Below are 128,157 nucleotides of genomic sequence, written 5' to 3' on the forward strand. Positions count from 1 at the left end.
GCAAGAATGAAGCCCTCGCTGATTGCGAATCGTGTCTCACGGGTAAGCAGGTACGATTTCCGTTTCCTTCCAGTGACTCAAGATCAGAGGAATTGCTGGAACTGGTGCACTCCGATCTGTGCGGCCCGGTAGAGGTGCCATCGTTTGGAGCCAGTCGCTACTTCATCACCTTCGTGGACGATGCCAGTAAGAAGGTAGGTGTGTACTTTCTCGAATGGAAGGACCAGGCCTTAGGTGCGTTCCGGGAATTCAAAGCTAAAATTGAGAGACAAAGTGGAAAAAAGTTGAAGATTCTGCGTATAGATAATGGGACGGAGTACATCAACCGAGGTTTCCGTGATCTCCTGGAAAGTGAAGGTATCCGGCATCAAACCACATGTCCATATACGCCCGAACAGAATTGGGTTGCGGAACGTATGAACCGGACATTGGTGGAGAAAGCACGATGTATGCTTAACGATGCCAAGCTTAGTAAGCAGTTTTGGGCGGAAGCAATCTCAACAGCTGCCTATCTGGTCGTTGCCCGACACGATCGTTGGGTAACAAAACGCCGGAGGAAGCGTGGACCGGAAGCAAGCCAAATTTACAGCACCTGAAGGTATTTGGTTCTCAGGTAATGAAGCACGTGCCGAAAATAAAGCGGAGGAAGTTCGACCCCAAAGCAAGAAAGGTTATCTTCGTCGGCTATTGTGAGGACACCAAAGGCTACCGTCTCTATAATCCGGAGAATGGTGAGTTCGAAATCAGTCGAGATATTGTGGTCCTTGCAGAAGGTGCGATGAATGCGAGAGCAGCGTGTGACCAAGATCTACAGCCGGTGGAGTTCATGGAGCTTCAGTTTGAAGACCTGCTGGTACCACGAAGCACTGTGGGTGTAGCCGATGAAGGTCAGCAAGAAGTACAAGACCAGCAAGAAGCACCAGTTGGTGGAATTTCGGACGATGAATACCAGGACGCCAACGATACTATCCACAACGAAGAGGTTGCAGATGCAGCTGAAAATGCGCTTGCGCCGCAACTCGAAAGGCCAGCTGATTTGCAGCAAGGGCCAAGGCGCAGCGGTCGGAAGCGCTGTTATCCAGGCAAGTACAATGATTTTATTAGCTATGGAGCATATTCTGGTGATAGCCTTTCCCCCCAGATGCCTCCTGATCCAACCGACGGGGAACTTGAGATGGACGACCCGAAATCCTACGACGAAGTTCTGCAAAGACCTGACAGGGACCATTGGATTCAAGCGATGAACGATGAGTTGGCGTCACTGAGCGATAACAACACGTGGGTATTGACGGATCTACCGGAAGGGCGAAAAGCTATTCGGAACAAATGGGTGTTCAAGACGAAGCGTGGTCCTGATAGGACCATTCAACGGTACAAAGCTCGTCTCGTCGTGAAAGGATGCTCGCAGAGGTCAGGTATGGATTACGACGAGGTGTACTCTCCCGTGGTGCGATATGCGACGATTCGTTACCTCATGGCGCTGGCGGTCAGATACGATCTGGACATCGATCAGATGGACGCCGTTACGGCATTTTTGCAAGGAGAATTGAATGATGAGGAGATCTACATGATGCAGCCGCAGGGGATCGACCAACGAAATGGAAAGGTGTGCCGTTTGAAGAAAGCGCTCTATGGCTTGAAGCAGTCCGCCGAGTATGGAATGCGCAGCTGGATAGCGTGCTCCAGAAGTTCGGGCTGAATCGTTCTTCAGTTGACCGTTGCTTGTACTGGATGATTCGTAGAAACAAACTGATGTTCGTCACCATTTACGTTGACGATTTTCTGATCATCACCAACGATCAGAATCTGAAACGGAAGCTGAAGAAGTATTTGTGCCAGCAGTTCAAAATGAAGGATCTCGGTGAAGCCAAGTTCTGTTTGGGTATCCGAATTACGAGAGATCAAGCAGAAGGAAAGCTAGGGCTCGATCAGCAAGCGTACGTTGAGGAAATCATCGAACGGTTTGGCATGAGCGAAGCGCACCCTGTTTCAACGCCTGCAGATCCAAGCGTACGACTGGACAAATCGATGGGACCAAAGAATCCGCTGGAAGTCGAGGAGATGAAGAAAATTCCATTCAAGGAGGCCGTTGGATGTCTGACTTTCGTGGCTCAGGTGACTCGTCCGGACATTGCTTTTGCGGTGAATGCTGTTAGTCAGTTCAGTGCCTGTCCAGGTTGTCAACATTGGGAAGACGTGAAGAAGATAATTCGCTACTTGAAGGGAACGTTGACGAAGAAGTTGGAGTATTTCAAGCAAGGATCTACCGAGCTAGTTGGCTACAGCGATGCCGATTGGGGAGGAGATACAGATACCCGGAAATCGACGACGGGCTACGTTTTCACGCTACAAGGAGGAGCCATATCGTGGAATGTTAAAAAGCAGCCAACCGTCGCTTTGTCATCCTGTGAAGCAGAATATATGGCCCTGTCGCGTACAATTCAGGAGGCCATGTGGTGGAACAACTTGCAGTCGCAGATATTCGAGGAACAGCATCCGATACCTCTTAATTGCGACAACCAATCTGCAATCAGCATCGCGACAAATGGATCATACAACCCTCGCACGAAGCACGTGAGCATTCGCTATCACTTCGTGCACGATAGCCTACAGGAAGGAATGGCGCAGCTGTCCTACGTACCGACGACCGAGCAGCCAGCTGATGGTTTTACGAAGCCCTTGGCCGTCCAGAAGCAGCATCGTTTTTGCGAACTTGTGGGTGTCTCGGATTAGGGAGGAGTGTTTAAGATCACAGCAACCGCTAATAATCCGAGCATTTGACGTTCTGACTTTTTCAATAATGATTCATTCCACTGTTAACTGTTACACGTCTTTACAGACACGTCTTTTCAGACGTCAGACGTCTTTACAGACGTGTTTGATCTTCACTCTACAAGTGTTATTCGGCATAGAAATCTCAACTAGATAGTACTAATAAAAATGACGCAAGTAATACTTATGTTGAGAAGGCAAAAGTTCCACTGGGAACGTTAATGCCATCCAAGAAGAAGATATGCCGAATGGTGAAGTATTTGTTAATGTAGGGGAGTTTTTGAACCCCTAAATGGTGCACTCAGGGGCGGTCCACACCCCACGAACCCCCCAGTCGACGCCATTGATCATATCTCTGAATCATTTCCAGTATCTTCTGACGTTTTTCACTGAAATTAAAACAAACCGAAAAGTAGAACATTTTTATCGATGCGTGTATAATGGACATGTAGTGGGGGGAATATGGACAGGTCAATAATATACTAAGCGTAGAAGTTTATCGCTAACGAGAAGAATAATGTCACTCTCTCCCAATGTTTGTGCGTCCAGTGACTGAAATAGAACAAAAAGAGAAAGCAATATAAAAAAGGGTTCAATATTCTTTCCTTCACTTTTCACCATGAATTGGATGTGATTATGGATGTGACTGTCCATTTCAACCCCACCAGTGCAATTATTTCAATAATTCAAATTTACCACTTACGGATGAATTTACTTTTCCGTACATATCTAATATCGCTTCTCTGTCAACTTACAAACCGAAATATAACGAAATATAGCGAATTCAATTTTGCAATTAAACCACTCAAAATGCTTAATAACGAAACCGCAAAAATTACATCCACACGCGGAATCATGTTTGATTTTCGGTTTTTGTTTCCCTATTTCACTTTTGATCAGTATTCATTGTCATAGGATGGCTTAAATATCCTTGAATAGCACGTAGAAAGGGTTCCCATCAACAGAAATTCGAGAAACAACCACCTGTCTATCATACCCCCACTGTCCGTCTTACCCGCGGTTCCCCTATAAGTATTGTTGTATTTTTTAAGCTATTTCAAGAAAAGCACATTAGAATAAATAGATCTTATTCAAATCTATTCCGGAATGGTCTGAGATTCAAAGTAGCATTAGTAAAAAACTTTCTCATATGTGGTCGGGGTTCTGCCAAAACGAACCAAGCGCCAAAAACATTATTTTGAGATATTTCAATTTGAAGTTTGGGCTCAAATCTATCATTTTATCGTTCACGTGTTACAAACAAGATGTCAAACATAACACTCCCTTTCATGCTGAAAGCACACATCCTCGTCAATTTCTGATTCAGAACCTTGAAAATATGAAAAAAAGACGGGTGGGTAATGTCGGGGACATAACCGGAGTGACGTAGGACTATACAAAGGGGATAGCTTTTGTTAAATATATATTTTAAATATATTGTTTTATTTTCTTCTCCCACGTGAATACCTACCTAACTACCTTAAAAATGGATTAGTTTACTGTTTACTCTTCATGAATATGTTGATGGTTCTGAAAAGAACCTTTGGTGTTGTGTTTTTGTTATCACTCGATATTCCCATCTTGTTCCGTTAAACCTCCCTGTTTAGCTATTGCGTTTGCCACTCGCCACAGCTTTCACAGTTGGAAAATTTCTACCCATCCAGCTTGTGACATGTTGTTCAGTAAATTACATTTGATGCGACGTGCCGGAGAAACACTTTGCCACTCACTGAAACTAATTGTTGCCTTGATGAGCGCCGAACCGAAGCTGCTCTGTTCTTGATGCGGGTTTTCTGATTGTCGTGAGCAGCTTTGCAAGCCAACTCGAGCACTCCGACGGCCGAAACTCTATAATCGCTGTTAGGTATACTGGTGCTCCGGCACCAATCCGTTCGGCCTAGTTACCCTTGCCGAGCAATCAGTGAATGCGACCAACAGGGAACTGGAGACTTGCACGGTTCGAGTGAGACTTTGCCTTTCCCTTAACTTGTCCTCCTTTGTTACGTCTACGATGCCGATGCCGTACAACCACACGGGTTTACGGTTTGAAAGAAAATAAGATATTTTTTTGGGGTCCGCGTGTTTTATACTCTAGCGGTACACACTCACAGGATAGAGACAAATCGGCAGACTCAGCCAGAGGGGCGAGTCCAACGAGACGAACGAATGAGCGTTAAAAGGGAGCGATGGCAACAAAATACATTCATTACGATTTGTTCGCTCGTTGGATTCAAATGCAGGCTAAAAAGGGTCCTTTTCAGGATCACAAAATTATATTCAATCTAAAGAGTTTATTGTTTTGTTATCACTCGATATCCCCATCTTGTTCGGCTAAACCTTGCTTGTGACATATTTTACAGTAAATTACATTCAATGGCACGTCGCATTACCACCACTCAGTATCGGATTGGAGGTAATTTTAACCTGTAATTGAACATTTGCGATGACAGTGGTACAGTGTCGACCTTCAATGTGGGGTCATAATTTGGACCCCGAACTCTATGTTTACAAAAATGTCTAACTAAATATGTCGCATTACTGGTCCGACTAATTAGCAAAATGTCGAGATAAGTGTAAATTACTGTACTTTCAATCTAGAAGCAATTTAAGAATTGGTGAAAATCAATAAGCTCAGAACAACTGCCAAATTCACATACTCGTCAGATCCTGGCAAACAAATTAAGAAAAAATCAATTTGTGTTTTATTATTATTTTGGATAATGTTTTAGAAAGCATTGAACTGTATTCCCTAAACTCTTTTTTGGAAGGTTTAATGGCCCTGAAAAGCGCCTTGTTTTATGGAATGGTTCCAATTTAGAAAACTTTGTACTCGTGGTTTTGAAAAAAAACCATTTCGAACGCCCTCGATGCCGCCTTGTTCTGGATTTGCCACCAAAGCAGTTTGTATAAAGAACAAACTTTTTTCTTCTGCTACCTGATGCCGTTTTGCGATTGCGTTTGCCACTCGCCACTCGCTGCAACTGCCTGTTGTCTTGATGTCCACCGAACCGAATGTGTTCTGTTCCGAATGCGGGTTTTCTTATCGTCGCGAGCAGCTTTGCCAGCCAACTCGATCACTTCGGCGGCCGAAACTATATAACGCCGACTAGGTGGACTGGTGCACTGGTACTAACGCGCTCGGCCTAGCTACCCTTGCGGGGAACTCCAGATCAACACGGTTCGAGCGGGATTTTGCCTTTCCCTTCACTTTTCCTCCTTTACCATGTCCAGACATGGCTGCTTGGGTTGGTTTGTTGATGTGTTGTGATGCGAACCGATGTGGTGTACGGTTTGAATGAGAATGATCGTTGCGGCAGCGGAGCGGGGATTTTTAAGCTGACTGGCTGGCTCGAGAATTACGCATGTGTGAGACTGCGACCAATGTTTCGTTCATTTTTTTCTTTTTCCTTTCCAATCGTGCTTCATTCTATTTCGCTGCTGCTCTGGTTGCCCGTTTTGGTCGGTACGATTTGAGGAGCACAAAATGGGCCAATCAAAAATGGGCACATAGTGCATTTTGACAATGCTTGATATTTCACAATTATTTAATTATTTATCTCAAGAAAAATGAAATGTTATTCGTTATGATAGATGCGTAGATATATTTCCTATCAATTGATGCAAAAACCTTTGCGATCTATTGAGAAATGCTCGAGTAATAAGCGTTCCAAATCTTGCATTTTTTCCTACTTGTTCAGTGCCTAGATTTCCATTTCACCCCCTATATCTTCCGGTTAGACGTAGTCCTACGTCAAAACAAAATTATGTTTCTGCTAGACACGCAAAACTTCGATTTCTTTGCAGCCAGAGCGAACCAAATCCATGCTAGTTATTAACACAATATCATTACATAACACATTAGTATTTTGTAACGGCTCTTGACTAATTTAATGAATGGTATATATATGGACTCACTTTTGCTGTTTATGACAAAATAATATCTCAATAAATGATAATAAATTGGTTTAAGAATGCATTGCACTTGGTTCGCTATGGTTGAACGGAATTTTGAAAAATGCAGATGAGCGCTTCTACACTTCATTGCAGCCCGTAGGCTGTCTTATATACCAGATCTCGACGACATTTGATTCCAGGAGCTATTGAAGGTTCGGATCTGCCATCTTGGAGAAAACGATCTTTATCGTCCGATGCTATATTGTGGGTTTATGGTTCGCTTTGGTTGAAGGCAATTTTGTTTTTTTACAGTCTGCTACACAGAATTTTTGTTTTGGAGCTGTTGTCAATTATTCGAATGACATGGGCATTTTACAGTCGATAGATTATTATTATCTGCATCCAATGGTGTAAGTAACTCAATTTTGAAAAAATGGCGCTTGGTTCGTTTTGGCAGAACCTCGACCATATATGAAAACATTTCGTTTGGTGAGTGAAAAATGATTGAAAGAATTCAAATTGATTAGATAAACAGGTAAAGTAAAAGTTCTCTGTCGATTATGAGTCATCAGGCCAAATATTTTCAGAAATGGAAAACAATTTCTAGAGAGTGAGAAACTCGTGAAGCTGACTGATTATATTTTGTGCCTGCGTGGTAATACCGCCCCAGTCGAAAAGATGTTTTCTATGATGAACAATACGAATAGGTAATGATTCAGGATTGATCTTCGTTATAGATAACCAAACTAGTACATCTAAGAATGTTTAATTGTTTGGTTCTACTCGATACTCCCTCAAACCGTTGAAAGATTGTACCTTAAGTTGTCACGAAATCGAGCATCTTGCGAGGTACATCGCCAGATTGAATTTAAAGAATTCCCTACAAATCGGAGAAAAGCAGCCCAAAGTACCAGTAATATATTTCCCACAGACCTAAAATCTCCCGCAAATAATAGGTACCACTCAGCCGGTACGAATAAACGATTTAAAAAAAAAAAGATATAAATTAAGACATTACTCATCGCTTTATATATTTTACATACATAAACATACACATTACAAATCGTCAGTCCTTTGATTGGGGCCTTTTTGATCCTCGTCTACTGGGACCCAGCGTTTTACTTGTCGTAGGTGCCAAGCTCTGAACCTCATTGGCCAATTCTAACGCCCTTTTATTTATTCTCGGAGAATCATCTTTCTTTTTTACCATCTTTCGTTTCTTGATTTGTTGACCAGCGCCCACTGTCGCATTTCCGGTTACCTCATCTGTAAGTGCTCTTTTTTTAGCTGACTTTCGCTTGTTCCTCTCATTCAGCAGGGCGAGATTTATCAGTGCTTGATTCTCATCCCCAATATCCGACAGTTCAGTATTGTTTTCCGGGTCGTCAAGCTGACTTTCTTCGATACCCACCGATGGCGTTCCCCCAACCAGGGAAGACACCGTAGGTCTGGTCAACCTGTCATCGTCATCTTCTGGTACTTCCAAATCAGCTAAATCACCGAATTCCGAATTTGTTTCATTCGACCTTCCGTCGTATGCTTTTTTGATTGCTTCCACTAGCGCGGGTTCCTTAATACGAAAATCACGCACTGTGCCCATGTGAAGCAGATGGGTGAGATCTTTCTTGGTCTTCTTGCTGAGCAGAAGTACAAATTTATTGAACATTTCAATACGAAACACTAGCTTTGGGATGAATTTTGTCTGCCGAAGAACTTTTTCGCGATTCCGTTTGGAATTGTTAGCGGGTTTCGTTTTCTGGTTCTCTCCCGTTTCATCGTCTTCATTCTGCTCTTCTGTTTGTCCCAGAACGTTTTCTTCGATGAAGGGGAACAGATCGTAGATTTTCGCGGCTAGTGGTTTCGATGATTTCACCACCAAATTAAATCTGAAATAAAATATTTTGAAAGTACTGAGCTACTTAAATCATCTATAAATTACTTTGTTGAATCATGGGAAACGGCGGAAACAGAATCCCTCGTTAGAAAGTGTTTGGTGAAGTTGGTCAAACAGCTGTAAATGTTAATCAATAATTTCAGAAGCGAATCCATGCAAGGTCCAAGCGGGAGCTGTGTATTGGCCAAATGGGTAGCCACGGACATGATGTAAACCAATTGAGAGCACATGGATCGTTCAATAGATTTTAGTTGATGTAGATCTGATAATAAAGAAAAGGTTAGCTGAAAAATCGAATAAACATTTACCATACTTACACTCATCGTTTTCTCCGTGACCATAAATCTTCAGTCTTCCCAAAATACTGTTTGTTCGCAGAATAAAATGTTCAACGTCGTCCAGTTCCTGGTTTGTAACATTGCACAATGCAAATAATGCAGACTCCACCGTTACTGAATTGATGGATTTCAATGTGAAACTGGGTGCGACCTCTTCTTCTGCGATTTGGCCAAACTTTTTTTCAATCAGCATCGACACCGTATCGAAATAAGCACCCGTTTGGGTTCGCAATCTCAAATCGAACAGAATTCTATGAACAACTCCCAAAGATTTCTGCTTGATTTTGACCTGCGAGCAAAAACCTTGCATCCAAGTGTAAGCTAAATCCAAATTTTCAACTTCAATTGCGCTTGATTGGTACAAAATTTCCAGGCATAGAAATAAATTGACAATGGTTTTCTCGCCGATCGATTCTAACTCCGCGCCATCTTCGAAATATTTATCGACTATCTCATGCAACGATTTCAGCAAATCTGTCTTGAAAGTGGTTCCAAAAGTGCAACTGATAAGTCTCAGGAAATCGGAAAATTTTCTCTCGTACACTGCCAGAGCGGAAAGTAGAGATTGTTTGAAGCATTCGACTGCACTTTGTGCCACAAGCATATTTCCTTCACCGAACAATTCGTTTGTTTTCTTAACACAACGGTCATATACGATTTTGCCGCACTCGCTGAGATGACCGAAAATACGTTTACTGTGCTTTATTTGCCAATATTCCGGAGTACTTCGGAGAAGCTCAAGTTGTTGGGACGCAACCTTGAGCACGAATTGGATGAAATCTTTCTCCGTTCGCAGATGATTTAATTCTTCTTCTGTGGCATATGAGTTGGATTCCCTGCGAAGAAATGTGGCAAAAACCTAGATATACCCAATTTCATCACGATGATTATCTTTCATACATACTCGAAGACGATTCTCAGCAACCGCTGCACCGTTGCGAGATCCAAAACAGTTTGTGGCCTTAACACAACACTCTTCGGACTGGTTCCTCCAGCTGTTGAGGCTATTGTGTCATCGTTTACCTTCTTTCCACTCTTCTTCGGCTCCATTTTCTTGAAAAAAATGTAAGAGTCCCAAAACACTTACATGTTATATAATAGAATAATTACCTTAATTTTCTCGAAACAGCTTTGATGATACTTGAACAATTTTATCAAGTCTCGCAAGTAGCTGTTACTGGAATTGGTATTCCAGATGCAGTAGGACATTCCAGCTTCGATTGTGTTCAGATAATGACAACCAATTGTACAGGTTTTAGGGTCCAAGGTTCCAATCTAAAAATAACGATAATTTATGAACAAAATTACCATATATTTATGTAAGGAGGAATGGAGGAATTGCCAAGGAAATAAATAAAAAATACTTTATATGTAAATTGATTCAATAAATCACGAAGACGCGATATGCACTACATGACACGAAATCCGAAATCCGGAGCCTTTCCTGACATCATTCGTGATCCGAAAATGTCCACGATTTGAATGTGCTCTCCAGCAGTCGATGTTGTTTTTGGTCCGTCCACGTCATCGTTTTCTTACCTCGTAACGATCGTTTCCCCTAACCTTCACAACTTCATACGGTCTAAATTTTGTCCAAAATTATGTTTTCGACATGGCTACGATATCGCCAGTTCTCCAACTCCCGGTCGCACTGATTCGTGCCAAGTCCTAATCCACCTGATCCAACCAGCTCGTTAGGCTTCTTTTCTTCTTGCACCCATAGGATTCGATGCAGCCGCCATCTTTTCAAGGCTGCTGTCCGACAATCTTGCAAGATGCCCAATAAATACGTTTGGCAGAATTTGATGAAAAGTATTCCAACACGCATTTTCAGGTTATTAGTTATGTAAATCAACTGATCGTTTGGAATTTGTCATTGATAATACTAATGAATTTTGAAATGGTCTTATAGAAACTGGACAGCTGAAATCATCATATTTAAGCACAATTAATAAACATACAACTCTTTTGAACGAAGTTGACGATAATATACTTTATTCTAATCATTCAACAATGTATGAGTGTATCTTGTTGAAATTCTGACTGTTTGTGCTGCAACGAAATAAAATCAGAGTGGTCTTATAGAAGTTGGACAGAGTGTATATATTATGGCAAACAATAATTTGATTACGCGGAATTTAAGTCGCGCGTATATTGAACTGGCCGGTCCGAGCCACATAGAAACTCGACCCTGTTTTTTTATATTCGCGGTACTGGAATTCGCGTCAGTAGAAAAATTAAAACTGGTCAACGACACTGGCTGACGAATAAAATTGTAATGTGAGATGTTTCGATGAGGTGAATGTACTCGCGGGCTTGAAATTAAGTCGCGCCTGAAAAAAATGTAAGAAATGTATCTTCCAAGCATCTTTACAAAATGTTCAAGAATAGGGGAGCTTCATCTCCCCTTACTTACAGAGCTTGTAATAATCTTGAAGAGATTGTTGCATGCAGATTATAAAATAATGTAATAATTAGATAAATGTATTTGATTTTTGTTTAATCACTCATGAAATCGAATTTTTTTTTCGTATATTCGTTTCTCTCTTGGTCTCCCATGATTCTTAATCGCTTTTATAGCGCTACTTCGTTTTGCTTTTATTTTATTATTCTTTAATATCATTATATCCAACATTTTAGTTATTCATGAACTTTTAAGTAAGTATTGGGACATGCATGTCCATACAGGAAACAATTCACGGCTGGTGTTGTTGTCAGTTGTTATTAACAAGCTGAGGTAGACAAACTCCTCGTCACAACATTGCTACCAAGAAGGATTATGTCCCTCCTGCCAGTATGTATTTAGTCTTAAACGCATTGTGTACGTCGTCATTTTTCACTGCGCCTGTGTAGTCCGCATCCACGCCGTCTTGGTCTCCCGTCTGCGCGCTGTTCAGGTAATCATCATAGTGCTGCCTCCACCTTTCGATCACCTCGCGTTCGTTGTCAAGATACCTCCTTCGTGGTCAACCTGTGTTTCCGTTTGCTGAGGTGATCTCTAGGTAACGGTATTGAAGAATGTGCTGGAAGAAGGTGCTAAGTATGACCATGCTCTTGGAGGCAGCGAAGACGATAAGTCTTGGGCTGTATTCGTTGGTTCTCGGATGGAAGCTGAACCTACCAATTACTAGTCTGAACTCCTCCTCTTGGTCGACCTGAGCGTTCAAATCACCGATGACGTTTTGATGCCGTATTTTGGAAGGCAATCGTATTCACGCTCTAGCTACGCGTATAATTCTGGATAGGGAATGTGGACATTGATCCCATCATGATGAAAGCTATACCCAGCTCGTGCGTGTTGCCGCAACTCTGGTAGATGGTATAACCACCTTTAACGATCGCACCTTCGAATCTCTCCAGCACACTTCCTGCAGCGCTACGATGTTGACATTGCGAGCACTCAACTTTTTTGTAAGAATTCGGGTACTCGCAAGAAAGTTGAGAGACTTGCAGTTCAAAGAGTTTCCAATCTCTAGTCCGTGTTCTTTGCGTGGGTCTAGTCCAATTGCCATGTATCGAATTTCTTTGTTAATTTTCCTGTGCGTTTCATTTTTACAGATGGCTTGCAGGGCCTGCACCATCCCCCTGTCCCGCCGGAGAACCATCGTTCACAGTTCTATTTAGAGTCCTCCTGGCACGAATACAGTGATCAGCCGCTCATAGCCGCCATCATAGGGAACAGACGCTGTTTTGAGCCACACTTCCATGGTGAACAAACGCTCAAATAAGCCCCCTTTCCTGTCAACATACAACCAAGATCCCATCGGGGTTGGTTACCTGATCTCCACTATGGCTACTCTTACCTCAGTCGGCACCGCGGAGAGGTAGGGATAGGAATTACTAGATAAAGGAGCTAAGGATCACGATTGGGGTCTATTTTGTGCCTACAGATTCCACTGCAGTGTCGTCGTTGGGAGAACAATTGGTTGTTGTCGAGCGCCTCATCGTTGGCACACAGACTCACATCGTTTACTGTCACATTCGTGTCGTGACGAGATAATTCTCTTCACCATCACTTTTTTTCTCCATTCGTCGAGATTCCGCGTTTCTCGCACTCTCTCACCAAACCGACTCTGGTAAAATTTTCACACAACTCGATAATGCGATCCGTCATCTTGATTCGAATTGATTTCCCAGCAGCTCGATTATCCTGGTTGAGCTCCCATTTAAAACGAAATGAGGAAACTGCCAAGGAAACATATAAAAATCACTTTATTTAAACAGAACATAATGATGATGATGATGATGATGATGGTCCCGCATCCTTCGCCTATAGAGGTTTGAGCAAGACGAATTATCTAAAAAATAATTTATTTTTCTCATCATTGAAACCAATTTATCAAAACTGATTTAAATTACAGATATGAATTTGTATATAGTATTGCAATGTCCAAAACAACCCAAGCCGATACCCAGTCGTGCCCGCCACAGAGCCGACACGATCCCGACAAGACTCTTGCAGCCAATTGGTCCACCAAAGCACAAGTCCAACCGCCAGCCTTGTTTTGGATTGACAATGAATATCCTCGTTCAGAGAAGTCGAGAAATTTTCATTTGCGAAAAGTTCCTGGTCCGGCCCTTGAAAAACTTCAACTTTATATCCTTTATATCTGTGACACGCGCCCGACGCTCCAACTTATGTAGACTTCTTTTTTAACTAATACAAAACAAAACTAACAAAAATAAAAATAGTCCATCATTACCAAGATCATGATAGACATAATAGAGACGAATACAAATTGAAAACAAAAAATATAACATCATATACATTCTTAGCTTGAGCTTAGCTTAGCTTGATGTACATAATAAATAAAATGGGCCCTAATACACTTCCCTGAGGTACTCCAAGATTATTCCCTACGGGACTGGAAAACAAATCGTTAAAAACAGTCCGTTGAGTTCTATCACACAAATTGCTTTCAAACCAGTACCAAACCGTTCAGTACAGTACTCGTAATTACAAAGCGCTTAATCGTGTTCAACATCAAGGGCCTCGAAATTGCCTCAAAAGCGCGCTTTAGATCCAATGTCTTCATTCTTTTAGATCAGCGGTACTCAACCTTTTTTCAGATGGGCCACAAACACGTGGTAGTCATGGTGTCGCGGGCCGCTTGTGTCTAAGACACGACCGCATTGTTAACATAGGAATTATGAACGCCGAAAAACAAACTTTATAGTAATTCAAGAATGAAACTTTTTAGCACAAATATTTCGTAGCACTGAGGGCCGTTGAATGAATGCTCTCAGTGAGGGAGAGGTTTCATTGTTTGCGAATGTTTCGCAAACTTCCAGTTTCCACAGAAGAACACAGCACTCACTGCTGAAAATAGCTTTTTCACACCCGGCTTCAAATGCGTTGCACTTTGATGACATTTTAAACCCTGAAACAATGCTCGAATTCACGAAAAATTAATTGATCGATCTGAATGTCACCATTGAATCATTGACGATGTATTAGTCATCTTGCTAGTGACCATTTGGCAGCGACTGCGGCAGCATTCCAAATGGTCTTTGTCAAGGCCGAATGTTTTATTTAGTTTTCCAAATTGGCCTTTTTTAAGGCTAGAGGCGTATTAATTGAGGAAGTCTGAGAATCTGAGAGAGCCTCTATAATTCAAAACATCATCATCATTACACCAATAAATCCGAACACGCTTCCAAATTTACAGAATCTCTCTTCCACCATAAATTCAACAATTTGTACGTGTGATTCAATTATACGCAACAATCTCCACATATCTGTATGAAAACTCGCACTATGTTGGTTTTCATACCGTTATGTGAAGATTGGTTATATTTTTAATATTTTTTATGCTTAACTTGTGCAAGCTCTGCACGTTCGTTCAACATGGTAGCAATGCAGAAACTGAAACCAGCCAGGGTAAGCACGATATTTATACTACTTTCACGGCCATCCGACGACATGCATCATCTACTGAGTTCTTATGATTTCACCAAAACTTATAGATTTTTGTGATTTCATTTGTTGGCTTTTAAAGCTGTGAAAAATTAGGTCAATAATTAACAAACATCACTTATACACTTTTTATTTTTTGAAAGTAATTGTAAAACCACTTCTCTCAACCGGCAAAGAGATGTTAACGTTCGAATCCTTGCTCTCCAAATGTTACCATATCGTTTTCGAAATTTTCAACTTGCACTCCAGTACAGATGCAAGAATGATGTGGTGCAAAAATAAAGAAACACTCTCCACCAGACGGCGTAAAAATCAACACAGTGTCTCCAACGAACATACATCACTATGTGGATACCAGTCTTTCATTTGTCCTTTCTATCGAACAAATCAGCTTTGTCTGAAATCAGTATTGAGAAAGACTGCGGTCTGCAAGTTCGAATTGTAGAGGCTTTAAAACTTCAATTTATTCGGCTTTAACTTTGAAAAAAAAGCCTATTTGGAAAACTAAACTAAACTCTGAATCATGAATGTTGTGAAATCGCGAATAGCTTGTTTATACTCGATAAATTAAAACACGTTGCATTTTCTATTTCTATTTCATAAAACCGTGTTCTGTTTTCTGATTTTGCACCATTACAGAAAGATATAGCCCTACGTAAAAAATAGGTGATGATTTCATACGTTTTCGTTATTGTTACACATTAAAAATAGTTCAAAATAAAGTAACACCAGATGGGCCAACCGGAAAAGCCTGCCGGGCCGCAGATTGAGTATAGCTGTTCTAGATGCTCGTACCATTTTGCTAACACCAAGTTCAATGCGGTTTAACAGGAATGACCTTCCCGATATCCGAATTGTTCTGGTATTAGCAAAGAATTACGATTCAAATATTCAACCGCTGGCCTTTAACAACAAGTTCCAAGATTTTCTCTAACGTGTGCAACATGTTGATGGGACGAAACTCTTCGGCTTTAATCGTCCCAGCAACCTTTGAATGGGAACAACTAAAGACTCTTTCCATACTTGAGGCACATGCCCAGTTATCAATTATTTATTGATAAAGTCCAGCAGGATGTGACAAATCAACTCTAGCATTCACGTTATCTATTCCAGCGGTTTTTTTTTCTAATGAGAAGCAAATGATTTTAAATTCATTCAATGTAATCGGCTGCTTCATTTCATCAAGTTCGTCGACCAGTTCAATGGATTGATTGATCAATGAAACACTGTTGACAATATAATTGTTGAATATGGATGCTATTACTTGCTCAGATTGTTCTAATGTGCCATTAAAGATTATGAACCTCGGTTTGCAATAACTATGCCTTAATAAAGATTTCAAAATTCTCCATAGCTCTCCACTGTTGTTTTGATCAATCTTCCTCTGAAAATATTTACAACGAGTTTTTTGATCGATTGTGAATATTTATTTCGCGCGTACACGATGTTCCAATGAATATCACTATTTGTTCTACAAAATCTTCTGTACCATTTGTCCCTCTTAATAATGTATATCGTAAAACCGATGCTTCCCATCATGTGTATCTGAAATCGTATAAAATACAAAAACGCTATTTTCTGTATCATTGATGTATTGAGCAGGTCCCGAAATCTTCGAAGGTGAAAAATGAAGACCGACTCTACTCTCAGTAGCTTCACTTCGACTAGAACTGCTTCGGCAGTCGCCCACAACAAAAAGTTAATTGACTAGCATTGACTAGAGAGGATGACTGGTGAACTAGTCCAGTCAGTGGTTATTTTAACTGACTCGACTAATGAATATAAATCTGCCCCTTCATTCAACTAACTCCAATCACCACTTCTACACCCCTAGGAACTCAAACATCGATGCATGCACACGTACATGGGAGAGAGAAAGATAAGAACGAATTCGTTTTGTGGGAAGTCACTTCAAAATGCAATGAGGACAATTTGACTGAGAATAATGAAATGAGATAGTCCGACTGATTGTTTAGTCGTTTTGGCGGAAAAACTGTGTGAAAAAGCCAAAAATTCATTACCAACTGAAAACGAATATAGTCAGTCGGATGGTCAGCTGACTATCCTCAGTTGACTATGATTATGCAGAGCCCTGGTATTGAGTCGTACATCGATATAACAATAATCCTGATATCGTGATGTGCGATGTTATATACGTACATACTATTCATTGTATATGACATTGTCAGATCAAATGGCATATCAGCATCGTATATCGTTATATTCGGTTTTGTATACTCATATAATATGACATATTCGTATATCACCTCCACTTTTGCATGTATATGCCAGTTATACGCATCATATACCACCCAAATGTGGCTTGGATGTATATATCTCGCCTCCAATCGTGGCATTTTATATGAATTAATGTTTGCTAGGCTGTTACACCGAATTGAGACTTCCCAGCAAATATTAAATCGAATGACTTTTGCATATGCGACCTAGATATAAATTTGTATCAATTTATAATCGTATAAAATATCAATGGAAGGATGGATCATTTGTATCCGAAATCGTATAAAATGCAAAAACACGATTTTCTATATCATTGGTGGATTAGGTCGAATGTCGGTATAACGATATTGGTCGTAATATGTAATATTATACACGCACATTTTAATCATTTTATATAGCATTGTTGGGTCAAATCTCATATTAGTGTAAAAAGCATCGTATATTAATATATACGGCTTTAAATGCGTATAAAACATGGCATATACGTATACCGTCTCCACTTTTCCGTGTATATGCCAGTTATATGCATCATATATCATCTAATTGTGCCTTGGATGTATGTGTATCGCTTCCAATTGTGGTTATTCATACGATTTAATTCCCCTTATTCCGCGCGGCGAATGAGGTGAGATTGCAAAGTTTCATTCTTTATTTTGGAAGCCACCTTACTTTCTTGCTCCTATTTGATACCAGAGTCGATAACATATGAGGACACGACTTCAAATCTCACCTAGTGACAAACTATAGTCACCCCAATTGCCTTCGGGAACACAGTGACTTGAGCCATTGCACGTCATTCGCCGCGTAGAATAGGGGGGAATGTTGGGTTAATCTGTAGTAATATGTAAAATCGAGTTTTCGAATTATACACGATTTAAAATGTACACAATGTATCCTTTGATCGACATTATATATAATTTTGATTCGATCTCATTTTATATGCAACTTAGAATATGCCAAGTTATGCGATTTAGTGTTTGCTGGGGAGTAATCCGAAACTGAGTTTTTTCACCACACTATCCCACATTTATTTACTATCTCTAACATTATAATATTATGGTACTTACAATTCCAAGGCTATCCAACGAAATGTTCTCAATATTTTGAACCACATCTTTGAGTATCCTTTTCACGTTATCATTGTCGTGCTGAACATCAAATTGGTCACAGAGTGTTACGCAGTGCACCATAAAAACCATCAGCTTGCCCACATTGTCAAATATATCCACTTGCTGCTGGCGGTCATCTTCGTTCATATCCTCCGAATCGTCCTGTTTGTAACGCACACACTTCTCGAAGTCAATTTGTAACTCTCCCTCTAGCGACTCGCTAAAATAGTTGCAGAAATGCCAATCGATAAACTGCAAAACGTGAGGGAGTAGTTTATTGTTGAACTCGACGGCTCGTCCAAGACTTTCGTAGAGCAGGTCCCGAACCTCCACAGTTTGAGTGAAACAGCTGAAATTAGTGAGTCGCTAAAGGATGAGAAGTTAAATCGTACACCGATCTTCTACCGTCGAAGAATCCCTAGAATCTCCAAAGTAAGCATATCAAAGTGAACATCAGGATTATCCGCACGACCGAGCGTGGATTGAGAGAGGAGGGACATCCCTGATATCGATAGCTGTGTAAGATTTCCAGCGAATCCGCCCAGAACCGATCGGCGTGAGTTATTATTTTTCAGTTGTTTCAGTAGAGAACAGAACCCGAATACGCCCATCATTCTGGTGTTGATTTCGCTATGATACATTGCCTTGCGGAGTACCTCTATGAAAGAATCCCGGATTGTGTGTGAAATTCTTATCAACGGGAAAAGGAAAGTCATGATTCGCATCGCATGGTATCCGTCAATCTTGAAGTAAAATTATCGTTACGTTAATAATTATCATAAATTTGCAATCTTCTCACCAATAACAAGTATTCCAGGATATAATTTATTGAAGTACCACACTCGGATAGTGTCAGTGCGTTCGTAAGGCTGAGCGTTATTAAACATTCTGTAAATTGGGTGGCCTCGAGCTCAGCTAACAAATATTGTTTCAATTTCCCAACAACGCCGCTCCCGAAAATGAATCTCTTCTTAATAAAATTTTGCAAAAACGATATAGCGATAATGTGTAATTTTGGTTGCTTTTTTGCGATCAGCAATGCAAAACCAAAATGAATTACTCCTGGGGTGACCACTTCCATGCCTTCCTGGCTATGTTCTGTCAATATCGCTAGGATTCTGTCCAAATTGGGTACTCCACCAGGTTCGATTCTTCCGCGGAACCATGCCGAACGTGTGCAACTCTGTTTTTCATTCTCGTTTCCCGCCACCGTTTTGGCCAGGAAGGTCATCACCTGGGATGACACCACCTTCATAGTGTCCGGTGTGCGATTTATTCTGCTCATGGCAATCATAGCACTGATCACGAATGGCGTTAGAAGAAATTCTGCCATATTTTGGAATGGTTTGAACATTGCCACCACTTGCGCTTCGTCCAGACGAAATTCCGTTATGTTGGACAGGTGGTAAAGTATAGTTTCCTCTGCTTCACGAATCTCCTTATCAGAAACAGGTTCTTGAAAAGTATGAGAAGCTTCATTACAACAAATAGCGACTAAATGTCTCATATACATTACCAATGCTATCGAAATCTGTACTATCGCATCCATCGTTCGACAAAAGTTTTTTGAAGTAATGCTTATGAAAGTACTGTTGTAATGCGTGAATTGGAAGCACCAATAGACTGGAATACTTCAAGCAAACATGAAACAGCTGGAACGAAAGTGCAGGTATTTCCAAAGGCTGGAAGCTGCGTATCGCGTCACAAACTTTTCTCACAAGCTTCGTTACTTCGTCTTTGCTCAACTGCACATCCCGAAACATCCCCGTGAAAGACGTCAGAATCCCATTATGGATCCTCATCTTGAACAAATCATCCAACACCTTTTTTCGGTACTCCACACCGTTCATAACAAACCCATTGGCGCTAAAGTGTCCAACCTGTTCACTCAACAACCTGAGCACATCGGGAAGGAGATCCTTCCAACCCATACATTTGGGATCTCCTGCTCGGATAGACTCCACACAATACTCCATGATTTCAACAAGTTGCTCTGGGCTGTATTTGGGTAAATCCAGAACTAATCGGGATATAATGTCGAAAACAGCTTTCGTGCTCATCTCGTTCTGATTCAGATACTGTAACACTGCCATCGTAACCTGGAATCGTTTCTCACTCGACTTACTGGAGTAAGTCAAACCGATGAGAACAAAGTGCCACAGTGTAAACCCGTCAGATGTGTTAATGTTAGCAGTGATTAAGTTTGTAAGCTTGAAATTGAAGAACAATATGAACAATATGATTATTATGAATATCTTAAATTTCAAATTTATACTTCTTTGGTGGGAATCTTTTCCAGGATCTCCTTAAGCTCATCGTTCTTTTTCTGTTGACCAAGTCGGATTATCGCAGTCGCTACATTTAGATTAGGTGGCATTTTGAAGAAAAGTCGCGGTGATAATAGGTGAAAATTAAAAAAAAATGTGTTAACCCGGACAAACAAATCAAATATCTCGAAGTCGGCTTCGGGACAAATTAACTGATACAACATTTATCATGAAACAACATGAAGCAAAATTTGCCCGCGCATTGCATGCTATCTTCTGTTTTGTCTTGTTTTACATGTTGTGTTTTCACACTTCTGTTTTGATTCTCTTTCTTTTGTGACTGATATGATGATACATAGCATAAAACTGTGATACAAAACACTAACAAATGTAGCACAAGTTGTTGCACGAAATATGTTTCATGTCGAGTTTTATGACAAACTAAAACAAACTCAGAGAAATAATTAGTAAATATAACCAATAAAATATCAAAGTTTACCAATTCGTTAGTGTTTTTTATATTTTTCGTTTTTGAAGCTTTTTAGCATTAATTTGTTCGTTTAACTTGTCACATGTCATTCTTTGAAATTAATTTATTGAATCAATAACCTCTTCAGATCGTTTCGAATATACCGGGCTAGATTTGTTCAAACTACGAGAAGATAAGGACATACCACGTGGACACAAAAATATCGATTTTAGACTCCCCCCTCCCCCTCCGTGGACAAGCGTGGCCATTGACCATACACCTCTCTATGTTGTCCACGTGGAAATTCATGGTTTTTTTTAAATTAAAAATTACCAAGTAATTACCTCGATTGCACCCTTATTCCACTCAATTACAGTAATTTACATTTAATGCGACATTTTGTTAATTAGACAGACCTGTAATGCGGCAGTTTAATTGGACATTTTACCTCTAATTTGACGTTTTTGTAAACATGGCCCACATTAAAAGTCGCCACCAGACGTCGACACTGTACCACTCTCATCGACAATGTCCAACTACAGATCAAAATGCGACACTGAATGGTACCTTGACATGAAGCGTTAAATGTAAATTACTGTACTTATAATCTAACGTTTACAGAGTCAAATTTCACCTTAAAACATAACTTATGTTCTATAAAATTTAGTCCTTTCTCTGAAAGGACTGTTTCAAATGACTTTTCCAATCATACGAATAAGAATTTAGGATATCAAGGAAGTATTCTTGAATCATTTGCTGTCATTTTTGCATCCAACCCACCATTGGTTATTCCAACAGAATAAGGCATCATTTCATAAAAGTCGGAAGTCCATTACATGGTTTATTACTGGGACTTCAGATTCTGGACTATCATGCTTATTTACCAGTTCAAACTCCAATCGATAACTTATATAGAGTGACCGTACGAGGAATAGATGTAGGCGGTGTGGTAGTTTTATGGAGCATTGTTCACATATTTCTTCTGTGTGGAGCGAGATTAAAATTTCCACATGCCGTTGCTTGGCCGAATATTTTGTTTGAATTGATTGAGAACTAAGGATGGCATACGAATAATAAACTTGTTGTAATTCGTGCGAAATTTGCTGTTAATTTTGTAAATGAGTGTTAGTTTCCTATCTACTTCTATAGTTATGAAACACTGGTGTTTTCGTTTCCCGAATGTTACGCTCGTGAACAAAACAATAAAGTCAAAATTGCCAATCTTATAAGTGAAAATAGTTATTATACCTTACTCCATATACATCATTTCACCCGAACTCCCACACATCTCAGGAAACATAAAAAAAATCGGGTGATTCTAACGTTATAACACGTAATGAATAAAAATTAAAATAAAAATCTCAAATTTCAATACCTCACGAAAGTGTACATTTTTAGTAAAAGTAGTGTAAATGAAAAATTAACTCTTCGCGGTCGTATGTCTGCTCGCCGCCACCAAACCTTTTTTACTGTGCGTTTGGTTCGTATGGCGGATCTCAACATTTTAGAGAAGAACTATAGGCAAAAATCAGGACTGCACTGCAAGGACTTGTTTCAAGCGATAGCACACGAAGGAGAGTTATAGAATATGATTTTATTATATAAAAAACGGAATTAAAAAACAAATTATTCAGTAGATACATATATAAAGTTTACAAAGAATTGAATAAAACTTGTTCATTTCCATAATCCTACAAATTATGTATCATTGCTCTTTCGAGTAAAAATAACTCCGACCAGTACGACACCCTTGTCCAAACCGACGCAAATGTCGGTTGCCTACACCAAAAAGTTGCTAGTTTTTTTTTGCTGATGTCCTGGGGCGTTTGTGATTCCGATACAGCACAATCTTGATCCGGTAAACTTTGTCCCACCCACAATGGATATATGATTTGAATCATTTCGAACACAAAAGTTCCCACGGAAATTATTTTTATGTACGTGATCTATACTTGCAGTAGATAATTTCATTTCCAATTTCGTATAAACCTGACGCACACTAAAACACACCAAATTTGATACTGACTGTTGAAATCCGTTACTCCGTTCTTGAGTTAAATTGTGAGGAACGGACGCCAAATCATTTTTATTTATATAGATATTGGGTTGGGGAAAAAGAAATGTCGTATTTCTGATCGAAATTTGACGCTTTATTTAACATACTTGAAATTATCCAATTTAAATATAAATATAATAAATATAATCAAATATGCGTCGTTTTGTTCGCAAACTTGTTGCCATTTAGAAGGCAACTTCATTATCCCTCCCTATAAAACCCCCTTCCTTATTTGCAAAAAAACTCAGACAGCTAGTTTTCGCAAGCCTCTTTTGAGGTCAACATAGTATCACCAAGAGCGTTTTGCATGGACCGGAAAAGATAATAAAGATCACTTCACTTGGAGCAAGGTCCGGACTATACGGTGGGTGCAAAAGGACATCCCATCCGAGCTCCCGTAGCTTCTGGCGGGTCATCAAAGATGTGTGAGGCCGAGAGTTGTCCTGGTGGAAAACAACACCATTCCTATTGATCATTTCTGGCCGCTTCTGGTCAATCGCCTGCTTCAAACGGTCAAGCTGCTCCCAGTAGAGAACCGAGTTGAGGGTCTGGCCATAGTTGAGCAGCTCATAGTGAATGATTCTCTTCCAATCCTACCAAACACACAGCAAAACCTTCCTGGCCGTCAATCCGGGCTTGGCGATGGTTTGGGCCGGTTCACCGCGCTTCGACCACGACTTTTTTTGCTTTAGGTTGTCGTACGTGATCCACTTTTCATCACCAGTCACCATCTTCTTCAAAAATGTGTCGAGTTCGTTCCATTTCAGCATTTTTCATTTTTAGTAATGTCGAATGAAAGGTGTCATAACGCTGACAATTTGGTTGTTTGGTGACCTTTTTTCTGCTTCTGCTCTTCATTCCAGCGTTTTGGCGCCATTTTGTGCTTTCATTGCTTCAAAAAGATTTATTTTAGATTTTTTTTAAAGATTTTAGATTTATAACATGTACGGAAAATGAGACAAACGTTCATTTAGATGGGAAAAAAAATCAAAATTAGTCATCTTCGAATACTAATGGTCTGATCGTCAAATCAAGCTATGAATATTGAATTTACCTGTTGGGGGCTGTCCACTTACCACGTGGACAACTTTAAGGGGATAGGGGTTACGAAACTCATGACAATAATTGATTAACACTATTACTTTTATTATAATTTTTTTCACCGACCAATTACGCTTAGCTTCGTACACAAGGGCAGTTTCACAAAACAGTCTTTCTTTGTTAACACTACTGCAAATAGCTGAAAGATAAACTTTTCCAGCTGAAAGCAAACTTTGCCAGTTGAGGTACTGCTTCGAGTTTAGTGACCATCAAACGTAAAGGTACAATGTCTATGCGGAGGTCGAATATTTAACACTGTTTGACAGATAAAGTTTGGTTTGAAATTTGTACAAACATTGTTTTGATTGCCACTTATAAATTATCAACAGTGACTCAACTGAAATATTCAAGGTAACCTTACCATGAACCAACAGGTTCGAAGAAAAGACCGATAAAATATTTTAGGCTTTACAAACGCAACGAAAACTCGCATTTTTCAAGCAAATTGTGATGGGCAATGAAAAGATTAATGATTTATAACAATGTTGATTAAAAAAATTTTTAGAACAAACGAAATGAACCTCTATTAGCTATCCCCAAAGCCGATTTTCACTCGGAGGATGTCGCTTTTCGAGTCTAGTGGGATTGGGAATTTATAAATAATCGACAGCTCGTGGAGCTGAATCTGAAGAAGACGTACAACTTCACCGAAGTAATAACCGAATGATCAGTTTATGAGTATCCAACAATGGTTTATAAGATAAAGAGATAAACTTCATTGCGGATTATTTTGGGCCTGCTACTGTAATTTCGTATTTACTTCGTAAACGACTAGCTAATTCAGCAGGCTCATTACTCCAACGCTCACCGACAACTACTTGACGTCAGTTGAGAACTGATGGGAATTCTCTTTTGTGTTCTACACACGTCCACAACGGTCAGAGTCCTCAACCACGTCCTAAATTCTCCTCAAAGGCTGAGATGGTCCCTCTTTCCACCAAACTATATTAGGCGAGGCTTGGTAACCCCTTTCGAGTTCGATTACGGTATAAAAAAGAATTTATAGAAGAAGAACCATTCCAAGAAGTATACATGTTTTATTTAAAAAAAAAATTAGTGGGTTATATCTATGATATAACCGCAAGGTTCGCGTGGAACTACCTTAGCTGAGCAATCATTCGTTTGTATTGATTAAATTCTTGATTGAATGAAACAGTTTCCAAATTCAATTGAGTTCAATATATTTGCTCTGTGAGTGAAAAAAATGAACAAATGCCGTGTAAAGTCAATTCATTTATTGTGATTGATTGTTCTTCGTTACAAGTAAATTTAATGACGGACCTTTTACGTTTGGTATGATGACTAGAACAAAATATATGTACGGAAGAATTATCAAACGTTTGATGAACCAGCCTAAGGCTGAAAATCTTTCCAATAAAGACAAAAAAAAAATTATCAAACGATTATTTTATTTTACATTTCCCTCTGAAGTTTACATCCCAAAAGTGTACATACTTCTCGAATCTCGAATTTGCTTGAAACTGGGAAGTTCATTCGCTTCTAGTGGCTGCACGATTTTCCCAGGTTCCTAAGTTTAGAAGATCATGTTAGGACAGACATATTCCACTCTGCACAAAGGCAAGCGAGGACAAAAGTACTCGCAGTTTGCATTTATTTGCAGAGCCGATTTCCCCAGAAACCTCGGTTTTGAAGTCTGTGTTAGGGAAACACATTTCAATCGGAACAAAAATACCCCCGATTTGTATGAATTCGCAATGCCGATTTCCCCACGCTTCATGGATTTGAAGTCTGTGTTAGGGAAACACATTCCAGTCGGAACAAAAATACCCCCGACTTGCATGAATTTGAAATACCGATTTCTCCAGGCACCTTGGTTTAGAAATCTCTATTAGGGAACACATTTCGGTGGGAACAAAAGCTCCCCTTACTTTCGTGTGTTCTTTTTCTTCTTTTTGGCTTTAAGAGGGTTTAAACTTTTCAGTTCACTCGCCTCTAGGCTCTTTCGTGTGCTTGCAATGCCGATTTCGCTGCTTGGTTTTAAAGTCTGTGTTAGGGAACATTTTTCGATGAGAACAAAAGTCCCCCTACTTTCATGTATTTGCAATGCCGATTTCCCCAAGGCTGCTTGGTTTTGATGGCTGTGTTAGGGAAACCGTAAATCGGGCCAATCAAAACGATGCAGTTAGGGCGTTTAGATAACGCCTAATATTTTACAGTTATTCAATTGTTTATCTAATGAAAAACAACATTTTGTTAGTTGCGATAGATGCGTAGAAATATTCCCTATCAAGTGATGCAAACATCTCTCCTATCCAGTACGAAATGTTCGAGCTATAAGCATTCGAAATCTTTCATTTTTTCCTGCATGTTCTGTGTTTAGGTTTTCATTTTACCCTCCATATATTCCGGTTAGACGTAGTCCCACGTCAAAAAAAAAAATAAGGAGGAAATACACACACACCTATTGTATGTATGTAAGGAGGAAATCTCCTTATTTTTCTACTTTCTTGTTTCTATTCTAATCCTAATGTGACGTCACAACATTTCCGAGCTGAGGAGAGCTCAATGGACGAGCAAACTTTTGTCGATTTTATCTAACGAAAATTGTCCGTTGTAGCGGCATGAAGGATGTTTTTGCTAGGACGAACCTGCTTAGGAGTCTTAGAAAAGAAGAGAATTGCTGAAAGTCTGGAAAAGTGGAATTTGGAAGAAACCAAACAGTTATACAAATAATTTGACGGGAAATGTTGGGGAAGAAATTGAAAACAAATCGTTACTTTTCATAAAGGTAACATTTCTATCAATGTCAAACTATAAAATAGAAAATAGAAACAAATTTAAAAATGTAATTTAATCAATTCAATTATTTTCGAATCTTTTAAACGTGGAGAAATATCCAGTGAGTGAGTGTCTAAAATCGAGAGTCTCTAACACTTCCTTTGGTGAACTCCACTTCCGGCCTTTAGGGCCGTTTGGGAAGAACCGGAAGACACCATATTCACTTCCAAAATGGCAGTTGGTTTAGGACTACTAGTGTTTAAAGTATCGAGAAAAGGGACTTCCGATTTGACATTACAAAAAAAAAACTAGGATTTTATGTGATAGATTGTCGTTACAAATAAGGGGGTTGGGTCTTTCTCTAAGTAAAATGAACAACCATGCGCCTAAATTGGCTAGCACTTTTTGGACAGTCCTATAGTATCAATTCTGATAGATTTAAAACTGAAATCGTTCGATTGGTTTATGATTTCGTTTGAAAAAAAGGTTGAAATAGAATATAATCATATCTCGAAAGTGATTTATTTTTACACGTGTTATAAACAACACAGTACAATCAGCTTTGACTATGGCAGAAGAATCACAATTATAGAAAACACAACATTTTTTTGTCAATTAAGTAACATTCCGACTTCTATGCACTATCTAGTCATTTAATTCACACTGGGACTGTTGGGTGAATACATTTTTGAGTCAGCATCCTTCTCGGTATTCTCCATCTGAGTGTAGCTCGGATCATGCGGCTTAGTCATGATACCCAAACTCTGCTGCAACTGCCAACGGCGTGTCTCCCTCAAAGATTTTGTACGACGGATAGTGCGGGCCAACATGAAAGCACAAATGCTTCCCAGGATCTGCACGAAGGCTACCGTAGTTGCCCCTGTAGCGATCAAAGCGGCACTTTGGGCAATGACAAATCCTAGCCGAGGGTAGCAACCATATGAATAAGGAACGCAGCTTTCCTCCAGGGTCGACGCGATACAGCATGATTGAGGTACTTCGATGTTGCTGGTATTAAGCAAAAAGTGCTCCCAATCCATATACGAGTCTATACCACAGCATTCGAGCTTGTATGTCATTAAAAGAGGTTATGATCATGCCCCACATAGAAAAAGGAAATATTTATACATACCACCCTTTGCATATAATCCATAGACTGTTGGGCATAGGGATCTGTAGTATAGTCATACATCGCCACATTTATAGTACGACGAACCATTTCGCTAACTTGTCCGCGAAGTGCAAAGGCCGAAATTGCAGCCGCAACTTCTAGAATGAATACTATAGCCAGAAGAACACCGTACTACAAAAAAAGATGTTGTTATGCTTGAAGGACCAATTTGAGCCTGATTTACAATATTTATCATAGCTGTGCTCTCTCTGACTGCTCCGATACATCCAAATATTGAGACAACCATCATTATGAACCCGATAGCTACCAGCAAATGGGCTGGAGAGAAGAAGTGTGAATCGATGAATGTATCGAAATCGCCAAAAATTGTTCTGATCGCTGTTCCAACCGTAACCAGGAGGATGGCTGTGAGCTGAAAAAATTATGAAAAGGTTTTTTATTACTTCGAACATCTAATTTTTTCCACTTCAGGGCAAGTAAACATGTATTCAGATACCACCACATTGATTGAAATACTGAAAGCAAATCGTTATAGCTAACTGATAGATAAGCCTGGTAGAGAAAGCTAATGTGATTCATAGATTTTAGGAACAATACACAACTACGCAGAAACGAGAAAGGGAAATGATTCATTACACAAATGATTAATACATTCGATTAGTTAGAAGGGACAAGCACTTTTTCCAAAACATGACTTGAATCGATTTTTTTTTTCATAGTTTGTGCTCCGGCAGCGGGATCTTGACAGCCACTAATCATTTTTACTCTGGAAACATAAAGTTAAGCCTAACAAATATAAAACTTACCAAGAACATGAAATTAATAACAAAAATCATATATTTCACACATCTCATTCCCATATTGAGATTATTTCTATCGGACGCCATTTTGTTTGGATATTTCCAAACTATTGACTACCCCGCAGAACTTTTATTCTTAGAAAAAACAGCTACGGCGTTCAGCTTGACAATGAAATGCCAACTTATCTATTGAATTTGCAAAATATGGTTGACTATGAACGCGATTTTGGCGACTTTGCGAAAAATAGCACTTCCATCAACGCCCATGCAATACAGAATGTTGACGAACGTTGATGTGTGCTTCCACCGTGCTTAGCGATATCTTATCAACAGTATTATAAGCACAGGTACTGGGTGATAACGATACCAAACATGGTGTTACGCAGCTAAACTATACTATTTGTTCAAGGAATGTTCCACATTGAAACGAACGAAGTGGATCATGGGAAGCGGGTTCCAAACAATGTTCTGGAAAACACATGGAATCACGATTTTATTTTCATTAAGCAAAATGCTCAACTGTTTTGGGGGATAATCTGTGTAGAGTAGCTTTATAATTTGGAAAATCCATCGCAAAAACACCAAATCCTTAAGTTACAATAAAATCATAGGACATTCATTAAAACAACGGATTTCAGAAAAAAATGCTTATTGTACATTATCATAGTTTCTTCCAAGAGTGATACATTCGGAAGTGTTGCATCAACACACCACATTTCATCATTTCGTATGTTTCGAAATGATAAAAATAGCCTTAAAGAAAAAATAAGGCGACAATAACATTTGATGACTTTGTAAAAACTCAAAAAATGCACGAGTGTGCTATAGGCCTGTTAGGGGGAGACGGGGTAAGACCGCCCGGCGGGGTAAGACGGACCACTTCTAGTTTTATAAGAAATCCTCAGTATTTTGGCAAATATGCTACGCAAGAAGCATTAATAACACCTTGCAACACTTGAGAGCACGAAATATCAAAATTGTAAGCAAAACAAAGTTTTCGTTCATTGCGGTTGCAAGCGATCTAATTTTCGAGGTAACCAAAATAAGGCTTTCTCCAGCACAAACTGTATATTCCGTTAGTTGCCAGTATCCCAGCCCTTCAGTAGATTATTCCGCTTCTGCCTGCGTGAAAAGGTATGTAAAATATAATATAGAATGCGTGTGAAGCGCAAAACAACAAAAGATGCTCTTGAGGGAAGACGGACCATTTTCGACGGGGTAAAAGCGCCACACGTTGTGATATTGAATGATTTTCACATCAAATAAAATACTATCTTTTTGCTCGTCTCTTTACACACAAATGCCTCGAAACTACATAACGAAGTCGGCGCGGATGCAATGGACGTTGGATAATCTGAAAATGGCTAAAGCGGCAGTGGATAACGACATGTCCATCAGGACAACATCAATCAGTTCTGGAAGTCCTAGAACCACCAACAAATCAAACGCAATGAATCACCAACGATGAAGCTCGGATCCATTGATCCAGTTCTTACCACTACTCAGGAACAAGAACTGGTGGAGCATTTGCTGCAGCTGGAGAATCGATTCTGCGCCATCACAATGCGAGATGTCAATGAACTGCGATTCGAGTTGGCTGAAGAAACAGCATATCGAATCGGAACTAGAAATACCTACTTCGGAGTCATTCAGACTTCACGTGAACAGATTTTGAGGGATTTTAGAACCACGTAGATAATCGTCCTTATAGATTCCGAAAATTTGGTAAATTTTTCACAAATATTTTCAAAGCTCCGCGCGTAGAATATGGATGGCCTTTCCAGAAGTTTGTGTGTAGTTTATTGACAACCTTAAACATTTAGTGCCTTAGACAACATTATTTCTGTTATTTTGACAGGATTAAAATGTTTGAAAATAGCATCGCTCCGTCTTACCCCGTCATGACTGCAGATCCCATGCTGGTGGTATCGGTTCTGAAGCAACGGAGTGTCGCAGAACGAATTTCAATGAAAATTTGGGAGTTGGGGAGGTTGGGAGTTTAAGCTTGATGGAAGTCAAGAAGAAAGTGAATGAACTTCACGAGTTGATACACATTCTCTCACGCTAAAGATCACGAGTTCAATTTTCACTCCAGACATCTTTCCTTCGTGTAAAGCTGTGATCCGAGTGACGAACCAGCCATAAGGTTGAAAGTCACTATAATGCAGGAAAAAAACTCTACGAGTTCATTAAGGACAAAAATTATGTCCACACCAAGATCAAGATCTTAGTCAAGAGCATTAAATCGGCCGTTTCGGCTGATGCTGAGCAGAGGGAGCTGATCATGCGAGCCAAGGCTGTTGAAAAAGCACTCGCAGAGGCAAAGGAGAAGAGAGCCGTCAAGGTACAAGAGACATCGAAGACATTGCGAAATCCGCGATCGGCCAGAAGGAAGAAAGATACCCCAGGAGATGAAGTAGACCTGAAGAACGTTCAAAATGATAATCTAGGTAAGGAAGGTGAAGGCAGTGGGTGGCGTACTGTCGAAAAGCAGGCGGAGAAACGGAAGAAGAAGAAAAGAAAAAAGTGGCGTGGGGTAAGAAATAATCTAGGGCCCGACGCGAGCGATGTAAATTTGATGCCCTGATCGTCGAGGTGAAGGAAGGAGGGGCTTATGCATCACTTTTACGGAAAGTTAGACACGATTCGGAGTCATAAGAATTGGGAGCAAATGTGGTGAAAACCAGACACACCCAGAAAGGAGAGATGCTCTTCGAGCTCAAGAGGGATCCGGCGGTCAAAGGTTCAGCTTTCAAGAAACTAGTCGTGAAGTCGCTCGGTGAGGAAGCGAACGTGAGAGCTTCATCCCAAGAATCAGTAGTCGAGTCGAGTGACGAGGCAATCAAGATGCATGCTGCGCAACGCAGAGGACGGATACAACCATGCGATAGGAGGCTTCAAATGTCCCTCGTACAAGAAGCCGCTAGCAAATTCGCAGCAATGGAAGTAACCCAGATTAATCTGAACCATTGCAATACAGCTTAGTAACTGATGTGGCAGTCAACAACAGGAACAAAATGCAATCATAGTTGAGCCGTATCGAGTACCTCGCGATAACGGCAACTAGGTGACGGACAGATCAGAGATGGGTGCAAAACAGGTGCAGATATCGGTTTCGTGGTTGGTTGGAGGCTCATATGAAGATTTCGTAATCGTCAAAATTATGAACTACATGAACAGTCATGTCAAACGAATGATCTATTCAATGTTATTCATGGTGTCGCCATCTACAACAATTTTGAATTGCATCGCCCTCTTTCAAATCAGTATGCCTAGAATCAGTCCTAAATTTAGAAAAATTCAGTGAAAATCATTGAACTATATTATTTAAATGCCTAAAACCTGTAGTCCCGACCCTTTTTTAACAATAATAATATATAGACTGTTTTTCTCAGCTAGTCGTGAATTAATTTTGACTGAGAAATTTGAAACTGGGAGATATGTTGGCATGAAAAATGCAGCCAAAATCAAAACAAAAGCCGAGGCACAAAGCCCAGACAAAAACCCAACGAGCGGTCCGTCTCCGTCAATTATTCTTTTCTACAAATCCTGCCGCTCGTTTTCGTTGAACGTATGCTGACGGGTCGTTACGTTGCCGGTGTATGTGAATGTTTTCATATGAATTTCATGGTAGAATAACTGACGTAACGGAACGTGAACGTGACGTGGATGTTGTGTGTGAATCGCTCTTATTGTGGAACAAGTGTCGTGACGATGACACCTGAAATGCAGCGTACAGCCTAATTATATACTGCATGTCAGAGCTGTAGCAGAAGTGGGGGGCCGACAACGCCTGACTGTTAAGGAGAACAGCTGCGAGGACTGCTCTAACGGATGGTACCCCACAAAATCAAGAGAGAAACAAAGGGAAGGGGTTGAAAGAGTTGAATTTGGTCTAAACTTTGCTGGCAATGAGTGCCATATGCTACAACGCATTATCATGTCACAGAGATTGTCAACAGGAACAATTTATATACTGGTCAGTTCTTAGGACTTTGAAGAAAACAAAGAATATACTTTTCATACGTTCATACGTTTTATACGCTTCTCAAGCGAGCTTTCCTTAGCATCGGAGATAATACTTAGCATTTGCCGCTACCTTTAGGATCACACTTGTGATCACAAGCCAAGCAATTACTTCATCTAAGGCATTTGGATCGACTTGAAGAAAGGCTTCGTGAGCACTTCGAGCACTTCAGCACTTCAGCCTATCGGCATTTGGGGAACAAGTTCAGAACACACTTTTTCCGTCTTTCACTGATTAGAACACCTTAACAAGAAAAACATTGACAATTAATTTCACACATAAACGACGGTCAATGTTCCAAATTCATCAGAAAAAATCATCTTTCATCATTTTGCGGGAAATGAGCCGAGCTAATTCATACATAGAATAAATTAGAATTGAAATTATTTCATTATTCAAAAATATTCATTATTCGTTTCTGTTTACCTCTATTACTTAGCCAAATAAACTTATATACATTTCATAACATCAGATTCATAACAACTCGAACTACACAGGGCCTAAAGTATTTATTTCACAACGACTGATCTTGGGATGCTTCTGTTTCAACCTCGTGAAACCGCTTGTAATCAAATGAACACACAGTGCTCTGATACTTGAGGGCATCCAGAGAGCTCCTAGTTTTGGTCAACCTTATCCTTTTCCCAAGCATGAAAGCAAACATAGCTGCGGATATCTGAAAAACAAAAACAACCCAAGTTATACCCAGTATAAATATCGCATATCATAACTAACCTGTACGAAAGCCACAAGCAGGAGACCAGTCGCAATAGTCTTTGAACAATGTCTGAGAAGAACATTCATTTTAGGATAGCAACCCACCGCGTAGGGAACACATGCTCCATCATTATATGTAATGCAACATGAAGCTGGCAGTTCGACTAATGAATCGCTACCGCTGCGTTCAACCACCAATACGTCTTCCCAATCCCTGAAGCTTGATACACCGCAGCATTCCAACTAGTTCGACGAAAGATCCTTATCATTTTTGAAACGAGATTTAGAAAAACATACATACCTCTATTTGCATGAAATCGACGGACTTTTGCACGTGGTTATTCCACGGATATTGTTGGATTGAATTGTTCAAAGTTTGTACTAGAATACTACTAACATCCTGACGATGATAGAAGCCTACCAGAGTGGCCGTGAGTTCTAATACAAACACAACCGACAGCAGCCCGGAGTACTGAAATGCAGCCATTGTTAATCGACTATTTTCAATATCTTGTGTTGACTTACGATATTGATAAGAACTGCACTTTCTTTGATTGTTCCAACGAATCCGAATATCGCAAACGCTAACGTTATCGACCCAACAAGAATAAACATTAACGCCGGCGAATACAATCGCTGATCGATAAAAATGGTGAAATCACTATACACGGATCGAATTGCAATACCAGTTGAGATTACGAGAACCGCGGTAAACTGTAACCGGATAGACAATTATGATCAGTTTACATGTTCATTAAGATGGCTCTTACCACAAACATAACGTTAGTCATGAACAGGAAAAATTTGATCCAGCTTAACGGCCATTTTCCACTATGATGAGCACTCTTCATTTTATGTGCTTCAAAATAATCTATTCAGTGTGAAGTACGAACTTTACTGAATGTGTTATCACTTACAGACTCTCGAGACATCCGTGACAAACTGGCTAGCAAACAAAGATATAAAGCTCGGACAGATAGCAAATCTTATCAGGTAACATTACTCGAATCTGCAGCCGGTAATAAATTTTGTATGGTGAGCCCTGAGGGCCAAGAACTAGACTAGAACACAAGGATGGGTTGAATGGCTAATGTGCTGGGAAAATTACGAAAGAACATTTTACTCTTTTAGCCGTAGAAGCTATTAACATAAACTGACCAGACGTGTACGCGGGACAGTCCCGCATTTCAACAAAATGTCCCGCGTAGGATTACGTCCCACGAAACGTCCAGCATTTGGCAAAAGGAACGAAAATGTCCCGCGATATCAATATATTTCAGTATTAAAATTTGATCATGTTGATTTTCTTTGAAACCTCAAAATAAAACTTTTATTTGTCAGACTGTTCAAGAGCGCTTCCAATGCATTCAACGATTAATACGATTAATAGCTGGTTTCATCGCACCGACAGTGGACTTTTTGTTTAGAGAGTGTCAACAGGAAACGACGGCAACAAAATCGGAAAATTGATTTTTATAAAGATTTATATTTAAGATTTTTATGAAGATTTATAATGATTCTAAGAAAAGTCTCCTATTGATCCGCAGGGACCAACGTAAGTCAAACGAAGAGTTCATCTTTGGCCCTCTAGCTCGGTCGGGGCTTAACGTGTTAAATAAGCCGGAAGAACTAGTGTATACTGGACAGGAAGAGGCAGGGTTGTTTGATGAAGTATCGCAAATGAAGCAAATGTTGGCCGGAACCTCAATCATGACTGATGAAAAGATGTATGTCGACATGTTCTTTTACCTTTCCGTGGCTTTGGTAGTCAGCTATCTCTGCATTTTGGCCATTCGCTTAAAAGTTTTCTATAGGCCACAGCTGGGGTATGTCGGGAAGGTTGGCGGTCTACGCGACAATGTTTATCTCCAGCCGATCCATTATCCATTCTCCAGTGACCTTTTGGCATAATGGGCTGATCCCCGTTTCGGCATAAAAACCATATCACCTTCGTAAGTTTCGGCAAGCACTTCGTACTCGTTCCCCGTTCACCATATGACTCGAAAGAAGAGCGGGTTGGACATTCCCTTCTCGTCTGTTAGAGAAGGACCTTCTTCGAGTACTTGATGTGGATGATATATTCGATGTCATCGCTTACCTGGGGAACGTAAAGTACCCGGTCCCCGGCCATTCGTTGAATTCTAGCATCAAGCACGTCTCGTCTTCCATTATGAGCACGAAAAGAAGTTTTTCACTTCTTTCGCCGGAAAGAAGTTTTTCGCCAGCATCTGAAGCTACTCCTTCTGGGTGATTACCTGCTGCTCAGATACTGCCGGTCTCGGTCTCTGACGCTTCCGTATAAAAATGTCCATTTTGGCCAGATTCTCCTTCACCGTTTGGCCGGTTGTTTCGATCTCCCGGCTTAAGGTGAAGGTGGAAGCTAGCCACAAATGGCTGCCACAATGACGCACGTTTCTTTCATCTCCCTCCCTCACCCTTCGCCCGAAAATCAATAATTTTGCGAAACAGTGTGGAGAAAATGATCATTTTCGCACACTTCCCATGAAGTAATATCAGCCAAACTCTAATCGATTACTCACAAGATATTAAATTTTCATCTGCTGTCGCACTGTATAGTGAACAACGTCGGAAAACTCGAGCAAGTGCTCTGAAAGTTAAATTTTCATTTTTCAATCTTCGACAATGGTTTTGTTTGTATTGGTGAAAGCATCGTTATTTTTTCGACACTGATGCCAGACAACATCATCGAAACATCTATCAAAACCACTCAATAAAATGTTATTCCTGAGTCATAGCGTTTCATATCATGAAAATCAATAGAATAAAATTGTGTTGATATTAGGGATTGCATTACCGTGCCAAAATTTCAATAACCGGTTATTCGGTAATGAAAATTTTATTACCGGTAAAACCGGTAAATTATCGGTAAAAAACCTACTAAAATTTAAAATGAAGGAACGACTTTTATTTATAATGATCAGTTTACAAATAAACAGTTTGCAAGTTTTTGCTGATTAACACTAGGTTTGCGGACGTTTCTTATATACCTATCTCTACGAACACGCGATCAATTACTTACCTCGATCAATTCATAAAAGTGGAATATGTGGAGATGGAATATAAATGCAGCCGATTTTTGTAATTTTCCATATACAATTCGAAATGCGTGAAAATGACGTGTAAACCTAGTGTTAAAGTAATACTTAAGGACACAGAGAATGTTAATTTGGTTGACTTCTAATCTCGATCGGATCTCATTAACAAAATTTCCAAAAGAGGAAAACGCCCGTTCAGAGTCCAATTATGTTGGGTGTACCGCACGAAGAGTATCGAATACCATTGTCATCCGGGTTGCAACATATACAGAATATTCTGTATTTTACAGATTTCTCGCCAAATCTCAGATACAGAATCTGTATATACAGAATTACAGATTTTCAGCAAAAATATAGAATTTTTTAAAATTCAATTTTAAATATTGAATTTATTACTGCGCATACATTGATACCTTGATTCACAAAAAAAAAAGTAGAACACAACGCAACAATATGGCTTTCATTGGAGGCAGTTGTTAAGCGAAATCTTGAGCGAATCGAAGAGCTTAAACTATTCTATTCATTCCAAGTCAAGTATGACCATAATCAATCCACCATACATCCACCATACACCATACACTCATTTAAACTGTCCTATGACTAAATCGGTTATGCTGTTCCTAAACATTGTTCTATCGCTCATCAATGAAGTCATTCCACTTTTCAATCAGAAAGTTCTCAATTTTGCGAACTTTATAATGAGACAAATATATTATTGTTGATCATGTCGGGTAACTTATGATTTCAGAGCTACGTGCAACGATTCGTTAATGCTGATTATAATATGAAAGATTTTGAACACGTTCTGAAGAAGCCTGAGAATGTTTACGTTGGTATCGGGAAGAAGAAGCTGAAAAAATATTGGATGTAGCTAGGAAGCTGACCTTCAATTCGATTTGTTGTGATTTCTATATTAAACTCGTGAAACAGATTTCAAAGAAATTTCAAATTTGATTTCAGCGATCCGGTTATCAAAACTACGGCCTTGATAAACCCTTCAAATTTTCGTCAAATTACCAAACCTAAATAATTTGATACGCCAAATTCCACAATTTGTTGAAGTAATAGACTAGGCTTGGGGAACGAATTCAGGCTACTCAAGACGAATCTTATTGGGCAAAAATTGAGTGAGTCAGGAATAACTTGGTCCCAGCTGTTGGATGTCGAAAGGCGCCTTTTTGATAACATTCATCAGCGTCTGTAGAGCAAGTATTTTCGCATGCCAACGAAAACCGGAAATCGGTTTGCCCCCACAATTACAGACACTATTTTGGAAGCAAAAAACTATGTATCGGCTCAAGGAGGAGCTTCAAGGATGATATTGACGAAAAGTTTTAAAGCAAAGTGTATAAACAACATACAATTCAGAGGATTAGAAGAATAGAACCTTTTTATGATTTACTTTGTTGAATTGATACGACTTCAACAAAATAAACCTACATTTCATTTTTGTTTTCCTTAATTTTTCGATACAGATTTTTTATGCAGATTTTTTTTGCTAATAATACAGGTATACAGATTTTTACCAAAAAAAATACAGAGTTAAATGTGGCAACCCTGATTGTCATGTATTTGCCTCTGATGCCCTCTGTACGAAAACTCTTGTCCGAGGCTTTTCATCAATCCGTTAATTGACGTTGAACTTGGACTGGACGTTGATACTTTTCATTGTTGCAATCGTCGTTCAAGTTGATGCTCAACTGTTCTGCAGGTTTCGCAGGATTTCTTCCTCCTGTTGTCCAGCTACTGAATCAATATCATTATCGTCAAATTTGATTTAGTCAGGAACAATTTGAAATGCCTGTTTGATCAATGCAGTCCGTGACATTGGATAGAAGACGCCAAAATCATCATGAATTGTGTTACCACCACGAGCAGAATGATTATTCATGTACGGAAACAAATCTGCATATACGAAACGTTTTTCTGAATTCCTTCCAATCAGGACTTCCAGCAGCTGCTTCAAAGTTCCTGATGGTTGCTCCGATAGCTGCTCTAGCATAAAGTGCAATCTGGCATCAGCTTCATTAAGGGTTCAACAGCGACCAGAACTGGTTTGAGGGCATCAACCAATTCCTTCATCGCTGTCAGTTCTTCATCACTGAAGCTTATCTTTTGTTTCGTTTTCAGATCGGGTAGCGATTTTTGAACTGAAGTTCAGAGAACCTAGAATCGGCGCGTTTTTTTTCGATTTTATTTGATTCTCGAGTAATATTTCAAAGCGGCATAAAGGCAAATATTCTTTATAGTGTAAAAATAAAAATAACCGATATTACCGGTTATTGATTGTAAAATGACCGGTAATTCGGTAATGGAAAATGGCCCGGTATTACCGATAAAACCGGTAACGGTAAAACCGGTTAACAATCCCTAGTTGATATCAATACAATCATTATTTTTACGTTAAATGGGTCTGTAATGTATGTTTTAGCAACTTCAACATTGGGTAAGAAAATTGTATTGCAGAGCTCGGAACACTGCCACGGCTGCCTATGCTTTCAAAAACAATAAACGGAAAAGTACTACATTCAATCAAAATGTCTCGGCCAACGAAGAGAAGAGTTAAGGCTCTCCAACGTGAATATGTGAAAACAATACGACCAACGAAGGAAAATATGAAGGAATTATCAGCATGCGGAAGAACTTGTTAATATCAAAAGAGGTCCAATTCGCATGTGTTATAAATTTGCTCATGTTATGTTCGCGTATAATCAGTATTGTCAGTGTCAATGAAGCGCCACACAGTCTGATAAGTGAATTGATCTATTTACATGTGCTTCGCTCTTCTCTCACAAACACTATTACCCCATTTTTACACGTGGGTTTACCTATACTACTACAATGGCTAGCTTCCACCTTCACCTTAAGGAGCGACATAGAGAGAGGATGTTGTAAATACTTATAAAGAAATTATACAGATCAGGTTTAATTGCAAGGACACATGTTAAGTGTTTCACGAATAAATGAGACCAAACTATGGTTTATTTTCACATAACGTATGTATATAAAGTTTTGTTTTTTGTGTCCCGCGTTAGACCTTTGACCATCTGATCACTTTATATTAACATATTAATGGTGGATTAGTTATGTCATATTGAGTCAAAAATAAAATTTCATGGAATACTAGGGTTGAACAAATCCTGGCAAAATGTAAACGATGGCCATCATGGTCATACCGAAAATCCAGTAGCCAGAAAATAGGCGCCACTAAAGAGTTGAAGACCATTAAAAGAACTTTGGAGGGTACAATACAAATGTTGACGAACAAATGATTGATTGTAGACGAAAACAATAGCAAAATAAAATTTATGTATAGGTATTGATGTTGGGCTCCCGTGGCCGAGTGGTTAGCGTCACACCTATCATGGCGGGGGTTCGGGTGCGACTCCCGTTCTGGTCGGAATATTTTTCATCAATGAAATTTATTCCAACTTGCACTGTGGTCACGCGTATTCTAGAGCTTGCCACTTGCCATAAACTAGTTTTTTCAAACTGGCGTACACGATATATCAAGTTATACTTGTTCTACCTTTTTGTGTCGAATTTATATGCATACAATCTGCATGCATCTCTCTATCCACCAGTATCCAGAATAGGATTGGGCGATCTTGGATCGGTATTTAGAAGATCGATCTTTTCCTCTCCGATTTCCAATCTTTAGAATGGATTCTTTGTATTCCAAAAAATCGCGACAATCGATCTTTCTGATGGTAGATTTTTTTTTTGCAAATTAGTTTTTTAGTGAACATTAATTTTACTTCCACCAAAAATCACCCGACAAATTTCATGAACATTGTAACCTTTTCAGTGTTTTCAAATTAGTGGTCGTAAATTTAGGAGAAGCAGTTTTGTTAGTTTGGCCATTACAAAACAAGTCCAGCCGAAACGGTCTTTTCTAGAACTGGAACTACTACCAAGATTTGAACTTAATACCAGACGTATGACACGGTTGGGTTTTATGGGATTATTGTCGACGGAGTTTTGGATGAGTATCAGTTGTTAGATTTCGAATAATAGTTTTCAATTAATGTATTTAATTGAATGTTTCCATGACGATACAAGATGCCCTGGAAAATCCAATTATTTTGGGCTTTCAATGTTTTATTGTAAACTTCATGCTGAGAATAAAATGCCTTTTATTTTTGAATAAAAATGTGAAATGTTTATTCCACGTTTAAAGAACGACGTCACTTATATAAAATAAGTAAAAAAATTGGGAAAAACATTTGATTCTTCAAAGATCGATTCTCTGGTACCGATTTAATCAGTGGATAGTGGATTTATTCACATGTTGGAACCGACGGTATCCCGTCTATTATTTTTATTTTGAAGAAGTGCTCAAGCAACCTCTCGACACCGTTGAGCATCTTGTTCCGCCGATCCATTCTATGTGGTACTATTCCAAATGTGTGGAAGAATTCATTCGTGTTCCTCAGTTTGTGTTCGTGGTATTTAAGAAGGGTTGCAGGAAGGACGTCAGGAATTACAGAGGAATTGCCTGCATATGCGCTATCTCCAAACTATTTGTCGGGAAACATAGAAAAAAAACGTTTCGAACAGCATTTTTTTTCTTCAAACTGTTTCAAACTGTGTTTTTGAGCAACTGTTCGAGCTAAATATTCATTCTGGATTCATGAGTATCATGAATTCATCTCCATGCAGGTTGATTCTTCTTAGTCTTTTTTACCGTGTTTGTTTTCCAGAAGACATCAGTTCCTCTTTTTTTTATCTGTCCATTAAGCAGAAAATCCATGAAATCCCAGATTAGGGTAAATGATCTTGGTTTGTCCAATTTGGGGTGTTTTTACGTAAGTAGTAAATGCAAATCGATTTTTCTTCATGAAAATCACACATAATCGATACGAGTTTGGGTTTGTTGAAAAGCCCCAAGTCTCTAGTTGCTAATACTACCATAAGGTGTTGAAATTATTCAAATTTTTATGTTTTTTAACGATTTTCCTTAAAGAAGAATTATGATCATGGTTTGACCACCTCTGATCATGATTTGCCCAAAAAATGATCATGGTTTGTCCAGTTTTAGAAATCTCCATTTTTGAGTGAAAACATTCGAATTCACAATTAGATGTTGCATTTATCATTGCTTGGGTTTACTGCCATCATATTGATTCATTCATAATTTAGGCTTTCTTCAGAATATTGCCTTTTCTTGGGCATTTTAGAAGTGTTCACCTCAACACAATCAACACAGAAAAACCATACTTCTGCTATGCGCGAAGCACACCATAAACAAACATAAACAAACTGTAGCGCGCCAAGCGGTTGCCATAGAAATCATGTGGACAAAACAACATTATTGAATTGGACAACTCATGATCAGAATTGAGTTCATCAAAATGCGTTAGTTTAATGGTTTAGCTATGTAAATTCGATACAAATGGTGAGCAAGCATGATGTTTACAATATTTATAAGTGTTGTAATCCAGAAAAGGTCTGAATACGTGCCAAATAATCATCTGGTGATCGATTAAAAGTTAGCTCGAATGAGGGGCGCATTGACACAAATAGAAGGTGTATTTTATAATCCTTTAAAACATGTGATTTCGTAAAAATATACTATCAAACTACTATAAATCATGTAAAAGGCAATTTCATTTATATATTTCGAAACATTCGAATACCTTATTTGACACAGGAGCGCTGAATTAGAGCATTCAAAAAAGTGGGCAAACCATGATCATATTTTCGACTGGACAAACCAAGATCTTTTACAGTATCATCGATCCACGATTTTCGATGCACATTTCGATTTCACAAAAAATCTCCCAATGAGAACAGGGGTGGAATCGGCATTTCGAAACGAGTAAGTCGGTTCGAGAAAATTCAAACTCGATTCGAATTAAATTTGGTATTATGTATTTTTTTCGAGTTAATATTTTCAGTGTACTAGATTTCGAGCAAAATTTGTCTCGAAGAGAAATGTCAAATTTTGGGGTTCGTAAACAAGGCTATTGCAAAGATAAAAAAGATTTCAATTTACAATGTCAATTTGACATTATATTAGTATAGTGATTAGAAAGAAAAGATTGCGAAATGGTTTTAACCAAGGCGTTGTACTATAGGTGGACCGCAATGTCAAAACTGCTGTTCGGCCATTGCTCGTGAAAAAACAAATTTGTTTACAAAACAAGTCGTATCTTTTGGTGACAAATGCATTCGTTGGCAAAATAGCTGCTCGCGCTTTATTGTCGAATCATAACAGTGCAGAAGGATGTTTTAGTATATCTTTTCGCCTTTCTTTCCAAGCAAAAATGTACTTCTGTTTGGCTCCCATCGGCGGGGAAAAGAGTACTATCAGCTTACGGCGACGGTGACAAAAAATAACGCTGATTGTGGCTCCACTGATTTCGCTCAGGGAGGAGGAGAATGCTGTGCATATACCGGGAGGAGATCCGGAAAGGGCCGTTACAAGTAATTGGCTAGAGCAAAAGGAGGTTGTGCACTATATTCCACGAATATCTTCTTCTTCTTCTTCAATGGCACTAACGTTCCTAGAGGAACTTCGCCGTCTCAACGTAGTATTACTTGCGTCATTTTTATTAGTACTTAGTTGAGATTTCTATGCCAAATAACACGCCTTGAATGCATTCTGAGTGGCAAGCTCTAGAATACGCGTGATCACAGTGCAAGTCGGAGGAAATTTCTTTGACGAAAAATTCCCCCGACCAGAACGGGAATCGAACCCGAACACCCGGCATGTTAGTTATGACGCTAACCACTCGGCCACGGGAGCACAATATATATTTCCTTATTTTTTCCTACAATTATTTTCCTTAGCGAGTTGACATTGAAATCATAGCCACACACCCAAACGAAAAGTAAATAATTCTGAAAGTTACGTCTCGCTACTCGTCTCACGTCATGTCCTGAAAGTGTCAAGAACGAAACACCTATAGTTCAACATCTTGGTTGAAAACACGAAATTGAATGATTTGACGTTTTGGAAATAAACGATGCACAGAAACATCTATGCAACAAATACCACCGATGCAACAGACGAGATTTGTTGCGCAACACAGATACACTTTGCAATCGGTTCTTTCCTGAACAACCGACCCGATTCCGATTTTGACGTTTGATTCAATCTCTTGTTGTTCACCCTCAGAAGCAAAAGAAGACAGCAGCAGGTTCGATAAAATAAATTTCTAATCACAGTAAACTTCTTTATTCTAATGATTATTTTTCCAGATTCAAAATGTCGTCTGCACCGGCTAGACTGCAGGATATGCCTCCAAGGGGAGGGTACCAGAAAATTCCCTTCAGTCGTGTTCCAGCGAAACAATATTTCACAGGTAAAAATCTGTAAACCTGTTATGTCACCACCGTTTTGTTTTTGTACCGAATAACAACACGATTTTTCCGCAGGATGGCAGATGATCGCCGCATATGCCGGATTCACAACGTTTGGCCTCTCGCTGTACTACTTGAACTGCCGAGAAGTCAAACGTGAAGAGATAGAGATGCGTTCCGCACGGAATGTGATCTACCCATTGCTGTTGGCCGAACGAGACCGCGAGTATCTGAAGCAGCTGAGACGAAACCGTGACGAAGAGGCAGAGTTGATGAAGAATGTTAAGGGCTGGGAGGTGGGCACCTGGTATGGTGAACCCGTGTTCAAAACCCTTCCGAAGGATAAATTTGTCGATCCAACCTTCCAAGAATTCTACGTTCATTCAGCTTTCAAGGATTATGCCCATCGTAAGAATGTTAAACTGATGAGTTAGGATGGTGCAGATTGGCACCGTTCTCTTTGCAGAAAGGCATGTACAGCGATGGGTTGCTGGTTAGTATAATAAACAGAATTCTATCAGAAACAGACAGTAATTTATTTCCGAAAGTTTTAAAAAAAGAATTGTTTATTCAGCGGAGTTTAGTTTAAAAATTTGGAAAAAAAATCATAGGAGGATGTGTTCAAGACACAACCGCAATGTTGACGTAGAACTACGCTGCAATTTAATTCAAGTCACTTGTTTATAACTGCGGATATTATTTTATAATGCAACGAAAAATTATAAATAACCATTCTACCAGTTCGGTCGCCCTGAAATGTTTTTTTTTATTGTAGAATCATTTGACGATAATTGTTTGATGATTCATTCTTGTGCTCGCAGAACAATACATGCTCGAGATAAGCGCAGCTGTCATCCTTAGTTGAGGAAGTTTTGCTACTGGCAAGCGAAACCAAATCGCATACAACATTTTAAAACGACATTTACTTTCTTGGTGACTCAATAAACGAAATAAATTCTATCTATTAATCTCAACAACCTCGAAAAGATTAGCACTGCTTCATTATGATCAATATTAGCGCAAATGCAATCCTAGTTGAAAGCAGTTTTGCGACTGGCACGCGAGTCCAAATAAATTAATAACTTAATATAACTTATTGAACAACTTGGTATCCCCCAAATAATTTGTTGGTGCACAACCTTAACACCTGCTTCACCATAGCGTCAGTTCAATGCATTGATGATAGAAAACAAACAATGTTAACTGCTTGGAAAAAAGCTAAATATTTGCCTCAGCAAAGATTCATTACCAATACCCTAGCGTAAATATTTCTCTCCCGCTATCTTCCCTTCTTGTTTATATTTATCATTATGACTGCATAATTTGCAACATCATACAATCATCAATCATAGCATAAAAAATTAGGCGATTGTTGCATCGTTACAGGGCCAATGCACACGGGAGCAGATACAAATGGGGTTTCAGCGTAGCGAAGATACACTATTTTTACGTACGGGTTATGAAGCACGCACGTACGTATACAAATATCCATATACGATGGCCGGAAGCAACCAAATATACACCACACACTTATCTCCGTTTTGCACTTTTCTCAACAGAAGTCCTTTCTGTTAATATTGCCAATCTAGATTAGCTTAGCTGTCATCCTTTGTGAAGAGAGTTTTCCTACCGTCATGAGAAAACCAAATCACTGACAAAATTCCAGAACATTTATTTTCTTGGTGAGCTGACGATAACCTAGCTTGATGATTACTCACACAATTGTGTAGCTCAGGACTTTAATGCAATGGCGTCAGTTTGATGCAATGATTGCAATGTCAAAGACATCAGCGAGTGAGTAATTTGCGTCTACAGCTCAATCCGAAACGAAGACATATGATGACGCAAAATAAGGAAGAACGAACGATATTCATTGCTTTGAATAAAGATCGATACTGAAAGTTTGGCTCTCTTCCTTGCTTGATACTTTAAACTTCTTCAGTTCATTCGTCTGTAACCTTCGAAAAGGCCCTTGGAAAACTTCACTTTATCCATTATATTACTCCTCCACCCCCATTGCCTTGAGAAAGGCATTCGATCCCTCGCCGTCCAGCTCGCCCAGCAACGATATTGTTCAATCGATTTCCTCACGAAGAATGTAGAGACGTTGGTTAATCGTTCGATTAATTCAAATAATCGAATATCTGAAGTTATAATGGATTAATTTTGTATCGAATAATTTGAAATCAAAATATGAATACATCGAATAATTGTCACTGTAATCGCGATTAATAAAAGAAGGAATCTTTCTCAAAGTCAATGCATTTTTAGGCTAAGAATTAGGCTACAAAATTTTTGTTGTAAACATGTGGTTTTTCAACGTGTTGCCTTTTAGACTTTCGAGGACCGATTAAAACCGCTCCACGTCATCCAACGTCCTTTTATTATTTCTCCCATTCCTATTGATCAGACATGACGGGAACCGGATCCTTGTTTGTGGTGAATATGTCAGGGTAGCTTGGACGATGTTTGACTGGCTTGGGTGGCGTTTCAATGAACTTTTACATATTATGGATGATATTTTGAGTTTACAATGGTATTTGAGATAACGTATCGACTGTATTTTTACCATAAATAAAATAGATAATCTATTTCAAACGAAAAACTTTAGTTTGCCTCAAGCGTTACGAGTAGTGAACACCAATATAGCTGACATCAAACACAATAAGGCTGATGTCACATTAGGCGCGAGTAAAACCGCAGCGGAGGATCTACAGTCTATTGTGAATGAGACATGACACACAGAGCGGGGCGGCTTTTGAATGGAGAGAATAACCGTCGCGATATCCGCGGCGGCGAATCCGCCTAATGTGACATCGGCCTAAATACGAATGTTACCATACACAGGTAATAAAGCGAAAAATGTACCGTGTTTTCTCTTTGTGACTTCCATTCTTAACACCCGTAACTCACAACTGAATGGAAAAAACAGCAAACATAATATTTTTAGTGTGAAATCTAAACAAACATAAACTTAAATTTGTATGATCGATATTACGCGAGATATTGATCACTAGAGCCAGTTACTGAGAAGATATTTATTTATTTATTCAGTCTAATAATTCAGATAATAGATTTCTGTTTTTCCCAAGCTAATAGTTTGTTCTATTCTATTTCGATGGATACACTTGGAATGAAAATTTTCTTCCATCCAGCGAAGTCAGTGGATGCTTCGATTGCAAAAAATGGAACAATCTGAAACGATCATGAATTTTGCAAGTACCTTCTGAATCATATTTCGGACACTTTGTTCTAATATCTCGAAATACTTAATTCACTGATGATATAACTATAAAATTAATATCACAAATCACTTCGTTTCACTTCATTTGAGAATTACATTTGAATTATTACATAGTAGGAACAAAAACATCTAAATCCAAAATCCACTCATTATCGTGTTTGACATTTGCTTAACGTGAGAACGTAGAATTTACACGTTCATAAATATTTAAATTTCTCCCGTGTTTCAACAGTTCTAATCATCGTTAACAGTTTACTGTGATTGCTTGGTAAGTGCTTCGCAGTTGACCATAACATATAAGGGGCTTAGAATGAAAGGGGTGTAAGTGATTTGATCGATTTCTCTACATCGACTCTCTCTTTTGGTCATAACTTAGCTGCAAACTCATTCTCAGCTGTAATTAACAAAGTGGAAGATAGTTCAAAACCTCATCTATCGGATTCTATAGCAAACTCAAATTGGAACGTTTTTGTAATTGAGTTATTAACTAAAGAAAAAGTTAATGAAGAGAAATCGATCAAGTCACTTACACCTCTTGCATTCTAAGCCCCCCATATATATAAGTGTAATGTAATTTTCGTCCAAAAAATTACAAAATGAAGTGTCCGAAATTTGAATTCAATCTGTCCGAAGTTTGATTTGATTCATGGACGGTAGTTTTAACGCCCAGTTTTTCACTTTTACGGCATTAGAATTCAAACACTATTTGAACTAATTCATATCAAAATTCCGTTTCATTGTTCCACAAAGTAAGGGGATATTTCTTTTCTATCAATATTCGAGGCACAATCAATTCGTTTTGATTGTTTATTTTGTTCATATCGAAACCAGAATAATGAGGTTACTGAAAAGTTTGATGTTTACCATTTTTGTAACGCCTCTACATATTAAGCAGATTTTTGTACACAGCTACACCACGAAGAAATAGAATGAAAAAGAACAAACACACAGTCGGTTTTTCGTTTACGATACTGGCTCACTCTTCACGGTAACATGTTGAGAAGCCTCATTCGACCCGCCGCCGGAGTTGTTTTGCTCCAACAGTCGCTTCAAATTTGGCGAAGAACTGCCCGCAGTACGGGAAGATTTCCTAATAGGTGGGAGGGCAAACTCCTCCAACTCATTGGCACGAGTATTGCTTCTTAGCGGACGCTTCCTCAGTTCCGCACGCAATGCTGGTAGTGCCTCGGAAGCCGAACTCACCTCTTCGGACTGTTCAGAGTCGGCGTATCCTCCCTTCATCGTGATTTGTACGCTAGAACTAACCTCCTGTCCTTCGTCCACCACTTCGCCACGTAACCGTGCCAAAATGTTCGGAATCTCCGAACGATGTTCGGCCAGCCCGCGCGTTATTTCCATTATCATTTCGCGGCGATGCTGCATAATCGTCTCCGCTTTTGTTCGGTACGACGTTACATTATTGAGAAAATTCGGGTGATTCTTCTCGATGTGTTTCATATAGTTGAAAACGTTGATTTGAGACTCGCCACATTCGGCGCATTTGACCCGCCCATACGAATGCGACGAGAGATGGCCATTGAGGGCAGTCGATCGTGTGAAAGTCTTGTAGCACACAATACAAGTGAACGGTTTCACCGTTGTATGAACTCGACGGTGGGTGGCAAGGCTGATGCCCAAAGTGAACTTTCGTCCACACTCCGGACACTTGTGGCGTTTCTCCGAGTAGTGCATAGCGCGTAAATGCTGTCTCAGCCCGAAATGCTCGTTGAATAGTTTGTTGCAAAATGAGCACCGATAAGGTCCCGAATTGAGCGGCAACGGATGAGTTGTGTTGGTATTGACGGGTGGCCGACGAAGGCTATTGGAACACAAAGAAGATTGTGTTGAGAAAAATACGAGTCATTCTCTTCCACATAGTACATACCTTTCTTCAAGTACCGGCATCCTCCGCAACGGTGGCATGGGTTGAACTTGCTGCACAACCTGATCTGGCTCTGTATGTTGGTCAGGTTCCGTCTCTTGTTGGTGCTTTTGCACACGCTCCATTTGGTCAAGTTGCTCGAGGAAACTTTGATCGACAGTGGCTACGGCGCTAATGATGAAACCCCCTTCAGAAGTTCCTTCGTCCCCGATAACGCTGGTAGAATTATTCGAATGATCACTGTTATTGTTAAGCAGTTGGGTGAGGATCGGATTATCAGATACAGTCGAATTGACTTCATCGTCCCCAAGTGAGCTCTCGGGTTCCTCTTCAACTTTAACAGTTGTAGACGGGAATGAAAATTCCGCCGAAGTAGATTGTCCTGCGTTAGCCTGGAGAGCATCTAACAGTGGCGAACGCTTACCGACGGATGGATGAGCGGTATCCATATGTTTTTTCAGTGTTAGTTCTTTCTCGAAAATTTTCCCACACTCGTCACATTTTATGCTCTTCTTGGAGAATATGTTCTTCTGTTTGAGATGAACCTTCATGTGGGCGTACAATTGATGTTTCTGAAAGTTCAACTTACATTCCACACATTTGTATGGGTACTCGCTATCGTCGCTAGGAACGAAAGGCTTGTTTTGGTTCAAGCTCGCATTGGCTCCATCAAGGCTTGGACTAGCCCTTCTGGTCGCTACGGGACCTTGGGACGAAATGCGAATACCCGACTGAGACTGACGTCCCCCAAATTGGCTAACGCTCGGTGGATTTCTCAAATTAATTCTGTGAATGTTCACATGTGACCGGAAATCATCGAGTACCGAGTATGGAATGGAGCAAAAACGACACTCGAATGGTGCCTCTGGTACGTGTGTCTCCTCGTGGATCAGCAGGAGATCTCGGTCAAAAAATGGCTCTTCACATACGCAACAATGGAATGGTTGGCTACCTTGGAAGAAAGGTCTTGGGGTTAACGGAGGTAGGTCGTTCATATGCTGAGACCAAGAGGACGGCGACGTCCTCGAACCCATTGCAGAATTGGTGGTGCTGACGGAGTCTATCTCTTTTTGCTGCCGGAAAAGACCGGATATAAGCTGCGGATTATTTTTGGGATCAATTCCGTGATTCCGGCGGTAGTGGGATTGTAAATTGCAAGACTGGGTGAAACGAAGATTGCAGATTTCACAATGGTAGGGTTTCTCGCCTGTGTGGGTTCTGAAAAGGAACAAATGAATGTTAGATTTTTCAAATCGTTTATTTGCAATTGCATGCCTTGAAGCTACTATTATCAAAAGCAAGTATACCATGGGCAGAAGTCAACTAAAATACCAAAAAGCCATCGTGTAAAGTTTGTACCAGATCATAAAAAGTTTATTAGATTATTATTAGACGAAATTCTAGGAGCTTAGAAAAAGGTGTAAGAATAAAATACTAATAAAACACGCCTCGAACAGTCATAATTTGACGTAAATATTGTATTTCACACTCAGCAGCATAGTGTGCGGGTAGCAAACCCGGCATTTGGGGCACCAAAATCCAAGAATTTTCAATAGCAATATTTTTCCCATAATATATTATATTTCATCTTTCAATTGATTAAAAAAACGTCCGTCACTCATGATGAAAGTCGTCAAAACGGAAAGTGGTATTGAGTTGAAAAGGTCCATTTGTTTCTTCGTTTTTGTTCTCACTGATTTACGGAGCTGTAGTTTTACTGAATCAAAAAGATTTTAAATTTTTTTGTCTTCTGAATCTTCGGGAAAGAATCCTAAATAGTATGGACTTAGACGTAGCGAGTAAACTCCTTAAAGCCTTGCGTGCATCATTCGAGGAGATGAAGAAGGAAGCATCTAATCATGCCAATAAGTGCGCCAAAGAAAAGTGTATTTAACTTGACATCCCTGACAATTTGAAAGCTACTCGACCACGGAAAACGAATAAAAACTGGAAACTCCACAGCCCCTCTAAAGGTAGGTTTAGAGTTCCCGTGAATGTGAACGCGGACAAACACTTTTTTGTTAATAATTCATCAGTCCATATATAAAACGCGAGTAAAACATCTTGAAACGATAGGAAAAAAACATTTTCTACATGTTTGAACGCAATTAAATTGATAAAAGTGGATTAATTCAATATTTCACAACGATTCTGAATTTCCACCGTGGAATCGAGATGTTGGTGAACTCACCATAGTTCACCGACTTCGATGAACGTGAACGTGAAAATAGTCAAAATGTTTCCCCGTTCATGTTCACGTTCGAATGTCCCAAGGCATTCTGAAAATTATTTCACCGTGAACTGTAAAAGTAAATATTAAGCAATTCTCAAGTTTTCATATGGATGCAATTTCATTCAATCGGATCTCTGCACGGGTTGAAAAACTTCGTTGCTTCGGGTTGATTCGTGTTCAGCTGTATATTTTATTCGAATTACTTTATTGATGCTCGATGTTTATTTACTTCACCTTTACTGCCGAACTTTTAATATGAACGTGAACGTGAACAAAAACGTTCTATTCACCACGATTTTTGGGTTGTTTGTTCGCAGTGCAGTTCACCGTGAAATAATCGTACTATTCCACCACCTGTTCAAGTTCACGTTCACGGAAACTCTAAACCAGGCCTAACGAGTGAAGATAGTTTTCTGCTGGAGGTTATCTCTGTATTCGTGAAAATAATATTGCAGTTAGAACAGCGTGAAGAAGCTATAGCGAATATAGAATCAGATTTTTCATTTATAACGGGAGACGGACTAACATCTGAAGGGTGTTTTGATTAGAATTTGGTCGTGTATTTTTCTTCACTGCAGCGCACTTGGTTGTCACATTGAGAAACTATTGACAGCATTTTAATCCGAATGGTTTGTTCATTCAGTAGTGAAAATTTCATCAAGATTAAAAGATACATTCGAAAGTTATCGACGATGGAACGCGAAAGATGGGAAAAAATTCTGGAAAATCGCAAAATTCCAGAAATTTTAAAAAACCGACTGTAGATATTGTACTCAAACGTTACCGGGAAACCAATCAGGCAGAGAGGTGGAACATATGATCGGAATCTACGAGCAAAGATTATTCGAATAGTTCACTACAATCCTGGGCTCTTCTTGCGAGTTTTGGCGAAAAAGTTCACGACCAGCCACAGTATAGTTCGGCGAATTTATATGCGACAAGGCTTGCGGTCGTATCATCCCAGCGAACACCCGAAAAGGACGTTGAAACAAAACCTCGTTGCTAATACTTGTTCAAGTAAGTTGTACGAGCAAGTTTTGGCCAAGTACAAAGTATGCATTTTGATGGACGATGGAACATACGTAAAAATGGATTTCGGACAAATAGCTAGTAACAAATTTTACCTTGCCGAGCACAAAGGGAATTTTGCGGGTAGGTTTAAATTTGTCCACGCAGATAAATTTGCCCCTAAGTTGATAATTTAGCAAGGGATCCATAGTCGTGAAGAGAAGACAAATATTTTCATCACAAGGACAATAATGAATGGAAAAGTTTACAAGCAGGATTGTCTTCTTATTTTGATTTTCGTCTCATCGAGAGATATTGGGCAATTGCCAAAGACAAACTGAAAAAAACGTGGCAGAACCATCAAAAAACCAACTCAAATGGATAAGTAGTGGAAGAAAATAGTAAATACGATTACCAGCAGTACTGTGCAGAAAATGATGGGTGGCAAACGAAAAGTTCGAAAATTTGTTCGGACGAATAATTTGCATGTTTTTTCCTTAACACTCCTATACTCGCGCATTGGTCTGTAAGACCGAAAAATAAATAATTCGTTCATTTCTCAGAAAATATCAACACTACGACTTTGCGATTCTCTCTAGCTTCATTATTCGTCGTTCGTCATCGTTTAGCGTATCGCATGTGTTGGTACAAAGGGGACGTGTGCCACTTTTTCAACACTTTCGGTCTGACACACCGACGCGAGTATAGGAGTTACTTTTTTGGACAAGTACCTTTTTTCATATTCTAGAATATTGTTGAATGGAATGTATAAATTAATGTTAGTGGCATGAAATATTTATTGAATATAATGCATAAGATCATTACCGGGCTATTCTTATTCGATTTCAGTTCCTTTTGTAACTGGATTGAACGCATGCATATATTAACTATTCGTCGATATATTCGTCGTTAGATTCATACGTTCAAAAGCAAAATATAAATGTTTGACTTTCGTATAGTTATTCGCTAAATATAATGGTCATACATATACACACTTGTGAAAGAATTTCACTTGTGGAATAATTGTAAACAGTAGACTATAAACTAATCGGTGGCTTATGGTAATTTTTAACAGTTACAGTTTCGGGGATATTTTATTTATAATGGACAATATCGACAAGAAAAGGAGAAAAAAAAAGAAGTTCCTAGAAATCCTTTTATATCATCTTTTTATGCCCCATCTAAAAAAAGGCATTAGTTTCTAGTTTACTAAGAATACAGAGACAAAGAATATTAGAAATATGCAAACTTTATATTTCAGAACCTTTATCATCTGGTAATTATATAGAAGGTTGTTATACATTCTTCTCTTTGATAAAAAGACCCGAAAAAAACGCAACAACTGCATGAAATGTAAAAAATATGTTTGTTTCGGGCATGCAGTTATGCTATGTTCTGATTCTTACTCCAATGAAACCACATTCGATTAATACGTTTTTATGTTATTTTATAGCTATTTATACTTCCATGAATTCTATTCAGTTGCTTACTTTTAATTAATAACAGTGAAAAATTCGAATTTCGTTATTTGTGTTGGAGTATCAAAAATTACTCTGTTTTGAGGAGGCTGAATTAGATGACTATTAAAACATAATAAAGATGAAGAAAACATATTTTTTGGAGTTTTTTCATTCAGTCATACCCTCTTCAGAAGTTCAATTTTCGGTCTGTGACACCGTGCGCGAGTATACGTGTTATGATTTTGCACGCGAGTACAGGAGGGTTAAAGTTTGTTCTATTTTATGCGATTAAAAAAATTATCTGCGATCTAAAATGAACCAAGACCGACACAATGATCTGGAATTTTTTTCGATCGAGATATAATTGCTAGCATACCTTGATTTAGATGCAATTGATGATCATTCTGCTTAAGCTAAAGCACGCAAGGCAAAGATTTGACTAGAGAATAAGCGAAGCTGGTAATGATATTGTTCCGTCCCAACGGAAGAGAAAAACCCCCGTCAAATGCCACACATACGAGCGTCGTATGACACACCACCAGCGAAGAAATTACGCAGCACAGCAGAGAAAAACTAACAACAACGCAATTCGCACTCACTATAAAAGCGAGGTGCGCTGCCCGAAAAACATCACAATTTCATCGACCATCACGACGACAACATCGGAGAACCAACAAGAAGAAGCAGCAGCAGCCGAACAGAACCGAAGAAAAGAAGATAGAATTGTAGAAGAGAAAATAAATATAGTTTATAGTTATTATTTGCCGCCATCTTTTTCTTCTACATTCTAACCATTCCGAAAGAGTAAAAGCCTTTCTCAAGGCTTCCGATCCAGCGAATCAACCCGCATCCAACTACGATCCCCGACGAGAGCTCCACCCGTTCAGCCAATTGGTCCTGAGCTCAGAAGTTCCCGAAAATACAGTCCAACGCAACCTAGTCTTTGTTCCTAGACTGAACAGATATTTCTAGCCTAAATACGAATAAACTGCGCAAAGTAAACATTGGTATAAGTGTGGAGTTTGGGGCGCTGTCTACCCTTACTACGCCGCCGCTGACCCTGGTAATCAAATAGTGGCACCGGACCTCGAAGAAGGAAAGATATTTCACACACAACTTTCTGACAGCTATAGTGAATGATCCACCCAGGTGTATGACACGATTATCGCTATCTCACTCTACCTACCGTCACCGCCTATCTCACTATCCCTCTGCTGTAAAAGTTCATCATCGACATCACGATATGTCAGATGGTGGTAAATTGGTAATTCGCGATAACGTCGACGTCTGGTGGCGACTTCAAGTTTGAGTCATAATTTGGGTCCCAAAATCGTTAGTGTAATCTCTACCAGATTAGAAGACACGAAGCCGGTTTTCAAATTTTAAAATTTGAATGAAAATTTTCACATTATGTTATTTAATTATAAGAAACACGTATTTCTGACTTTCATTCAACCATATGGTCATACAATTCCAACATTGTTGCTGATTTTTTTCTTTATAATATAAAGTTGTCTTCATAAACATTTTTCGTATGAGACTTTTTTCCCCCCGGCATACAAAAATGTTTTTAATTTAAACAGAATACTAATTTGATATGGGAAAGCTAATTTTCATTCATAATTTTAATTTTGAAAACGTTCACTCCGACTGAAAATCAGCTTTGACTTTGAGGCTCCCCTAAACTAGTAAACGAAGTTCACTGCCGTCAACGCGGATCGCTGTTTTGAAGAAAACTAATACTTCTGACGTGTGAGATGTTGGCATCAAAAACATGGCGGGTGCCATACGGCTGGATCCACCATAAAAGGATGAAGATACCGATGTTGGGAAGAATGAAGATGAAGAAAAAAGAAGAATAGTTACAGTAATTAACTGGAAATAGTAGCTCTGAAAAACAAAATGCAACTCATACAAAACTTCAATTCAAAATTTGAATAATACGATAGAATGGGAAGAACAAAATAACTTAGATTGAGCTACAATGTCTTTCACACAATCTCTTCAAGTAAACAAGAGAAATTACTATGAAAAAGCACTGCAACTATAATTTCGTTATATCATGTTATATTGTGTGGTTTTACGTGTCCATGTGATAAATATTGTAATTAATGTTTTACTATAAATTTTGCATGTTGCACGGAGAATAATGTTTAAATCATACATATTGGAGGATAAATAAAGATTTTTCGTCTAACAAAAATATCTGTTTCGAATATATAACGTTTCCATTTTATAACGCGAAATTTTTTTTTGAGCGTGATATAATCGAGGTCACTTCATTAGCAATTTGCTCGCTGTTAGTGATATGCTTACTATTGACGGAGGAGAATCTAGGATAGCATTTTATTGGAACCATTCAGGAAAAGAAGAAACGTGCAATCATCGAATGCAAATACAATTGATGAATTGAATTCCACACTAAAAAAACTACTACTTCATACTCAATGGTTTAAGAGTATGTTTTCGATTCTGGTGTACCCTGGTAACCCTAAAGCACTTGTTTTTTTATCTGTATTAGCATTAGCATATACTTTCAACTCATTTGGCTGGTTCGTCACTTTTAATTCCATTTTTGGAAGAATGTCGGGATTGAGAATTGAACTCGCGACCTTCAGCATGAGAGGCATGGATGTTACCACTACGCCAGATCGCCTCCTAAAGCACTTGTCTATGTTTTTTAAAATCGGACGCATGGCTCAAACGCTTGCAGAATTTTCATATATGGTGTTAAGTGCTCAATACCAAACATTCTCATCTTTCAAAAGGAAGCAACAGAATCGTTCTGAGAAGCGTACTTTTTAAATTAAAGTCAGTTTAATGCAAACAGAGCCCATAACGAAAAAACGAAAAAATTTCAATTAATCTGTCGTAGTTGAGATTTGGTCATGTAGGGTTTTCTGTTCAAAAATGAACCTCTATCACTTCTTGAAAGAATCTGGGTTAGCTACCATCATCATCAGTAAGAATATGTCCTATGAGCGAATAAAATAAGCAAAAATTGTACATAATCTATAACACCGATTTTACACGTATGTGGGATATACAATTTTTTGAACTTGACCATTGCTACCGCGTGACACATTTCTGGGCATCGGTTCATTTGAAACGTTAGTTTACTGCGTTGTATCCATTGTATTGTAGCCATGAAAAACACAAATCACTTGTTCAATTCGATCCCACAAATGGTCGGGGTTCTGCCAAAACGAACCAAGCGCCAAAAACATTATTTTGAGATATTTCAATTTGATGTTTGGACTCCCACTTATTGACTGTCTCTGATCAAATCTATCAATTTATCGCTCAGGTGTTACAAACAGGATGTCAAACATAATACTCCCTTTCATGCTGTAACCACACATATTCGTCAATTTCTGATTCTGAACCTTTATGAAAATGAAAAAAAAAACTAAATTTCAATGCTGCTAGACACGCAAAACTTCGTTCTCTTTTCAGCCAGAGCGAACCAAGTACATGCTTACTATTAACAGAATATCATTACACAACACATTAGTATTTTAAAACGGCTCTGGACTAATTTCATGAATGGGAACAATATATTGACTCGCTTTTGCTGTTTTTGGCAAAATAATATCTTTTTTTTATCCCATATATTTATTTTCGGCTCATTAGCATTTTATCTAAAACAGAGCCGAATTTTAATCGTGTACATGTCACATGGTTATCATTATCTGTAATTAGCACATTACACAGTTGCCATTTGCCAGTATTCCTTCTATACCATTGTATATGGTACATCTACACAGTAGCCATTTAGGCGTAAGAGTTTTCTATCTGTTCTTCCATTATCCAGTTAGACCGGACAGCGGAGACAGTTGATTGATCATTGTTGAGTTATTTATAGAACAGCAGCCCGATGTGTCTTGCAGAGCAGAGCAGTTGTATGAAAGAATCGATCTTATTTCGACCGTGGATCGATCTCCATCGCTGGTGATTGTTGCGTGGAAGTAGTTATTCTGTAACAACACAAAGATGGTCAATGAGGGCCCTGAGTTTTGAACTCACGATCGATCGCTTACTAAGCGAACGCGCAACCAATGTGGCTACGGAGACTTCCAAAATAATATCTTAATAAATAAAAATAAATTGATTTAAGAATGCATTACACTTGGTTCGTTGTGGTTGAACGCAATTTTGAAAAATGCGGACCAGCCTCTTAACACGCTTCTATACTTCATGGCAGCCCTTTGGCTGTCTTACTTACCAGACCCCGACGACATCTGATTCCAGGAGCTGTCCGAAACAGAAAAATCTGTTGAAGATTCGGATCTGGCTTCTTGGAGAAAACGATCATTATCGTCCGATGCCATATTGTGGGGTCATGGATCGTTTCGGTTGAATACAATTTCATTTTTTAAGTCTGCTACATAGAATTGTTTTTGTTGTTAAAAAACTTATTGAAATCTAAATGTTTCAGAATGAATTGAGCAAACCTTCCTACATCGTCTTTAAATAATGAAAATATACCCAATGACAAACGCTACTATTGCACTACTTTTAGAAACATTCTCCAGTCGCCTAACGAAATGGATACAATGCTTAGAGCCATCTATTCAGATGTTATCTAAAGCATGTGGTTAAGTTTTGAATAAACCCCTTCCAGAATTGAGATCTTATGTATAATCACCATACCACTAATAGCATAACCAGAATCCCGAATAAGCATCTACACGGAACAAGCGTCGCATTCGTTTTGAGATTGCTTTCGGAAAACGAACACGAGCTCAGTCCTTAACGTCCACCGAGCGTCGACAGTTCTCACCTAATATGAACTTTCAAACTAGTCGATTCAATAAACGCCTTATCGCAGATTCGGCAAATATAGGGTCTTTCTCCCGTGTGAATCCGTTCGTGCTTGATGAGATGACCAGAACTGGACATTTTTTTCCCACAAACTTTACACTCATGCAGTTTTACTTTACTACTACCCTCGTCATCATCACTTATCACACTAAGTTCTTCTTCCACTAACATTTCCTTCGTCGAACTGTCCAGCTTTAACTGGTGTTCCTCGTCGAAATCCTCATCTCCGGCGTGCTGCTCGTCACCTTGACCGTAAGTGTCCGCAGTCGGGAAGTAAAAATCTGGCTCCACCTTGATTTGTTCCACACTTCCATTGCTGCTGGCCGCAGAATCCATAGTGTCGTCGCGTTCTGCAAAAAAGCAATACAATCAAATATTACACGCGATGAAAAGCAAGAATCATAAACAAACAGAGTAATTACACCGTAGACAGCAGCTGACTTGGCATCAAAAGTTATGCAAATGTGGACTGAAGTGTGGAGACGCGTCGCGACAACACAACAGTGGAACACCACTAAAATGACCTCGGACAGAGCTTGGTGCGCGCGAGCTCCTCACTCGCGCACAAACACACCACGTTTGCCGTTCGCTTTGTTGCTTTGACATCAACCCACTTTTTTATTTTGTTGAATGTTGATCATTCCAATTAATATCTAGGTCAAATCGTAAGTAAATGAATCGAAAGAGGGGCATGAATGGTAGTAGAGAGCAAAGTGCTCGGAATGCCAGGACAGTACCACGCTGCTGCAGACTGCAGCAAAGAGGGCAAGATGTAATGTGTTAAAAAAAGGTCTGCGACTATTTGACACGAGGAGAAGCAATGTTGCGAATTGGGAGGTGCTTGCTTACCTAATTCGCGATTCCATGTACGGAAAAAATATAACTCTCATGTTAATATTTTCTAGAACCTCAGTGTTGGACTGAATGATAATTCTTCATTTTTTTGTCAAAATGACTTATTTCTTGTTATTTATTGGGTGTTCAAACAGTACTGTGTGGATTTGTTTCGATGAATGCTTTCGTTGGAAACACGATGTTTACATGCTTATATTATTCGAAATCTAAAACCCTTAGGTAGTAATAAACTTTTGAGTAACCTTTGCGTAAACGCACGAAGCTAGATTCGACCAGAAAACAATATCTCCATCCTTATGGCTTTTTTTTACAAGAACGACCGAACAGGCAAACAGTTTTTCGTGTAGCCACCTTCGGATGCTGTTCCGCTTCTTATGACTCACCCGTAACACTCACCAAGCGAAATCACCAACACAAATTCTGCCTTAGCCACGATCAAAAGCAGAAGGTTGAAAACGAATTCATGTGGTCTACATTGGGCCTACTGATGTAATGTTCTATCTGGATATCTTCGATTCTTTCAGCGAATGTCCAGAGATATTTCAAACGTGCTCTACATCGTTATCAAGAATTGGACTGTTATGAGAAGCTTCCGCAATATATGGAGTTCCCGATACCATTCTGGGAGTATTCCGGTATCATTCACATGAGAGTCAGTACCAACCGTACCAACCGTACCAACAGTTTTAGCATCGTTCCTTCCGTCGCCTACTACGTTTTCAGAAGAACTGACTTCAAAGGATTGATGTGCTTTTAAACAGTTACTGATGTGAAATTTTAGACAAGATGAATTCAATGTTGCTGTCCAAACCTTCAAGAACATCATAATCTACAAATAGGTCGACAAGTATATTCCGAAGAAAAATATATGCTCTTCGTTTCACCAACCGTGATAGACTACGGAACATCGCCGACTCAAAACTCCTAAGGGGCTGTCCACATACCACGTGGACTATCTTAAGGGGGGGGAGGAAGTATAGACTGAGTCCACGTGGACAGGAAGAATTTTTTTTTTAATACAACCTATGCATTCAAAATTAAATTTAGAAAACACATATTCAAGAATTTCTCTGCATTTATTAATAAACGGATTAAGTCGCCTGAGAATGACTGGGCAGCATTCTCAGGCGACTTAATCCGTTTATTAATAAATGCAGAGAAATTCACGTTCATATTTTTTTTTCTCATATCATTAATCCTCTTCAGTGAAATCTGTATTATAAAAGTATCTCACGTGAATGACCAAACTATTTCCTATGATCGAGCTTTTATAGTTACGGGGTATGCATAGATCCTCATAGAGCAAAACTATAAAAAATCAGCAATTCCATTATGGTTGAGATTTGATGCCATGCGTAAATGATTTTTTATCAAATATAAACAATTCGTCGTAGGATAATAATGGCTGTATAATTTTTCATACGGAATTGCGTGTAAAATCATTTATCCATAGTATTTTCATTTTATCAATTTCTAGGAATGATGATTTACATTTGAATGAGATTATCCATGCATCACTACTCGTCATCTTAAAACAATTGAGCCAGCCAATTGATAAAAATATACATGCAATTAGGTAGCTGATTCGGAATATTTTGAGGTGATCTAAATTCCCTAAACTATTGCGGAAAAGGTTTCGTATTACGCTGGCGACTAAAAGTGAATTGAGTGTGTAAATGAACCGACATTTCCTGTGACCGATCCTCCATTTTTTTCAAAAACTCGAAAAGTTCGGCACTGATGGATTATAACACAATATACAATCCACTTCAACGCTGCTTTAAGATTTCGAGATGGAATAAGCACACTTCTAAAACAAAGCTGTGAACGTAAATTAACCTTCTAGTATTGACTATTGAATAAAGAGTGTGTCACATCAAATTGCATCACGGAAAAAACGCTGTAGAAATTCGCCCAGTAGACCGATCCTTTTGAAAATTTTAGACAGTAAAATAAAATCTATTAAACAACTTTTGGCATTTTCTTTTTATTCATACTTCGAGCCTAAGCCCGTATGCTCGCACCTTCCTCTTTACCCCGTCCATAAGGTTCTGTACAACGTCAGGTTGTAGTTTTTTTTGAACAGAAATCCATTTTCTCTTGAAGTCCGCCTCCGATTTGACAACTTTTGGGTTCTTCCGGAGGGCCTGCTTCATAATCGCCCAATATTTCTCTATCGGGCGAAACTCCGGCGCGTTGGGCGGGTTCATTTCCTTTGGCACAAAGGTGACCCCGTTGGCTTCGTACCACTCCAACACGTCCTTTGAATAGTGGCACGAAGCGAGATCCGGCCAGAAGATGGTCGGGCCCTCGTGCTGCTACAATAGTGGTAGTAAGCGCTTCTGTAGGCACTCCTTAAGGTAAACCTGCCCGTTTACCGTGCCGGTCATCACGAAGGGGGCGCTCCGCTTTCCGCAAGAGCAGATCGCTTGCCACACCATGTACTTTTTGACAAACTTGGATAGTTTCTGCTTGCGAATCTCCTCCGGAACGCTGAATTTGTCCTCTGCGGAGAAGAACAACAGGCCCGGCAGCTGTCGAAAGTCCGCTTTGACGTAGGTTTCGTCGTCCATTACCAGGCAATGCGACTTCGTCAGCATTTCGGTGTACAGCTTCCGGGCTCGCGTTTTCCCCACCATGTTTTGCCTTTCGTCGCGGTTAGGAGCCTTCTGAACCTTGTATATACGCAGGCCCTCCCGCTGCTTGGTCCGCTGGACGAATGAACTTGACAAATTCAGCTTATTGGCGGACCGAACTTCTCGGATCACGTCTAAACTGCTTAACTACGCGCTTGTGATCTCACTGACGGAGCATCCATTTTGCCGTTCTTCACCTTCCGGTCGATGGATAGGTTCTCGAAGTATCGTTTTAGTACTCTGCTGACCGTGGATTGGACGATTCCCAGCATCTTACCGATGTCCCGATGTGACAACTCCGGATTCTCGAAATGAGTGCGCAGGATTAATTCTCGACGCTCTTTTTCGTTCGACGACATTTTTCCAAATTTACGAAAAATTGACAGTGAAGCATGGCCAACGTGATCTATACACTCTTATCTGATTATAAGCGAAAGCTGAAGATATAATTCCTAAAAATTAAATTTCTACAGGGTTTTTTCCGTGATGCAATTTGATGTGACACACCCTTTATTGTGAGTATATTGAATATGTGTAATAGCAACACCTTTCTTTGTGAGTGTTCAAAAATCGTGAACTTAAATTGTATCTGATAAATGATTTCAAATCCGTTCATTTTTATTCGATTGGCGTTGCTCAACATATGTCTTCAGAATTGTGTAATTTATATTCGGATGCGGATTGTTCAACTGTATTTTGTACGTTTCCGTGTTGGCAAACCAGATAGGATTTATAACTTCGCAGATTATAAAAAAAACAAAGTATTACAAGTATTTCAAAATTAAAGTCAAATGAAACACATACTTCGTTTTGCTACTCATTTCTCTGTCAAAAAACCTCAATGTGCAACATCATAGCGTATCAGAGTACAGCTAGTAAAATTTGGAACAAAATAAACTTAAATTTTATTTTATGCGCAATCATGTCATTTCCTAAATAATTCTAATAAAATAAAGAAAAATGTCCACGTGGACAACAGGTGGAGGGGTATGAAAATGTCCACACTTGTCCACGGAGGGGGAGGGGGAGTTTAAAATCGTGCTTTTTCTGTCCACGTGGTACGTGGACGGCCCCTAAGAGGGCTGCACTTAAAAAAATCAGAATATCGTATCCCATCTTTGAAGAAATAATACTTGCAGCTAAACCATCAATGTCAAAGATCACAAATACGATACCGTCCAATCTACCTATTTTGTATTCAACGGAGATTAAAGAGCAATTCTACATTATTCTGAAAGTACGTCGATGAACAATGGTCTTAAAATCGACCCCTATAAAATAACACAAGTTCTTATTTCAAATATTCAAGATGCTGCATAAGTTGTGTTACGTGAACCACTCTGTTATTGGAATGACTAATATTTTAGTAGAAAGTATTATTGCTGTACATTTTAAAAACTCAACAAGACGATGAGCGTGCGCAAGATGAAAAGAAAAAAGTGCAAAAAGTACAAGATGAACAATTCTGCAAGTAAAAAAACTGGTTCGTTCAAGAAAATGTGTTTGAGCGTACAAGTCCTTCAGGAACGTTTTAAATATTTCTGTATTTTAAACATATACGCGTTTGAACACGAAGGACGTCATCATCAAATTTATGTCCAAACATGCTCCTGATATTTACCTGTAAAACGAGCTTGTGCTTAGGTTGCAAGGTAATTTGCGTTCTGCAATACGTATGAGCTGGAATGATAATATACTAATCTTCTAATTTAATTCAAGAAATTACAACGTATTTACATAGCTAAATAAAGTGAACTAGAATAATGTGATTGAAATTTTTTTTATAAAATGCTTGGTTACCTATGTGCATGGCGTAACAAAAAAAAATATTTCAGGAAACTTAAGATAGGTCGCGAATAGGATTGGGCGATCTTTGATCGATATTCAGAAGATCAATATTTTAATTTCCGATTTTTTGGATCGACTCTTTATTCTTAAAAAAATCGCGAAAATCAATCTTTTCTCTTCAATCTTTCCTATCTTTTTGATCGTAGAGTATTTATGTAAATTTGCTTTTCAGTGAACATTGATTTTAAGCTCTCCCAACCACCTGTCGAATTTCATAAACATTGGATCCCAGCAGAAGCAGATTGGTAAATTTGGTGATTGCAAAACAAGTGGTCATAAGTTATGTTTACACTATTACAAGACACATTCACATTCTGACAGTGGAAATTGTGACGAAATCGGATGGTGCCGGAGCCGAAGCGTGCTTTTCTAAAACTGGAACTACCACCAAGATTTCGACTAAAAGCCGGACATATGGCACGGTTGGAATTTATGAGATTATTGTTAATGGAGTTAGGGATGAATATTAGCTGTTGAATTTTTGATAATTTTTAATTAATTTATTTAATTGAATAATTCCATGACAATTCAAGATGAATGCCCTAGGAAGTACTGTTTTTCTGGGCTTTCAAGTTTCTTTGTGACCTTCATTCTGAAAATTAAGATTGATGTTTGAATAGAAATGTGAAATGTTTATACCATTTTTGAAGAAAAGACAACAGTTGTATTGAACAAGTAGATAAATTGGAAAAAAGGCATTAGATTTTTCAAAGATCGATTCTGCAAAGATCGATTTTTTGGTACCAATTTAATCAGTGAATCGATCCTTACGCCGATTAGTAAATCTATCCGTCAAGATTGATCTTTTTCTAAAGGTCGCCAAATCCTAGTCGCTTTCGCGAATAATCCGCACCGCGGTTCATCCGCTCGCAGATAATCGGGGCTCTACTGTATTTAAAAAACCAGAAGTGAGTTATGTCTGTGATATAACCGCAAGGTGAACGATTGACTACCGTTGTATTAGCAATGAATAAGTAACAAGCATATAACACATCGACTCGAATGAAGTGATTATCATACCAATACTATCAAATACCAAATTAATTTCTTCTTCTTCTTCTTGAATTATAAAGACTTGCAGTTCATTCGTCTCTAGCCCTAAGAAGAGTCCTTGAGGACAGTTCAATCCAAACTCATTCGGCACTTGCCTTGACAAAGACACATCAGTGACATGATGACAATGAATGACATTCGCTTATTAGCCCAGACTATAGTTCAATTAATAAAACGTATGGAAAGTATGCAAATCATAAGGAACTTGGCAACTCCGTGTACATAAGCGTTCTTGATCGTAAAGAAAACGAACGGCATGAAACGAGAATGCAAAACATTGGTTTCTATTTCTATCACTTATTCTATGCTCTCCCAACTCGCGCACTTTCATTTGTGCACGAGAATTACGTATTTCTACACGCAGATTGTTAAAGCTGTGTTGAAGCTCTGGTTAACTAAACTGCCAATGTGTTGGCAACAATTTCGTGCAGTGGAAATTGTGCAAGAGAAGAGTTGGGTTCAATCAGATCTCCTCATTGTGAGTCTCTCTATAGACGACACCTGCGCGGTGAGCTGTGTGTACGAGCGTCGTCTTTAGACGACATGAAAGTCATACTGCATAACGATCACACCAGCGCGATGTGCATACTTTTCGGCGCAGTACTTCGTACAGCGGTAGCACTGCGGCGGAGCACACTGCCGTATCGAAAGGGTTAATGCTACAGCTTACGACGCGGAGTGACTATGTGGTTCAGAGACAAGAGTAAAGCTATTTTGTTGGCCTTGTTTGCCGTTTCAAAACTCAGCAGAAAACAATGTGTGGAACAGAGTAGGATATGCAGATTTGAATTATTCATCTTTCGCTATGAAAGCTCATTCAGCTACCAAAGAGCACAACTACAACAGCATGATATGCCACACGAAAACTCGTTGCGATACGTTAGAACATGCTAATGAAGTCGCAAGAAACAAGCATAGTTCAATTGTGTAGAAGACATGAAAGTCCTCATTGAATTAGTTTGTCTTCTCAGTTAACATGGTCTTCCGAGGTCACGATGAAAGCATATCGTCTGTAAATAGAGGAAACTATAAGAGCTTGTGCAACTTTTTGACTACGAAAGGTATGTCGTTCTGTGACTTCATAAATGCCACGGCAGTATTATCTGGAACAACGGCAACAATTCGGAATGCGTTGGTGGAAATTGTTGGATCCACTATGCAAGAGAACAAGAACAAGAGAACAAAACAAGATGATTTGGTAGCAGTTATGATCGACGAAATCAATGATATTTCTAGGAAATCTCAGTTGACTACAGCACTACGCATTGCTCGAACGACGGTGAGTAGTAATTATAAAATACAGGTTCAAAATTGCATGACCCTTTGACATTCGTCATGAAATAACCTTTATACAAGTCTTCCCGTCGAAAGATTTGTGTCATTGAGAAATGTTAGTAGTGAAAAGTCCGGTACAGCTTTAGCTAACCATGTCGTTAGTTTACGGCAGTAATTTGGCGTATCACCTGCTAAGCTGGTTGCGCAAACATATGATGGAGTTCGAGTGATGTCAGGAAATAAAGGAGGAATCCAAGCGATCGCAAAGAAGTCGTTTCCAAACGTTGATTAAATTCATTGTAAGGCGCATGTTCTCAATATTGTTTTGCTGCACTCTTGTACGAATAATTAAAAAACAAGGAAATGTTTTTTCTTTCCCAAAGCGCGATTGTGAGTTGAAGAAATTTATGCAGCAGAATATCCCGAACGTGTGCAAAGTCAAGTGAGTCTATAGCTCTTGGATGATCAACATAGTTGAAACATATAATAAAGAAATCTCTACCTGTCTGGGAAAATGTATCTAGGTGACACCAAGTGGGATGGTGATACGATTTCACTCGCATGAGGGCTGCATGTATACATGCTGGACTTTGATACAATTTTCATCAATCACTCCGAATTTCTCGTTGGCCGACATTATGTACCATACACTAAAACAATGAGAGCTGGACTACGTTGAATATGATAAGAGTATCAGGAACACATGTGCGAGTTTGAAAGCGTTGAAAGATGAACGAAAATTTATTGCTATTTGGGAAATATGCTTGGATGCGCCAGGTTGCAGCAGCAGCGGACATCAAATTAAAAAATATGCTGGAATTTACATGTCAAATATCGTCCGCATCTTCGACGAACTGAAAATGCGATTTTCTTATTCTAACAAGTAAAGCATTTTATTTGAAATTTGAACTCTTCAATGCGGAGTTTCCCAAACAGCTGATAGATGCTCTTTGTTGCCGACTCTCTACTTTTGACAAAATGAAATTAGGAAATGAACTGCGAGTGTTATATACGAAGTCAGAATTTCTTTAAAGTATTTTTTATGGAAAACATAATTGACCTATTTCCCCATCGCACAGAACAAATAATTTCATTACTGAAACACTAGAAGAAAATTAAACAAAAAAATAATTTGTCCCCGAAAACAACACTGTAATATTTGAGAAACATCCTATCATATTCCATTGCGCACCTAAACGTATGCAATGTTATATTGAATATATACACAACATATATCAATTACGCACGTCTATGAAAAATAGCTCAAATTTCAGAATTGCTCACTCAGAATTCTCAGAATTGCTTGAAATTCGAGCACTAATTAACCCCCATTTTGCAATTTTGAGTAGAAGTTTTGGGTCACCGTGTAGGTGCACAACTAGTCAATTTACTCACGAGACGCCACTGCATTCAAGGCATGTTTTTTGGCATAGCATTCTCATCTAAGTACTGCTAATAAAAAAACGCAAGTAATACCTACGTTAAGGAGGCAAAAGTTCCACTAGGATCTACATTTCAACTATTAACTACTATTTTTTCAAAGATACGAATGTTTTTATTGGATGCTATAAGAAAACCATAAGAGAAAAGAATGTGAATTACTGAACCAATCAGTATGTGGGAGCTAAAGCAAACGATTACATCTCACAAAGATTGCGCTGGCGTAGACAATCTTACGAAGGGAGTGATGATTGATTCATTGATTGTAATTGCGAGACTACCACGTCCAATAGTGAACGGTTTTCTTCAGCATGGTATGTTCCCAGAAGCATGGAAGAAGACGGGGGTGATTCATACACCAAAACTACCGAAATCAACGAAGCCAGATCGATAAATATTTTGCCGCTTTACAAAAAGATTTTGGAGACGATTGTAAACAGTTGATGACGTATGTGGAACGTATCGGAACACTATCGGAAGAGCAATCCGGTTTCCGGATTGAACACCAGAGCACGCACGACATAATCATCATGTCGCGAATTAACATCTTGACATACAAAAGCTCACCAGAAGTACAAACAATTCGTGGTTCTTCAAAATAACACTTAATGAACACCTTGTGGTTGCTAGTTCGCAACTGTTAGTTTACACTAGTATTCACCAAGAGAAACGTCTCTGTGGCTCTTCCATTTCATTGATTCCTTCTTGGTCGAACAATTCTTTATTCCGAGCGATATGGTTGAATGCCATTTTGAGGTAATCCTTCCGAAAACTGTGTAAGCATTTTGCAACACACTCACAAAATTCACTGGGTTGGACAGTTTCAATGAAGATTCTTGCTATCCATTGAAGAAGATGAATTCTACCATGCTCAATAAAGCTGCAAGAAATTATATTAAAAGCCTGAAACTAGTTAATAAATAACTAAATTTGCATAGCATCACCAGAATCACAACAAAATCAGCTTACACATGACATAAGATACAATGTCATGGTGACGAAAAAACAACGAAGACTTGATTTCATTTCCTAATTTCTAATTCAATCTAAGCAAGCTTTTTGTTTGGGCAATACGTTTTCCCACTGAGGTTTATACTTTGAAGATTGAAGCAAGTATAAATCCCATCACCATTCAATATGCAGCGAGCGGCATTCAAGTCGAAGATTTCCACCGGGTCGTTGGTCCCAAAACGCTCTAGGGCCAACCGGGAACCCGGAGTGCATGGAGAATCGAGTGGAAAACGCTCCGTCATCAAGGTAACAAAAATCATTTCTGAGTGTGTTGTATGGTACTAACAAAACTCTTTTTTGCAGCCAATTTCAAAGCCAAACCAGATGCAGCAGTGGAACGAGAGAATGATTGAAGACGAGACGCCTCCGCCTCTGGTTCCCAGTGAAGTAATTCTCGTTGATGATGACGAGGATTTGTTCGACTGGGAACCATTGGATCCAACGGAGATGGAGATGGCGGTGTTCCAGAGAATGAAGATTGAGAGAGACCTTCGGAAGGCGCAAGCAGAGAATATCAAACTGCGGCAGGAAAATCAACGACTGAAAGCAACAAAAGGGGTAGGTTTTATCAATCGTTTTCGTTTTGAATCCTTACTATTAATGGTAGGCGAGGTAGCGGAATCAATTTTATGTTATGGTTTTTGGTTATTGTTGTGAGTTGTTATTGTATTCTTTATTTTTGTTCGTTTGTTGCATTCTGTTTTAATATATGTCTGTATTATGTTGCGGTTTTTTATTCAGATTTTTGTATTGTGGTTTTAGATTTTTCCTTTGTTGATTTTGATTGATTCGTTGTAGTGATTCTTTTTTTTTGTAGTTTCAGCTTTTATTATGTTTTTTTTACTTAGAGTTCTACATTATGGTTTCAATTGATTTATTTTCTTTTTTGTTTTCATTGTAGTGTTTTTTTATTATTTGTTCTGTTATCATTTTCTGTGTATTGTTGAACTTTACATTGTTATTTAATGTTGCGATGTTTGATATCATTTTTGTTATATATTTCATGGTATATTTACAATAACCTGTTTGATGATAATAATTTTCTTGATTCATACTTTATACTATTTGATTGTTTTGTTTTTCTGTTGATAACTTTATTAATATTTTTTTCTTGTGTTCTTTGCGTATTTACGAGCTTCCAAGGCGAATCTCCTGTCCATAGTTTTGACCCACTGGATTGCCTATATCACTGGAAATATGTCGTGAGTGTTTATTCCAGAATAATATGACTTGCAAATTTTGTAACATTATTATTAATTTCTCACAGATGAGACCACCAAAACAAAGTAATTACTGCGGCAGATCATGCAAGCGAATCCATGAGAGCAGAAAGCATTTCCGAAGATTTTTTAAAACATGTTAATTTGAGTCCAATAAATTATTTTGTTTAAATTTTTGTTCAAAAATTTAATTTAATATTTTTGAAATAAATTTGGTAGTTTTAAAATTATTTTTTTCAATATGTATTTGATTCTGCTTAATTGCAGGTATTCGCGCGTGTCCATTTCAAGGCAATCACTGTTCTAGGGTCTATCGTTTGGAGCAAAGTGTCCAAAGTCCACTTTCGTGTTTTCTTTGTTCTGTTTTATGTGCATAGTGGTATAATTGTTGATATGACAAAATTATCTATGCGAATGGTCGTTACATCAATCTTAGGCACTCCATTGAGTATCTCCTAATCAGCATTTTCCAATGCTAGATGTGAGGGAACTTTATAGTTGAAAGACTTATACTTATGGCTATTATAAACAAAATGGTTTTTGAGCTCCAATTTTAAAGTATTTTTTTGGAAAACATAATTAAAACATACAACATAAATTATATATCAACATATATCAATTACGCACGACTATGAAAAGTAGCTCAAATTTAGAATTAGACTCAGAAATGCTAGAAATTCGAGCACTAATTAATTCCCATTTTGCAATTTTGAGTAAAAGTTTTGGGTAGCTGTGTAAGTGCACAACTAGTCAAATTACTCACGAGGCGCAACTGTATCACTCCATTCTAGAAAGGGGGTAATAAATAGTTTGAGAGTCCCTGCTCTACACCATATCAAACGTTTAATTTTCTCCGCTATCAAATCCATAGTCAATGTCACCATTCGTAAACAATCTGTATCGAATCCACACTTCGTTTTTCGTTAACTTTTTTAGCTCCGTTCGGTTCAACTGCAGAGAAGAAAGCGGTTAGGCGAGCGAGCGGGACCATCTTTCCGTCACTTTGCAATCACAACTAAATGGATTTCCGAACGGCGCCAGCTAATATACAGATTTGTGTGATTTCATTAGCCTGTTTCCAGGACAATTTTTAAGTTATTGAAACAAGTTTTTGGATCAATGAGGAGCTCAAGCAAGATGATTTGGAATTTTGCAGTGATGAAGAGATAGCAGCCTGAGGGCATCCGTATACTAGCACATAGGATTTGACAGCGTCAAACATGTCCGGGTCGCAAATGCAATTTGCGACCACTGTCACTCGCGAGAACTGCCAAACTCTCAAGCTGGTGTAAAACAAGGCACTTAACATACTACCAGGTGGGTCAAAACGTGAAGTGGTTTTCTGCAGCCATTTAAAAAATACACAAAAGTAAATTAAGACGATTGAGCATAATTTGTGGAATATACTGATACTTTATGAAATACTCATTGCTATATTCATTATATTCATTACGTTTTACGCTGCAAGCGTTTCATTTATTGTCTTTGCGTTGAAGGCACCATAATGATTTGCGCCATTTGGAAAACGAAATTAAGGACGAAATTAACACACTTCTAGAACAAAAAATAATGAATGAAAATTTACTTTTCTGTATTCAATATGTATTCTATGTAATAGAGTAATACGTTTCCTCGAAAATTGTGAAATAATATGAAACTGAAATTGTGTTTGATGCTGATTTTATATTATAATGGTGAGTTCATTTTTTCCGCACGCAAAACGCAAATTTTCGAATAAAGCATGAGCAGCAGCTAAATACAACTGAAATTATTGAAATAATGCAGAATTCATTCAAACCCTTTTATTTCACTTAAATTCTTTCAATTTCTTAAGTTGGTTTACATTATATTATAATACTACATTTCAAGTGATCAACCTAGGGTTCTACGTTTTATATTATCATTCAGACCCTTGTGATCATCATGATCATTACATTTCACATAAATTTTTTTTTCAAAAAACAATTCTTTTTTTAGTTAGCGAATGGGCGCACCTTGTTCCATAGATTTGCCTTGAGTTCGCCGAGTAATTTGATAGGTTTGGCAATGACAGCTAAATTTGTAGCACATCTTGACTCGCGGATCATATCCCCTTGCCCGGGGCTTGAGAGATAGTGGAAAAAATAAGTCCTTATCGACATATCGACTTTGGCTAAAAATTATAGGTAAAGTTAACTTCATGTGTTTCAAACGAATCGAGCACGAATAGAAAAAACGGGACAAAATGCTTTCTATATTAGAAGTACATGTTCTCTGTTGCACCGAAACAGTTTAATTCGTCGCTTTTCGTCAAACTATGTTTTTCTTGTGATTTGTTAAACATCGCACAAGGAAATATTTCTCATTTGCGTATCTATTTTGGAATAGATCCTATATGTACTTAATATAAAAAATATTATTAATCGACAATTAAATGATTCATTTTATAGAAGTGAATTTGATTCCCTCAAATACTTTCCTAAAATGAGAAACAAGCAATAATTGATATCCAATGATCAAATCCTTCAAATTAGTTCCTCTTTTCTAATATCACAATAATAGATAACAAACCGATAACAAACGTAATCTGCAGCCCCTCCCCTCAACTATTGGGACAGAACATTAATAGCTGGGGGGGAATGCATACGCGCAACCTACATTCAGACCACCGAAACGAGAACAATCAGCTCAGAGCGCGCGCGGAGAGCACAGCAATATGATCCAATATAGTTTGCATCGGTTCCCAAATTGAAGTCAAGGTGTCAACTTTCACTCCCAACACCACATCTCCACTTGTATCGAGATAAGCATCGAGGTCTCATTGCATTTTACTCCAATGACACACAGCTGCTGCTGAATCGATTTCGAGAGCACCGAGCTTTTACCTTGTCCTCTTTTCGTTGATTGTGGGTCTGTGATGCTACACTACACTCGACTCCGATCCGCTGCTGTTGTTGTCGTCGTCACGAAGCACCGAAAGTCCACCGTTGGTTGATATATACCGCAGAACTAGATTCTACTTTTTGATCCACCTACTTTTAATGCTACCCTTCACACACTCGTTGTTTCTTCACTGCTTATTGCTCCATGAATCGATCACGAATTTTGGTCAACTCGGTCAGTTTTAGGTAAACAAAAAAAAAACACTCACTATGCGAAACCTCACAATCTCCCTTCAATTATTTCATTTATCTTGAACCGTCACAAACGGCGTCCTACTTTTCCGGGGTCACAGATAGTGTAGCCCGCGAGGCGCGCGTAATGAAACCTTCAAACAGGAGCTACCGATATAATTTATGTCAAACACATTCGAACTGAACTTAAGTTTTTGATGTAAAAGAGTTACATGTGCTGCGAATAAAACGCGAAATTTGATACACTCCGGTTCAACGCACAAACCCCACAAAACACATCCTCTCCCGGAGGGTCACCAAAGTCTTCTGGTCGCAAATGACAACGAATCTAGTAGAGGTAAATATTTCAGAGGTAAACATTGGCGTAGACGGCATTGAGCTTTGTGTTCCGTGTGCGTGAAGCGAAAATGGTAATGGATTTTCAGATGGAAAAACACATTTTCAAAATAAAAGTTATGAATGAAAGTAAACTTTTACGTATGAAATGTTCATTTCATGCGATAGATTAACGCATTTATCGCGAATAGTGAAACAACTTTAAACCAAAATTGCAACAAACAATGATTTTATATTATATGAATGATGTTTTAGTTAAAATACTAGTTAACTCATAAGAAATTGATTAGCAAGAGTTAGAACTAAGTGCTTTAAATATCTAAAAAAAAATGTTAAGTTTTTCCTCTAATTCATGTTTGAACAATTTAAAATAGCCTTCGGGCATGCTTTGTGACAGAGGACACCTCTACTTCAAACCAACTCCAAACTTTGATAGATGTCGACACTGTATCTCCGATGTCGCGGACACGATTTTATTATGATAGGTGCGGTATGTACGCCTCTAATTTGTGTTTGAGCGATATAGAAAACTGTTTTTGTTATTGTCAGAAAGTTTGCTCCCAGCGGTGCAATTGGCGATCTAACGTACAAATCTACATCTAAAGCTTCCTTTACAAAGCAGAATTTTAATCGCATGCGATATACTCACGCGCGATATTTTTCAGAGCAGCTCTTTAAAATGGTGCGCGATATTGCGCGATTATCTGTCATAATCTGTCTGTCAAACCTGCATCCCTCTAATCATACTGCCATTATTGGCGATCTAACGTACAAATCTACACCTAGGCAGCGCTGCGGTGAAAGTGATGATGGTTTTAAATTTTGCCATGTGAGCTTATGGAAGGTTTGTAGTTTTTTTTCCATGAATTACAATGTTATAATCATAAAAGATTATTTGATTGCGATGAGTTTTTAAGAAATTTAATTCTGCGCAATTTTATATATAACATGTTGTTTATTTACCTCTTTCAGTAATGCAAACTGTAAAAATGTTGGCAATTGTTGAATTAAAGAAGGAAATTCGAGAGCACAATCAAACACAAGTAGAAAAATGTACGATTCCTGCATGTGAGAACTACCTCGGAAAGCTCGGAAGTAAAATATACGTGATTTGTTTTTGAGTTTTAGGTTACATTAGCATCATTTTCTTAGTTCAAAAACAAAATCCAGATGTCTCACCGATCGTATGATTAAAACGTCACATCCCTCATATTGCCAATGTACCCAATATTGCTGCGGTTCACTGACATTTTAGTTCTGTCAATTACTGTTGTTTACAACTCGGTGCGGTTATATAGTCAAATAGTGGCTAATTTTAAACTCCATGTTAAATGTGAACACTTCCATGTGAGCACATTAAAACATACTATCTCCGTGATTTCAACGTTTTCAATCTTCGCCAATGATATGTTGGTAAAAAAATGACGTCATATTGTTTTTGTTCTTGGGTAGCCTATATTCAATTAATGTCTAACCCCTGGTTAGATATGTGAATGCAAGCTAAGTGGTGTGGACTCAATCCACTTCATTTTCAAGCAAATTCATGCATTTTTTCAAGCGATTTCTTGCATTAAATTCTTAAACCTCCAAAGATGCCAGATTTACAGTGTGTTTGCAATTTTACAGCCATATCTGTAAAATATTTTTTAATTTTGTTGTAGACTTTTTGGATATAACAATATTTCACAGGTTTTTTAAAAAATGAGAAGCTTTATTCATCACATCAAAGATATTTGACTCACCGTATGACATTTTTCCATAGTTTTAATACATAAAAAGTTTTTATATGTAGTTTATATCAATACACATGACGTTACACCTATTTTTTGAGTCATTCATTAACACTTTGCTGTCCGACGTAACCACAGTGGTTACATGCGCAAACTAGCGCCTAACTGCCGGTGTCACCACAGTGGTTACGTGCGCAAAATAGGTCGCACCGTAGTGATGTCGTGAGTATCGCTCGGTGGCCGACGATAGTACTTCAGTATCTTTTGCATTCTGTTGGTGTTTTGTTTGGTAACAATAACTTGTACACGTCAACGTTTTTTATGATTTCATTAGTACTTTTGTCCTGACATCATTGCCGACGAAAGAGACGATTCTTCCCGATGAATGAAAAATTGCATTCATTTACGTAAATTACGTAAACGTGCGGATGGCAACATGTGCCTTGCTAATTCCCTTAAAAATGGCTCTTCTAGAGGGGTATCTTTTGAGCAAACGACAATGAGTTGATCCTCAAAGCCCTAACTGAACATCTTTGAGTAATATTGAGATTGACTACATCCAAGCGATAACGGTGGTTCACCCCAGTCCTTGAGCATCCCTTCAACATCGCACTGTTAGCCTATATCTATCTATATAAATTAATATGTAAGGTACCTTATATTCATTTACTTCCTGACAATAAAAGACAAAAACTTTGCAGAAATTTACTGTTTCCCTATTTTAAGTTGTATCATGTGCGATCCACATTGAACGTTATGGAAAAGAACGGCCACATTCCGTCACCGTCTCCACCAATTCACACATGCAGTCTATGTTTGCAGCAGCACCGTCACGTCAAATGTCAAACGAATGATTTATTTAATGTTATTCATGGTCTCGCCACCTACAACACTATTAAAATCCTCTATCGAATCAGCATTCCGGGAATCAGTTCTAAATTTGATTCAATGGAAATCATTGAATTATATTATGTAAATGAGAAAACCCGGTAGTCCCGACCTTTGTTCAACAATAATAATACATAGACTATTTTTCTCAGCTAGTCACGAAAGATTTTGACTCCGAAATTTGGAACTAAGAGATATGTTGGTATAAAAAAATATAACCAAAATCAAAACAAAAGCCGAGACACAAAGCCCAGTCAAAAACCCAACGAACCGTCCGTCTCCAGCAATTATTCTTTTCTACAAATCCTGTCGGTCCTTTTTAGTTAAACGTATGATGACGGGGCGTCACGTTGCCGGTGTTTGTGAATGTTTTCATAAGAATTGCAAGGTAGAATAACTGACGTAACGGAACGTGACGTGGATGTTGTATGTGAATCGCACTTAAGGCGGCGGTGACACTGGATACAGAAAAGTGGTCGTACGAATTGTATGTCTTTTCGTCAGTTATCGTACAATCAAATTTTCGTGCGTACTCCGAGCCAATCTAACCTAAGCCTAAAGTAGACATTTAAAAATGGATTTATTATTATGTGCAACCGCACATAAAATTTAGTTCCATGTGAAAGATTAATGTAATTTATGTGCGCGGTTATACCAGGGACAGACATACAGCTGTACTTGCGTTGTACGTGTACAGCGTTGTACAGGTACCATCGTACCATGACAGACATACTTTGGTTGTACATTGTACCGTATGTCAAACTGACAATCAGATATTTTTCCAATTTCCACCACATATTTCAATGAAAAAGGTTTTTATTTAGTGTCTAAACTATCAAACACAACGAAAAAGTTTCCAATCTGAGTTATTAACTTAAAAGAAAGTCAATGAAAAGAACGTTTATCAAGTGATTTGATTCTGCTTGTTCATGCTACCCACCACTAACCGTCTATGGCGCTGCGCACAGTACAACTGTAGCCATGTACAGCGGTAAAACAGGTCGGTACAGGTACAGCGATTGTACCGAGTTGCTTGCATGGTTCTAGCGCTATACATGGTGACAGACATACAATTTTCGAAGTACAACGCAAGTACAGCTGTATGTCTGTCATAAGTATTATACTTATGACAGACATACAGCTGTACTTGCGCTGTACTTCGAAAAACGTATGTCTGTCACCATGTACAGCGCTAGAACCATGCAAGCAACTCGGTACAATCGCTGTATCTGTACCGACCTGTTTCACCGTTGTACATGACTACAGTTGTACGGTGCGCAGCGCCACAAACGGTTAGTGGTGGGTAGCATGAACAAACTGAATAAAAGACGGGTGGGTAATGTCGTGGACATAACCGGAGTGACGTAGGACTATACAAAGGGGACAGCTTTTGTTAAATATATATATTTTAAATATATTGTTTTATTTTCTTCTCCTACGTGAATACCTACCTATCTACCTGAAAAATGGATTAGTTTGCCACTCGCCACAGCTTTCACAGTTGGAAAATTTCTTCCCATCCAGCTTGTGACATATTGTTCAGTAAATTACATTTAATGCGACTTTGCCACTAACTGAAACTAATTGTTGCCTTGCCGAACCGAAGCTGCTCTGTTCTTGATGCGTGTTTTCTGATTGTCGTGAGCAGCTTTGCAAGCCAACTCGAGCACTCCGACGGCCAAAACTCTATAATCGCTGTTAGGTATACTGATGCTCCGGCACCAATCCGTTCGGCCTAGTTACCCTTGCGGAGCAATCAGTGAATGCGGCCAACAGGGAACTGGAGATCTGCACGGTTCGAGTGAGACTTTGCCTTTCCCTTAACTTGTCCTCCTTTGTTACGTCCACGATGCCGATGCCGTACAACCACACGGGTTTACGGTTTGAAAGAAAATAAGATATTTTTTTGGGGTCCAAGTGTTTTATACTCTAGCGCAATTTAAGAATTGGTGAAAATCAATAAGCTCAGAACAACTGCCAAATTCACATACTCATCATATCCTGGCAAACAAATTATGAAAAAATCAATTTGTGTTTTATTATTATTTTGGATAATGTTTTAGAAAGCATTGAACTGTATTTCCTAAACTCTTTTTTGGAAGGTTTAATGGCCCTGAAAAGCGCCTTGTTTTATGGAATGGTTCCAATTTAGAAAACTTAGTACTCGTGGTTTTGAAAAAAACCATTTCGAACGCCCTCGATGCCGCCTTGTTCTGGATTTGCCACCAAAGCAGTTTGTATAAAGAACAAACTTTTTTCTTCTGCTACCTGATGCCGTTTTGCGATTGCGTTTGCCACTCGCCACTCGCTGCAACTGCCTGTTGTCTTGATGTCCACCGAACCGAATGTGTTCTGTTCCGAATGCGGGTTTTCTTATCGTCGCGAGCAGCTTTGCCAGCTAACTCGATCACTTCGGCGGCCGAAACTATATAACGCCGGCTAGGTGGACTGGTGCACTGGTACTAACGCGCTCGGCCTAGCTACCCTTGCGGGGAACTCCAGATCAACACGGTTCGAGCGGGATTTTGCCTTTCCCTTCACTTTTCCTCCTTTACCATGTCCAGACATGGCTGCTTGGGTTGGTTTGTTGATGTGTTGTGATGCGAACCGATGTGGTGTACGGTTTGAATGAGAATGATCGTTACGGAAGGAAGGAAGGTATTGTATTATAGAGACTTTAAACTTTTGCAGTTCATTCGTCTCTAGCCTTGAGAAAGGCCCTTTGAAAACTCTACTCTACTCTACTCCAGCGCTACCACCTCCGCCCTCTTGCCTTGAGAAAGGTACTCGATCCATCGCCGTCCAGCTCGTCCAGCAACGATGTTGTCCAGTCGGTGTCCACACAAAGAATGATCGTTACGGCAGTGGAGCGGGGATTTTTAAGCTGACTGGCTGGCTCGAGAATTACGCATGTGTGAGACTGCGACCAATGTTTCGTTCATTTTTTCTTTTTCCTTTCCAATCGTGCTTCATTCTATTTCGCTGCTTCTCTGGTTGCCCGTTTTGGTCGGTACGATATGAAGAGCACAAAATGGACCAATCAAAAATGGGCACATAGTGCATTTTGACAATGCTTGATATTTGACAATTATTCAATTATTTATCTCAAGAAAAATGAAATGTTATTCGTTATGATAGATGCGTAGATATATTTCCTATCAATTGATGCAAAAACCTTTGCGATCTATTGAGAAATGCTCGAGTTATAAGCGTTCCAAATCTTGCATTTTTTCCTACTTGTTCAGTGCCTAGATTTCCATTTCACCCCCTATATCTTCCGGTTAGACGTAGTCCTACGTCAAAAACACTTGGTAAATATTATTTTCATTAACTTTCTCTTGAGTTAATAACTCAGATTGGAAACTTGTTTGTTGTGTTTGATAGTTCAGACGCTAAATAAAAAACTTTTTCATTGAAACATGAGGTGAAAATTGGTCGAATTTCTGATTGTCAATTTGACATGCGGTGCAATGTACAACCAAAGTATGTCTGTCATGCTACGATGGTACCTGTACAACGCTGTACACGTACAACGAAAGTACAGCTGTATGTCTGTCCCTGGTATTAGATTGCAAAAATATGTGTTATACATATAAATCTGATATAAAAATTTCTCTCGGTGTACCTTTGATGAATGGATCGCATAATCTCACTAACACCAGTAGAAATATGTGTTTTTTGTACCTCCATTGAATTTATTGTTTACCCGGACATTTTCCTCATTTGACGTTTTGATACCACAGTGAAGTGCGATGGATCCCGGCTAAATTCAAAACAAAATAATGATACTATAAATATTACATGGAGTATTAACGGGCAGGATTAATTAAGTGGCATTACAAACTGATATACACTGCATCAAAATGTCGGTCGTAATTGAGACGACCATTGGTGACGTTACCGTGGATTTGTTTTTAGCTCAGCGCCCCAAAGCAGCGCTAAATTTCCTGAAATTGTGCAAACTCAAATACTATAACTACAACTTGTTTCATACCATTCAACATGGATTCATCGCTCAGACAGGAGATCCCAGTGGTTCTGGTGATGGAGGCTCTTCGTTTTGGGGAGTTCTGGAGGGGAAACACAAACGATACTTCGAAGGTGAAACAGTGCCAAAAATGAAGCACACTGAACCCGGTCTGTTGTCAATGGTCTGCGCTGGCGAGGGTTTGATTGGATCGCAGTTTTTCTTTACGTTGGGCCCCGAGCTGATTTCCCTGGATGGCGGAGGGCACGTCGTTATTGGCGAAGTAACCGAAGGACATGAGGTGCTGCGGAAGCTCAACGAAACTATTTGCGATGAGAAAAATCGACCATACAAGGATGTTAGAATCACTCACACCGTCATTCTTGAGGACCCCTTCGATGACCCGAGGGGTTTCAGAGAGCCAAGTAGATCACCTTCACCATCTGCGGAGCGGCTGGCCGGGGGCAGGATAGGAGCGGATGAGGACATTGACGACACCGATGGGAAAACAGCGGAGGAAATTGCAGAAATGTTCGCTGAACGAGAGGCGAAAGCCCGCGCCACGATTCTGGAGATTGTGGGTGACATACCGGATGCGGACGTTGCTCCACCGGAAAATGTTTTGTTTGTGTGCAAACTGAATCCGGTCACTACGGATGACGATTTGCAAATCATTTTTAGTCGTTTCGGAAAAATAAAGGGATGTGAAGTTATTCGGGACAAAGTTAGTGGCGATTCATTACAGTATGCTTTTATTGAGTTTGAGGATAAGAAATCCTGCGAGGATGCTTACTTTAAAATGGACAATGTGTTGATTGACGATCGGCGGATTCATGTAGATTTCTCCCAATCCGTTTCGAAGGTTCGTTGGAGGGGCAAAGGCAAAGGTATTGAATATTTTGATGGAAGTGACAAGAAGGATTTCAAAAATATTGGTCATAAAGATTACGATGATGTTGGTTATAAAGGTCGAAAACGTACCACTGGTAGTCCCAAGAAAACTTCAAAGTCTTTTTCATCTAGCAGATCTCGATCTCGTAGCCCTAAGAAACGGCATAGAAGTCCGGTCAGACAACAGGGTAATGGAGGAGGCAACCGTGACAAAAGGCGTTCTCCTTGGCGTACAAACGGTGGTAATGACAACCGTGGAGACAATGTAGGAAATCGCGATAAAAAGGTTCGGTTGTCGGAGAGCAATACTGGTTATCGCGAGGAACGCAATGGCCGAAATATTCGGGTCGAACATGGCAAGGTAGACTATAAAAATCGCCCATATCCAAACACATTTTTGAAGAGAAATGCGCCTGATGGTCGTTCTGGAACGAATCGAGGCAGCAGTCACAACGCTCGCCGTTCCCGTTCGCCAGTTGGAAACCGCCAACGTCGTCGGTCTCATGATCGTCTTCGCCCTTCCCGTTCGCGATCCGGCAGCGCAAGTCAACGCAGGAATGCGGAATCCACAGATCACAACAAATCAGGCGAAAGTAAGCACAGGACGAAGAGTCCAGTGAATCATCGTTCGCGAGATAGATCTGCACGAAGTCGATCTTTGGATCACAGATCATCGAATCGCAAGCAGTCACTTGTTGATGAACGAGATACTAAACGCAATCGGAGCAAACGAGACGTCGATGTGGCTCCAACTCGCCGGTATTCATCACCCCCGAAAAGAAAATCATCTTCAACCAGTGACAAACGCAAGAAGGCTAAGAAAAGGGATTGTACTTCTGATTCCTCCGAATCTGTTTTTTCTGAGGACTCTTCTTCTTCCGATGATGAACGTTCTAAGAAAAAGAAGAAGAAATCAAGCAGTAAGAAAAAAATCAAGAAAAATAGAAAGCGCGCTTCTAGTGATAGTAGCAGCGATTCCAGTTCCGAGTCTAGCGACGAAGAAAAACACAAGAAAAAGAGTAAAAGCAAGAAAAAGAAGAAGTACTGAGGAACACACATCTGATAAATTGTAACTAATAATATTGATTCAATTTAATAACATGTAAATTTCAATTTCAAATTGGGTAATTCTCAAAGCTGAGTGGAAAGAAACAAGATATAAAAATATAAAATCTAAGATGCACGAAATTGTTCTTGTGTTTCAATTGATTCTGAAACGGCTCATTTTATTATTCATTTTCGTTTAAAACCTTCTACTCTAGCTACAACGTCAACACGAATCTAAAGGAAAGCTTCCATAACGAAGAGAACACAAATTTCATACGAGTGATTGAAAATTTGTTTCATTCTTATAGATTGGAAACGGAACTTTCGCGATTGGGATGTCGATTGACGCAGGGCCTTGCCATGTGTTCAATGAAATGAACCGGCACATTCGAGCGGCTCGATGGCTCTTGTCAAGAAACGATCTATTCGGATATGTAGGGAAGGCGTAAATAATTATTCTAGGTTTTCTCTAATAAATTTCTTTCACATCATCTTCATTGCATATTTTGGTTTATGATCTTTTCGATGTTATCTGATTTTTTTCCTGTTGGGTGTGAACCACTGCGTCCATTACTTCGAACTATTGTGGTATACCCCTTTTTTATACTAGGAATAGACTGAAAGCTAGACTAAATTTCCTTGGGCTCAAGAATAGCTTTATCAAGGTGTTGAAGTCTGCGTCTTGTTAGAGCTCCGCAGTTACAGAGCAAATGTTCCGAAGATTCGCTTTCGGCGTTACAAAAGCGACAAATATTCAGCCCTATTCTGTATTTCGATCGATTCGAAATATTTCGAACGACTCGATGAAATTCCATCCTTTGTTTCGTTCGAGTTGTTTTTGCATTTCGTCCGATCTGTTTCTCTTTGAATATTAAATGGGCAAAACGCTCGAAATAGGGAATGCGAGATTATAACTTGAACGAAATAACGGTTTCGAACGAAATGGAAATCCCTCGGAATACAGAATAGGGCTGATTATCTTGTGCTAAACCTATGTTTTAGGATGGTATTTACTCGAACAGTGTCCTGTTACAGGACCAGTCAATGTGCTGAAGTCTTTCTTCTGACGTAGGACTCTTTGATCTCTATATAGGGGGTCATTCTACGAAAAATGTAACGTTTATTAAGAGTTTTTAAATGCATATTACGCAGAATCGTTATAATCTAAGGAACTGGAGTTCCCTAGATGCTTGCTATGAAGGCAAGACTTTTCGCTCGTCCTCTCTCGAGCGCTTCGTGATTAATCTAGGGAACTTATTTCCCTAGATGTCGGCAATTGAGGCCTGAGAATCACGGTTTGAATTTATTAAAGCCAGGGATCTATTTCCCTGGACTTGGTTGGTCTCTTATGGGCTAAGCCCCTTTGCGTGAACAAATCCCGGCTAGGGCAGCCACAAAACTTCAACCTCTTCCGGCTCCAGTGCGGTCCGGTGAAGCGAAGCAAATGGTCTGCTTTTCGGATTGGGATTTGTTCCTTTTGGTTATACCTTTTATAGCGTGGCGCCTGGTTGCCAACGCTTGGGTGTATCCGGATTCTGATGCGTGACGCCTGGTTGTCAACGCTTGGTGGATTTTCGGATCACGAATTGAACTTTGAACTACGAACTTTGATTTTGAACTAACGAATTAGACTTCTGATTTGAACTGTTTGATTTGAATTTTGAAATGGACTCAACAATTGGACTGTTTGATTTGAACTGTGAAATTGAACTGACTTCCTAGGCCAGAATCCCCAGTATATATACCCAAGAATTCATTCCTAGGCGTTAAAACTATAAAGGAGAGAAGAGATCTCTCTTTCCTTCTCAGACAACCGAGCCCATATCGATTGTCTGCCTGCTATTTCCCTACATGTTATTACTACCCGCTTATCTCTGCGGACCTTTGTCGCTCTCGCTAGAGGGGTACAATTTAGAAAGTTTATTACTCATCGTCGGCTTAAAATGTTATTTTTGTTTATAGCCCTTCGTATATTCGATAATGGGCGAGGCCAGGCTTATTACCAGCAATAATCTTTCGCCTGGTGCCTTGTTGTCTTTGTGTATTCCAGGCGCCTTATCTGTCTATGCTGCCTGCTCACGGTCTCAAATGAACACGTGATTTCCTATCTTGTATGCCTGCGCTACACTATGAGTAATACGATCTATTCAGAGGATCGTGCGGGTCACAGATTTGTTTATTTATTTGTCCCTACTTTCTGGTGCGTCATGCACCGCTTGTCTGAAGCTATACAAAAGGAAAAGAAAAATAAGAAAGGGATGAATCACATGGCCGTATCTGGTGATTCATTGGGCTATAAATTTTCTATGCGCTCGTTTGCACTTCAATAACATTATTTTGTTTATTGGCCGGCCTTGCTATCTAAATTGGGTCCGTAACATTCCGGCCCTGATAAATCTACTTGTTCGATTTAAAAAATTCCTGAACGGACCCTATGCTACCTGTGTTACTTATATCTCTATTTGTTTACATGTTTTCGGAGCATCATTTATTTTACATTCATCCTTATATTCTAACAGAGTTTAAAAACACTTTTAAATTTCAATTCTTCGGCACGTTGCCTGGTTCCAAAGGATGTCCTCTTCAATGCTTGGTCCATGGATCATACATCTTAGCTCTGACGCGAGCTTACATCAGTTGGCTGCATCTTTCGGATATTGGTGCTCTGGTAGCGAGCACTGACGTCTTCTTCCTGATTAGTTGATGGCTGGATCATTTCCCTTGATAATGTCCAGTACTGCAATTTTAACTGCCGGTCGTTTCAGGACACCTTTCGCGGTTTGGATCTTTGCTTGGCGAACTTGCCCGTCGCTCGCCACAAACGTTTCGATGACTCGTCCTTTAAGCCATTTTCCTGGTGGTGCGTCGTCGTCCGTGATTAAGACGATGTCGTTGACTTTGATCGGTTCTACTTTCTGCGTATTTTTATTACGCTTTAACAGAGTTGGTAAGTACTCCTTCTTCCATCGGTTCCAAAACAACTTGGAATAATGTTGAATGCGTCTCCATTGCGCTGTGTCATACTGACTGGTCGTTGGTGCATACGGTGGGGCATACTCTCCTGCTCTTCCTATTAACGCGTGGAATGGCGTCAACACTTCATCGTCGATGCAGGAGACTGGTATGTGTGTCAACGGTCGAGAGTTGACTAAAAATTCCGCTTGGATGAATGCAGCTTGCAACGTTGCTGCTGATGGCTTGCTCCTACCCCAAACTTTCAGGATCTCTGCTAGTGCTACTTTGACGTTTCTTATTAATCTCTCCCAAGCGCCTCCAAAATGTGGTGCTGAAGGTGGGTTGAATCTCCACTGGATTTCCATTTTTGCTGCTTCATTTTTGCCCATCTTCTCGTTGATTTCATTGACTAGCGACTTTAACTCTCGCTCTGCTCCAACGAAGTTCGTTCCGTTGTCGCTGTAGATACTGGTGACCTTTCCTCTTCGGTTCTGGAAGTTCCTTAACACGACCATGAACGCATCAGTACTGAGATTTTCTGCCATCTCAATATGTACTGCTCTTGTTGAGAGACAGGTGAATATGACGCCCCATCTCTTCTCGAGCGATCTCTTTACCGCTACTTCGAAAGGTCCGAAGTAATCTACTCCGCAGTTTGTAAATGGAGGTATATGCGCTTCTGTGCGGAAATGTGGTAAATCTGCCATCATCGGCTCTACCGGAGTTGCACGTCGTATTTTGCACCTATTGCAATTCTTCTTGACGTTTGCTAATACTGTTCTTATATGCAGTATCCAATACTTCTGCCGTAATGCTGCTATGACGGTGTTTTCGCCGTGGTGGAAATATCTTTCGTGTGTTGCTTTCACGATCAAATATGTATATGGATGCTTTTGTGGGAGCAATATTGGCGTTCTTGTAGTCCATGGTACTGACATGGCTTTCTTCAAACGTCCTCCACTTCTCATTACCCCTGCCTCGTCTAGGAAGGGTGCGTAACTGACCAATGGTCCTGACGATATTGTTCCGCCATTGAATAAAGTTTCCATCTCTGTTGGAAATGCTTCCCATTGCATCTTTCTATAGAGCACGTTCTCAGCTCTTTGGTAGTCCTTGTACTCAATGTCTGGAATATATCCACGACGTAATCTTTCCTTTGTCCTGTTTAATACACAAAGGTTCTTCACCAATTTCCACCAATCTGAGTATTCCTTGTACTTATCGATGAAACTAAGTTTGCTTAGTTCTTCGTGAACTAGCACTGTTTCTCTCAACTCTTCGTCTGTTTCCTTCTCTTCAATGGAAGGCCATGACGATTCTGAGAGCTTTAGGAAATCAGGTCCCTCAAACCATTGTGATTTTCCTAGCTTTTCCTTTGTGCCTTCATCGGCTGGATTTTCATCTGTTGGCACCCATCGCCATTCATTTTTCCTGTTATCTTCCAGGATTTCACCTACTCGATGCATCACAAATACGCTTCTTCGTTTTGGACTCTTGATCCATGACAATACGGTCTGTGAATCACTCCAAAATGTTTTGCTGACGATTTTCAACCTCGTTTCATCTATTATCGTTTTGGTTAATCGGCTTCCTAACACGGCCGCTTGTAGCTCTAGGCGTGGTATGCTCAATGGTTTGACTGGTGCTACTCTAGACTTTGCTGATAGAAGTCTTACGTGTGGTGTGTTTCCAGATATACTTCTTACGTACACACATGCACAAAATGCTTTCTCAGAAGCATCTACAAAGGTGTGTAGTTCTACTTCACCTGTTCTTTCTTCGAGGATGTATCTTGGTATCGTTACGCTATCAGCAGATTCAATAATTTCTAACCAGTGTTGCCAGTCTGACTGCAACTTCTCGGGAATTTCGTCATCCCAATCTATATTTTCTATGTGCAGCCTTTGCATGAGGATTCTTCCATGCACAGTTATATTTGAGATGAGTCCAAGTGGATCGTAGACACTCATCACGAAAGCTAGTACCTCTCTCTTTGTTGGTAAACGTAGCATTTGTGTAACATCACTTCCTAGCTTGTCTAATTTGATTTGATAGCCGAGTGTGTCAGACGTGGTGTTCCAATATACACCAAGTACCTTTTCTGTCATTGAATCCTTTTCTTCGAACATTTTGATTCCGGAAATTTGTACACGTTCCGAGGGTAAACTTTGCAGAAGTTCTCTGCTGTTTGACACAAAGTTTCTGATGTGGAAACCCGCGTGATCGTGAATTTTCATAACATGTAGTACTATCTCTGCTGCCTTATCAAGCTCTTCGAAACTATCCAAATAATCGTCGACGTAGTGTTGCTTGATGATTGCTTCAGTCGCCACTGGACAATATTTTCTGAATTTTTCTGCGTTGTGGTTTTTAACCGCTTGTGCACATGACGGTGAACAGGTTGATCCGAATGTCATCACCTGCATTACGTATACATCAGGTTTCTTACTGCTATCACAATCTCTCCATAAGAATCTCTGAGCGTGTTGATCTTCAGCTCGGATTCGTACTTGGTGGAACATCTCTTTGATGTCTCCACATACAGCAATTGCTCCTTCTCGGAATCTTACTAAAACACCGAACAATGACGTAGTAGCATCCGGCCCTGATAACAGTTCCGTGTTGAACGATACACCTTGTGTCTTTGCCGCCGCATCGAAAACCAACCTTGGTTTAGGTGGCAACTTATTTTTGTTGTGCACAATAAAGTGTGGAAGATAATACACTCTTGATATCGGCTTCATAATTTCTTCCTCTGACAGTTTGCGGATGTAGCCTTTCTTCTCGTAATCCGCAAATGTTTCTATTGCCCATTTTTTCAACTCTGGGTCTTTTTTTAACGTTCTCTCACTCGTTGTCAGCCTCTTTGCTGCATTGTTGTAGCTATTTGGAAATTTCGTTTCCTCATCTTTCCATAGAAGTCCAACTTCGTATCTACCATCCTTGTATTTCATAGTACTTCTTAGAATTTGTTCAGCCTTTTCTTCTTCAGCTGATTTTGGTAGATTCTTGACTACCTTAACGCCGAAGTCTTCGGTGGAGAAATATTTCTGCAAAGCCTTGTTCATTTCATCTTCTTGCTGAATGACCATGATGTGTCCGCCTTGCACATTGGACGATATGTTGCCGAACATGAACCATCCAAGTTTGGTTCGTAGCGCTGTGGGCTCGTTCGGTTTTCTCATTCGCCTTTCGAATGGAATTAACAAGTGACTGTGACTCAGTCCAATTAATATCGTCGGGCGTATACTGCTGTAACTGCTCAACGGCAGATTCTTGAGGTATGGATACCTTTTCTCCATCACCTCCTTGTTGAAGCTTTGCTCTGGGAGTTGGAGATTCTTTATCGTTCTCACTCCTTTCATGACGTATTCTTTTTCATTGTTGCCGTTGATTCGTACCTGAACTCTACGGCTGTTTTGTTCGTTTCTCGTGACGTTCTGCGTCCACTTTAGCATTAACGGATCAATTCTTCCGTTGAGCCCTAACTTGTTCGCAATCTCCTCGTCTATTAGAGAGAGTGATGACCCCGCATCCAAGAAAGCGAACGTGTTGATGATTTTGTCATTATTTTTCAACGTCACAGGAACTATTTGGTAGAATACGTTGGATTTTGTTAGTTGTTGGTGATTGTGTATCTCACCATCTGCTTGTGTATCTGGACTATGCTGTCCTTCCGACTGATTTGAATCACTTGATTCTCTCTCATGAGATTTATGAATTAATGGATGATGTTTGAACTTACATCCATTAATTCCACATTGTTTTGCTCTTTTGCAGTCTCGCATCATATGGTTTGTAAATGCGAGACAGCTCAAGCATACCTTTGCCTTAAAGGCTAATTCATTTCGCTTTTCAGGCTTCATAGCCTTAAAGCTGGTGCATTCGAGGAGTTTGTGGTTTCCCCGACATGCTTCACAATTGCGTTTTATTATTGTCGATCTATTTTCCTGATGCGTATTTACGTTAAATCGACGCTCAGGCCTCGTGTCTCGCGGCTGCGATCTGTTAATTTCTCGCGGCTGCGGTCTGCTTGTTTCTCGCGGCTGCGGCCTGCTGGTGCCATTCAGCAGTCTATTGGTTCTCGAATGAGGCTTCAGCCACTCATTGAGATCAGCTAAAGTCTTTGCCCCGTCGTACATTTCTTCAGTCCACTTCACCTGTAGACCGTAGGGCATTTTCCTTATGATCTCTTCCACCAATCGGTGGTCAATCAGGAATTCTTCTCTATCCATAAGAGAAACATTACAGACGAGATTATCCAGTGCTTCGGATATCTCGGTAATCAAATTCCGACTCTCCCTTTTGATATTGGTGAGTTCGGCTAGTAGTTCTTTATAGACTAGTTCGGGTCTTCCGAAATTATCTTCTAGTCTATCAATTATTTGGTCCATATTATTTGGATCCATCATTAACTGTCGGACGCTCCTCTCTGCGTTCCCGTACAGCACTGTTTGCAGGCGATTCAAATTTTCAAGCCTGTTAAATTGACCTTGTTTTGTGGTCTCATCAAAGGCCTTTTTAAATTTCGGCCATTCTCTGGCCGCACCTCCATATTTTGGCAAGCTCATGAGTGCTTGTCGCTTTAGGTAGACAGTCCATTCTGGCTCTGCCTCCTGATTTTGACCTTCGATGCTGTCATTATTGTGTGCTGAACTTGTACCTGGTTCAGCTTCGAATCTCGTTGTCCTCATGGACTTTACCAGAGCCTCCATTGCTGCTCTGTTCTCTTGCAAAATTTCTTGCAAGCTGTCTCCGGAAACTGATTGTCTGACTTTGACTTTCAGTTCCATCATTTCCCTTTCTGTGCTCATGCACTTAGGGCATACCCACCTTTCATCTTTCTTGGGTAGGTATGTGAGTCCCACACATGAAATGTGGAACCACCGATCGCATTCATCGCATGCGACCATGTCCTCTTTCTTGTCTTTGTCCGTACACAGACGGCAGTGCCCATTAGGGTTGGCTTTATATGCGTATGTAGCCATTTTAATTAACGTGATTCCTTCTTGAATACACGTGAGTTCAATTCAGATCTTTTTTGAGTGCTTAAATTTTCAAGTCTTATCTCTTTCTTATAAACGTGATTCCCTTTTGAATGCACGTGTGTTCAAATCAATTTCTATGAGTGCTTGAGTTCCAAGTCTTATCTCCTCTTACAACGTGATTCCCGTTTGAATACACGTGAGTTCAATTTCACTCTCTGGCGCGAGAGTTCAAATTTCAATTCTTGACTTCTTAGTCTTTTCAAAAAGGCGTGATTCTGAGCCTCCCGATTTACTCCTCTTGCGCGAGGGATCGTGGTTCTTTTCTTGGCGAAGGTGTGAGTTTTAAATCTCCTCTCTGGAGCCACCAAAATATAATCTAAGGAACTGGAGTTCCCTAGATGCTTGCTATGAAGGCAAGACTTTTCGCTCGTCCTCTCTCGAGCGCTTCGTGATTAATCTAGGGAACTTATTTCCCTAGATGTCGGCAATTGAGGCCTGAGAATCACGGTTTGAATTTATTAAAGCCAGGGATCTATTTCCCTGGACTTGGTTGGTCTCTTATGGGCTAAGCCCCTTTGCGTGAACAAATCCCGGCTAGGGCAGCCACAAAACTTCAACCTCTTCCGGCTCCAGTGCGGTCCGGTGAAGCGAAGCAAATGGTCTGCTTTTCGGATTGGGATTTGTTCCTTTTGGTTATACCTTTTATAGCGTGGCGCCTGGTTGCCAACGCTTGGGTGTATCCGGATTCTGATGCGTGACGCCTGGTTGTCAACGCTTGGTGGATTTTCGGATCACGAATTGAACTTTGAACTACGAACTTTGATTTTGAACTAACGAATTAGACTTCTGATTTGAACTGTTTGATTTGAATTTTGAAATGGACTCAACAATTGGACTGTTTGATTTGAACTGTGAAATTGAACTGACTTCCTAGGCCAGAATCCCCAGTATATATACCCAAGAATTCATTCCTAGGCGTTAAAACTATAAAGGAGAGAAGAGATCTCTCTTTCCTTCTCAGACAACCGAGCCCATATCGATTGTCTGCCTGCTATTTCCCTACATGTTATTACTACCCGCTTATCTCTGCGGACCTTTGTCGCTCTCGCTAGAGGGGTACAATTTAGAAAGTTTATTACTCATCGTCGGCTTAAAATGTTATTTTTGTTTATAGCCCTTCGTATATTCGATAATGGGCGAGGCCAGGCTTATTACCAGCAATAATCTTTCGCCTGGTGCCTTGTTGTCTTTGTGTATTCCAGGCGCCTTATCTGTCTATGCTGCCTGCTCACGGTCTCAAATGAACACGTGATTTCCTATCTTGTATGCCTGCGCTACACTATGAGTAATACGATCTATTCAGAGGATCGTGCGGGTCACAGATTTGTTTATTTATTTGTCCCTACTTTCTGGTGCGTCATGCACCGCTTGTCTGAAGCTATACAAAAGGAAAAGAAAAATAAGAAAGGGATGAATCACATGGCCGTATCTGGTGATTCATTGGGCTATAAATTTTCTATGCGCTCGTTTGCACTTCAATAACATTATTTTGTTTATTGGCCGGCCTTGCTATCTAAATTGGGTCCGTAACAATCGTTCTTACGATATATGTTATAATATATACCATTAGACGGTAAATTTATCCAGGATTTTTTTCGCCGGAGACATCAACAGTGAAAATAATAAAACAAGTGAGCAATTTAACAAATAAGAGAGGTATGTTTGCGAGTGGAAGGGAAGGTAAATCATGTATTATGCATTCTTCTTCCAACTTCGTTCCCATGAATGTTGTATGTAACACAAAATTACGTGCAATAATTCGTTCTATCTAATAAATTAACAAGATGTTAAAGTAATCAGATGCAAGATTTCATACATCACTCAAATTTCATTCAAGATTTCATCAAAGCAACGAGGAAAGTGTCACCCATACAGTGATCTTTCGTTAATTAGGAGGAAGAAGCAATTATCATGCTTATTGAGATCGGCATTACATCGCATCACAAAAATGAAACGAAATGAAATATTAATATTCTTCAATTCATAATTCTCAATGACTCAATTGCTTCTATGATAGATTGAGCAGTAGAACCAATTGATAGTCTTGATTGTGATAGTCTGCAAACGAACATTATTTCACCGAAAAAGCTACTGCTCCCGATGCCTAATAATAAGAATAAGACAATGGAAAGAGCTCACAATATCATAGCTATCCATTAAAAATAAAGCAACTTCATGATTTCATATGTAAAAAATATCACTTGAGTGTTTTCAACTTGTTTTTTCGATTCTTCCCCATAAATTTCATATTCAATGTAATCAATGGAGATATTTTTTTTGTTTACCGATTCACATATACCGTTCTGAATCATGTTTCGGACACTTCGTTCTAATATCTTGAAATGCTTAATGCACTGATGGAATAACTATAAAATTAATATCACAATTGCTTCCTTAGAGTAATCCCTTGGTTTCACTATCATTTCGTATGAGAACTACATTTGAATTATAACATAATCGGCAAAAATCTGACAACACTACACATAATCGTTTGTGTTTGACGTTTGCTTAGCGTGAGCATGTAGAATTTACCCGTTCATAAATATTTAAATTTCTCCCGTGTTTCATCAGTTCTCATCATCGTTAATAGTTTACTGTGATTGCTTGGTAAGCAGTTGATTATGAAATATAATCAAGTGTAATGTAATTTTCGTCCAAAAAATTACAAAATAAAGTGTCCGAAATTTGAATTTAATCTGTCCGAAATTTGATTCAAATGGAAGGCATTTTATTCGATGATTTTTTTTATGTTTTCAATCAAATAGGTACCAAAGTAGAAGGCTTAAAAGCATATTGAACTAATTTATTGAAAATATCAACCAAATAATACCTGTGCATAAAGCTTAGATCTGTTTTCTGCATCATATGCATTAAACGTCCGAAATATGATTCAGAACGGTACCTCATCTACCATTCCCCCCTGTTATGTGTCACACTGACCAAGTGTTCTGAATAATCACAGTCCTACGTCAAACTTCCGTCCGTGCCCCTAGGCTCAGACCCTTCTACTTTTTAAGGCTGAGCAGTTGTTGAGTAATTTTAATACTCGGCGTAATATTTTTTTCCTGTTGAGGTTTTGCAGCCATCCAATTGGCTGTCACTCTCCGGTCTTTCCATTTCTTCAGCTCACTTTTCAACACAGTCAGAAAGTCCACAGAATGGTTCTGGACCAGTGAATCGTGAGTTTGAGCCGTTCCTGGCAAGTTCATCTGCTCGCTCGTTGCCTTCTGTACCGCAAGGGACAGGAATCCAGTACAGTTGTACCGAACTTATCTTACATAATTGCCGTAAAAGAGAAATGCGTTCCCAGACAATTTTAGAAAAGCATTCAAAAGCATTAAGTGTCGCTTGACTGTCTGAGAATATGCAGATGTTAGCATGTCTATATTTCCTTTTGAGGCATACATTTAAATTTTCTATTATTGCAGCTATTTCTGCCTGAAAAACTGTTAGCCATAGTTTCTCATAGTCACAGAGATTTTTGTTCTGGAACCATACACTCCGGCACCTGTTCTGATTCCCATTTTCGACCCATCAGTGTAGAACATGATTGAACCATCACGAACGTTGGTACCACCTTCATCCCATACTGAACGAGACTGTTCGATCACTCTGTATGGAATGTCATAATTAGTCCTAGTCACTGTTTATCTCTGAGGCTAGTCTAACGGGTTCGAGATTCAGGATGCTCAAGTGACCAGTTTTGTCCCCGTCTAGTATTTTTTTTTCTTCATATTTTAAGCTTTAGAGCGCTTTTTTAGCCTCTAGCTGAACATATTGGTTCAAATGTAACAGGTGAAGGATAGCCTCCAATGCCTTTGAGAGTGTGATTCGCAATACTACAGTAATTGCAATGCATACCAGTCGTTGGAGTTTGTTTAGCTTTTTTCTAGCTACAGTCTCCTTAGGCTTTGGCCACCATACAAGTGAGTCATAGGTTATTCCAACCCGCACAATTGCAGTGTAGACCTACATAACCATTTTTGGTTTTGGTGTTCATCCTATCATTTTAGAACATACCGATAGGGTTGAATTGACCTTGCTGATAATTGAATCTAAGTGCGCATTCCAGTTTATTTTAGCATCTAGGATAACACCTAGATATTCCACTGAAGCGCTGCATTTTATTTCCTCTCCCCCAAGATGTAAAGACTGCAGATGCTGCAGATTTTGGTTAACACGTCGTCGAACTTGTCACGTACAATTATGACTAGATCATCGGCAAAGCCGACGACGTGTGAGCATGCTCTGGATCCATTCGACTATGCAGTTATCGAAGTGTCTTCTTCTCATAGCCTGAGCCATTGATAGATAAGAAGCATTATCAAAAGCACCTTCGATTTCAAGAAACGCGCATAATGCAGTTTCTTTTGACGAAAGAGATTTTTAAATTTTTGTCACAAGCGTGTGTGACTGTAGATTTGTCTGATTGGTAGGCAAACTGGTATTTAGAAATGGACATTTGTATTGATGACAAACTAATTGGTCTGAATGCCTTTGGGAGTGATTTGTCACGTTTACCCGCTTTTGGAATGAAAACTACTTCAACAAGTCTCCATATCGAAGGAATGTGTTTTAGTATCAGACTTGTCTTATAAATCTTGATTGGATGTGGGATTAGTTTTGATTCTCCATTTTGAATCAGGGCTGAAAAAATTCCATCTGCTCCTGCAGATTGGTAAGGTAGAAAGGCTCTCACCGCGTTCACTACTCTGGCCCTCGTGAGAACTAATCCAGCAACTATGTTTGCGATATCCTTTGCACTTTCAGGTCCTGTGATGCACCTTCGAGAGCATTTTGTGTCGCCATTATAGTCAGGATCTGTATCCGAGTAGCCAGAAGTAGATCCCGGGAAGTGAATCTTCATCAGTAAGTGTAGTACTTCTGAGGGGGTTTTTGTGAACGAGCCGTCATCCTTTTTAAGAGAACCATGCCCGTTCGAGAGGTCCTTTGCCAGAGTCTAGAAACGATTGGGGTATTTTCAATGCCTTCGCTGTTATATACCCAGGATTTTCATTTTGATCGTCTCAGTTCTCTGCTGTACTCAGTTAGAGCTCTCTTATATTGAGACCAGTACGAGGTAATTTTTGCTCTGTTGAACAGTTTCCGTGCTGTTTTGCGAAGCCGTTCGAGCCTTTTATTCCACCAAGGAACGTTTCTTGTTGAAGAAACTCTTCTTAGTGGGCAATTATTGTTGTAAGTAGAGACTATCGTTTTGTTTGATTCTTTTGACGCTGATTTAAGCTGCTGAATCGACTTTATTTTTGAGTTTAGAATTTTTGACTCGAGTTCAAGGGAATACCGATCCCAGTTGGTTTTTTTGGGATCGCGGTATTCTTTCAGAACTGTCATGCCACCATCCAATTCAAAAATAATGTGCGACAATGTCAGTAATGATTTTTTTCTAGAATAACCGGGCTACACAGCGTTAGGTCTATGACTTGTCTGGTAGCGTCTATGAATGTTGGTACATTTCCTTTGTTAGTAATATCTATGTTGTTTGACGAGAGAAATTCTAAACGACACTCACCTCAGTAGTTAATGTCTGTACTTACCCATATTGTGTGATGAGCGTTGGCATCACATCCGATGATGGAGTCCTTGTTTATTTCCCTGCAGTAGTTTACAAACGCCGCAACCTCTCGTGGGGGAACCTCAGGAACGTCGCGTTTGTCCCTTTGAATGAACTCTGTAATAGGAAAGCAATTAATGTTTGCATTTACTGAGACAGCAGCTCTTGGGGAGTCATGCTTGTCATCGTAGAACAACTTACATGAACCTGTTTGAATACCTAGTATTCTTTCTTTGTGAACCCAAGGCTCTTGAATAAGAGCTAGATCCATAGCTTCTTTTGTAAACCTCTTGGATAACACGCTCGACGCTGCTTTAGCGTGATGGAGGTTTATTTGCAGAACTTTAGTGTTCCGCATTAGGTTGGGTTGTCCAATCTGGAGGTTTGTTTGGGAGAATCGGAACCCCATCTGTTTTATTGAAATTATGGTCAGGTTTTTTGCTTGTTCCAGTGTCCGTATTTATTTGGGATTTGGAGTGATGGGGGGTAGTTGAAGTTCCTAGCCTGTTTGCGATAGCCGTTGATTTTGTACCGCTTGGGCCAGGAACACTCAGATTGTTTCTTGTTGTTCGGAGGATCTTCACGAGGAAGCTTTAATTTACCAGAAACCCTGTTGATGACTTTTTGAGTATTTTGTGGTTTCACAAGAGTCACTGGTCTCTGAAGACTTCAGATTACCTGGAATTTTGAAGCTTTGGGTTTCCTCGTTTCTTGGCCCCAGATCTTCTTTGAGTACACTGAAGTTTTTCTTAGTTGTGGTTTAGCGCTGCTTTGGATTTATTTTTCTCAGCTTAGTTTCGCCAAATCTGAAGTTTATTTTGAAGATTTTACTAGCAAGTTGGCGCATGAAAGCTTCGTCGACTGTTAGCGTCCAGTCCGCGTGGATTTCATTGAGATTGGATCTCTTTAGTAACCGCCATTTATCGGTGGAGAGGTTTTGCATTTTGATTTTCTATGAGGCTTTTGAGTCTCTCGTCGCTGAATGTTGCGCTTTGTGGGAAAAAGGCATGAAGAATTTCTGGACGCGGAATATTTTTTGCGTCTAGAGCAACCAGTTTTATATTTTCTTCTAGGGTTATCCTGGGAACCGCTTTCTTCCACCATTCTGAAGTTTGATGGTCTTTACAAGAACGGATTAGATAACCTGACTTATACGAGCAGTTAAAAAACTTGGGTTTCACCGGTTCGTTTTTTTTTTGCTCTATTGCAGTGAGTAGAGCATTCTGGATGAAATCTAACTGAGCCGTAATTAGGTCAGCGTTGGGATTTACTCCGGGAATATTCCAACTTTGATCTGCTTCAAGGCTTTCCTGAAGGAGATTCCAGATTCAACAGTGGTTTTTGAAGTATTGATGTTTTGAAGAGTGTTATGAGCATTTTTTTTTCTCATTCAGCCCCGCTCTTTTGCGGGGGCAGAGGTTTTTTGAGGAATCGGTTTTTCGTTGTTAGGTAGCTCCGATCCTCGGGGACATTTTGTTGGTCCAGAGATACGCTGGCTCTTGCAGCCGAGCTTCCTTTGCAGGGATCCCAGTTGCGATCAATTTGTTCTGACCCTTGGTGAGATTTTTCTTCCACGAAGAGTGGATCTCGGCTGGATCTACCACTTTAGATTCAGTTTTTATAGTGACGTTACATTCGTCACGGTCATCCTCTAGCGACTCACAGCGAGTCGGAGTGTTGAGGATGGAAGAGTAGCAGGACTGGACATCCGGAGGTGCGTTGCTCAGTATTTCATCCTCTTCTACACTCATAGAGTCGGTCCTTATTGTTTTTTTTCGACAGAGATAGGCTGCCGGAACCCGAAATTTTTTCATTGTTTTCATTTGGATTATTCATAGAAGTCCCACGAGTCTCGCGGTAAAGAAGGTTCGCTGCATCAGCGACCGGCTTAATGCAGTAAGGGCAGATGTTACTGTGGAGGATGCCCAGGTGCTCCACAGGCACTGTGACCGGTTTATGGTATCATGTAAACAAGAAGTATGTTAGGTTTTAATCCTCGAATTCTAGTTGCAGTCAACGAAAAATGAGTCGCGCGAATAATTGCACGAAAACAGCTGATAGTCATCCGCAAAATGGAAAATGCAGGATGCAGCCAACGCGAAATCGCAGAGTACTTTGGACGAACCAAACCTTCGTGTTTAATGACCTTCACAATCGCTAAAAATCCGAAACGACTGGACGCCCAAGGAAAACGACCGCGAGGGATGATTCTGCTATAAAGCGAGCCTCCAAGAAAGACCTTGTCCGTGAGTTCCCGGACAGTTCAGCGGCGGCTGGTGGAGCAGAGGCCAGGCGTTATAAGCCCCCGGAAGGTCCCGATGAGGACGCCGAAGCATCGGAAGGGGCGGTTGAAGTTCGCAGAAGACCTCTTCAATTGGATCGGTCCGGAGAAGGAAAGCAGTGACGAAATATACTGTGATCGGATGAGACGAAAGTAAACCTCATCGGCTCGGACGAAAAAAGTTGGAGGAGGGGACATTTTGTTGTGGGGGTCTTCTCCTGGTACGGGGTTGGCCCCCTGTACTGGGCGGATAAGATCATGGATCAGTACCTCCAAATCCTAAGGGATGTTATGCTGCCAAACGCCGAGTGGAGATATCCCTGAAATGGCGGTTAATGCAGGATAACGGTCCGAAGCATACCGCCATGATCGTCAAAAAGTGGTTCCAGAATAACAAAATCGACATCATGGAGTGCCCAGTGCAGTCACCGGGTCTGAACCCTATAGAGAATCTACGGAAGGTCATGAAAAGCTGTACACGGAGATGTCGATGAATAAGCAGCAACTGTGGGATAGCATCCAAGCTTGTTGGTACCAATCCCGGTCACCACGTGCCAGAAGCTGGTGGAATCTATGTCGAACCGGGTGCGTGAAGTGATGCGTAACAAAGGTTACACAACCAAGTACTACTAGACGCTTTCCACGGTATGAATTTTCTTGTTACATTTTTTTCCATGAATTTCAAAACTGGTCTTAATTTTTGTTGCGTCATTTTAGTTGTTAAGAATGCCTAAAACGTATTTTTCAATAAATGACTGTTGTTTTAATTACAAATGTTATAATTTTTTTTACATGGATTGAAACACTGGATTGGATTTTTTTTTCTCAAAGTTTTGTCACTTTCTTTTTTTTGCTTGAGCAGTGGTCTTAACTAGAGATGGGCAAACCGTTCATGAACTGTTCAAAAGAAATAGTTCACCAAAAAGAGTGAACGAACGGTCGTTCTTTTTTATTGGGCAACAGTTCACATGAACTGCTTACCCAGTTCAGACCGAACTGTGTTCAAAAACCGCTGGCTGAACTGTGTATACAGTTCAGTTCAAAACGAACTGTACGGTGAACGATGAACTGTGTATGCAGTTCAGAACGAACTGTTTACCAGTCTTCCATTTTTCACAAAAAACACTGCGTCCGGAATAAACATGTCCACGCTGCTATTCACAGTTTTGTGTTTGAGTACAAACATGATTTTTTCGTACCTATGTTAGAAAATGTGACATGTTTGTATTCGTGGTATATTTGGACATACGATGTTTAATCCCAATGTTTCACATGATGTTTAACATGGTGTGCAGTTTCTCTTGCATTTTCACCCCAAGCACCGGCAGTGCGTAGAGTAGAAGAAGCGAATCGGACACTACACCACCACCATTCAACGCGTGGTGTGTTGGTATGTTGACATGGAAAAAAATGCTTTCCTATCATGACGATGGTTGATTCGTTTAAAATATTGGGCAAATAAAATAAACCACTTTATCTGTTCTGAACAAAATAAACGTCGATTGATATCAGAGTTTTTTTACAATTAATATCATTATTTAGTGCACGCATTTATATTCTTGTAACATTCGCTATTATTAGCTATTTGAACAAGTACTAAAATTGAATTATTCAGCAGTGACATGTTAGGCGTGACGCTAACCACTCGACCACGGGAGCAAAATTTTGGCTGGATCTTTGAATACAAATGGCCAATACTGCTTGTTCGCGACGATCGCGACCCGAGCTATAAAACGAGCGGAGAAGAGGAGAAGAAAGGATGATGCAATCGCATGCACACATATTTAGCATATGTAGTGCAGTGTAAGTGTAGCTTTTAGTTTTTTCCTTCATTCAGTTTGTGATAACATCGAGAAATTAATGGTGTGTTTTAGCCGCTGAAATTTCTTTGCTGGTTCTGCTGTGTGCCGCTGAAGGTTGCATCTAAAACTAATTTTTGGGTATTTATTTTTTTGGTCAGCATTTGTACGACGTCGCCCGCTATGCAGTCGGCTCCCCAGACTTTAATTGCCAACATGCACGCAAAAAAAATAGAAAGCTTCTTTCTATTCAGAGCATGTTTTCTTTGAACGAAACCAAGGAATATTTAATCAGACTTGCAAAATGTGCATAACTATATACTATAAAACTTTTACTTAGTCGCGGCAATACATACACACACTCTTTACAGATACACGGGCCGAAGGTTGTGCAGTCCACTGATGATTCAACAAGAGCCAAAGGTTGTACCGCTGATGACAACTCTACACGAGCTGATGATTGCGCCGGCTAGTGTTCATTCTATCCTGGATTTCTCGAGTCGAAAAAGACGCACCACGCTAGATATGGGGTGCAGACTAGGGGGTCGCTGATTAACGGTCAGCTGCATCCCAATAGGAAGTATCCCATGTCGGGCACACGTACAGAGCACTGAAGACTGCAACATCCCAATTATGAGAACACTTGTAATACTAACCTCGAGCCAACCGCGAGTAATCGGTTACATATTACTAACATAGTTGTAAGCAAACATTGTCAAAATATTGAACTCCCGGCCCCGTTAGGCTGACGCCATATAAGCCTTAATAAAAATATATATTTTGGTGCATGAACTTATAGCCTCTTAGTTCGTGCAATTTTTAAAATGCGAATTAAATTTCAAGTTCGTTTCTGTGAAAAATTATTCTACGAAGAAATGTTTTTGGATGAATAATTTCTTTCCGTGTATGAAAAGAAACGAAACGAAAGCAATGAATACTGCGACATCGGGTGATATGTTTGTACATGATGTTCTTGAATTATAAACATCGTGTTTGTTTTCACATGTCTATGTTTGTGTATCATTGTTCGTGTTGGGGATAGACACTCAACACTAGCGAGAATCATGTTCGAATTCAAACAAAAACATGGAATTTTCACATCGCATGGACATGTGTAAGTGTTTTTCGGAAGACTGCTGTTTACGATGACCGCTGGCTGAACTGTGCGTACAGTTCAGAACGAACTGTGTATGGTGATCGGTGTATAAGAGGAAGGCGAGTGAACGAGTGATAGCCGAATGCTGCTGCAAGGTAAATAGTCCTCAAATTAACGAATGGAAACAAACGATAGCCCCATGAAATAACAAAAATAAGATGTCGGTATTGTCGTTTTCATAATAAAATGCAATATTTCAGGATACGATGGTTCTTAAATTGGATTAATTTGTGTTGCTGATATGAAATGTTTTTATATTATATCATATTGTGCTCGATAATTTTGAGAAAGTCTTTCGCGTTTTGGTACAATTTTGTTATAGCAGTTATTGCAAAACATTAAAGAAAAGCAGCGCAAGGCTAGTCTGTGCTGAAAATAATGAATCACGGCTCAAACTAAATCAAAATTTCAAAATCATAGTTTGATTTTCTATTCTGCTAAGATATTTTCAACAAAATTCGAACATTTAATTATTGCTCACAAACAGCATTTTATGCATGAAAAGAACAGTCCTACATAATATCTCACACTTTTTTATACATGCTTTGGCATATCCCTCTAATGTACGAAAGAGTGAGTGAACTGCTCAAAAGAACTAGTTCACTTAAGTGAACGGTTGGTCACTGAACGGTTAAAGTGAACCGTTTTGCCTATCTCTAGTCTTAACCCATTAACGACCAAGCTGTAAAAAATATTTTTATAACAAAAGCCATTGGTGTAATTTTGATTATTGGCGTTACAGAAACCCCAATTTTCAAGAATTATTTTTTTCCGTTCTTCCGTTTCCCGGAAAATGACAAAAAAATAAAAAAGTGCCAAACAAAAACATTGGCCAAAACCTACATTTTTGGTTCTGTAAGAGGTTCAATCCAATGGGTTTTTTTTCCTACATCACAATGTGTGTTCTTTTATCAAAGTAATACTGTAGAAAAGTTTCATATATTTACATTTTATAAAGTTTTTTTTTTGTTAGGTTATATACATAACCTATACTTTCCGCACATAGTTGCTTTAAACCGAATTTATTGTCCAATAAAGCTATACAAAACTTGATGAAATAGATGATAAGTGATAGCTAATAAACTGAGCTATCACTTGATGCCGAAACCTTACCATATAGAAGCTTTCCAAAGCCATGAAAAATTATCAAAGTTGCTGTTCGATTTTTCGAACGCTTGGCCTCAAATAGGTTAATGTTTTGTCCGACGCTGTAACTCTTGAGAATATCTACCACAGAAAAGCTGTTGCAATCAAAATGCTATAAAAATATGATTCACTGTTTTGTGTTCGTTTTGTACATATAAAACGTACTTTTATTTCCAATGATACGTGCACCGATTATGTTCACTAAATTAAATATAATAATAATAATCATAATAATAAACTATCAGAAATAATGATAACTCAATATCGAAAAGCGGAACAATACTAACTCGATTCGATACATTTTATTGACTACTAGAATCACTATCTTTTTTTTTTTGTCAAATACCGTGATATGGTATACTTCCATCGTTTGGGTCCTCGATATAACGTATCTTTCGTCTGTTCCGAAACGGGAAAGCATCCAACAATGATTGCTGTGTCCTCACAGCAATTTTCATCTCCTACGATGCACAAACAAACCTAGGACTGGGTTTGGTAATGTTGTTTCTGTTGTGTCTGCTGCTGCAGCTGTTGTTGTTGTTGTTGCTGCTGCTGCTGTTGCTGATGTTGTAATTGCAACTGTGCTTGGAGGACTTGTTGCTGTCTTAGATAATTTTGATCCATTGTCGCGACGGGAGTAATAACGATTCCTCCTGGGGCGTTTTGATCATGTCGAACGTTGATAATGTTCTGGATTGGGATTGCATGCGCTGCCGCTGGGTTCAGTGTGGCTGTTGAGCTGGTTCCAGCCGTGCCTGCAGACACCTGCGTCGCCGAATGGATCGGAATGATTTCGATTTGATTGTTCACGGGAAGCAGCTGATTTATTGGCCAAGCTGTACTAATGGGGGTGATTGTAGTTGTGGCGGTTGCAGGTTGGGCGTTGATTTGTGTAGGTATCTGCTGAGATTGGAACGCTGGAACCAGCTGATTGCTGTCGAAGGTTTGTACTGGCACCAGTATGGGAGTTCCGTTATGCATGATGATCATCGTGGTTACATTTGGAGTAGGATTATGTTGCTGACCTGCTGTGGTTACCAACGGAATCGATGCGTGCTGGGTTTGATGCTGTACTGCTGCAACTGGTGCAACAGTTACGGTATGCATCTGCACGGGACTCTGCATAACTTGAGTTTTTTCATGAGCGTCATAATGATTACGCGCGTCACACAGCTGTTCGAAGGAAGTCGAACAAATTTTGCAAGTATACGGACTACTGTGGGTTTCTTCGTGTACTTGAAGGTCATCCTCACTAGGAATGTACACGTCACAGACACAACACTCCACCGTTTGACCTACATCTTCGTATTCGTAGAAATCTTCATCATCTTGTTCTTGATCCGCCTCTTGTTCTTGTTCTTGTGTTTCTTCCTCCTCTTCTTCTTCTTCTTCTTCATCTTTCGGCTGCAACTGCACTGCAACGAATTGTCGCTGTTTGTCGACAATTTGTTCTCGTTGTATCCTAATTTTATCATTTTTAACCGACTGATGAAAAGGGCCAAACGTTTCTTCCAACTTTTTCATTTCTCTCGGTCGGATCTTCAAACAGTGATAACGCAAATAGTGTGTTTGAAGACATTTTATGTTGGAAGTAGTATAACTTGGACATCCCAGTTGACACTTTAACGCTTGAGTATGCTTTGCCCTGGAATTGAAAAAATGTTCGATATTGTTCCTGAACCAAAATCAATCGCGTTTACCTTTTGTGGATATGAAGTTTGTTGGTGTCAAAGAAATACTTTCCACAATCTCTACAACTGTGATTCTCTTCGAAATGGTTCCGAATGTGTCCCAAGAGCTGCATCGTCTTGTTGAACACCTCGCTGCATATTTTACACTTAAACCCCAGTCGGAGTCGTTGTTCCGAACCATCTGTAACCACTCGGAAATGTTGTACCATTTTCTCAATCTGGAAATATCGAAAGTTGGGAAAATCTTCCGGCAACGATGGTCGTGTGTTGTCCTCCGCAAGGATGTCCGGATCATCTTCGGGTTTAATACAGTTTGCTTCCATTTGTATGTTTATGATTTACACAGTCCCAGAACAGCAAATTCAAGTTGCACCCCGAGTGATCTATCGAATCCACTGTGAATTCGTTTCAATCCGGACTTTCGAACGGTGGAATTATAATACAATTCACATATTTTCTTAAATATTTTGAAATGAGAGCAACAATACTAGGGAAAAATAATTTATGTTTTTTCCTTCTTTTTATTCTTCTCTTGTTGACAGATGCAATCCGTAGCACCAAATGTAAACAAAGAAGAGAATAGACAAAAAGGTACAAAAAGAGAATCTCCACCCAGTGTAAAAGCTATGTATCACGGATGCAATACGAAAAGCACATTAAGCTGCGGTGACACTAGATGCGAGTTCATAAAAAAATTAGTTATAATTCGTTTGATATCATGGTTTTCATAAAAAAATTTAAACAAACTTTCTGTTTCGTGAACTACATATACAGTAAGTTACCTCTAATTCGACATAGTGAGGTACCACTCAATACCACATTTGAGGCGGTTGTGACCCGTAATTGAACTTTCGAGTGGTACAGCGTCAACGTCTGGTGGCGGCTTTCAATCTGGGGCCCTAATTTGGGTCGCAAACTCGATGTTTACAAAAATGTCCAATTATTCGTGTAGCATTACAGTTCAGATAATGTCCATGTGAACACGTTAAACAAAAGTTTTTTAAAAGCACATTCAGATCTGTTTCCAAAATAAATGGAATTTGTGCTGCAGTTTTATGAATGTTTAAACGTTTCGCCCATATTTATCCATAAAATGGATATTTCGAATATTTTTCCATATCAGCGAACTTATCCGCTCAAATATGTATTCTAAATGAAACTCACATAAACGGTGAGTGATCAAAATTCCATTGGAAGTAGAGGATCATTGTTTTCAACTTCTAAGCTACGTCATTTGAGCATAAACTGAACTCTTTGTTCTATGTCCAAGTCTACGGACCGTAAATTTGACATGGCGAACTGCTGATACATTTTTATCTGCAGAGTACATTGTAGGGTTGATTCAGTCCACCTTTTCTATGTACCCTCGTTCCCGAATATTTCCCGAATTTTGCGACGTTATTTTTTAATACAGCTGACTTAGGCTGATGTCACATTAGGCGGATTCGCCGCCGCGGATATCGCGACGGTTTTTTTCTCGATTTGAATTCGCTTCCAAAACCACCCCGCTCTGTGTGACATGGCTCATTTACAATACACTGTAGATCCTTCGCTGCGGTTTTACACGCGGAAGCATTGCTAGACTGAAACTAGTTCGAATAATTGAGTTACTCTCCTTCCTCGTTCTGTTTACAACTCCTAACAAGAATTTGCTCCATGGGAATGAGTATCTCTATGACGTACGCTTCATGATTCTCGCTTTCTCGTCCGGGCGTTCAATTTTCCTCTCCGAGCGCGTTTACTTCGATGAAATTGTGTGAGGAAAAAATGCGCTACAGCAGATAGGACGACATTAATATTTAATGTTCCACAGAGGATTTCTCGGATGGTGTTTAAATTCATCTACAAGAGACTACAAACAATAATCCCCCTCAAATCACTAATTTTATGAGTTGATGTACCGTTCTGAATCATATTTCGGACACTTAAGGCATATGATGTAGAAAACAGTTCTAAACTTTATGCAAGGTATTATTTGGTTGCCATTTTTAGTAAATTAGTTCAATATAATTTTAAGCTTTCTACTTTGGTACCTATTTGATTGAAAACATAAAAAAATTATCGAATAAAATGCTTTTCAAATGAAGCGAATAAAAATCAAACTTCGGACACTGAATCAAATTTCGGACAGACTGAATTCAAATTTCGGACACTTTATTTTGTAATTTTTTGAACGAAAATTACATTACACTTGATTATATTTTATAGTCAACTGTGAAACACTTACCAAGCAATCACAGTAACTGTTAACGATGATGAGAACTGATGAAACACGGGAGAAATTTAAATATTGATAAACGGGTAAATTGTACGTGCTCACGCTAAGCAAACGTCAAACACAAACGATAGTGAGTAGTGTTGATAGATTTATTCCGATTATGTTATAATTCAAGTGTAGTTCTCATATGACATGTTAGTGAAACCAAGGGATTACTCTAAGAAGCAATTGTGATATTGATTTTATAGTTATATCATCAGTGCATTAAGCATTTTAAGATATTAGAACAAAGTGTCCGAAATATTATTCAGAACGGTAAATGCGTTATTGGCCAAGGCTATTACGATATATTTTTCCGTCAGCACAAATACAGAACGCTCCTTTCGGGCTCGAGTAAACCTTAATTACCTTGAATTAATCAAAAACATAAATTAGCGCAAATATGTCAACATGCTTAATAAATATCTACTCATAAAATAGGATTGTGGAACTCTACATAATTTGTATGCAGATAGACTATCCACAATTTGTGGGGGGAATACTCATACAACTAAAAAAAAAAGCTTTATTTTAAAATGTTTTCTTATCCTGAGACTGGCTCACCATATTGCACTGCTACTAAAACCGTAGGCTAACCCCAAGGATATTTTTTTATCCATTTTCGGCGAATAATTAATAGAGTGCCGTGTTATGAAACATCAGAACAATAGCAAAAACAACATCACGATCATAAGGTGTTGGTTCGGTTATTCCAGACGACATTGGAATATATTCCATCTGATCATCTTTAGGAAGGTTAACGACCTTCAAGGGATAAATTTATCTTGGGAACATTAAATTGATGTCCATGACCTTCAGTCGGACGTTTATTCGCTCTGATAAACTCATCTGTAACATCCCAATCTTTCGTTCGGTAGAACAAAGTGATCCGCGAAAAACCGCTCTCCGGTGCTGAGCATGCCTAAGGGCGATTACACATTATCCGGTTTCCGCCGGATCGGTTTCAAAAAGCACCGCTGGGTTTGGATGGATAACCGGATTACAATATGAAAGAGTCCTCGCACTACACAAAACCGTACATCTTTCACATACACATACATGCATTTATTTATATAGTGGAATGACAGGTAAACATTGCAAATACTTCAGCTACATGCAGCTGATTGCATATGGAAAATCCTGAAACCAAAACTGCTGCGGCAACAACGAGCCTTCCCAAATTTGTGTCCCTTGGAGAGTACATACGGCCGGGGTGTGGTACGCCAGACCTCGCGTACACTGCTCGCACATAAGTACGGTGTTCTTATGATAAATAAACATGAAAAACTTACTGGATAAAAAACATGGCTGTAATCAACAGTATTACAGAAAACTAACTTTAGTCGAGTTGCAGTGTACTTATACACACGCTACCCAGCAAACTTTAAATCGCAAAACAAGCGTATATATAACATCATATGCCCTAAAATTTGGTTGGCATATAATGCGCCTAACTGGCATATGCATGCAAAAGTGCAGACCATATACATACATGACAAATGCTTACCGAATTTGTTTGGATGAATATGCAACTTTGACCGGCTATAATAATGATTATGTTGAATTGAATTGCGATCTAATATGGATATATTCATGAATTGTCAAAGCACTAAATACGACTTTTTCCATACTCATATACGATTTATTACAGACATAGAAAAAAAAACAAATGGCGCAAAATATTTTCGTGAAATGTTTATTATAGCCTCACTAATCGCCATTTTTATATATGAGTATTTATGTTTGTGGAAATAATAATTATTTGATTGACTTGTGTTGGGAGTGGAATATGAATATTAAAAATGGCACAGACTGATGTTTTGTGAAAACTGCTGCAATGTGGATTCGAACTCCGGTCGTCTGGATTATCATACACCAGCTATCTCGCGCGACTATCTGAAATTAAATTTAACAGCAGTTAAAACTTTCGAGTTCATCAGCATTTCATTGATATTTCAATATGATGTAATATGTTCTTTATTAGGATCTAATATGATTTACTGTTTCATGATTTTCTTCAGCATGCAACACGATTTACTACAGTACTGAATCGATTTAAATTATACGCTTATACGACACACAAACTGCATTAGCGTAATATACGCATATGATGCGGATTATATATATTTCACGACAATGTACATCATAAAATTGATGTTTATTATACCGAATTGCGACTTAATTTGATAATGGTATATAAAATCGAGTTTTTACATTTTATGCGATTTCAAATATACACGATTCAGACGGCGCCAGTGGTTGTATGGTTAGCGTAACAGCCTCACAATCCGATCGGCCTGGGTTCAATCCCAGCTGGCGTCGTTGGGATTTTCTGAGGCGAAAAATCTCTGGTTACGTCTTCCTTCGGAGCGGAAGTAAAAGAAGTTGGCCCGGCTCATGAGTTGTTGAGTCTGATAGGTAGGAACAGGTGGAGTCGCCTCCCTGATGTCGGTGATTGGCACTAAAGTGGCGGAAATAGGCCGACGAAAAATAAGCGAAGATAAAAAAAAAATATACACGATACATACTTTGATTGATAGTATATGCAATTATGATTTATTCGGATTTCTTGTAAGACTTGGCACGTGCAAAATTATACGATTTAATGTTTGTTGTTTTGCTGGGGAGTGCTATCCAAATCTCTTTACCTGCCTTTGTGTATTAGAAGAACCAGATTCAGTCCACCTTTTCTGAGTACCCTCGTTCCCGAATTTTGCGACGTTATTTTTGAATACAGCTGAGTTAGCGTGGATACACACTGGACGGCTCTACCGCGCGATTTTCACAATGACAAGTCGCAGCAGGAGCTTGATGTAAAACACATTCAGCGTCTTTCGACGGTTTCACTATCTGCCATTATTATATGTTTATAGACAGATGCAAGACGAGTCTATGGTACAAGGTACAACTGTTTGGACAGTAAGCGGATTAGAGGGGCGGTTATAAATACAGAATGATGAGAAACGGAAGAGGGGATGTTAACCTGAGCGAAAGGGAGAGAGAACTTGATCACAAACGTCTGAAATATTGCATTTCTCGACAATTTGGATGGAATACGATTATCCGCAGCTACATGACCGCAGAGTGGATTTCACGTATTGGCTCACCTGAGAGTACATTTATTATTGCCTTGCTTTATTTTCACCTTTCAGAAGCGTATAAACACTAATACTCTCACAAAACCGTTGCGGCGCATCATCTCCATCGAGCCACCGCAGCGAATGAGGAACCGTACAACAGTGATTTTGGAACCGTACACCCCCGCCCCGCCTTGTGTGTTTTATATCATACACATTCCATTATCGAGGCTCCGTGGCGGTCTGTCATTGCCAAATCCGCGCGGGAGAGCCGTCCAGTGTGTTCTTATAGCTGATTTACACATTGACCAGTAATTGGCGCCAGTTACTTGAACGTCAACGGCACGCCATATTTAGATCACCAGTTGACTGGTGCTGTGCGTTTATACACACCCACAATCCAATCGACGAAAAAAACATCGACCTAACAACGACCGTAACGCTGTTACCTATTCACGATGACGACGATTAGGTATCGACATCTGGATACAGCATTAGTTTGTATGAGGCAAACTATTCTCTATCATATTAGTCGGCCCGAATCAGTTTATATTTGCTAAAATTTGTATGAAATTTTTTTCTTTGCATATTTTTTTCTACTTAAAGTACGTTGTCATGACCCTAATTTGAACAATTTTCTATAGACGTTCAGATATTCTCAAAAAAAACTTGTCATTATAATATAAAATTATCTCAAAACATATTTTTTATGACGTTTTTTCACCACTTGCAGGCAATGGTGATTTTCACTTACATAGAGTACTAATTTGATTAAGGAAAAATCATGTTCATTCATAATTTTCATTTTAAAAATGTATTCATTCCTTCTGCAAATCCATACTGTCATGCCTATTCCCCAATATCGTCAACGCGGATAGTTCGTTAGTCGAAAATACTGAATAATTAAACAAACCAAATGGCATCACTGGTGGTTCTTTTTTCCACTCCGCTAAACTGTCATCTCAAACCAAAACAAATGGATCATACAACTGGTGAGTATGAAATATATTTCGGCTTATTAATTATTAATTATTTTATCTTGTCTTATCAGCTATGAATACATTCGACTCGTTTGCTTCCATCAATCGGTAAGTGAGAAAGATGAATTCTCCCATCACCACAGTACGGATTTCCACTTCTATCACAACAGCCAACAACATCCGTTTTCCTGCAGCAGTAACCTCCAACCCCTGTTGGCAATGCCGGGGGACAGCATCAACAGCAGCAGCAGCAGAATTTGACCATGGTATGGTATTGCGAAGAACTTTCCCCATTAGAGGTTCCGTGCTTCGCGCACATTCAAAAATCCTCTTCAGACACGAAAACTCAACAAGGAGGTATTTATCAACTTGCTCAGCTGAATTACCACCCGGAGGAACCCGAATACACTGATTCCGTTGTATAGTAGAATGAAAATAGGCGAGGTAAGCGAACATAATCGCATGATATTTTAATGTTCGCTTTTTTATCCGGATCATACAACTGGTGAGTAGGGAATTCATTTCTGCTTTTCACTTACTAATCATTTTATTTTGTTTCAGCTATGAATACATCCGACTCAATCAATCGGCGAGTGAGAAAGATGATTTCCCTCATCACCACATTGCTTATTTCCACTTCTGTCACACCAGCCAACAGCATCAGCTTTCCCGCAGCAGTATCCTTTAAGTCCAGGCTGCTATTCCGGGGAACAGCATCAACAGCAACAGCAGCAGGACCTGGCCATCGATAGTATTTCGAGCAATTTTCCCCCTCGGAGATCTCGTGCTTCACGCACATTGAAGAATCCTCCTCAGCCACATATCTGTGTCATCAAGGGCAAGGAGGTATTCATCAATGTACTCAGTCGGATTTGAATCGTCAATCCAGACAACCCGGATGCACCGATTCCATTATATACCTTATTTTTATTATACATGGATTCTTATTATTTTTTTTCGATAAAATGATTAAAATCGATCAATGTATTTCCTTTTCATTTTCAATAACAAACCAATACAAACAAGCAGCAAGCAGTGCTGAAAGCAGCGCTGCAAGCAGGTCGACGCCTTGCACATGTTGGCGAAAAAGTGGCGTCAAGTTGTTCGATGAATGCATATGAAAGGTCGATAACTCGATTGCAAGGTGGCAGCATTTGAGGTCGATTGTTGACATTTCATCGACCCGATCTTGGCAGGCAAAACGGAATGTGGGCATTTTCAGCAACTGGACAGCTTGGCTGTCACTTTATCCTCGATGACGAATGACAGTGGCGACGTCTGGTGGCGATAACTATTTTGGGAGTCAAATTAATCTTTATCGGTTTTGTAAGCCCGAAGGCAGTTTTAAATTGTCAAAATTTGAATGAAAAATTTTACTTCTTGTTAATTTACTAATTAAACACGTCGTACTGAACCTTCATCAGCTGTTTTTTATATAAATTTCCTGATATTTCCATGATTTCATTGTCTATTATCATTTTCGCTTCACAAATCGAACACATGAAGCACAATGCCGTCAACGCGAATGGAGATTCTTCCATGTATACATTGAGGGAATTGAATTTGATGTTCCTTGTACCGTCGAACCATCCAGTGTTGGCAAATGTACAGATTTATCCGGAAAGGTATATTTTTTTAACTTTTTTTTGTTTTGTTCTGTACAGTAAGAACACAGATGTTTCTCATAAAGCACCGATAGGAACTGTTTTTAAACGGTTTTATTTAGCATGCCCTGTAATTTGTATGTTTGTACGTTCATATGTTTGTAAAATGTTTGTCTGTAGCGCATTACCACATCGATAGAAATTTGAGCCCCTTCCTGTTGACCGATTGATCTGAAATTTGGAACACACCTTTATCTCTGCAGTCATTATAAAACTGGGAATTTCATGATTTTAAAACTCCAATATGGCTGCCGTTACAAAATGGCGGATTACATATTCTCCCAAACTCCTTCAATATGGGTATCAAATGAAAGGGCTTGGCTAGTAGAACACAACTATTCATGAGGAATGCAAATCCAAAATGGCAGCCACCACAAAATGACGGATTACATATTCTCCCAAACTCCTTCAATATGGGTATCAAATGAAAGGGCTTGGCTAGTAGAACACAATTATTCATGAGAAATGCAAATCCAAAATGGCAGCCCACCACAAAATGACGGATTACATATTCTCCCAAACTCCTTCAATATGGGTATCAAATGAAAGGGCTTGACTAGTAGAACACAGTTATTCATGAGAAATGCAAATCCAAAATGGCCGCCACCACAAAATGGCGGATTACATATTTTCTTTAAACTCAATCAATGTGGGTATCAAATGAAAGGGATTGACAGTTATTTATAAAAAATGCGAATTAAAAATGGCCGCCACCACAAAATGGCGGATTACATATTTTCTTTAAACCCGATCAATATGGATATCAAATGAAAGGGATTGACTAGTAGGACACAGTTATTTATGAAAAATGCGAATCAAAAATGGCCGCCACCACAAAATGACTGATTACACGTTGTCTCAAAACCCCATCAATATGGGTATCAGATAAAAGAACTTAACTAGTAGAACACAGTTAAACATGAGAAATGCAAATCCAAGATGGCAACCTCTACAAAATGGTGGATTACACATTTTATCAGAACCCCATCAATATGTATATCAAATGAAAGGGATTGACTAGTAGAAGACAGTAATTTGTGAAAAATGCAAGTCCAAAATGACCGCAGTCCCCAAACAACTAATTACTTTTTAAATGGTTTCATTCAGCTTGACCTGTTTGTATGTATGTTTGAATGTTTGTAGGGTTGTCCCATATTAATAGAAAATTGCCCCGTTCCTATTGACTGATTGATCTGAAATATGGAACATACTTTCAATTCTACTGCCATTATCAAACTACGTATTCTATGGCCTTGAAAAATTTATTTTGGCCTTCGCTAAAAATGGCTGAATGACTTGGCATGAAGAACACGAAACATAATAAACAACATAAATTCAAAAAGGTCACCGCCACTAAATGGTCGACTATGTATTTTTTGCAATTCCCTCAATATCGGTATCAAATAAAATGATTTGACTAATGGAATACAATACATCATGAAAATATTCCGAAGAAAATTAGGTAAGAAATAAACGTTGGATTTCCATTATCCACAGTTAGTTGTTTCATCATATACCCCACGATGTTATTATAGTCTCATCATTGCCCTAGATCAATGAAAGAACGGATGTGATAATTACTAACAGCTACTTGTCAAATTATTTTCTAGCTCTTAGTACATTAAACCGTTTAACTTAAAAAGGTTTTTTTACTTATTTTATTTCCTAGTTTCTCTACATTAAAACCATCCAAAAAATTTGTGTTTTTTCAATTTTTGTTTCTTACCTAACTTTCTTCGGAGTATTTCGATGGTGTACTGTATTCTATTAGTGAAATCATTTCATTTGATACTAATATTGAGGGGATTGCAAAAAATACATAGTGGACCAATTTATGGCGGTGACCTTTTCGAAATTATGTTGTTCATAGTGTAGTGTATTCTCCAAGTCAAGCCATTCAGCCATTTTTTAGCGGCGGCCAAATCAAATTTTCCATGAACATGGAATACGCAGTTTTATAATGACAGTAGAATTAAAAGTATGTTTCGATGTTTGTTGGGATTTTTCATGATCTACTGTGTTCTACCAGTCGAGCATCTTCATTTGATACCCATATTGATGGGCGTTGAGAAAAACATGGCGCCATTTTATGATGGCGGTCATTTTGGATTTGCATTTTTCATAATTTTCCATAAATTTCTGAAAATATGTAATCCACCATTTTGTAGTGGCCGCCATTTTAGATTTGCATTTTTCATAAATAACTGTATTCTACCAGTCAAGCCCTTTCATTTGATACCCATATTAAAAGGGTTTTGAGAAAATATGTGAACCGCCATTTTATGGTGGCGGCCATTTTGGATTTGCATTTCTCATGAATAATTGTGTTCTACTAGTCAAGCCCTTTCATTTGATACCCATATTGATGGGGTTCTGAGAAAATATGTAATCCGCCATTTTGTAGTGGCCGCCATCTTGGATTTGCATTTTTCATGAATAACTGTGTTCTACTAGTCAAGCCCTTTCATTTGATACCCATATTAAAAGGGTTTTGAGAAAATATTTGATCCGTTAATTTGTGGTGGCGGCCATTTTGGATTTGCATTTCTCATGAAAAACTGTGTTCTACTAGTCAAGCCCTTTCATTTGATACCCATATTGATGGGATTTTGAGAAAATATGTAATCCGCCATTCTGTTGTGGCGGCCATTTTGAATTTGCATTTCTCATGGATAACTGTGTTCTACTAATCAAGTCCTTTCATTTGATACCCATATTGATAGGGTTTTGAGAAAATATGTGATCCGCCATTTTGTGGTGGCGGCCATCGTGGATTTGCATTTCTCATGAAAAACTGTGTTCTACTAGTCAAGCCCTTTCATTTGATACCCATATTGATGGGATTTTGAGAAAATATGTGAACCGCCATTTTATGGTGGCGGCCATTTTGGATTTGCATTTCTCATGAATAACTGTGTTCTACTAGTCAAGCCCTTTCATTTGATACCCATGTTGATGGGATTTTGAGAAAATATGTAATCCGCCATTCTGTTGTGGCGGCCATTTTGAATTTGCATTTCTCATGGATAACTGTGTTCTACTAATCAAGTCCTTTCATTTGATACCCATATTGATAGGGTTTTGAGAAAATATGTGATCCGCCATTTTGTGGTGGCGGCCATCGTGGATTTGCATTTCTCATGAATAACTGTGTTCTACTAGTCAAGCCCTTTCATTTGATACCAATATTGACCGGGTTTTGAGAAAATATGTGAACCACCCAGCAAACATTAAATCGCATAACAAGCGTATATATAACATCATATGCCCTAAAATTTGGTTGGCATATAATGCGCCTAACTGGCATATGCATGCAAAAGTGGAGGCATACATGGCAAATGCTTACCGAATTTGTTTGGATGAATATGCAACTTTGACCGGCTATAATAGCGATTATGTTGGAATTGAATTGCGATCTAATGAATATATACATGTGTTCTACTAGTCAAGCCCTTTGATTTGATACTCATGTTGATGGGGTTTTGAGAAAATATGTAATCCGCCATTTTGTAGCAGCCGCAATCTTGGATTTTTAAAATAATGAAATACCCAGTTTTATAATGACTGCAGAGATAAAGGTGTGTTCCAAATTTCAGACCAATCGGTCAACAGGAAGGGGGTTAAATTTCTTTTAATGTGGTAAAGCGCTACAAACAAACATGTTACAAACATACAAATTACAGAGCAAGCCAAATAACACTGTTTAATTATTGTCTTCACCATAGCCGAAAAAGATTTTTCCCCTTCCAGTACAAATAAATATATGGCACCACTGAAACTGCCTGGCATTTCGATTTCACACAAATGTCTAATATGACGCACTGTTTGGAAGAAATTGTCATTTATCTATTGGCGCCAGTATCTAGAAAATTTTCTATTCGCTGGCGTGGCCAATTACTTGTGCGATACTTGCGCAAGTAACTGGAGCCGGGTGTTTACATGGCTCTAATAACTAGACTCTAGTGATTGGATTCTTCTACTAGCGCGTTGACTGGCACCGTCTAAATCAGCCTTTACGCTTAGGCATGCTCAGCACCGGAAAGCGGTTTTTTTGCGGATCACTTTGTCCTACCGAACGAAAGTTTGGGATGTTACAAGTGAGTTCTCCGTTAATTAGTACATGTTATTACAACATTCGTGTTTTTTTCAAGAGGCTTTGAATCCGGGATTAGATTACATATTTTGCACCACAGCCAAGAGGAAACTGCTATCAATTAGATCAATGGCATAGTGGAAATCACAAGCGATAAGTCTTCCTATATTTGAAATTTAGCTTGACAATTCCACGTTTTATGGAATTAGCCGCATAGAAAATATTTTTGTTTCAAATTGGAGCATTTTTTTTCGAAAGTAGTGTTTTATTTGTTCTAATTTTCGCCTCATTATCTGAACTTGTATCTCGCTGTCAAAGTTCAGTAAAAAAGTATGCCTAAATCCATTGGTTGTTTCTGCTTTCGACACATTTTTCTTAATAGTAAATTGATTAGCTTCATTCAAAACGACATTTAATTGTACTAAATCATTTCAGAAGTCTTCAGAAAAACTATGTTCGATAGACACTTGTTTCTCGACCATTTAAATGTTGCAGGCTCTGGAAGTGGAGCAGTTTGCTTTGCATCGAAAGAAAGATGCGCTGCCTGAGTCAATAATTGTCTAGTGTAATTGTGCCTCACGAGCACTCCGAGAGAAATCTGGATATTCAATGCAGAATGGTCGCTAGAAATTTGTTATAAAAACAAGTTTTCAATGCGAGAAAAAAAAACCAAAACAAAAGACATCTTTCTTTTTTTTAATTGTTTTTTCATCATTATAAAAACACAAAAAAATAAGACTAATTTAAAATTGAATATAGACACAATGCAATTATTTCTTTATTTCCAATTGAAATATATGAAAGGATGTCCACGTGGACAACAGGGGAGGTGTATAGCCAATGTCCACGCTTGTCCACGGAGGGGGAGGGGAGAGTCTAAAATCGTGCTTTTTCTGTCCACGTGGTATGTGGACAGCTCCTTATCACATATATAGCCGTATATAACGATATACGATGCTTTTCACACTGATACCGATATACGACTTAATCCATCAATGATATGGAAAATCGAGTTTTTGCGTTTTATACGATTTTGGATACACATGGTGTATCCTTTGATTGATATTTTATACAATTGTTATTTGATACGAATTTATATACGACCTAGCGTGTGTAAAAGTTATACGATTTAATGTATATACTACATATAGCATTGTCGGGTCAATCCGCATATCAGTGTAAAAAGCATCATATATCGTTATAACGTTTGCATTAAAAAAAAGGATTTTTCGGATGGTGATAAAAAAAACTAAGACAAATAATTAAGTTTGACAAATTTCCAATGGAAAGTAATCATATTAGCTTACTTTCAAAACAAATCTACGCCCTTGTTCTACGAGTTCTTTCTTCGTTTTATTTATCAATTCCTCAGTTTTCGCGACAAAATTGTTGGAGTAAATCTTACGCTTCAGGTTTGCCCAAAAATTCTCGATGGGGGACGTTGGACGGTTTCGCCGACTTGGGTACCACATCGATATTCAGCCGCTCCATCTTCTCTAACAATCGCTTCGAGTAGTGGGTCAACGCCAGATCCGGCCAGAATACCGCGTCCTCGCCCTTCTGGTATTTTTTGATGAACGACACAACTTCCGGCAGGCACTTCGTACTATAAATTTCCCCGTTCACGGCCAGTCTGGAGCTAAAGAAGAGCAGATTGAACATCCCCTTCTCGTTGGTTGTTAGTCACAGCAGCACCTTCTGGGGGAACTTGGCGTGTGCAATATACTTCACTCCGGAGCTCACTTGCTTCGTGTAGGAAGCAAAATACGGAGTGCTCTGCCAGTCATTGCCATCCAGGGTGATATAGGTCTCGTCGTCCATCACCACCGCCACGTCGCGATTCGCCGGGAAAATTGACTTGGCCATCTTATTCAGCCGCAGCCGCTGCGTCATTGCCTGCAGCTTCGAGACCAGTGGACGGGACTTCCGCTTCCTGACATGTAAGTTCATGTTCGTCAGGTACTTTTTCATTGTTTGGCCGGTTGCACCGACCTCCCGGCCAAGCGCACGCAGCGATAGATCCACTTTTCCCTCGATCTTCCTCTTCAGCATCCTTTGGTGCTTCTTTTCGCTCAGGGTCGTCGGCAGTCCGGAACCGGGCTTTCTTTCGATGCTCTGATTGTTGTACAATAATGCCAAGATGTTGTAGATGCCGGAACGGGTGTATCTGGCGTCCACAGTGTCTGTTTTCGACGTGGCGGGGTACCGTTCCTTGAACGCGCACACTTCTGAACGGAGTAGCTCCACTGTTTTTGCATCAGGGTTAGAGTTCGAATGACAGAGCTGTTAAATTTTTCTGCTGAATCTTATAGCGCATTCGTTTTTAAAACTGAGTCAGTGCCAAACTGACTCTGTAATAAAAAAAAGTTTTCAGTTTCACGAATGCGGTGGTTTGTTGGTGTGCGTTATATAGTCTGATTTGTTTATACTTGCGACGACAAATGTACAGTGTCGATGTCTGGTGGCGATATTAGTGCTTGGGAGGTAAATTATTCTCCATCAGATCAGAAGGGTCAAGTGCAGTGTAAAAATATAAAAGTTTGAATGAAAAATTTTACTTCATATTGTTTGATTACCTAACACATGTAGTTCTGACACTCACTTAACCATGTGTCGATGCATTTCCTGTTTATTTCACAAATAAATACTATTATAATATGAAGCCGTCATTAGACACAGTTTTCGTTAAATACGTTTCTGCGGTATCGGAAAAAACCTCTTATTTCATGACATAAAATAAATATTCGATACGTTAAAGTAAATTTTCATTCATAATTTTGATTTTGAAAGTAGGTTTATTCCACCTGAATATCCATCATTATTTTTGCCTCCCAATGAAAGCACACGTAGCTTAATGCCGTCTACTCGAATATACTCTTCAAAATCAGAATTCGAATTGGATTACGATTCCAATAACACAAAAGCAAAAGCAGCAGGTTTTCCATTTTCATAGTCTTTATTTTTAGATTTTCCAAAATACTCGGAACCTGACAGTTCAGTATAGTTGTATTCGTGAACCCGAGTGCCAACCCGTGAAACATCTCAGTGCGAAACTAACAGCTTTCGGGGCGAACTAGTGCGACATTGAGTGAATAAAAAAACGTTTTGACAACAATTAGTGCGGCACTGGGGTTGAAACTGAACAAAAACGAATTCGCTATTAGGTTACTATGCTGCATGGGTAGTTTTGTCAGCGCGTGTCCCATGAACATATAAATTGAATCAATGTAGTACGGTGAAAAATTGTATTACATTTGTGGAGAATCGTTCATTAGTAAATCACATTAGATCGTAATTGTGGCCATATTGTATCATAAAAGATCCGCGATGTCGTTTGTACAGTGTCGACGTCTGGCGGTGATATGGTGATTTAGGGAGGCAAATTAATCTCTACCATATCAGCAGGCTCGAAAACAGCTTGAGACGTTTCTCAAATGAATCGCACACGGCACACATCTGTTCCATCGGCAATTCGTCCCAGATCTTGGAAATGAGCTTCTCAAATTGGTCCATAGTGCTCACTTCACTCACTGTATAGTGCTTACTTTACGTCCGGGGAGCCGGGAGGGCACAAAATTTTGTCGAGAAAATCAGTCAAATTCTCCCGACACCACACTTGGACGATAATCGCCGTGTGGGTCGCTGCGCCTTCCTGTTGAAAGATTTAATGATCCTTCTCCTAGAGTGCCGGACTCACAACCTTCTTCAGAACCACAAGTGCCCACAGCCGATCATTTTGGACATTGTAGCCTCCGTTACCCCGTGAACCTTGCGTTCCTTGTACGGCTTGTATTCCAGGTCCTTCGTCATGATGGTGTAAGCACTCCCGATTGACACATCCAGGTCAGCTGCGGCCTTCCTCATCGAGCTGTTCATTTTTCGACGAACCCGCTCCCTCACCACCTTGATGGCTGCTGGCGTCCTCGCCCATCGCGGCCCGGTACCGACGGAATTCTTCTTCACCCCGTGGGATTTCAACCCCCGGAATATGTCGCCGGGTCGCTCATCTCACGCAAACAAGATTACAACCACGTCGCGGTACTTTTTCAAAACAAACAACAAATGACAGCAAGTCGACACCTATATATGAGGCTAAAGCTGACACCAATACCAATACACAGAATGCACATGTTGCGCATCTACGCAACGATGAAAAGTTGTTTTCGAACTTATTGAACAACCTGTCTGTACACGACAATGCTGATGAAGTTCGAATGCATGGTGACGAGCGACGGAACCTATGTCAATAAAGACAAAGAAAAGCTTGCAGGGCAGGAGTTTTATACCTCAACTGGAAGGGGAAAAGTAACAGATACTTTCAAGCATATGAAACTGTCGAAGTTCGCTAAGAAATTGACGAAAATTGATTAGTTTGACTGGCTATCTGCTGTTCAATGGTAATGAACAATGAGAACAAAGTTTGAAACGTTTGCCATTCCCACATAATTTATCATATCATTTTTGGGACAACCGGATATTCGGATCAAGACAGACAACTCGTCAGTTATATCCACGCGTCTTTATTGCTCGAAGTTCAGTTACAGAGTGAAAGTAAAATGGATGTCGTGAGAGGCACGAGAGAATATACAGGAGAGATACACGTTACACTGCTAAATGACATTTCGCACATTATATCTCAATAATAATAACATTACAAATTACAAAATTACAATCAATCGGAAGATCATTCAAGCATACCACTAGCAAGAATATAGAGTTTAATCGTCTGTATATGGTTTTCCCTAAAAATATTGCCAGATGATTCATTGCTGTACAGGGTATCAACGCAAGTGCTGTATTAATGGTTCCATTGTTTTAAGGTACTCTTTTCAATATTCGGTTTCCATTTTCACAATCTCTATCAATAGAGCATTAAAATGAGTATTTTCAGATCCTAATATCGGCTCCTATACGCGGCTTTTGTTAAAAAAAACTGCTTCGGTGCATTACTACGTTGTAAATCAACGACCACCATCGAAGCATAGCACGAATGGATGATTATTTGTGGTGGAAATAATTGACTTAGCCTGTATTAGCCTTCTAACAGAATGAGAAATATTTGCAAGCATACTGTTACATAAGGAATTTCTATGCTCCGATTACATCGACGAACGAGATCTGCTCCTATGAATGAAATGTGATTTTAATTGCACTTCACCACTCTTCGAGAGCTACACATCATTTGAACAGCCGACATTGGAGGTCCAGTTCGATAGTCTTTTTCTCCCCCCGAAGGTAATGGCAACCGCGGACCCAAAACCGGGAGTTCGTCGCTTCCGGTCGTCGAAGTCAACAGTCTGCCACACCTCGCGGCATTATCAAATGCTCCCAATGGGCTCCACGTCCCGTACCGTAATTCGTTCGAAAACGACAAAGTTCAGTTACCTTCCGTTCGTTTGTTATTGTCTCTTCATTTCGTTGCCCCCCGTATAAGATTATAATCGAGACTTTACGATTTTTAATTCGATGATTTCTTTAGTTTCCGTAGGATACCATACGAAGTTTGTGTTTGCGCAGCTCATCATTTATGTCGGTTGTTTTTTTCCTCACTCGTTGTTTATGTGAAGTGGATTTGAAATTATAACAATAAACTTCCGAACGGTTCACGTGAGTCATCTTTGTGGGCGTCACAGCTCGGTGAGTTTCTTTATTTTTCTTTGTTGTGTTTTGTTTTGAGAGCATTTAAATGAGTGGGTTATTGGAGATGATCATTCATACTGAGCAATTTAAACCTGAATCGCGTAGCGCTCAGATTTGTCCACATTTAAAGCAATTTTCGTCGCTGTTAAATCAGAAATTATATGACGATTTGATAGTTTCATTTTTTTCTTTACACAATTTAGAAGCTTCTTCTCGTTACCAGAGATTGTGAACGATCACTTCATATGGATTGTGAGTTTAAGCAAATACGTAGCGGGTACTTGTAATACAACGTCCCGTAAAGTGTAGACCAAGTGTCGAAGTTATTCGTAGAATCTGGACGCAGCCTAACATTTTAGATTACGATTAGGTTTAAAAATGGATGCTGATTGCTTTCGGCGCATATTTCGTTACAAATATTGCCGAGCGTGTTAGCAACTCAATGAATCCTTCTTGATTCATTGAGCCCCGTGTCGGTCCCTAGGGACTGACGTTGAGCTTTTAGTTAGAAAAATTTTCATCACTGGGAATGAGAGTTACGAAATTTGGAAATATAAAAAAATTGTTTGTTTTTGGATGTTTCACGATATGTGACGACTTTCTGGTTGAATTTCTAACTATTTTATTTTTATACAATGAATATCTTTGGGCACGGATATTGTTCAATTGTTCTTGATGCGGGCGGAATGGAAAGCGTAACAAGAACAATTAGGGGTTCAACGTGACGAAATGTATGTAAAAGACGACGCCATGAGTTTGTGGGTAAAGAGTGCGTGTATGTGTAGAAATGCGTATATATGTATATATGTGAGTATCATCACTCCTTATTCAGCCATTCCATGGCAAACCGATATAGTGGTTCTCAGATTTTCGTGAAAAGTGGTAGCTTTGTTCTTTATCGCAAAACATTAGACCCGTATTTTTTATTTTATTGTTAGGGTGCCCATTTTCATTTTTGGGTGATCCGAAATATTCCCCTTTTTTCCAAAAATGACATTTTCCAAAAATTTATAACTCGTGAACTACTGAACCGATTTAGACGGTCGACATATCAAACTAAAGTTAATAAGCTAGTCATTCTTAGAAAAATTCTACGCTTGCAAAAATTCCAGGTGTTGGTTTTGTCATCATTGATTGTATTCGTTTTTTCATAGTTTTCATTTTCTCGGGACCAGGGGCGCTACATTTTTTATATTTTTTATGGAAAGCTGAGGATTGTTCACATAACATATCTCGAAATCAGGGAGGCGTTTTTTTTCCTTTTTGAGTTATGATTTTTCAAAGTTATCCGATGTTCCAAAAAATAATTTTTCCCTTTTTTCCCAAAAATGACTTTTGTCAAAAATGTATTACATTTGAACTACTGGACCGATTCAGACTATCGGCATGTCAAATTAAAGCCTACTAGCTAGCCTTTTTTGAAAAAATAACACACTTGCCAATTAATTGGATTATAGTGAAAACATGTTAACTTTGAAAAATCATATCTTAAAAACGAAAAATAACACCTCTCTGGTGTTCGGATATATTATGTGAAAAAACCTCAGCTTTCAGGGAAAATTATAAAAAATTATGGCGCCCTTGGTCCCGAAACGATGTAAGCTATAAAAAACAAATATAATCAATCATTACGAAAACAAAATCCATTTTTATTCAGAACTAGCTGACCCGGCAAACTTCGTCCCGCCAAAAAATTGTTTTTTGTTATCAATACCTTCAAACATTCACGTTTTCTTACTATGAGCAAGTTCATGGGTCCAAACGCAGAACTGTTCAATGATTGATTTCTATTCGTCTCCGTTGAATTTACTTTTTAATATAAAATTCCTAGTATTTCTAACAAAACTCATCATTATAATATCAGATTATTTTAAGACACAATTCTCGTTCAAGATTTTTCAACCACTTGCACATAACATGTTTCTCCGTCACATGGAATAAATGTTTGATACAGAAAATATGATAGAATAAAGACATCCCTAAATCGGACAATTCCTTTCTAGAGTTTTGCTCTTATCAACACATTCGGTGATCTATTTTAATTCAGATGAAAGACGATATAGGAGTGTGTTTTATCACATGTTTAAAAATCCATTTCCACTTTCGAACGAAGATCAATTTCTTTAGCGCAAACATCAAATGGACTAATAACGCTTGTCAATATGTAATTGTAAAACATATGCGAATTGAACTTTTCGAACTTTTCCATTTTTTTCAGAGTTTTCCGAAAATTGCAGCTAGTAATGCAGAAATTTGTGTTTCATTTGTATGGCAGCCTCCCCTTAGAGAGGGGGGAGGAGTGTCTAACAACTATAGAAACATTTATTGCACCCTAAAACCTTCACATGCCAACTTTGGTTTCGTTTGCTTGACTAATTTCCGAGTAATGCAGAAATTTGTGTTTCATTTGTATGGCGGCCCCCCTTTAGAGAGGGGGGAGGGGTCTCAAACTATCACGAAAACCTTCCACGGCCCCAAAAACCGCTACGTACCAATTTTTTCATGTCGATAGGTTCAGTAGTTTCCGAGTCCATGAGAATCAGACAGACAGACATCACTCCATTTTTATATATATAGATGTATTATTTTTTCAAACAAGACTAGCTCATTGACTTGAATTTGATATGTCGATTATCTGAATCGGTCCAGTAGATCAAAAGTTATGTATTTTTGGAAGGAAAAATATGAAAAAAATGTTTCTTGGACCATTGGTTAACTTTGGAAAATCATAACTCAAAAACGAAAAAAAACGCCTCCCTGGTTTCGAGATATGTTATGTGAAAAATTCTCAGCTTTCCAAAAAATATAAATATAAATATAAAATATAGCACCTTTGGTCCCTAGACCATGAAAACTTAAAAAAACAAATACAATCAGTAACAACGAAAACATGATTCAAACTTTCTGCAACTGTAGTATTTTTCCAAATACTACAGTTAATTGAATCTAATCTGATATGTCGATCATCTGAATCGGTCTAGTAGTTCAAAAGTTATGAATTTTTGAAAAAAAGTCATTTTTGTCAAGAATGCGAAAAAAATGGATTTTTCGGACCACCCTAAAATGGAAATGGTCACCCTAACAAAACAATAAAAAAATAAGAGTCCAAGAATTTGCGATAAAGAACAAAACTACTACTTTTGACGAAAATCTGAGAACCACTATATCGGTTTGGCATGGAATGGCTGTATTTGTATATTTGTATCTAAAAACGCATGAAAACGAAAGTTACGAATCGTTCATTCTGAGAGTCGCGTAGGATTTTGTACTTCTGATACGATTAGCGATTAAATGCTCCTCTAATGTACTCTAAAATTTGAAACGGCTGAACGTATTAATATGAAACGTTCACAGATGTTTAGGGAGTACACTAGGCTAAAAATTTGCCTGCAAACATTAGAGCTTACTGAAATATTTGCAGAATTGCAGTGGATTTTGTAAAGCGCTATAAAAATCCTGTTTTTGGCCCTTTTTTGAAATCGATGCAAAAAATTTAAATAATTTTTTTTTTCGTCAAAGTTAAACATTATCCTTGTGCAGAATTTATTGAAGTTTTCAAAACTATCTCCGATTTGCGGTGCGATGGCTGTTTAATGAATTATTCATCATCAAAGACGAAGGGGTATTTTTTTATTCAAACTGAAATATCTCTTTGTGGGAAGGTTCTATAGGAACGTTCTTGGAACCAAATGAAAGCTGGTCCATAAGGTTAATTGGATTTTCTGTTGAGTTGGTTAGCTAATAAATGTATTAGTCCAGAATATCCATGAAAAAACAAAGAAAAATCGATTTTTCATTCCTTCCCGATATTGTTGCCCACTACACCTACACACATCAAGAAAAAAATATGTACGTGAAATATTATAATACCTGAAAGTTGTAGCTTCAAAATGACGCGCATCCCATCGATATGCGTTGATTTTTCACGAAGTCACAGCATGTCAAAAACCACTCAAAATTTCCGATTTCGCCCTCTGTTCCTCTAATTTTTTGTCGAGTGTAGATTCTGATTCAAGACTCTACATTTTATATCCCAAATCTCAAATTACTAACGCGTATCAACAGTTTAGACCCTACCGTCTATGAACTATGAACACCATAAAAACATTATAAACATCATAAAAAGTATGTGATTTTCGCGATTTTTTTCAACAAGGAAATAAAATACTATGACCAATCTGATATCACAGTTTTATTGGGTATATATTACTTAACAAACAAATAAAATTTGGTGTCAATTGGACTATAGCCGCAACCGGTTTGTTGAACCCTTGCAGCCATAACCTTGTAAACTGGTTGTTCTAGTGGACCGATTTCAAACAATGATTTTTTACGTAATCTTGGATATATTTCTTGTCATCGTACGTAGCATATTTTCAAATATATTGCCCCATGAAAATCAACCCCACACCTTCACGTTGTCTCCTCCGCGCTTGACCGTCCCTTGGATGTGGCGCTCCTGCAGCTTTTCACCCGACTTGCGCCACACATGAATCCGCCTCTTTCGTTTGAAAAGCTCGAATTTGGATTCGTCTGTTCACAGCACCGTTTTCCAGTACTCCAGCGGTTTATCAACGTGCTTTTTGGTGAATTTGAGCTATTTGGTCTTGTTCACCTTGCTAATGAAAGATCGATTCAAAGCCATCCTGCTGCTGAACACATATGCACTTCGATTGTGACGACGGACATTCCGATGCGAAACCGAAAGCTGAAGCTCTCCCTGGATCTACCATATGGTAATTTTCGGTTCCGAATGTCTTCCGCTTCATGAGAATAAGAATTTTACCTAGCTGATGTCACACTTCTTGGCAGCACCCCGGTCTTTCTAGTCGAATTTCTGACTAAAGGGTGTCCTACATCAAGTTCTTCTTCTTCTTCAATGGCACTAACGTTCCTAGAAGAACTTCGCCGTCTCAACGTAGTATTACTTGCGTCATTTTTATTAGTACTTAGTTGAGATTTCTATGCCAAATAACACACCTTGAATGCATTCTGAGTGGCAAGCTCTAGAATACGCGTGATCACAGTGCAAGTCGGAGGAAATTTCTTTGACGAAAAATTCCCCCGACCAGAACGGGAATCGAACCCGAATGTTAGTTATGACGCTAACCACTCGGCCAAGGGAGCACTTTCTTTGACTACATCAAGTTGCATAACGGAAAAAAACACTGTTGAAAATTACCAATTAGGCACCTGGAAAATCCTCAACTCTCTCATCGGGACATCGGAAAACAACTCGAAATCGTGCAGTCAACGGTGAGTCATGTGATTAAACGTTACTACAAAACACTGAGCATCAAACGGAAGGAAAAATGCAGTCAGAATGGATGTTCTATTAGTGATCAGGATCACAAGCGTGTCGTGAAAGCGTTTAAGCGGAATCACAATATTTCGGTCAGGGATGCGGCCAAAAAGTTGAATCTGTCCAAGTCTTTCGTTCAGAGAGCCATAGACCGGGAGGGACTACATACGTACAAAATGCAGACGGCTTCGAGTCGTGACGAACGGCAAAATACGGTGGGAAAGTCACGGACTCGGGAACTGTACACCCAGATGCCGAAGAAGCCTCATTGTTTCATCATGGATGATGAGACTTATGGCGGGTTTACATTAGGGAGATCTATAGCTATAGATGGATTTATTCACGTGAAAATATGTGTAAACGGGTGAGAATAAATATGATACACTTATTCGAGGTATATATAACTTGAATAAATTCAGCATATGTAAACGCTTGTGAATTTCTCACTGGTGAGAAATCACTAAAGTTGGATGCAGTTCTACTTCAGGTGAATAAATTCACCGAAGATATGAATATATTCATTATAGAAGTTCACGCTAGTGTAAACGGTTGATGCGATTTCTATAAATCTCATCATATTTTTTCACATGAATATATCCCTAGTCTAAACCCACCCTTACAGGCAAGGTGGACTTCCGGCAGCTTCCGGGCCTACTGTTCTTCACCACCCAGCACAAGTTTGATGTTCCAGAGGAAGTAAGGAAGAAGAAACTTTCAAATTTTGCCAAGAAATACATGATTAGGCAAGCGATCTGCTCATGTGGCAAACGCAGTGCGCTGTTCGTGACTACCGGGACTGTGAACGGGCATATCTACCTCAAGGAGTGTCTACAGAAGCGTCTGCTTCCTCGATTGAAGCAACATGAGGGCCGTGCGATCTTTTGACTGCCGCTATTCAAAGGATATCCTGGAGTGGTACGAAGCCAACGGGTTCACTTTCGTACCCAAGGACATGAATGGCGCTTTTCAGGGCTTTTCACTAAGGAGATGATCCAAATGAGATAAAGTTTCTGAAGACTATTTTTTTGCATCCCTTACATATGATTTCGTATCATATATTCTATGAATAAATACATTTGGATGATATAAAGCAAAATTGTTGCGTATTTCACAACAAATTGTATTTTTCTGTTATGATTTATCATGAAAACTAGGATGAGGGTACATACCATGAGTACATTACGTAGAAGTGTATTTTCAAACATTATTGGCAACCCTTTAGAATTGACCAATCAGCAGCAGGTCCGGAAACTGGTCCGAAATCGGCCCCCTATTATCTAGTCTTGTCTTAGATAAACAGTAGATTGTCATGTCAAACTCTGCCAATCGAAGTCATGAAGATCAGCTGGAAAGCCTCTGAATACTTGAAGAGGTGAGTGAATCAAATTATTTGAACAGCCCCGGGAGAATTTTTATCGTGAAATCGTTTCTCGAGACATCATTATATGAATTTCCAGGGATCTCCAATTCAATCAGTTGTTTGGAAACTATACAATTCAGTGCGAAAGTTCTATGCATTCTATAGTGATATCGGAAATAATGAAAAGCAATTTGAATTTTTATAATTTTTTATATCTCTTATGAATAATTGAATGTAGAAGTGTTTTAGGGCTTATTAGTGACTGGTGATTGTCCGATTGATCATATAATTTTCGCGAATTCGTGCATTGTTTTCGGGTCAAAAGTGTCGTCAAAGTAGCC

The 128,157-nt window shown here is 39.2% G+C and overlaps 8 protein-coding genes and 2 long non-coding RNA genes across 13 annotated transcripts; 4 read left to right on the forward strand and 6 right to left on the reverse strand.

The window, feature by feature from the left end:
* Positions 1 to 7,690: 7,690 nt before the first annotated feature.
* LOC129778815 (Fanconi anemia group I protein) lies at positions 7,691 to 20,741 on the reverse strand. The gene is made up of 10 exons (XM_055785928.1): positions 20,438 to 20,741; positions 19,679 to 20,372; positions 18,962 to 19,617; positions 18,568 to 18,905; positions 18,121 to 18,511; positions 10,009 to 10,173; positions 9,803 to 9,951; positions 8,878 to 9,734; positions 8,606 to 8,822; positions 7,691 to 8,552 (listed from the first exon to the last, which is right to left on the reverse strand). The coding sequence occupies exons 1-10, from the start codon at positions 20,651 to 20,653 to the stop codon at positions 7,733 to 7,735; spliced, it is 4,503 nt and encodes a 1,500-aa protein (XP_055641903.1). The 5' UTR covers positions 20,654 to 20,741; the 3' UTR covers positions 7,691 to 7,732.
* Positions 20,742 to 27,287: 6,546 nt separating this feature from the next.
* LOC129778385 (CD63 antigen-like) lies at positions 27,288 to 29,018 on the reverse strand. Its single transcript, XM_055785259.1, has 4 exons — positions 28,733 to 29,018; positions 28,150 to 28,338; positions 27,927 to 28,097; positions 27,288 to 27,861 (listed from the first exon to the last, which is right to left on the reverse strand). Exons 1-4 carry the CDS (start codon positions 28,811 to 28,813, stop codon positions 27,448 to 27,450), a joined length of 855 nt encoding a protein of 284 aa, XP_055641234.1. The 5' UTR covers positions 28,814 to 29,018; the 3' UTR covers positions 27,288 to 27,447.
* A 3,722-nt stretch (positions 29,019 to 32,740) lies between these two features.
* Positions 32,741 to 34,461, reverse strand: LOC129779510 (CD63 antigen-like). The gene is made up of 6 exons (XM_055787019.1): positions 34,241 to 34,461; positions 33,996 to 34,184; positions 33,772 to 33,942; positions 33,489 to 33,713; positions 33,180 to 33,429; positions 32,741 to 33,103 (listed from the first exon to the last, which is right to left on the reverse strand). Exons 1-5 carry the CDS (start codon positions 34,319 to 34,321, stop codon positions 33,268 to 33,270), a joined length of 828 nt encoding a protein of 275 aa, XP_055642994.1. The 5' UTR covers positions 34,322 to 34,461; the 3' UTR covers positions 32,741 to 33,103; positions 33,180 to 33,267.
* Positions 34,462 to 43,616: 9,155 nt separating this feature from the next.
* LOC129776347 (NADH dehydrogenase [ubiquinone] 1 alpha subcomplex subunit 13) lies at positions 43,617 to 44,811 on the forward strand. 2 transcript variants are annotated; one of them, XR_008743092.1, is made up of 4 exons: positions 43,617 to 43,671; positions 43,733 to 43,836; positions 43,910 to 44,327; positions 44,610 to 44,811. XR_008743092.1 is itself a non-coding variant. In XM_055781933.1 (3 exons), exons 2-3 carry the CDS (start codon positions 43,740 to 43,742, stop codon positions 44,266 to 44,268), a joined length of 456 nt encoding a protein of 151 aa, XP_055637908.1. In that variant the 5' UTR covers positions 43,617 to 43,671; positions 43,733 to 43,739; the 3' UTR covers positions 44,269 to 44,358. The 2 variants fall into 2 exon arrangements, 1 of the variants encoding a protein (XP_055637908.1); XM_055781933.1 differs by lacking the exon at positions 44,610 to 44,811 and having other exon boundaries at positions 43,910 to 44,358.
* A 3,060-nt stretch (positions 44,812 to 47,871) lies between these two features.
* Positions 47,872 to 73,260, reverse strand: LOC129776346 (zinc finger protein 135-like). 3 transcript variants are annotated; one of them, XM_055781930.1, is made up of 4 exons: positions 72,688 to 73,260; positions 58,445 to 58,835; positions 48,964 to 50,178; positions 47,872 to 48,897 (listed from the first exon to the last, which is right to left on the reverse strand). In XM_055781930.1, exons 2-4 carry the CDS (start codon positions 58,819 to 58,821, stop codon positions 48,042 to 48,044), a joined length of 2,448 nt encoding a protein of 815 aa, XP_055637905.1. In that variant the 5' UTR covers positions 58,822 to 58,835; positions 72,688 to 73,260; the 3' UTR covers positions 47,872 to 48,041. The 3 variants fall into 3 exon arrangements, with proteins under 3 accessions (XP_055637905.1, XP_055637907.1, XP_055637906.1); XM_055781932.1 differs by having other exon boundaries at positions 58,655 to 58,835; positions 72,688 to 73,259; XM_055781931.1 differs by lacking the exon at positions 72,688 to 73,260 and adding an exon at positions 58,908 to 59,179.
* On the forward strand, positions 68,690 to 69,973 carry LOC129776348 (uncharacterized). The gene is made up of 3 exons (XR_008743093.1): positions 68,690 to 68,849; positions 68,907 to 69,805; positions 69,871 to 69,973. It is a non-coding gene; the product is annotated as an uncharacterized LOC129776348 (long non-coding RNA).
* A 6,362-nt stretch (positions 73,261 to 79,622) lies between the features above and the next one.
* LOC129776117 (peptidyl-prolyl cis-trans isomerase sig-7) lies at positions 79,623 to 81,928 on the forward strand. Its single transcript, XM_055781534.1, has one exon. It carries the CDS (start codon positions 79,754 to 79,756, stop codon positions 81,794 to 81,796), a length of 2,043 nt encoding a protein of 680 aa, XP_055637509.1. The 5' UTR covers positions 79,623 to 79,753; the 3' UTR covers positions 81,797 to 81,928.
* A 2,563-nt stretch (positions 81,929 to 84,491) lies between these two features.
* Positions 84,492 to 89,738, reverse strand: LOC129773461 (uncharacterized). Its single transcript, XM_055777072.1, has one exon. The coding sequence runs from the start codon at positions 89,736 to 89,738 to the stop codon at positions 84,492 to 84,494; it is 5,247 nt and encodes a 1,748-aa protein (XP_055633047.1).
* Positions 89,739 to 101,896: 12,158 nt separating this feature from the next.
* Positions 101,897 to 103,986, reverse strand: LOC129775009 (probable basic-leucine zipper transcription factor R). Its single transcript, XM_055779164.1, has 2 exons — positions 103,453 to 103,986; positions 101,897 to 103,397 (listed from the first exon to the last, which is right to left on the reverse strand). The coding sequence occupies exons 1-2, from the start codon at positions 103,764 to 103,766 to the stop codon at positions 102,233 to 102,235; spliced, it is 1,479 nt and encodes a 492-aa protein (XP_055635139.1). The 5' UTR covers positions 103,767 to 103,986; the 3' UTR covers positions 101,897 to 102,232.
* Positions 103,987 to 109,727: 5,741 nt separating this feature from the next.
* On the forward strand, positions 109,728 to 110,736 carry LOC129775014 (uncharacterized). The gene is made up of 3 exons (XR_008742836.1): positions 109,728 to 109,769; positions 109,829 to 110,262; positions 110,319 to 110,736. It is a non-coding gene; the product is annotated as an uncharacterized LOC129775014 (long non-coding RNA).
* Positions 110,737 to 128,157: the final 17,421 nt, after the last annotated feature.

The sequence above is a fragment of the Toxorhynchites rutilus genome, chromosome 3 (assembly GCF_029784135.1).
Source record: "Toxorhynchites rutilus septentrionalis strain SRP chromosome 3, ASM2978413v1, whole genome shotgun sequence".
Lineage (NCBI taxonomy): Eukaryota > Metazoa > Arthropoda > Insecta > Diptera > Culicidae > Toxorhynchites > Toxorhynchites rutilus.

What these genes read in the sequence shown, in the direction of transcription:
- LOC129778815 (XM_055785928.1), bottom strand. Translation starts at nt 20,653, where the DNA reads ATGTTGTATCAGTTAATTTGTCCCGAAGCCGACTTCGAGATATTTGAT. An exon ending in TCCTGGAATACTTGTTATTG is followed by an intron (nt 18,906 to 18,961) that starts GTGAGAAGATTG and finishes TTTTACTTCAAG; the next exon opens with ATTGACGGATACCATGCGAT. An exon ending in CGTTGGATAGCCTTGGAATT is followed by an intron (nt 10,174 to 18,120) that starts GTAAGTACCATA and finishes CGTTATTTTTAG; the next exon opens with ATTGGAACCTTGGACCCTAA.
- LOC129778385 (XM_055785259.1), bottom strand. Translation starts at nt 28,813, where the DNA reads ATGGCGTCCGATAGAAATAATCTCAATATGGGAATGAGATGTGTGAAA. An exon ending in TTATTAATTTCATGTTCTTG is followed by an intron (nt 28,339 to 28,732) that starts GTAAGTTTTATA and finishes TAATTTTTTCAG; the next exon opens with CTCACAGCCATCCTCCTGGT. An exon ending in GCACAGCTATGATAAATATT is followed by an intron (nt 28,098 to 28,149) that starts GTAAATCAGGCT and finishes CTTTTTTTGTAG; the next exon opens with TACGGTGTTCTTCTGGCTAT.
- LOC129779510 (XM_055787019.1), bottom strand. Translation starts at nt 34,321, where the DNA reads ATGAAGAGTGCTCATCATAGTGGAAAATGGCCGTTAAGCTGGATCAAA. An exon ending in TGACTAACGTTATGTTTGTG is followed by an intron (nt 34,185 to 34,240) that starts GTAAGAGCCATC and finishes ATCCGGTTACAG; the next exon opens with TTTACCGCGGTTCTCGTAAT. An exon ending in TCGATTTCATGCAAATAGAG is followed by an intron (nt 33,714 to 33,771) that starts GTATGTATGTTT and finishes TCGTCGAACTAG; the next exon opens with TTGGAATGCTGCGGTGTATC.
- LOC129776347 (XM_055781933.1), top strand. Translation starts at nt 43,740, where the DNA reads ATGTCGTCTGCACCGGCTAGACTGCAGGATATGCCTCCAAGGGGAGGG. An exon ending in AGCGAAACAATATTTCACAG is followed by an intron (nt 43,837 to 43,909) that starts GTAAAAATCTGT and finishes ATTTTTCCGCAG; the next exon opens with GATGGCAGATGATCGCCGCA.
- LOC129776346 (XM_055781930.1), bottom strand. Translation starts at nt 58,821, where the DNA reads ATGGATTCTGCGGCCAGCAGCAATGGAAGTGTGGAACAAATCAAGGTG. An exon ending in AGTTTGAAAGTTCATATTAG is followed by an intron (nt 50,179 to 58,444) that starts GTGAGAACTGTC and finishes GTTCCTTTTCAG; the next exon opens with AACCCACACAGGCGAGAAAC. An exon ending in ATGCCGGTACTTGAAGAAAG is followed by an intron (nt 48,898 to 48,963) that starts GTATGTACTATG and finishes GTGTTCCAATAG; the next exon opens with CCTTCGTCGGCCACCCGTCA.
- LOC129776117 (XM_055781534.1), top strand. Translation starts at nt 79,754, where the DNA reads ATGTCGGTCGTAATTGAGACGACCATTGGTGACGTTACCGTGGATTTG.
- LOC129773461 (XM_055777072.1), bottom strand. Translation starts at nt 89,738, where the DNA reads ATGGCTACATACGCATATAAAGCCAACCCTAATGGGCACTGCCGTCTG.
- LOC129775009 (XM_055779164.1), bottom strand. Translation starts at nt 103,766, where the DNA reads ATGGAAGCAAACTGTATTAAACCCGAAGATGATCCGGACATCCTTGCG. An exon ending in AAACTTCATATCCACAAAAG is followed by an intron (nt 103,398 to 103,452) that starts GTAAACGCGATT and finishes TTTCAATTCCAG; the next exon opens with GGCAAAGCATACTCAAGCGT.